We start from the raw sequence: 124171 nt of genomic DNA, 5'->3' as shown, positions 1-124171 counted from the left end.
GTAGCATTACGTGCCGCGAGTAACCTTCGATAAATCGACGGTAGAAGTTAGCAAAACCTAGGAATAATTAAAGCTCTTTAATACTAGTAGGCGTCGGCCACTTAGTAATAGTCTTAATCCGATCGGGATTAGCCTTAATACCCTCGGTTAACACGAGGAAGCTAAGGAAGGACACCTCTTTAGTAGCAAAGGTGCATTTAGAAGGCTTGTAATATAGGCTATAGGCCCGCAGGCGGTCGAGGACCTTTCGTACTATAGCCTAGTGTTCTATAATGTTAGGTGAGTGCGTATAAACTAGGATGTTATCTAGGTAAACTACACAGAGGTGATCTAATAGGCCTAATAGGGCCCGATTGATATAGGACTAGAATGTTGCAAGGGCGTTTGCTAGCCCAAATAGTATAACTAGATACTCGAAATAGCTATAGCGGGTGCGGAAGGCTGTTTTCTATTCATTACCCTTACGGATACGGATGCGATAGTATGCATCCTTAATGTCTAATGTAGTGTAGTAGTAAGTACTAGAAAGGCGATCGAGGGTCTTATTAATAAGAGGAAGTAGACAGCGATCTTTAATAGTAACAGTATTAAGCCTACGATAATCGATATAGAGGCGTAGGCTACTATCCTTCTTTGGTACGAACAGGATAGGGGCACTAGTAGGGCTGTTACTATACCGTATCCGGCTATTAGCTAGGTTTTCCTCTAGGTACTTACGTAATATAGTAAGCTCTCGTTTACTAAGGTTGTAGAGGGGGCTAAAAGGAACCTCCTTGCCCTCTATAATATCAATCTTATAATCCGTCTCCTTAAATATAGGCAACGTCGATACTAAGTAGTGTTTAAACACATTAATGTAGGTCTCTCGAATAGGCTCCGGTATACGCTTAAGCTGTTTAGGGTCTATGCTATTAGGGGGCATAGGTTCATCGTTATTACTACCGAGTAGGTCGGCAGTTGGATTAGCTAAGGCGGAGGCTAGTATTAGGTTACTAATAAACAGGACCCTAATATTATTAGGATACTCGCTAATGTCGATGTGTTTAATATCCTCTTTCCGAGCGATTCTAAATCGCTATTACTAGCTGCCTAAGTCTATAACTATAGTATAGTACTTAAGAATAGGGTTGCTAATAACAATGTTAGATAGGAGGCTGTCTATGTCTACCGTATAGGTAGTAAAGTTTAGTAGGCGCTCATTGCCGAGGTCGTCCTTTAGGGCTATATAGATATAGTAGGCCCTATAGGTTAAGTGCCGAGCGTTATTAAACCAAGCAAGGGTTAGCAGGTCAGTCCTAGGCAGTTGTCGAAGGTCTAATTGCTTAGCTAGGCGATAGCTAATAAGGGCACTGACTGAATTTCCTAGATCTAGTGTAACTTTAGTCTTATAGTTGGTCCTATACGTATCCGATACGAGATAGGTACGTATAATAGCTAGTACAATGTCGATGGTCTTACGCCGTACAAGGCTAACAGTTAGTGCGGCGCTTACTCTTTTTTCGACTAATAAGAAGGTTGGCCTATAAAGGTAGCGTTAGCTACTAAAAGGTACTTTCGGTGTTCGGCGGTAGCATAGTCGATTCGGGCCTAGTCCTTAGGTTTGTCGCATTAGCCTAGTAGATAACTAGTGCTATTACAATTGAAGCACTTTAGTCCGGTTAGGGGATTGCTGTAGCTGTTGCCGCTATTGTTAGCCGAGCGATTAGTACTATAGGGATACGAGCCCCTTCTACGGCCCCTATCGCGGCCTCCTCTATATAGCCGCCGGCTACGGCTTCTTCTACGATCGTTACTGTTCCTATTGTTAGCATTGTTGTCTTAGTAGGAACCTTAGTTTCCTCCGCGGCTACGGTTACTACGGTTGCTAGTAGGTCGGATCCTTGATTCTAGTCGTTACTAGAGCTAGACAGCTCGTTCGGCAGTTTCGACTTTAACTATAAACTAAATGCGTGTAAGATTGGCCTGTTTAAACACACGGCGGCGGTCTAACTCAAGGACCAATTCCTATCTCAATTTAGGGCGTATTTCGGAGATCTAGATAGAATTAGTTTTAGTCGGGAGGTCGTCTTCGAGGGTCTTTAAATAGGCCTTAAATAAGCGAGCCGATTAATTAGTCTTTTGCTTAGCTCGAAGGTACTAGTCCTAAGCGTGTTATTGCCTTAGTATAGGGTTTCTAAGGGTGTCTAGCATAATGGTTTTGTAGGTCTGCTACTAAATAGCAGTCTAGTTATTAAAGGAGTCAAAATGGTTATCCTAGGTACGTTTTAGGTCGCCGTTAATGTACTATATAGCATAGACGACTAGTAAATAGTTATTTAGTAGAGCCCTTAGTGCGTTTCGTTAGTTAAGCTTACAGTTACGGATATAGTCGTTGTATTGCTTTCGACTAGAGCCGTTAAACACGGTATAGTCCTTGAGTTTAGCATCCTTCTTCTAGATTAGGACTGATAGTAAGGAAGGGCCTGCTGTCGGCTTAGTGTTAGTTGTTAGGGCCTCCTAAAGGCGGCGAATTTCGAGGAGGTTATCCTTTAGCTATTGTTCTTAACGTAGGGCAGTAAGCCTGTTTTAGGTAGCTTCTTAGAGTCTCCCTACTAGTTAGGGGCTAAAGGCTAGCTAGCTATATCGTCGGTTGACAATGTTATTAAGAATGTCGTTAATAGGCAATTCTAGATTATTACCTAGAATTACAGGTTCTTCTTTAATAGGCTCTCCGGCAGGTTCTTTAGCAGGAGGCACTTTAGTAGGCACTTTAGCGGGAACTGTGCTACTAGCGTTGTTATTGCTAGCGCTGCTAGCGGCAGCACGGTTGTTGTTGCTTCGTAATAAGCCGGCTATTATAAGGGGTAACACTAATAATGTATTATAGGCCCCTAAGATGCGGATATAGCGGAATTAGTAGATATCGGCTTAGTACGATTAACTCGGTGTAATAGGCCGTATAGAAGGCCTTGCTTAATGATTAGTACGGTTGTTTCGATAGAATAGTACGTGTAGGTCCCGTTCTTCGGGCGCAATATAGTTAGATTAGTCTTATTTGTAGCTATACCGCTAAAAGCTTGAAATAGAGACTATCTAGCTGCTGCCCTTAAAGGGTAGATCGAATACTATATAAGAAGGGTATATTAGTAGGTAGATAGGGTAGTAGTAGGTACAAGTAGTATTCGATAAGGAGCTAGGAGGAGAGGGAGGAAGGTAGGAGAGTTAGCCTAACGCCAAGCGCTAAGCCCTACCTAAGGCATTAAGACCCTAGCTTTACTCGGCCTAGTTATATGCTATCACGTGTAACCTCTTTGGCCCTAACAATTTGTAAGAGCTAAATCGGGAAAATTAGCTCGGAGAATCTAGAATAGTTTCTAGCTAGGCAAGCTCTAGAAGTCCGCTACGCTATAGAGTATTCCTATAGAGCTTTCTACGAGGGTCGTATATACCGATCTACGGGAGATTATTCGATTTATAGTTAATCGAATCTATAACTATACTCTTAAATCTATTCGCGCGATAGTTTATACCGTTAACTATACCGATTTAGTCGACCTCTAATTCGATATTATCGAAGCTAAAATAAGGTAGATATTAAATCGATTATATAAACTATCTAAATAGCGGCCTAAGAAAAAGCCGCATCGGATCTAGGTTACTATACTACGGGCCTTGATTTACTAGCGACAGGATGTCCTATTTATCGCAAAGACTAGTTTAGGTAAGAGCCTAATCTTCTAGGCTTTTACTATACTTACTAGATAGACTGCTATCTAGTTAGTGCCTCTTACTCGGCTCGGGGCGGAGCAAGAAGCGGACTTAAAGAAGATCGTAGAGGAATACGTCAATCCCGTACTAGTTACGAGTAAGGCTAAGCGGCGGGATCTAGATTTATTTACTAAAATTAGGGCGGGCTAGTACGATTATATTATTCTAGGCCCGGAGTAGGCCGTATCCGACGACTTTAAGGATACCCTAAAGGATCCGAATCTTTCCTTACGTATCGGGCTAGTCGTATTCGATGAAATTTATCTCCTCTCGAAATAGGCTAGCTTCCGCGAGGAATTCCTTACAGTCGCGTAGCTTAGGCAGCTTCTCCGCTAGGACTGTATATAGTTTAGCTATACTAGAACCCTAGATGCTATAACCTAAGCCTATATATTGAATTATAGCGGGTTTAGACCGGTCGGGTACGAGCTATATTATTCTATAGTGCTACGGACTAGTATCGATCGCGTTAACTATACGTATATCTTTAAAGAGTTAGATAAAAATACGAAGTCGGTCTATAGCTAGTTGTATTTTATAATCGAAAAGGCCGTAAGCCCCGCGGGCTCGCCTCTACCCGCTACGGGCTCGAATTTGTCTACTGCTACGCTAGCTAATGCGGGCGAAGCCTAGTCCGTAGCGGAGTAACGGGCTACGCTAGCGGAGATACTAAAGACTATTATCTTTATCGATAGTCGCCTAGACGTAATCGCGCTTATAAATCGCGTTCGAGCCTAGCTAGTACTTCGGACTAAGGACCTATATCGAGAAAACTAGTATTATTAGGGAAATAGGTCTAATCCTATACTAAACGTTCTTAGAATTGTCTAATTCTATATATCCGCTATGCCTATATACGATTAGGACCTGCGGTTTCGTAAGTTTAGCGCAGCGGATAGTACTATCTGTATTATAATTGCTACTACCGCCCTTAGCGTAGGCATTAACATCCGCATAGTGCAAATCGTTATCTAGTAGGGTCTTATATTAGAGTATAACTACCTAAATCTTCGCTAGCGTCTCGGGCGTACTAGTCGGAATATAGTTCCGAGTAATCTTCGTAGCGAGGTATTCGTATTCTAGCTAGCGTAGATAAGGAATACAAAAAAACGGCTTAGGGATTAGCCGGTAGAGGGTAGCAAGGTCCGTAGCGGACCTCGCGTCGCCCGTAAGGGTAAGTTCTAGACGTAGCGGGAAGGATTATACTTAATACTTAACGTCGATGTCTTGCTTAATAGTAATCGAGAAGATAAGAATACCGATACTAAGGACAGCAATTCCGCTACGCCTGTAGCTTTACGCGCGCCTCGTATACGCGGTGCCTACTAGTTAAATGCTAAAGCGAGCCGCCGCGTAGTAGTCCCGGGGGATCTGCTTAATATATAGAATACGCCGTATATTCGCAAAGTATAGGACGATAAGCTTAGCGAGGATAAGTGCTTAGACCCGAAGGTATCCGTATTAAGCGAAGTCTGCTACAATCGGTATAACTATAATATACGGAGTAAACTACCTATACCGCTAGATAGGTAGAACAGCCTTCCCCGACTAGTACCTAATTCGAGGCCCGGTTTCGTATTTACGCGGTTAACGGAGTAGTATATTACGGTTCTCGAGGATCGCGTAGCGGGGGAATACAGATTTAGAATGCTATAGAATATACTAATAGATAAGCAGCTTATATATAGCCTTTATCGGATCTACTAGGATTATTCGAGTATAGACTAGGATACCTTCGATAGCGATATACTTAGAAGTAAGTTAGATTAGCTAGCAGTTAGGAGAAGGATAAAACATCGGATTAGGCATATACTCGACGTATAGGAGTACCGCGACAAGACGATTACTTTCGAGAGTAGCGGAGTAGCCGATTCTAGCGGCGGAGATAGTAACGAATCTAGCGGTATCGAAACCGTTACTCTTCTCGATCTCCTCGTCTAGTTTATATAGTATATTAAAGAAGATATAGTCTTAAAATAGATAGAGTATAAGGCGGCGTAGGTAGCGAAGGCCGCTACGGCTAAGGCAGCGAGCGCCGCGAAGGAAGCCGAAGATACGTTACTTATAGAGATACTAGACGACTAGCGCCGAGCGTATCTATAGTCTACGTAGGAGAATAATATAAATGCAGCGGCGTTAGCTATCGCTAGTTAAGGACGCCGAATTTAGTAGAGGAGAGCACTAGAAACCGGTAGTATAACTAATTTACGGAAAATAGCGCTAATAAAGAGTATACTCGAGGTTAGAGAATAGGCTAGTAGCGGCTCTAATTAATCCTACGGCGGAGATAGTAGCGTACCTACTAGATCTATAGTAATTAATAGGTATCGATCTTTATAAGGGAGTCCTTCGAGTATATAGGATGCTGCTATATATCTAGTATCGGGCCTAACGGGGCAGTAGCGACTAGAAGTAGTAAGCTTCGACTCCGGGTACGTATTAGAGTTCCTACTAGATACGGACCTAGCCCTCTCCGCTACGGAAAAGCTATTACCTACGAGGGCCGCTAGATCGAAGCGTAGGCGACCTAATATACCTAAATCTGCTTCCGATATAGGAACACTATCGAAAAAACGTCGTCGTAAGGAGCCTCCTAAGCTAAAGATACTAATCTATAAACAGTCCTATTTTAGTAGGGTATACTAATATACTACGTCGCCGTCTAGTCGCCTGCTATAGAATGCGAAGGTCCCGTAACGGGTAAGATAGTATTTTAGGGTATTAGATCTAGCTCTAGCTCTAGTTTTAGAGTAGACCTTTATTTGCTCCGGTATAGAAGACTTAGATCGCGCCTTCTTTAGTCGTCTTATTTCTAGTTATATATAGCTTTATTTCCGCTACGTATAGCCTAACTTCCGCCGTATATGCCTTGTTCTACTATTATACGTATAACGTATATAATGCGTTTATTCCGAACTTTACTTTATACGCTATCCGTACGCGTAGTAGCTATATTTAAAAGGACGCTTCTTCGACTTCTTCTCCTTCTCCTTCTTCTATATATATATAGCGATTACTACCTTCTACTACTTTCGACTACTTCTAATTAAGACTTTCTAAATAAGACTATTAAGTCTTGCCCGTAGCGGTGCCCTCTTTGTCTACGTCGATAGATCCGCCTCCCTCTACTACCTCTAAATAAGACCTCTAAGCTTCCTATTAACGAATCTCTAATTATATTTAAGACCTCTAAGTCGTACGATATATTAGGTAGTAATAGCGGCAGCGGTGCTTCTCGCGGCGGCGGTACTCCTCGCAGCGGCGGTGCTCCTCGTAGCGGCGGTGCTTCTCGCGGCGGCGGTACTCCTCGCAGCGGCGGTGCTCCTCGTAGCGGCGGTGCTCCTCGTAGCGGTAGTACTTCTCGCGGCGGTAGTACTCCTCGCGGCGGTAGTACTCCTCGCGGCGGTAATACTCCTCGCGGTAGTAGTACTCTAAGCCGCGGCGGCAATACTCCCTATAGCGATACCTTATCTAAGTTCTCGAATCTAGGAGGCTACGCGGAGTATACGCGTCGCCTTACGGCGTTATCTACTCTACTAATCTAGGAGGCTACGCGGAGTATACGCGTCGCCTTACGGCGTTATCTACTCTACTAGAGCCGAGTTAGATCTTTCTACTATAGTATAAGATTAACGATATAGAGGCAAGTATACGCTAGCTAGACGAGACAGACTAGGACCTACGCGCGCGCGTAAACGAGAATTTCGAGGCGGGCTATATCGATCTCCGCGGCGCTCCGTACGAAGAAGACAACTAGCGCGTCCCTTTCGAAACGTAGAATAACTAGTATAATAGAGGCCGCCTCGTCGATCGTACTACGCGCGATTGAATACTAATCTTTAGCCTACGCTTAGGCCTAGTACTAATACTAGGCTTAGTACTAATATTAGGCCCGGTACTACCGCCTCGATTCGGCGTAGGTCTAACCCGCGGCAGAACCTATTAACTCCGCTACGAGGCTATTATAAGAGGGGCTCGCTATGCTTCTAGCGAATCTAGTTCTAGCGCTAATGTCTTCGATAATATATAAGAATCTATAACGTAAGTAATAAGAAGCGCCTCGATCTCGCCTTCGGACAATAGTACGACTATCTAGCAAATAAGCCCTAGTAGTAGTATTATTATAGGCGGCACTATACCGGACCGGTCTACTACTCCTAGTAATGCTACTACTCTAGGCGGGAATACGAGTATATCTAATAATACTCCGTAGCGGGTAGGTAGCACTCCGTAGCGGCTAGTCTTTCTAGGCGCCGATCCTCGTAAGCGGATTCTATTAGAGTAGTAGGCGCAAAACCTACGCGAAGTAGCGTATTATAGTCGAGACCCTACGCGGTAGCTATAAAATAATATCTTCTAATAAGAAGCTATAGAAAAGGCCGCATCTAAGGATAGGGCAAATGCTACCCTAGCTAGGGCGCGTATATAGAAGGAAAAGAATCGGATCGCACTACTAGGTAGTAGCGGTAGTAGTAGCGGGTAGTACGGCGGTAGTAGCGGTAGTATACGAACTCCGTAGGATTAGACTAGGACTCCGTAGCAATCTATACCGTTCTCCGGTAGGTCTAATACGTCTATTATATCGCTACCGATATCGAATATAGCACTCTCCTAATATACGCTATCGATGCCCCTTCGATTCGAAGGCCGCCTACTACTTATAGGTCTATATAACTATAGTCGCTACTTAAAGGAGATCTGCGACGGCGCTATACAACCGAGACAAGCTAAGACTATATATAGTAAGGACGGTATAGGTGCGCGATAGTAGATATATAATCGGTGCTATAGCGGGTAAGCGAAGCGGACCTACGACTAGCTACTACGGTAGTCGACTAGACAGGCTATCTAGGAGCGAATAGGTAGGAGCTTCTAATTTAATAAAGTTATCTTTAATCGTGCCTTTAATGTCTTAGAAACGCTACGTAGATTAGCCGAGAAGGACCCGAAGGTATAGGAAAAGAAGTAGCGCGAGTACGTATACAAACTCCGTAGTATTATCGAGAAGTTCCGCCTCGGATCCGGCGACGTCCTTAAGGAGCTCCTTAAGGGCCTAAATAAGGAGCGCGATACGAATAGCGGACAGGTATAGGGCACGATATACGCTAACAGCCGCTCGGTCTACTACGCTAGTTATAACGGCCTATCTAAGAGCCGCACTCTCTACCTATCGCTCCTACTAGCTAATATCGTTATCGACGAAGAGGTTAAGGCAGAAGTGCGCCGTTACTTACGTACTATTAGTCCTAAGGTAGCTCGCGAGTAGTATTATAGTAAGAATATAGAGTAGATACGGGCGAGGGTATAAGAAGGGTATATTAGTAGGTAGATAGGGTAGTAGTAGGTATAGGTAGTATTCGATAAGGAGCTAGGAGAAGAGGGAGGAAGGTAGGTAAGTTAGCCTATTGCTAAGCGCTAAGCCCTGCCTAAGGCATTAAGACCCTAGCTTTACTCGAGCCCGGTTATATGCTAATTACGTATAACCTCTTTAGTCCTAATATATGCTTCCCTTCTAAAGGCCGCGCCCTTATAGCCGGTCTTGTTCTAGTATTAACCTCTATTGCTACTAACTCAACAGGCCTAATAAGCCGCTTAGTCCGCGCTAAATTGAACGTATAACTACCGATTATATAACTATATTAAACCTTACCTCTAATACAACACAATATCTAACTCTAACTACGCTATTCTTATATATAATAAAGTAAAGGGATATAAGGCTATAAGAATTGAGGACTATCGACCAATTATAATACGAGCGTATCTTCCCTGCTATAATAGGTAGGTATACGGGATATTGTAGCACTGCCTCCGCTCTAAGTAATATCGTTCCGAGTTCTTTGCGTCTACTCTAAAAGACCTAGCTATATCCGCTTCCGAGGGTTTGTTCTTATTATTACGAGGGCTATTATTGTTCGTAGTTTCGCTAGCCCTAATTAGCTAGGTTTAGTAGCCTTTAATTGTTAATCTTATCTTATCTTTTCCGAAAAAACATAGCTCGTCTAGTTTCTATAGGTAAAGGCTATTATAAGTATAGTAGTAGAGGTTCGCCTCGCTTAAAGGGTTAGATAGATCGAGGAGTAACCTATTGTCCGCAAGATCGACCCCGGCTAGCTTAGCTCTATAGTTTTGCCCTTAGTTAGCTAGTCTATTAGTCGCTTAATCTTTTAAGCGGCTTAAGGTTTTGATTAAAGTTTTAATTAAAGTTTTAATTAGAGGTGCCTTAGGCTCGTAGTGCAGATAAGGTTGTATCTATAGGCGTAGTAACAATAGCAAGTAATGTTAATAATAGCGGCGCTAGCCGTCTTAGCGCTAACTTTACCTTGCTTCTAATTTCCTTCTTTAACTAACAATAACTCGGCAACACCGTTACTAATATAGCTATATCCTTCCTTTCTTAAATAGCAATACACTCCGCAACACTATTACTAATATAGCCGCGCTAGCCGCGCCGTCGTTATTATTACTATCGCTATTTACGCGCGCGCCGTCCTCGTAGATCGCCTAGGCCTTAAGGCCTCGATAGAATAAAAGAATAAAAGGGGGACCTATAGGGCGCGTTAGTAAAGAGGTAGAGTCCTTAAAAGAGCAGGCAATTAGTTAACGCGTCGTAGCGCGCCTAGTGTAGTCTTGTTATCCTTTATTGCTAACAATTGCTTGCCTCTAATTAGTTAGCTAATAGCACCCTAGGGGTAGCATTGTTCCTAGGCGATATTATAGGCCCTTAGCCTTCTTCTTGTTCTTTATACTAGTCTAATACTTATCTAACAGCTTAGTTATATCTTTAAAAGAGTCTTCCGCTTCCTACGAGTCCTATTTAGGTAAATAGCCTTGCTATCTTAGCAGGTACTCCTTCTTGCCTTGCCTAGTACGATGCTATAGGATACGTTCTATAGACTACAGCTCCTTACTATCCGCTAGTATGTCTTCGTGTTCTATAGGGGCTTTATCCCCTTCGCGTAGGTAGTACGGCTTAAGGAGGGATATATAGAAGGTGTTATAGATAGTGTAATAAGGTAGGAGCTACAACTAATAGGCCTATATGCCCTTAGTCTCTCGAATACGGAATAGGCTAATGTATCTTAGTGCGAGCTTAGGCCTTGTTTTGCTATTAGGTAATAGGTGTTTACGGATGCGGAGGTTCTTTATACTAAGTATAACTATGTCGCCTTGCTTAAAGGTTATTAGTATATAGCGCTTATCGTAGTAGGTCTTTTAGTACTCTTAAGCCTTTGTTAACTTCTCGGCTATCTTAGTATAGATTTCTCGTATCTTCTAAACCCTCTTAATAGCCGCTAGTATTTCGGGTACTTAACGCGCTTCCCTTTCCTTGCGCTCGGCCTCGAGCGATAGTAGGTCTTATAGTATAGCAGCATTCTGGCCTATTATAGCTATATAGGGCGAGATCTTAGTTAATAAATGTATACTATTATTATGTACGAATTCTGTAGGCTATAGGAGGTTAACCTAATCCTCGGGGTTCTTATTAATATAGCTGCGTAGGTACTGCTATAGGGTGGTATTCTGCCTCTCTGTTTAACCGTTAGTCTATAGATAGAAGGCTATTAATAGCCGATGCTTTAGTCTTAGCTATAGGCATATTTCGCTCTAATAGTGCGACGTAAATGTCGAGCCCCTATCGGAGACTATCCCCTTAGGGGTTCCCTAATAGGTATAGAAGATATTAGTCTACAGCGCCTCTACTATATTAATAGCAGTCTAATCCTTGCGCGCCGGGATGTATCGAGCGCCTTTAGTAAATCGATCTACTACAATAAGGATAGCATTATATACGTCCTTACTACCTCTACGTTTAGTAGGCGGAAGGCCTATAATAAAGTCTATTATAAGCTCTATAAATGGCTTGTAAGGGATTGGTAAGGAGGACAACTCGCTAAAAGGCTAATGCTTTAGTGCCTTAATACGTTAGTATACGGCATACGTGTTAACGTATTCCTTTATGTTCCGCTTACTATTTAGCTAGTAGTATGTGCGCGATAGTAGCTCGTACGACCTCTCTATGCTATAGTAACTAGCAAGCTTACTATTATAGTATCGCTTAAGAAGTTCTTATCGGATCGAATGTTTAGCGGGGATATAGTATCTGCCCTTAAACTTTAAATAACCTTTGTTATCGATCGACTAGTTACTCTTACTAGATCGAGTCGTTCGCCTACTTACAAGCTTGTCGATACGTTTAGTAGCAAAGGCGTCCCTCTACTAAGTACGTAATAGCTTATCTATAAACGATTAACTATCCCTATTTGCAAGGTTATTTAGTAGCACCCTCGCTACTAAACGAGGTACGCATTATATATATCTAATAGCACTAGCAGCCGGATTAACTATATTAGTACTTTAATCGCTATTACTATATATAGCGATATCGACTAGGGAGTTATTATAACTTCTCCTATCTGTGTCCTTAGCCCTTGCCTTAATACGCACTATTAATATAGCAAGAGTATTAATATGCTTTAAGCCGTCGCGGAGTCCGGTAAGCCGCTTATCCTACGCTTGCTTATTAACAATACAGGCTATAGCAATCTTATACTATAGGGTTAGAAACAAAGAATTGATGTGTTAGGTTTCGCCGTCGTAATTAGGTCGCCTCGATAGGCTATTAGCAGGGTTGCTTACGCCTAGCCGATATAATATATCAAAATTAAACCTAGCGAGGTAGACGGCCTATCTAGCCTGTCGACCTATAACCCTAGTAACCTTCGTAATTCTACGGAGGTTGTTATAGTCTATATAGACCTGTATTGTATATTAAGCCCTATCGAGGTAGTGCCTCTAGTACTTAAAGGCCTCGATAATAGCTAGGAGCTCTTACTCGTAGATCTCGTAGCGACGTTCTATATCGATTATCTTCCGTAAAAAGAAGGCGATTAGGTGCTAGTAATTGTTATTAGCCTATTATAACATAATAGCGGATATAGCGAACTAGGAAGCGTTAGTCTTAATACGGATCTGTTTACTTAGTACGAAATAGTGCAATAAGGGGACTTTAGTAAAGCGCTTCTTCAAACCGTTAAAAGCGGCTTGTACTCTATTAGTCTATTTGAACTCTCTAGTTAGGTTGGCCTTAGTTTTAGTAAGCTTAGTTAGGGGCATTATATGTCGTAAATAGCCCTTAATAAAGCGACGATAGAAATTAGCGAAGCCGAGGAATAACTAAAGTTCCTTAATACTAGTAGGTATTAGCTACTTAGTAATGGTCTTAATCCGGTTAGGATTAGCCTTAACACCCTTAGTCGACACGAGGAAGCCAAGGAAGGACACCTCTTTAGTAGCAAAGGTGCATTTAGAAGGCTTATAATATAGGCTATAGGCCCGCAGGCGGTCGAGCACCTTACGTACTATAGCCTAGTGCTCTGTAATGTTAGGTCAATAGGTATAGACTAGGATGTTATCTAGGTAAACTATATAGAGATAGTCTAATAGACCCGAAAGGGCCCGAGTAATATAGGACTAGAATGTTATAGGGGCGTTTTGCTAGCCTAAATAGTATAACCAAATACTCGAAATAGCTATAGCGAGTGCGAAAGGCTGTCTTCTATTTATCGCCCTTACGAATACGGATACGGTAATAGGCGTCCTTAATGTCTAATATAGTGTAGTAGTAGGTACTAGAAAGGCGATCGAGGGTCTTATTAATAAGCAGAAGTAGACAGCGGTCTTTAATAGTAATAGTATTAAGTCTACGGTAATTAACGTATAACCGTAGGCTACTATCCTTCTTTGGAACAAACAGGATTAGTGCACTAGTAGGGCTATTACTATACCGAATTCGACTATTAGCTAGGTTTTCCTCTAGGTACTTACGTAATATAGTAAGCTCTCGTTTACTAAGGTTATAGAGGGGGCTAAAAGGAACCTCCTTGCCCTCTATAATATTAATCTTATAATCCGTCTCTTTAAATATAGGCAATGTCGATGCTAAGTAGTGTTTAAATACATTAATGTAGGTCTCTCGAATAGGTTCTAGTATGCGCTTAAGTTGTTTAGGATCTATGCTATTAGGGGGCATAGGTTTATCGTTATCTCTACCGAGAAGATTAGCTATCGGATTAGCTAAGGCAGGTGTTAGGTTGCTAATAAACAGGACCCTAATATTATTAGGACACTCGCTAATATCGATGTATTTAATGTCCTCTCTCCTAGCGATTCTAAATCGCTATTATTAACTGCCTAAGTCTATAACTATAGCATAGTGCTTAAGAACAGGGTTGCTAATAACAATAGTAGCTCCCCTATATAGGTAGTCTATATCTACTGCGTAGGCAGTAAAGTCTAGTAGGCGTTTATTTCCGAGGTCGTCCTTTAGGGCTATAGGAACATAGTAGGCCCTATAGGTTAAGTGCCGAGCGTTATTAAACTAAGCAAGGGTTGGCAGGTTAGTCCTCGGCAGTTGTCGAAGGTCTAACTGCTTAGCTAGGCGATAGCTAATAAGGGCACTAACTGAATTTCCTAGATCTAGTATAACCTTAGTTTAATAGCTAGTGCCCTTCGTGTCCTATACAAGGCAGGGGCGTGTTATAGCTAGTACAATGTCGATAGTCTTACGCCGCACGAGGCTAATAGTTAGTGCGGCGCTTACTCTTTTTTCGAAGGACCGATAGGGGTAGCATTAGCGGCTAAAAGGTGCTTACGGTGCTTAGCGGCAGCACGGTCGATTCGGGCCTAGTCCTTAGGTTTATCGCATTAGCCTAGTAGATAGCTAGTGCTGTTATAATTAAAGCACTTTAATCCGGTCGGGAGATTGTTACTATAGCTATTGTTACTACTATTATTAGTTAAGCGATTAGTACTATAGGGATACGAGCCCCTTCTACGGCCCCTATTACGGCCTCCTCTATATAGCCGCCGGCTACGGCTTCTTCTACGGTCGTTGTTACTATTCCTATTGTTAGCGTTGTTGTCTTAGTAGGAACCTTGATTTCCTCCGCGGCTACGGTTGCTACGGTTGCTAGTAGGTCGGATCCTTAATTCTAGTCGTTACTAGAGCTAGATAGCTCGTTTAGCAGTTTCGACTTCGACTATGAATTAAATGCGTATAAGATTGGCCTGTTTAAACATACGGCGGCGGTCCAATTTAAGGACTAATTCCTATCTTAATTTAGGGCGTATTTCGGAGATCTAGATAGAATTAGTTTTAGTCGGGAGGTCGTCTTCGAGGGTCTTTAAATAGGCCTTAAATAAGCGAGCCGATTGATTAGTCTTTTATTTAGCTCGAAGGTACTAGTCCTAAGCGTGTTGTTGCCTTAGTATAGGGTTTCTAAGGGTATCTAGTATAATAGTTTTGTAGGTCTGCTACTAAACAGTAGTCTAGTTATTAAGGGAGTCAAAATAGTTATCCTAGGTGCGTTTTGGGTCGCCGTTAATATACTACATAGCATAGACGACTAGTGAATAGTTATTTGGTAGAGCCCTTAGTGCGTTTCGTTAGTTAAGCTTACAGTTACGAATGTAGTCGTTGTACTGCTTTCGACTAGAGCTATCAAACACGGTATAGTCCTTAAGTTTAGTATCCTTCTTCTAGACTAGGACTAATAGTAAGGAAGGTCCCGCTATAAACTTAGTGTTAGTTGTTAGGGCCTCCTAAAGGCGGCGAATTTCGAGGAGGTTATCCTTTAGCTGTTGTTCTTAACGTAGGGCAGTAAGCCTGTTTTAGGTAGCTTCTTAAAGTCTCCCTACTAGTTGAGGACTAAAGGCTAGTTAGCTATATCGTCGATTAACAATGTTGTTAAGAATATCGTTAATAGGCAATTCTAAATTATTACCTAGAATTATAGGTTCTTCTTTAATAGGCTCTCCGGCAGGCTCTTTAGCAGGAGGCACTTTAGCAGGTGCTCTAGTAGGCACTTTAGTAGGCACTTTAGTAGGCACTATACTACTAGCATTGTCGTTGCTAGCGCTACTAGCGGTAGTACGGTTGTTGTTTCGTAATAAACCGGCTATTATAAGGGGCGATACTAATAATGTATTATTAGCCCCTAAGATACGGATATAGCGGAATTAGTAGATATCGGCCTAGTATGCTTAACTTAGTGTAATAGGCCGTATAGAAGGCCTTGCTTAATAATTAGTACGGTTGTTTTAATAGAATAGTACGTATAGGTCCTATTGTTCGGGCGTAATATAGTTAAATCGATAGTTTTCGTAGCTATACCGCTAAAAGCTTGAAATAAGGACTATCTAGCTGCTGCCCTTAAAGGGTAGATCGAATACTATATAAGAAGGGTATGTTAGCAGGTAGATAGGGTAGTAGTAGGTATAGGTAGTATTCGATAAGGAGCTAGGAGGAGAGGGAGGAAGGCAGGTAAGTTAGCCTATTGCTAAGCGCCAAGCCCTGCCTAAGGCATTAAGACCCTAGCTTTACTCGAGCCCGGTCACATACCAATTACGTGTAACCTCTTTAGTCCTAACAGAGGGCTAGCCCGCTACGGACTTTCTTTGCTTCTATAGGTTGCTTTTTCTCTAATATTTTACCGGCTCTAGGTCTTTTAGTATCGGTACGATAGAATAGATAGTGTTTCTCGAGTAGTATTAGTATTGCTTTTATTATATAATGCGATACGAGGGCCGAGTAGAGCTATTAGATACTATAAATCCAATTATAGAAGGCATTCTACTACTACTCTCTTGTCCGCGGCGGCCTAAAGTACTTCCGTAGCTCTTATTCGAATGTCCGTCCTTCTAGTTCGTTCGAGTTTTCGGATATAGGGTACGGATTCGGGAGTATAATAGTAGTATAGTAAAAAAAAAACAACCGCTAAAGTCGAAGTAAACATTAGAACTTCGCGTAAAACTTCCTAAAATAGACGTTATATAATTAAACTATTAGTAGGTCTAATATATCTAGTATTATATCTTCGACATTTTCAAACATTGTATTTTAATCCGTATCTAGTCCCGTATTGTAAGTATCTAAATCCGTATCGGGTACTATAGCTATAGATACGCCTTTACGTAGATATTTTGCATTAAAATCCTACACTTCCTTATAGATTTTATTAATACTAGCTTAGTACGGGTTAGGTATAATAGGAGGATTATCTACGCTACGGCACCGATCGCCTACGCTACGGTATATAGTAAAGAGTCGAGCGGAGAGCCCCTAAATTTCGTAAGTTGTATCCTTATAGGAATAATTAGTAGTATTCCGGATCCCGAATTCGTCCTCGAAAGCATTATTTACTTGCATTGTAGCGAAAGTAGTATATAAAATACGATTAAATGTTTCTACTATATTATACGTCGAATTCTTGAAATTTCGCATATTATTTTTATACTGTAAATTAATTAGTTCGAGCAATTCGTCTACCGCGATCCCTTTCCCGGGCCTGCCTATTATATTTACGACGCCGCCGGCTAGAATCGCGCTGCGGAAATATAGAGATGCGCCCTTAAGTAGCTAAATTAGATATAGCATCTCGCGCCCGTAGTTATATTATCTAGCTCCGAAAAATACTACTGCGAGCTGCGGTAAGAGACGTTTAATATAACTAATATCTATATTCCGAGTCGTATATCGGAGAGTTAACTAGAGCTCGGTTATATAGAGTCGCCGATAAAGTGTAGTCTAGGTAGGATCGCGGATTCTAGGCTATACCTACGGGATAGGCTCTAACCGTAGCGGAGTCCGGCGTATCTACTACGGTAAGAGTAGCTTTGTCCTAGGTATACTATATACCCGTTCCTATTCTCTTTCTAGCTATGCTAAAGGCCGTAAGTAGCTATTATATATAGCTACTAAGAACTAAAGATATTCATCCGTAGTAAGACCTACTATAGTAGGTATAACCGCCCTTAGCTTACTAAAATTAGGAGGTAAATCCGTAGGGAAATATTCGCTATAGTATAGCTGCTTAACGAATAAGGCGATAATCCTTACGGAGTACCTATAAAGCGCAACGGGACGTAGTATCTAGTATTTTGGTTTTTTCTCGGTTAATCCTTTCGCACTAAATGCCTACTTGTCCTAGAAAAGGCTATATTCCGACCTAGCATCCTAACTAACACTCTAGAAAAGGCGAACTAGTATATAATAGAGGTTTATAGCGGTATAGAAGAGTCCCGCAACGGGCATTATCTAATCCCGCCGCTCGAATAGCCTTACACTTTTAGTATTTTTACCTTTATTGCTCCGTATACGCTATACCGACTATTAATCTCCGTAGAAAAGCTATAACCGTATAAGGAAGTCTACGACTAGGTTAAGGCGCAGCTTATATAGTATAATATCCTCTTATACCGCGGCGTTCCTATCGATAGTACTCTCGCTATAGTAATGTAAAAAGGGTATATTAGCAGGTAGATAGGGTAGTAGTAGGTACGAGCAGTATTCGATAAGGAGCTAGGAGGAGAGAGAGGAAGGCAGGCAAGTTAGCCTATTGCTAAGCGCTAAGCCCTACCTAAGGCATTAAGACCCTAGCTTTACTCGAGCCCGGTTATATACTAATTACGTGTAACCTCTTTAGTCCTAATATACGCTTCCCTTCTAAAGGCCGCGCCCTCGTAGCCGGTCTTTGTTCTAGTCTCAACCTCTATTGCCGCTAACTTAGTAGGTCTAATAAGCCGCTTAGTCCGCGCTAAATTGAACGTACAACTACCGATTATGTAACTATATCAAACCTTACTTCTAATATAGCACAATGTCTAACTCTAACTGCGCTATCCCTATATACAATAAAACAGGAAGTAATATATATCTATAAGAATTAAGGGCCTTCGACCAATTATAATACGAGCGCGTCTTCCCTACTATAATAGGTAGACGTACGAGGTATTGCAGCCCTACCTCCGCTCTAAGTAATATCGTACCGAGTTCTTTGCGTCTACTCTTAAAAGACCTAGCTATGTCCGCTTCCGAGGGTTTACTCTTATTATTACGAGGGCTATTATTGTTCGTAGTTTCGCTAGCCCTAATTAGTTAGGTTTGGTAGCCTTTAAGTGTTAATCTTATCTTATCTTTTCCGAAAAAACACAGCTCGTCTAGTTTCTATAAGTAAAGGCTATTATAAGTGTAGTAGTAGAGGTTCGCCTCGCTTAAAGGGTTAGATAGATCGAGGAGTAACCTATTATCCGCAAGATCGACCCCGGCTAGCTTAGCTCTATAGTTTTGCCTTTAGTTAGCTAGTCTATTAGTCGCTTAATCTTTTAAGCGGCTTAAAGTTTTAATCAAAGTTTTGATTAAAGGTGCCTTAAGCTCGTAGTATAGGTAAGGTTGTGTCTATAGGCGTAGTAACAATAGCAAGTAATGTTAGCAATAGCGGCGCTAGTCGTCTTAGCGCTAACTTTACCTTGCTTCTAATTTCCTTCTTTAACTAACAACAACTCGGCAATACCGTTACTAATATAGCTATGTCCTTCCTTTCTTAAATAGTAATATACTCCGCAATACTGTCACTAATATAGCCGCGCCGGCCGCGCCGTCGTTATTATTACTATCGCCATTTACGCGCGCGCCGTCCTCGTAGATCGCCTAGGCCTTAAGGCCTCGATAGAATAAAGGAATAAGAGGGAGACCTATAGGGCGCGTTAGTAAAGAGGTAGAGTCTTCAAAAGAGCAGGCAATTAGTTAACGCGTCGTAGCGCGCCTAGTATAGTCTTATTATTCCTTGTTACTAACAATCGCTTGCCTCTAATTAGTTAGCTAACAGCACCCCGGGGGTAGCATTATTCCTAGGCGACATTATAGGCCCTTAGCCTTCTTCTTATTCTTTATACTAGTCCAATACTTATCTAATAACTTAGTTATATCTTTAAAAGAGGCTTCAGCTTCCTACGAGTCCTATTTAGGTAAATAGCCTTACTATCTTAATAGGTACTCCTTCTTGCCTTTCCTAGTCCGATGCTATAGGATACGTTCTATAGACTACAGCTCTTCGCTATTAGCTAGTATGTCCTCGGATTTAGCAGGTGCTTTATCGCCTTCGCGCTAGTAGTATAGTTTAAGGAGGGAGATATAGAAGGTGTTATAGATAGTGTAATAAGGTAGAAGCTATAACTAGTAGGCCTAGCTATTGCCCTTCGGTTCTTAGATGCGAAATAGGCTAATGTATCTTAGTACGAGCTTAGGCCTCGTTTTACTATTAGGCGATAGGTGTTTGCGGATACGGAGGTTCTTAGTGCTAAGTATAACTATGTCGCCTTATTTAAAGGTTATTAGTATATAACGCTTATCGTAGTAGGTCTTTTAGTATTCTTAAGCCTTTATTAACTTCTCAGCTATCTTAGTATAGATTTCTCGCATCTTCTAGATACGTTCTATTGCCGCTAGTGTCTCTAGTACTTAACGCGCTTCCCTTTCCTTGCGCTCGGCCTCGAGCGAAGTAAATAGATCTTATAGCAACGCGGCGTTTTAACCTATTATAGCTATATATAGTAAAACCTTAGTTAATGAGTGTACACTATTATTGTATACGAATTCTATAGGCTATAGGAGGTTAACCTAATCCTTAGGATTCTCATTAATATAACTGCGTAGGTACTACTATAGGGTAGCATTCTGCCTCTCTGTTTAACCGTTAGTCTATAGATAGAAGGCTGTTAATAGCCGATGCTTTAGTCTTAGCTATAGGCATATTTCGCTCTAGTAGTGCGATATAAATGTTAAGCCCCTATCGGAGACTATCCCCTTAGGGGTTCCCTAATAGGTATAGAAGATGTCAGTCTATAGCGCCTCTGCTATATTAATAGCAGTCTAATCCTTGCGAGCAGGAATATAGCGAGCACCCTTAGTGAATCGGTCTACAATAACTAGTATAGCGTTAAAGACGTCTTTGCTTCCTCTTCGCTTAGTAGGGGGAAGACCTATAATAAAGTCTATTATAAGCTCTACAAAAGGCTTCTTTAGAATAGGGAGTAAAGACAACTCGCTAAATAGTAAGTGCTTTAGTGCTTTAACTCGCTAGTATACTATATAGGTCTATATATACTCCTTTATATACCGCTTACTATTTGGCTAGTAGTATATACGCGATAGTAACTCGTACGACCTCTCTATACTATAGTAACTAGCGAGCTTACTATTATAGTGCCTCTTTAAAAGCTCTTGTCTAATCGATTGTTTAGCGGGGATATAGTATCTACCCTTAAACTTTAAGTAACCTTTGTCGTCGATCGACTAGTTATTACTCTTACTAGATCGAGTCGCCCGTCTACTTACAAGCTTATTAATGCGCTCGATAGCAAAGGCGTCCCTCTACTAAGTACGTAACAGCTTATCTATAAACGATTAACTATCCCTATTTATAAGGTCGTTTAATAGCACCCGTACTATCGAACGAGGTACGTATTATATGTATCTAATAGCACTAGCAGCCGGAACTACTATAACCTCTTCTACAGTGCTGTCGCTATATAGGCTATTACTATAGATAGCAATGTCTTTAATCGAGTTATTATAGCTCGAGCGATCTACGTCCTTTCTTTTAACGTATACTAGAAGAACGATAACTCCGCTATAGTATTTGTTATCGCCGCGGGGTCCGGAAGTCCGCTTATCCTACGCTTGCTTATTAACAATACGGGCTATAGCAATCTTATACTATAGGGTTAGAAATAAAGAATTAATGTGTTAGGTCTCGCTGTCGTAATCAGGTCGCCTCGATAGGCTATCGGTAGGGTTACTTACGCCTAGCCGGTATAATATATTAAAATCAAACCCGGCGAGGTAGACGGCCTATCTAGCCTATCGACCTATAACCCTAGTAACCTTAGTAATGCTACGGAGGTTGTTATAGTCTATGTAGACCTAAATTGTATACTAAGCACTATTAAGATAGTAGCGCTAATACTTAAAGGCTTCTACGATTGCTAAGAGCTCTTGCTCGTAGGTCTTATATCGACGTTCTATATCGATTATCTTTCGTAAAAAGAAGGCAATCGGATGCTAGTAATAGTTATTATCTAATTACTGTAATATAATAGCCGATATAGCGAACTGTAAAGCGTTAGTCTCAATTCGGATCTGCTTGCTTAGTACGAAATAGTACAATAAGGGGACATTAGTAAAGCGTTGCTTTAGGCCGTTAAAAGCGGCTTGTGCTCTATTAGTCTATTTGAACTCTCTAGTTAGGTTAGCCTTAGTTTTAGTAAGCTTAGTTAGGGGCATTACATACCGTAAATAGCCCTTAATAAAGCGACGATAGAAATTAGCGAAGCCGAGGAACGACTATAGTTCCTTAATTAACGTAGGAACAGGCTATTTAGTAATGGTTTTGATCCGATTAGGATTAGCCTTAATACCCTTAGTTAACACGAGGAAGCTAAGGAATAACACCTCCTTAGTAGCAAAGGTGCATTTAGAAGGTTTGTAATATAGTCTATAGGCTCGTAGGCGGTCGAGGACCTTACGCACTACGGCCTAGTGTTCTGTAATATTAGGTAAATATATATAAACTAGGATGTTATCTAGGTAAACTATACAGAGATAGTCTAATAGGCCTAAAAGGGCCCGATTAATATAGGACTAGAATGTTATAGGGGCATTAGCTAGGCTAAATAGTATAACTAAGTATTCGAAATAGCTATAACGAGTACGGAAGGCTGTTTTCTATTTATCGCCCTTACGAATGCAGATACGATAGTACGTATCCTTAATGTCTAATATAGTATAGTAGTAGGTACTAGAAAGGCGGTCGAGGGTCTTATTAATAAGCGGGAGTAGACAGCGGTCTTTAATAGTAACAGCATTAAGCCTACGATAATCGATATAGAGGCGTAGGCTACTATCCTTCTTTAGTACGAACAGGATAGGTGCACTAGTAGGGCTGTTACTATACCGAATTCGACTATTAGCTAGGTTTTCCTCTAGGTACTTACGCAATATAGCGAGCTCTCGTTTACTAAGGTTATAGAGGGGACTAAAAGGAACCTCTTTACCCTCTATAATATCAATCTTATAGTCTGTCTCTTTAAATATAGGCAATGTCGATGCTAAGTAGTGTTTAAACACATTAATATAGGTCTCTCGGATAGGCTCTAGTATACGAGCAAGCTAATTAGGATTATTAGGGGGCACAGGTTCGTCGTTATTACTACCGAGTAGGTCGGCAGTCGGATCGGCTAAGGCGGAGGCTAGTATTAGGTTGCTAATAAATAGGACCCTAATATCGTTAGGGCACTCGCTAATATTAATATGTTTAATGTCCTCTTTCCTAGCGATTCTAAATCGCTACTTCTAGAGGCCTAGGTCTATAGCTATAGCGTAGTACTTAAGAACAGGGTTGCTAATAACAATATCGGATAAGAGGCTGTCTATATCTACTGCGTAGGCAGTAAAGCCTAGTAGGCGCTCATTTCCGAGGTCGTCCTTTAGAGCTATAGGAACATAGTAGGCCCTATAGGTTAAGTGCCGAGCGTTATTAAACTAAGCAAGGGTTAGTAGGTTAGTCTTCGGCAGTTGTCGAAGGTCTAATTGCTTAGCTAGGCGATAGCTAATAAGGGCACTAACTGAATTTCCTAGATCTAGTATAACCTTAGTTTGATAGGTAGTGCCCTTCGTATCCTATACAAGGTAGGAGCGTATTATAGCTAGCACAATATCGATAGTCTTACGCCGTATAAGGCTAATAGTTAGTGCGGCGCTTACTCTTTTTTCGACTAATTAAAGGAGCCGACTAGGGTAGTATTAGCGGCTAAAAGGTATTTCTTATACTTAGCGGAAGCACGGTTAATTCGGGCCTAGTCCTTAGGTTTATCGCATTAGCCTAGTAGATAGCTAGTGCTATTACAATTGAAGCACTTCAATCCGGTTAGTAGACTACCGTAGCTGCTATTATTGTTAGTAGAGCGGTTAGCATTGTAGGGATACGAGCCCCTTCTACGGCCCCTATCGCGGCCTCCTCTATATAGCCGGCGGCTACGGCCTCTTCTACGGTCGTTGTTACTATTCCTATTGTTAGCACTGTTGTCTTAGTAGGAACCTTAATTTCCTCCGCGGCTACTACGGTTGCTACGGTTAGTACTAGTTAGTCGGATCCTCGATTCTAGTCTTTATTAGAGTTAAACAGCTCGTTTAGCTGTTTCTACCTCGACTATAAATTAAATACATGTTAGGTTAGCCTATTCAAACATACGGCGGCGGTCTAATTCGAGAATAAGCTCCTACCTAAGCTTAGGGCGTATTTTAGAGATCTATATAGAATTAGTCTTAGCCGGGAGGTTATCCTCGAGGGTCTTTAAATAGGCCTCGAATAAGCGAGCCGATTAATTAGTCTTCTATTTAGCTCGAAGATATAGGTCCTAAGCATATTGTTGCCTTAGTATAGGGTTTCTAAGGGTGTCTAGCATAATAGTCTTGTAGTCTTGCTACTAAATAGCGGTCTAATTAGTAAGGGAGTCGAAATGGTTATCCTAGGTGCGCTTTAGGTCGCTATTAATGTACTACATCGCGTAGACAACTAGTGAATAGTTATCTAGAAGAGCCCTCGGCGCATTTCGTTAGTTAAGCTTACAATCGCGTATATAATTATTGTATTATTTGCGACTAGAGCCTTTAAATACGGTATAGTCCTTAAGCTTAGCATCCTTCTTTTAGATAGGGACGGGTAGTAAGGAAGGCCCTACTATCGGCTTAGTATTAGTTATTAGGGCTTCCTATAGACGGCGAATCTCGAGGAGATTATCCTTTAGCTATTGTTCTTAACGTAGGGTAGTAAGCCTGTTTTAAGTGGCTTCTTAAAGTCTCTCTACTAGTTAAGGGCTAAAGGCCGGCTAGCTATATCGTCGATTAATAATGTTGTTAAGAATGTCGTTAATAGGTAATTCTAGATTATTACCTAGAATTATAGGTTCTTCTTTAATAGGTCCTATAGTAGGCTCTTCGGTAGGAGGCACTTTAGTAGGCACTTTAGCGGGAACTATACTACTAGCGTTGTTATTGCTAGCGCTGCTAGCGGCAGCACGGTTGTTGTTTCGTAATAAGCCGGCTATTATAATAGGGGGTAACACTAATAATGTATTGTTAGCCCCTAAGATGCGGATATAGCGGAATTAGTAGATATTAGTCTAGTGCGATTGACTTAGTGTAATAGGCCGTATAGAAGGCCTTGCTTAATAATTGGTACGGTTGTTTCGATAGAATAGTACGTATAGGTCCCGTTCTTCGGGCGTAATATAGTTAGATTAGTCTTGTTCGTAGCTATACCGCTAAAAGCTTGAAATAAGAACTATCTAGCTGCTGCCCTTAAAGGATAGATCGAATACTATATAAGAAGGGTATATTAGCAGGTAGATAGGGTAGTAGTAGGTACGAGTAGTATTCGATAAGGAGCTAGGAGGAGAGAGAGGAAGGTAGGCAAGTTAGCCTATTACTAAGCGCTAAGCCCTGCCTAAGGCATTAAGACCCTAGCTTTACTCGAGCCCGGTTATATACTAATTACGTATAACCTCTTTAGTCCTAATAAGTGAATCGTACTAAGCGGGTAGAATTCGGTTTTAGAGGCCTATAGCGGATATAGTCCTAGCTACTACGCAATCGACTTAACCCGAGGGTCCTTAACTACGGTTGCGAGCTTATTTTCGAAGATGCTTATAATCGCCGCGTATATATAATACATCGACAATTTCCGAGACTATTCGTCTTCTCTAAGCGTAGGGGTATTATAGATATCCGTAGCGTCTAGTCGCGTATCCGCCTTAAAATCGTTAATACGTAGGCTAGTATCGGGATAGCGAATATACGGAGTAAAGCGCACTAGTAGCGCCGTAGTAAGATTGCGCATAACCGACTAATTAGATATAGTCTAATCCCGAACCGTATCCTAGAAATTAATATTATCGTATACTACGTACTATATAATATTATACGCTAACCGGACGAGCCTTTCCTATATAGAATAAGCACGAGTTAACTATAATGCGATTAAATAACTACCTTCTGCTCGCTCCTAGAAAGCTTCTCCTTACGGTATAGTGCTATATACGTAGCGATTAAACCAATCCCCGATAGGACATTTAATACCCTCCGCTTTACGCTATTTAATAGGAGGTACCGACCGAATGCCTTTGTAAACTAATTAGATTTGTTCCGAGAGCGAGTATAGAGGATAAAGGTAGTAAGGGTAAATATTCGTATATCGAGATTATCCGGCTCTTTATTACGCTACCTAACTAATACGCTGCGGGCAAATTAATGCTACGCTAGAGCAATATCCTAGATAACCTTATATGTATCCTTAAACTACTAGACGGAGAATTAATTATCGAATCTATTAATAGGTTCGAGTAGCGTAGCGGCCTAGTCGCCCGCTACGGCCTCGGATACCTCCGTAGCGGATCGAAGAGTCCTCTACTATTTCCTATATAAGCTCTTTCTAATTAGGTAATCGAGTTTACGAATAATATTACTATTCTTACTACTAGACAACTCAACCTACTTCGATTTGCGTAGCTCCGCATTTAATATAATAGAGAGCTAGCCGACGCGATACGTATAGGACTTACTCTATAGTTTACTAGCCTAGTACTATACGACCTTCCCTATAGTAAGGTTGTTTTCCTATATCTTGCGTATTACTTCTTTATAGCGCTGTCTTTTATCGCGACGAGCGCGGGGCTAGCGAGTTACGTAGCGAGTCGACTCGTTATCGCTACTACTAACGCTACTACTATCTATAATACTATCTACTTCTAGTTATAGGCGATCCGCTAGGTCCTCCTCTTCGGTAGACCCGTTACCCGGATACTTATAAGATAGAACACTAGAAAGATCGGAGGAGGTAGATAGACTAGAAGGAGAGCGACTAGATATATATCTATCTATAGCGGAGGATAGAGATAGTCCTACGGAAGTAGACTAGAAAGCCGCGGAGGGTATAGTCGTAATAGAAATACGCGACAATATAGTCGTATCTACCTAGCGTATATCGCGACGCGGGCGCTACGACGACGACGATATATTTATATCCGATTTCGTACCTAGGAAACTTCGGAAAAAAGATAGTAATACGGAGAGAGGTATTCCCGCTACGAGAGAAATTTGTACTATAGGAAATAGTCGTTCTAGTATTAAAACTAGGGTTTTGCGATTCTCCTATATAAATGTTTAATATAGGAAGTCGAAATCCCGATAGAAACGGCCTAGACGAGAATAGCGATTCCTATATTCCCTACCCTAATTAGTAGAAAAATTTGCTTAGCTCCGTATAGTTTTTATCTAAGCCCGCTACGGAGTAGTCTACATACGGGACGCGGACCGCTATATCCCGTAAAGGCAAATTGTCTAATAATAAAACGCAGGTAAGAATATAAAGGTAGGAATCGCTAACATTCTCGTCTGGTCTCGAGATAGTCAACATCGTAGCATTCATTGCTAGCATTTCCTACTACAATACAACAACCTCCATGATTCCGAGTGATGAAGTTGGACCGGTCCTATTAGCACATAGGGGCATATTGTTGATCGAGCGACTATAGCAGACCCTTACGATGCGCCGACTAAATAACATTCCAGCCCAGACAGCGACGCGCTGAATGCGTGTACTCAAGAAATGCACCAGAAGACCGCCGCTGTCTTGTGCCCTCCATCATTGCGTCCGGAACATAGCATGAACAAGATTGAGACCACTGCCAATGTTTAGGAGAGATAGACACATATGCCTCAGGATATGCTGCATTTACCTCCGATGCAAGACAGTTCGGCGCTCAGTGCGTACGAGTATATTTCCATGCGGTTGGCCAAGCACACACAGCTGCAGGAGTGGGGACGGATACCCGCGAGCGGCTCCTACAGGACTGCACTACCGTCGAACCACATCAACATCCTGTGAGGAGTTGGGCATGCACGAACGCAGAAATTTCTAGCAGCCTTTCGCTATGAAAAAGCGCATCAGCTCGCCCACACTGATTCTTTGACTCTCAGCTGCAATGGGCTTTCCTTGTGGAGAGATCCTATCGAGACGTGAGTTACGCCCTTCGACGAAGCACTCCAAGTGTTCTCGCTACAGCCATTCTCTCTGCGACTTCCTGGAAAGACATGCCTCCATAACGCTTGGACACTCCTGGCCACATCCTCGATCGGGTAATGCGTGCGAGAAGTGTGGTTCAGATACCTCTTGTTCTTGCCTTACCAGTCGCGATTATACACTACACTCCTTTCAGCTTTGAGAACTGGCGCAAAATTCGGTCGCTTCCGGCATATTTCTGGGGAACCCTCAAAGACGGACGCCACTTTGTATCTTGTGATAGCTCGCCTATGCCTACCACTACGTCGGTAATTGTCGGCCTGATCCCAGTTCATGGGCCCAGACACTCATTCTCAGTGCCCGAAACGGAAGCATGGTCTGATACATCTGCCCAAAAGTCATGGAGTCGCGTGGTTGAAGGAGCTCGTGACGGCTCTCAATGAAGCCGAGAGTGTAAATGTGAATCAAGAGACTGATGAAAGGCACGCGGTGCCTTGAGCAATACGCGCTCAGTGTTCGCTAAACCTCCCAGTACGACAGCGGACCCATCGTTTCTCTGTGGCCTTCAGCACATTACACGGTCGTGGGGTCTACGAGATTCTTGTGCTACGCGTGCCGACGACTTCAGCAGTGACCTGCCGACCTCTCGATGTCTATCAAGGAGTTCTGTATGTCAATTCCGAGTACTGCGCGCATGCAAAGCTCTGCAACAATCAAATTATCTGGAGCGTGGACTCTGGGAGCAAGGGTTCGTCAGCCTTGAACAATTCAGGACTGGCAATGCCGCACTCACTTTTGGAGAAGGAAATACTTGTGCAGACGTCGGAAATGTCCACAATGTGTGCCCTTTCTTGGCCCGACAGTCAAGACGCAGAGTTCCCAGCGCGCTTCGAGGTGGGTCAAGGAGCAACACCAGCAGCCTTACGGGATCCCTGGCGACTGCTGTCAACAAGCACGTTTCCTCAATTGCTGGAACGGCAACGGTACACGAACCTAACGTTCGAGAAATTGGGATCAGAACTGGTTCTTCCATTCATCTTCTCTTCAATGCGCCTAAGCATAATCGGTGGCGACGGCTCGAGAATGACTGGCATGGTCAGACTCTTCGACCCGACGATGGTCAACGACGACGGAAGAAGGCACTTCATCCAGGGCACTGTTGCTGATGAGCTCGCTTCGCCTGAGGCAGTTCGTGAACACGTAGGAACACACACAGTTGGAAGCCAATCCAAAGCATCTGTGGACGATCTAACCTCTCCTCATATGGCACCAAAGCGACTTGCTTTCCAGCTAGTCACCGGTGCAGCCAATCCACTCCCCAGCAAACTTTCAGATGGCGCCGAAGAGCTTCCGACTCTACTCCTCGACAATGCTCAGCTGAACTTGGAATTGCAGCTGCTCTTATATATGGCAACGAAATACCCCATGAGCGACGACGACCTGAAAAACTTCAGCGATGGCATTAGACCAGTGGAAGGTAGTGAGAAGGGCAAGCTGCCCCCTGAGCTCGGCTCGATGCTTGATGGTGACCTGGCATCGTGGCTCAAAAATACTTACGTCCCAGGATTCATCGCTACTCGAATCATTGCCATGGATCCCAGCTCAAAAACAGCCTGGCGGGTCAATTTCAGCGACTCGGAAGTAGCAAATGTCAATCATTGGTTTAGTGGTAAAGGCAAAGGATGTCTCAGTCAGGCGCCGGAGTACACGCAACTGAACGAGCTGGCGGCAAGGTACGCGCTGCTTCAAGCGTTCCCCCGCGTCCAAGACTATCTCAACGACACCGAGCCAGATGAGAACGGTAGGCAAGGCGGAGAGAAGTGGGCATCGGCTCTATACCATTCACAAGGCCGAGGTTACGCTCTGGCAGCACTCGCGAATACGACTAACGTCAAGGTACGGTTCTCTACACTGACTTTGATTATAATCTCTAACAAATTTAGGCCAGGACCAAGGTTCAAGTGGTGTGTAATGGTAAATCATTCCCAGACCTGATGTTTTGAAATTCGTATTTCTCAACGCTCTATCGCTAGCGTATTCAGCATCAATCAAAAAGAGCTCAAGTCTCACGGGTCCATGCAACCCATCGGTGAGACGAAGTCTAGATTTTTGCGAGGTTTATAAAGCTAATCGATCCAGAACCTCTTGCCAAACGACGAAAAGCCCTATGCCATTAGAATTGTTGAAGCACTCAAAGCATACAAAGCTTCTGGTTTTAAGCAAGATACATCGGGCTTCAAGCTGACCCTGACTCCGAGCTTGAATATCAGTTTCTGCACGATGCTGTCCTTGGCTTGTGGGAACAGCTACTCGATAAGAAACCAGGATCGCTTGGGGTTAGCTTGGCTGGCCAATTGATGCAAGATGCCAATCAGTTAGTGGAGGACATGAATATCGATGCTACTAAAACGGCCGCGGAGAAAGCGTACGTTATGGAGAGACGGAGCGAAGAGACTGGCCGCTAATGGATCTGCAGAGCTGTGATGACCGCGCAAGCTTCCAACCTCATAGAACTAATTGCACAAGCACCGAAGAAAATCGGTGAAGCTACCAAAGGCATTGAAAAAGCTTTTGAGTCAGTACAGAACGCTCTGAACATGGTAAAGAACTCCAAGTTGATGAAGCTCATGGGTCCCGTCATGGCTGTTGCTACGGTAAGTCAGCTCGGGTAGAAACCCACGTACATTGCATTTATTGAGTCATTATAGGCAGCAATTTTCGCGTGGTCCGCATATGGCGCATACCGAGATTGGAGCAACCTTTCTATAGACGATCGAGCTATCCTCATCCTCTCGACCGTACAAACAACTTTGCAGAGGCTTGAGGATGGCGCCAAGGCATTCTCACCACTCTTCAAATCTCTTAGAAGAACTGGTCCAGAGGTCAGCATTGCTCCACGAGATACTATTGCTGGTTCAATTGAAGAGAACACTGAGCTTCGACTACCTGAGAACTCGGAAAAGGGACAAGTGGAGATCGAGCTTATCGATCATGCCGATGAGCTCCCCGGAGGTGTGGCAGACCAAGAAGCCGAAGCACAGCAAGTCGCCGATGATGTGTCGAACGTGGCAGAACTAGGCGCGGAAGACGCAGCAGAGGTGGCGATAGGAGCAGACGTTGAAGCTGCAGCGACCAAATTGGGCGCTTTATTCGCCATCGGTGGAAAGATCATCAAGGGCCTACTCGGGTGTGTAGGAGTTGCACTCACTATATTTAGTGCTCTCAGCCTGGCATAGAACTTTCACAGCATGGATTAGATGGAGCGACGTCTCAACATTACCAATTTTGTCATTATGGGACTCTCTGTCATCGCTCCTATCGCTGAGGCCGGCATTGCAATCCTTGCTGCCGGCGCAGAGGGCATTGCACTATCGGTTGCAGCAGGTGCCATGGCCATCTGCTCCTGGGCAGGTCCGGCACTCCTGGTTGCGGGCATCGTTATCGGCATTCTAATGCTTTTCCACCAGCACACTCCGGACCCTCCTTTATCCGCGCTAGAGCAATGGATTCAGGATCATGGAAAACCTTTCGTCGATCCTCTGAAAGATCCGCCGACTTCCGAGCTGACTTGGACGGTATCATCCCTTCAAAAAGACGCAAAGGATCAGACGCTGAGGATCAAGGGCGTCAACAATATCAAGACGACAGTAACGCTTGCGAATGTGCAGATCGAGTTCCCATCTGGTGGCTCTCCGGGCATGCTGTTCTCCGAGCAAGACTTTACTGCCGCCAAAAGTGATGCTAAGACACTGTCTCCGGGCCAGATTCAAGTCAGTAGTGCTCTTTCACCCGCCCCGGAACTCCAGATCATCCACACGGAGGCTATTCCTGGCAAAACAGCAGTACAAGAGTCGTTGACTTGGCTGTGCAAAATCGTTGGCGTGAGGCCGTCGAATAGTGACGTCGAAGAGGCCCGACCATTCCTGAGGCTCGGTGTTGGACAGCATATTGAGATTGCTATCGATGGCACGGTGATGGTGCCAGGGAAGGATGAGAAGGGCAGTGAGGTGAATGATCCTTCTGTTACGATCCATGCGGACTGGGTTGATGATAAGAACAATCCTTGGGATCAGTGGGAGTCTGTATTGCCGATTGTGTGGACAACGTGATTGCGTACGACGGTATGGACTGAATATATACAAGTAATGACGCTCAGATGGAAGGTCAGCCGCGATTTCGATTGTATGTGGATTGGGCATAGAGATGGTGGTGGTTCGAAAGCGTAGAGTTTATTTTATGCACAAGCTTATCGATAGGCTTATGCAAGCTTATGTAAGCTTCACAAAACTTTCCTACATCTCCCAAGCCAACCTCAACCTTGTCGTCATACGCCGAAATGTCTGTCCGAAAACGCAACGAGTTCCTAGAGGGCGACGAGAGTGACGGAGAATCGGATAATGGCTACGACTCCGAGGCGGACGAAGGAAGAGGCGCGATCGCGAACAAGCGCCGCAAAATCGACGCCGAATCTGGATCAGAAGCATCATTCGACGGCGTAGAAGATGAAGGGGAGGATCTCGAGCCAGTCAAAGCAGTAGCGGAGGACTCGCGATTCGACTTTTCGAAACTCGGAGCAGAAGAAGAGGCAGAACTTGAGCAGGAAGATGAGGCGGAAATCTCGCAATCGAAGCGCAAAAAATCCAAGGCGCAAAAGGAACTCGAAGCCGCGGCAAAAAAGACGCGAAAGTCGGGCGTCATCTACATCTCTCGCGTACCGCCCTTCATGAAACCGCAGACACTCAAACACTTCCTCGCACCTCACGCCTCGAAAGGCTTGAATCGCATCTTCCTCACGCCTGAAGACCACTCGCAACACCAGAACCGCGTCAAGCGAGGCGGCAACAAGAAGAAATCTTACACAGATGGCTGGGTGGAATTCAATAGCAAGACCGAAGCCAAACTCGCCGCGGAAGCTCTGAATGGGAATATCATCGGGGGCAAGAAGGGTGGTTATTACCATGATGATATTTGGAATATCAAGTACCTGAAGGGTTTCAAGTGGGATAACTTGACTGAGCAGATTAGGAATGAGAATGCCGAAAGGGCGGCGAGGCTGAAGCAGGAGATTTGGAAGACGAGGAAGGAGAATAAGAGGTTTGTGGAGGATGTGGAGAAGGGGAAGATGGCGGAGACGAGGGAGAGTAAGAAGAGAGCGAGGAGGGAGAAGGAGGGTGGTGGGATACAGGGGGAGAATGAGGATGCTGGTACAAATGCGAGAGCTATTGAGTTCAAGCAGAAGAAGGCGAAGAGTAAGGACGCGGCAGGCCAAGAGGAGAAGCCGTTTGGTGGCTCTCTACGCATCGGCAGTAAGATTTTCTGAGCTTAGCAAGGAAAAGTGCCTTCTGAACGATTGTCGGCGAGAAATGATCTTGTCACTTCTTCGGAAGGCATTGCTAACGCTGCTTGTGTCCTCTCTGGATCCACCTTTACTTTCACAGTTCGTCCGCCCTCGGGCTCATGCATGTGACATGCATGCAGGGATCTTGGCACCGAGTCTGCGAGCTCATGCATGTAACATCCGTCAGGGATCTTGGCACCAATTCTGCGAGCTCAAATCGGCGCGAGCTCTGCAACGCTCATCATATGACGAACATCCGCAGCAACCCATTTGCGAGCCGCAATCGCAATCTTGCACGGTACGCCATTTCAAAATCTCGGCTGTGATACGATCTGCTCATGACTACTTGCTAGCTGCGACCATTACCAGCTTCGTCGGCGCCCGTATTATAGGAATTTCCGAGTCACTCGAAGCTATATTGCTCAACATTACGACGACTGATCGGGCTTTACTACCCTGCTTCTGCTTCTGAGCCAGCGCAACAGTAGAGCGTTCTGCTACGCTATCCAAAGCTCCATTCGCCTCCACAAGCCGACAAGATCTTTTCATTTGATGAGCGACTCGAAGTTAGTCCAACTCTCGACCGGTCGTTACTAGCGACTTTCAACAGCATGCCGACCATCACTGCTGGCGCGCGAGTCGCAGGCACTACGGCACTACTTGAAGCTATTCTTCTCAATCTCAACCGCGATGAAGTCGACTTTAAGACATTGCTTCTTAGCTAGCAGGCTCCGACTGCCTTTCGCGATACCATTCAAGGATCTCTCAAGCTTCGTCAGGCGCTTTTCTTCGAACCACCAAACACTCCACGCAAGAGCAGCGATGTACCGGTCCGGCATGAATCCGTTGCTCCGACTTTCAAGCAGCCGTGAGAATTTTCCAACACGCTACGCCTGGTGGAGATTAGACCTACCTGTCGCCTTCAGTGACATGATCACCATTCAGCTTAGCGAGCTTGTCGATGGTCCTGCGGCAACCTTCTTCTCGATACATCGACTCGCGTCGAGATCTGCCATCGTTCCGTCAACTCAACTACCTCTGCCCTCGTGGACACGTATGTATGTCTTCCGGTGGAATTGTGTCGTCGAACGTGCAAGATGTCCGAATGTGCAGCGCACGAACCCGAAGCTGGGAGACATCCCTGGTGTAACAGGACCTCTCCTTGAGGAACGTCGTGTAGCTCCAGATGTGAAGTGGACCTTTCCAGATTCATGCTAAAGTGACACTTTTGGGACTGCGAACTACACTGGCCAAGACTTGATGCGACTTTATACTGCACTCATGGTGCCACGGCTCGGAGGACGTGCCATGACATGCACTGGACAGAGCTATGAGGAAAGCCGCGAGATGCATGCGGTACCACATCTCCAAGCACGGCTCGAGAGGATGGATTGAGCCAATACGACTTGGGATCCGAGAAGATGGGCATCGATGAGATGCGCCTTTTGGTACGAGGTCATTACCGAAGCCGCGAGACTGATTGTTTATTGAGCGACTATGAGTCAGCCGCCGATGGTCGATAGCCCAAGCACTGGTTTCTGTCTTCTGTGCCATTCTTTCATAACCTTTACTCATTGGCGCGGAGCGCAGTCCGATCCATTCCCTCACTTCGGCCGACAAGTTCTCAAACGGCCCGACGCCAAGCATTCATTGCACCCGAAGCTTCCTTTGCTCTGTGTAAAGCAGCGGCCGTCCATCATAGATCGAGGCTCGAGCTGAATGCCATCGCGAATGCGCCTTCGAGTTATCGATCTATTATAAAAATAAAAGCACATGCCAATGCCGACTATAAGTACATCTCGTAGCCAAGGCCCCAGGTAAGTATCACAACCAACATCTCCTTCTTCATCGCCTCCGAAAATGTCGTCTCTCCGCGTTCTAGTCGCCGGCGCCTCCATCGCAGGGCCGATGACAGCATACTGGCTCGCTCGCGCCGGCTGCACCGTCACCGTAATCGAGCGCTTCCCTGAACTCCGCAAAGGCGGGCAAAACGTCGACATCCGAACCGGCGGCGTCACAGTCATGCGTCGAACACCAGGAATGGAAGCAGCCGTACTCTCCAAAGTGCCCAAATGGGACGGAATGCAAATGGTCGGACCCAAAGGCGAGCCTCTCTTCACCATGACCGCGACCGGAGACCCAGACAATCAAAGCCTGGTGTCAGAATACGAAATCTATAGAGGAGACTTATCCACAATCCTCTACGATCTCACAATGCAAACGGGTCGAGTGAAATACATCTTCAACGAACAAATCACCGCGATTCAGCACAGCGAGAAACATCCAGATGCTCCAGTCACAGTCTCATTCGCCAACGGCACGCCCTCGACAGAATACGACCTCGTAGTAGCAGCCGACGGAGCCACCTCCCGAACTCGAGCAATAGGCCTCAACTGTGGTGTTCGAGACCATATCCACCCCATCAACGCCTGGGCGGCATATTTCTCCACTCCCAAAGACCTCCTCGAAGGCTCGATGCTCTGCAAAGCCAAATCCTCCGTCGGCGGACGCTGGTTGGCAATCGGAAAATCCCCCGAAGGCGGGAACCAAATCGTCATGCTAGGAATCCAGCCGAAGAACCAACCCGACGGAACCGGAAAATTTCGAGAAGCGCAAAGGAAAGGTGACGTTGCGTTGAAATCGTTCGTGAGCGAGTTCTTCCAATCGATCACATCGGAATGGAAAGGTCCAGAAGTCCTTCAAGCCCTTGCAGACTCTACAGACTTTTACGCTTCGGAGTCCTGTCAAGTTAAAGTCCCCTCTCTCCACCACAAACGTTTCGTTCTGGTCGGAGACGCGGGATACGCCACGGGTCCTACAGGTCAAGGCACATCTCTCGCCCTGACCGGAGCATACATCCTCGCGGGAGAGATTTCCTCACATAAAGACCATGTCGCGGCGGGTTTGAGGGCTTATGAGGAGAGGATGAAACCTATCATCAAAGAGTGTCAGACGATTCCACCGGGGATTCCGCAGATTTTGGCGCCGCAGACGGAATGGGGGATTTGGGGGAGGAATTTGCTTTTTGGGTTGTTTGTGAGTTATGGGAAGTATTTTGCTTGGTTGGGTGGGGTGTTTGGGACGGTGGGGAAGTTGTTTGGTGCTGGTGGGGGAGGCAAGTTTGAGATTCCTGAGTATGGGTTTGAGGATCGATGAGTTTTGTAGGATGCATTGTTGCGGCGATGGCGTTTTGGTACTTCTCCGTCTCGATTTCTAGTGTGAGGAGGTCAAACTCACCTCAGTGCGACCCGATAACGACAATGACTTTGAGCTCTTGAAGCTCTTGTCTTAATTCTAGACAGCTGTAACCAAGTAATACCATGCTTATTACCATCTTCTCATCCCCATCCCTAACACCCATAAATGTCCCATCATCATCAGGTCACCCACCAGTCGTCTCGAAATAATCCGGACAACCAGGACCGTTGAAAAGACATTTGCTCGTGTCCATGGTGGTATATAAAGTCGGCACTCTCCGAGCACATCTTCGATCGAGGTGGCTTGACTCTGTTGGACGTGCTCGACTGGCATAACTTGGCGTATGCACCTGTAAATCGCAGAAGCTGTCCGGGACCATTCTCATCGTGACGCCAATGAAGGTAGGCTCTGGATAGTAGTCATCAAGTTGGACTCTTCACTGATTCAAGCCTTGAGGTGCACTAGCTGAAGAGGGCCGAGCACGCTCAAGCTTTAACCAACCTCAAATTCCCACTCTCATCATCCTGAAGCTGCACATGCATCTCTCGAGCAGCAGCCGTCATACTCTGGCAACGTTTACCCGGCAACTCCTCCTCAGCAAAACCCACAGGCCCATGAAACAGCACAGCCAAACTCGACGACTTCCAAGCGACTTGACTTTTCTCCGCCGAGAAAATCGTCGTCAAGATCAAAAATATGACTGTCAAGAACACCAGCACAGCAGGATAACTGAGCCAAGGCCAATTGACCTTGATACGTGTCGAGAGATAATGCACTTCCCCGGCCACGGCCGTGGAATTAGGTCCCTGTCGAAGGGCATTGGTCATTCGAGTGGCGATGTTCTCAAGAGTTGCTGAGACATTTCGAGAATTCGCTGACCAGAAGAGTTGATCGAGAGCTGTGGCGCCTATATAATCGTTGCTGAGATCGTGCTCGAGGATGTGTAGCATGCTGTCAGATACGAGGGATTCGTCCTGGATGTTGATGCCCCATGCGGTTGTGGAATTGCGAATTTGTTCGGGACTTGGACAGACCTTGGTCTTTGGCAAATCTTTCTTTGTATAGGCCGCTTGTACGGATTGGTCCTCGTCTACGTCGATAGTGCCCAGTGGCATGCGCAATTGCCATTTCATTGCTTCGTCCACAGACATGCATTTGTGGAATGAGGAGTTGCCTCCGGTCGCTTGACCTGCAAACATGGCATACGGACGATAGAGTTGCTCGATCGTGGGCTCCGGTTCAAGGAGCTTGCCGTTTTCTGCGGAACTAGCTGCATATGTCTTCAGGCACCACGATAGCTTGCACTCGTATACCGTGGGACTCGGCCAGCCGGCCATGCTGTGATTGTTCCAGAGCTTCCATTGCAGATTGTCGTCCTCGGAGTGCGACAAGGCGGCATACGATAGGAATTCCGCCTGTTTTGCTTCAGTCATGAGTATACTGACCACGCTAGAGTTGAACAGCGTATAGCGTTGGCCGCTTCCGTCTGGCCTGTTCGGTGTGATATCAAAATAATCGACATCTCCACTACTGTTAGGTGTGACGAATGCATTGTACTCGGCTTGTAATTTGATTTTGCTTTCTGGGGTTGTATACTTGCACGACAGGCTATACCCCTTTTGAGCAGATCCCTCTGTGGTCGATGTGTCGTATGTGCAAGTCATTGTAGTGTTCGCGGTGACGTCGAGGCAGGATGAGCAGACCCCGAGCGTCTGAAAACTGGGCCAAGTACAGTTTCCTGAAGGGCAGCCGAAGCGAACGTCGTTTGGTAGAGCTATGTTATTTGGCAATAAGGCCATCAAAGACGCCGCACTGAGTCCATCTGCAAAGAGTCAGTGACTGCGTCCACGTCTGAGGCGCATGCATACACATACTGTTCTTGGTGCGATCCGAAGGATTGAGACTGTCGTGTGTATTGTAGTCGTAAGATCGTGCAGTGAATAGAGAAGCCTGTTCAGAGGGCGAGACGGAATTGTGCTGGACGTATGAAAGCACCTGCTGCGCAAATGGGTCTACTGCGAGCGCAAGAATTGTGAGAATGGCTCCCAGGGAGGCAGCAATCGCTCTCCACCTGATCCGAACCAGCAAGAGGGCAGCACCCCATGGTCCACGGCTTGCGCTGTCAAAGGTCTCGAAATCGATCAAGCGATGTGGTTTCTGCTCAAAGTAGACCCATTTGAGCTGGCCAATACACTCAGCTACCACAAGCAGCATCCAAAGTCGGACGAGTGTGATTAATGTAGAGATGACAGTGTTAGGCTTCATTTGCCACGGCAAATCCCATTTCTCCAAAGGTTCCCCATCGATCGAGTGTAGAACTGCTGCAACTGCAATGAGAGTGCCGACACTCAGAAATGCAGAGAGCAGTTCAGGCCACCAGGCTAGGAGTCTTTGAGAAGGCTTCTCGGCCTGATGAGGATACCTTCTATCTGATGATCTATCAGAGTCAGAACGTTCTCTAACAGTAGGACCTTTGAGAGGATCGGTCGATTGCGGTCCATGTTGTGTGCGTGAGGCTCGCTGCTGGCGAAAGTTTCTCAGAAAAGACGACATCGATTGTTCTACTAAACCTCGAGTAGGCTCTTAGATCCAGCGATGCATCCCGTATTGCACAGTAGTGGCAATACCAGAGATATAGCCGCTATGTTTTCAGCTCGGAATGTAGGCGAAGGATTGTGGCTGTTTCATGAGAACGGGTTTGTACTTGAGCAACAGCTCGCGTAACGCTACGCTACATCCCGTCAGGCGTACAACAATGTCTGTGTGCAGATGTGCCCTACATGCATGAGCTGCAGTGGTCTCTAAGTTAGCGCAAGCGCGTCGCGTATATAGCACATTGAAAGCGATGATCTTTTAGCCATCGTCCTGGGATTTGGCCCCAACAACGAACATAGGATCCCACAACGACACCTTCATGCATGCTATACACGATCCTCGCGGGGCACAGATGCATCTAATACATTATCGTCGGAGACGAAGCAGTAGGCAACGTATTGGGTGAATGACATTGTCGGTGTCTTCGCGGTCCGGAGCCGTTCCAGCGTATACATGTAGCCTCCAACTTTGCTTGTTAGAATATGCGAGCCGTAGTAGTAATGCTGTCGATTCATGCGGGCGACTGAGTAGTCTAGACTTGGTTGCAGAGCCAGGTCTCTCGCATCGAACGAACTCATCAAGACCCAGAAAGAGAAGAGAAATCGGAAAAAGAATGAACAATGACAAAAACCTCAACAACTCCATTACATTACTATATACAACACAATCACTCCCTCCCCCTCCAACTCGTCCTTACTTTCGAAAAGAAATCCTTCATACTCCCCCGCCTACTCAACCTCGAACTCGGCCTGCTATCAGGAGAAGCAAAGGACGTACCATCTACAAAAAAGACAGAACAATCAGCGTCCCTCTCACTCGCCATCAACGGTAGTACTCTCATGCTTCTGTGCATGACCATGACCATGACCATGCGACGAACGGAACGAACTCGACGTACCATTCCGCGTCACGGTGCGCGTAGAGCTCTTCCCTCCCGCGAACCCCGAAGAATGGGCGTGAAGATAACTGCTGCGACTCTCCTCCCAACGTTCCATTTCACGACACTTCTCCTCGTACTTGGCCAGAGCCTCGTCGCGTTCGCGGTCGGCAGTGGCACGCGCTGAGATGGCGCGTTCCTTTTGCTCGCGAGATTCGCGGAGCATGGTGCGGAGGGATTCGATTTCGAATTCCAGCTCGCCGCCTCCGTTTTCGTATTCGGTGATGGTCTCGCTGACTTCTTCGTAGCGGCGACGGTAGTCGTCGAGCTCCTTGTGCGCGCGGTCGCGGTGGCCGATGAGGGTTTTGGTTTCGGCTTGGAGGAGGGTGAGCTTCTCGTGAAGAGAGGTGATTTCGTGGTGGAGGTGGCCGTTCTTGTCGCGGTGCTCGTCACGTTCACGCTCAATAAGCTTGATGCGCTCGTTCGCGGATGAGACCTCAGCTCGGACCTGCGGTAATGTGTTAGCGGTGAGCGGTGATGAAGGCGGGTGGCGATGTGCTTACTTCAATCAAGGTAGACTCAGCCTTGGTTAGGCTGTCCTGCAGACCACGGTGGCGGTGATCGCCATCATGAGCCTTGTGGCGCTCGTTGTCCAGGTCATCACGGAACTGGTCACGCTCGATGATGATCGTGCGATGCTCCTCCTGAGAGCGCTCAAGCCGGTGCTGGAGATCGTGGATATCAGATTCGAGTTCCCTGATGCGGTCGTCCTTGCCGGAGACCTCCCTCTTCGAGTGTTCATGTTTGAGGACAATGTCGGCAAGACGATTCTCGACCTCCTCGATGCTGGTGCTCTTGCCTCTGATCTCAGTTCGAAGGCGCTCGATGGTGCTGTGGTGATCGTCGCGCTCGCCCTCGATCATGCGGATGCTCTCTCTGGTCTGCCGGTTCTCACGCTGAAGTCTCTCGTAGCGTTCGACAAGGTCTGAAAGCTCTCTGCTGATTTCCTCAGACTTGTTGCTGTGCTTCCTGACCTCTTCCAGAAGACGGTCCTTCTCGATGAGCGATGAATCCCGCTCGCGCTCCAAGGACTTGATGCGGTCGGTGAGAGTGTGGATCTCCTTCCGGGCCAACTCAAGCTTGGAGGTGAGCTCGGTGTTCTTGCTCTTGATATCGGTCTGGTCACGTGTAATGATCCGGAGCTCGCTGCGGTGCTTCTCGGACTCCTCTCTATGGTGATCACGCTCGCTCTCGACATTGCGAAGCTTGTCAAGAATGCCCTGGTGGTCAGACTTGCCCTTGTCGAAGTCAATCTGCAGACGAGAGCTTTGAATTCTGACTTCGCTGAGTTCTTTGCGCACATTCTCGAGCGCGTGGTCACGGTCAGCAACCTTTCTCTTCTGCTCATTGACACTGTTCAGGGCAGCAGAGAGCTCGATAAGAAGCTTCTCGATCTCCTTCCTGCGCTCACCAAGCTCACGTCCGTGGTGGTGGTGCTGAGTCTCCTTCTGCTCGAGAGTTTCGTTGATCTCCTCAATCTGAAGCATAAGCTCCTCTCGCTCGCGATCAAAGGACTCGCGGTCCGACATGAGTCGAGACCAGTACTCTTTCAGCGAAGATGCCTCACGCGAAGCATTCGACATGAGCTCAATCAAGCTGAAGAACTTGGACTCCGCCTGGCCAGTCAACTCCATTGACATCTTGCTGCGGTGCGAGTGCATGAAATTGCTCTGGCGCCGAGCTGAGGAGCTGACCTGGCGGCTGGTGCGAGCCAAGGAAGATCGGCCTCCAGCGACACTACGGCTGCTATGAAGCTTGCCGAGCCCAGCAGATGGAGTGCCCGGGTCAGAGAAGATATCATCATCGTACTCAGAAGATCTCAGCTTCATGATTGCCAGCTTTTCGGGAGTAATTTCGCCGAAGTCCTTATGGCCATGGAGAGTGTGAGAATCGGTGGTGGCTGATGAGAAGCCATTATGGGCAGTAGTGGAATCCATATTGAGGGAAGAGATGTTGGGTAAGGATGAAGTGGATTTCTGAAAGAACAATAAAAATCGCGCGACAAGGGTGCCGCGTGAAGCTCACCTATATAGCTATTTTCCTGATCCAGATCATGCTAAAGCACGTCGAGGTCAGTGCGGAGAACAAGTGCGAGGGTGGCAGGAAGCATTGGCGCCTTTGACCCAAATGGCATAGGTGGTCAGCTCGGTCACAGCGAATGAACCACGAGGTGTCCAACCAGAGACGAAGGCAAGCGCCTGTGCAGATGATGGGTCTGAAAGTTTTCAACTATCATGGATGTCACAGATGCCAACTGCATGCAAAATCTGCTGCTTTGGCATCTTTGGCTAGCTTCGATCAAGAACGTACAGCTGTGGGTAGCTCACGACCAGCCACAGACATTCGAACTGTCGGAACCAAAGTACACATGCCGTCCGACAGTTCGCGAAGCAAAGGCAGACTTCGCGATTGGCTGTCAAGGTCGTGGCTGCAGATGTCCTCACAGAACAATGATAGATCTGGACTTTGATTACTCGCAACGCGTCCTTTGCATCTCGAATGTAAGTTCGACAGAAGTTGCCGAAGTATTCTGGCCAGACCGATGCAGTGTAGTGAACATAAGGCCTACAGGACAGACCGGGATGATAGTCCCACTGTAATGGATCGTGTGTTTTTCCGCTTTGCGTTTCTGGCAAGCACGCTAGTGTAAACCTCGTCTCGACATGCTGTATAATTGCTGAGCAGGCCATACGACGCTGCAATTGCAGGCTGAAGGCTCGTTTGTGGTGATGGTGACTCCAGGAAGAACCACATGCTGAATGCAATAATACAGGTATGCAGTGTTCCAGTTTGAGCAAGCCACAGCTCTCTGCTTGCCGAGGTACCAATATATGTGTATGATCGATCGACTGGAGCTGCATGTAGCAATGCTTCGTCGACAAAGCTACCAGAATGCGAGTTCATAGCCAAGCTATTGGTGAATGTGGATCCTCCCATGTCTCCATCGAGGAGAGAACAACGCAGTGATGGAGTCTTGAACTTCGCATGTTCGGATGGCTCGCATGAGAATGATGTAGTCGGCGCTGTCCGAAGCTTATATCACTAGTCGATGTTGTGTGCTATACAAATTTGGCGTAGCGTACCTCATTTGCGCAGGACGTGCAGACGGCCCGTTGGCGATTCAACCCCCGACCAGATCTGCTGCCCGCCATCGGACTTCACAACTCTCAAGCATTGGCACAGCAGAGAGGTACCTCGGGGATTAATCCGCTACCGTGGCATCGTGTTTGCATCACTGGTCTTGCTCGTTAGGTGCTTCTCGTAGAGATAACATTGAGCATGGCCATTCTCCGGAGAAATGCTGATCAAGCCATGGCGATGTTTAAGCAATCGGCAACTCTTCCCACCATCGAGCTCTAATATACTCTGCTTCCGGCGATGCCGAGGAGAGGTACCCTGAGAGGGGGCGATACTCGCCAAATACTACTGCTTTTGAGCTGCAGAGACAACTGCGAACAGACCGAAGTTTCACTCTCGGACTATGGGACATTGTTGAGCAATTTTCGATGTTATAATGGCAGTCGACAGCATCTGGCATCGTGATTAGATGTGGCCTCAAGCAAGTGCCGATGGACTCATCATGTTGATGTCTTCCATTTGGTCCTCATAAACTTCCAATCGTAGGTGCAGTCGCATGCGTGCGGCTTGCAGGAAGACCGTTCATGCTCGGCTTTCCCACGGGTTGGACTGCTTTGATCGGCATTCACAGCCTCTCAAGGTCTGATCGAGGTCTATGCAAGCTGTAGGTCGTGGTGGGTAAGATCACTCATCACAAAGAGTGCTAGCTAAGGCTCGAGAGACTGTCCTTGTGCTCTCTGCTGTAACAGGGGCTTCTCCAGAGACTGGGTCCTGTTTCATCGAAGCAGTTCCTGGACATGTAGACACCATGCAGAGCCGCCAAAGCCTAGGATGGGGCACCGAATGCTAGCTTGGACCAAGACCGATGTTCGGACGCCACGAGAGCATCGAATACTGTCGCCAGTCGGATGCGCTCCACTGCCTGGCCTCGTAATCTAGAGCGTTGAGGGAGAAGCTGTTCGGTTCATGCGAACTGCTCGATGTGCTCCACTACTGCAGTAGGAACGCCAGAAGAAGCGTATCCGTGAGCTTGGTGGTTCGGAGCATTCCCTGGCCTTGGTCAAACTGACGGTCGGTACTGTGTACCGAAAGATCGAGCAGGCAGCTCCGATCCAACCCAAATGCTTCTCCGATCAATCTGGCTTCTAGTCTCTTGACCGCGTTGCCGTGCTCCAAAAAACGTGTTTCCATGTTCTCCGACTCGTCTCTGCACAAGAGCTGTACATTTCCATATCCTCATGCGTCGAGCGTGACCGTCCTTCTCTTATCACGTCCCTTCGCGCTCCCTCTCTCTTCTTTGGAATAAGGCCTTGACGCGTCTGCCGCTCAGTATCGCCGAAGCCCCTGCATCGTCGTTTACTTTAGTATGTCAGGTTTCCATCGACGCTTCCGAAACTCGCAGCATTGTGGAAGCGACATGTCGAAGTCTAGGAAAATCAAAGGCGATTGCGATGCGCGTTCTATCTGTGAGTAAGCAATGGCGTCGGGCAATGTGGACCACATCCCCGATCTTTCTTACTCAACCGTTCTCTGTCCTGGGGTAATCTTGGCAAACACCATAGTACCGATTGCTTCGCATTGCTTCGCTCGGTTGATCTTTCGGTTCAGAGAGATGGAAAATGATTGTTTGTGTATTTCGACGCGATTTGGTGATGTGGTGGTCGAGCGAGGACGGGTTCTGTGTTTGGATGAATTCGGGAAAAGATGGAATGTGACAATTGAGAAAGATGCGCACCATGTTGCGCATTTGCCAGAGGCCTTCAGGAATGATTAAGACGCAGAATTCCAACTTCCTTATGGTTGGGAACCCGCCGCCTTCCCAAAACTTCGAGTCATCAGTGATGCTGGCCAATTATTACTCGACTGGATCAAAACAGCCCTCTGGCTCGACCAAGTCAATGCATGCTGTCCTCAAACTTCCTCCTTTTGCCTCGCTCAACTGTTCTAACACCGCTTTCCCGACGATACTTCAAAACTTTCTGAAGGGCTTGAGGGGACCGGAGATATTATCACCAAACCCCTACTCCAAGTTAGCGACCACAATCAGCCTGCTATCGCAAAGCACTTACGTAGATGGGCTTGCCAATTCTGTTCAGCGCGTAGACCACGTCCAAGGTTGTCACTGTCTTGCGCTGCTGGTACTCTAGCGAATGTCAGTCTCGCCGCCTGATGATCTCCGGAAAGCAGCTCAACATACCAACGATGCAGCAGGCAATCGCCAAAATCTGTCGAGTTGGTTCAGCAAGGATCCGCAAAGAACTGAGTGCTGCTTTGACGTACCTTCTTGAGAAACTCCATGAGAGTCAGGCGAACTTCTCCGTAGATGTCTGCCGAAATACGCTTGACACCGCCACGGCGAGCAAGACGACGTATGGCGGGCTTGGTGATGCCCTGGATGCTGTCGCGAAGAATCTTGCTGTGAGGATGTCAGTCGTGGATATCGTACGTATGACAGCTGGTCATGAGGGTGTTCATACTGATGGCGCTTGGCTCCTCCTATCACGCCATTGCGCTTTGCGAAAGGACCGCCTCTGGTGACACCCTTTCGCACTGCTTTGCCGGCTAGCTTCGGGCCCGTGTAGCGACTCGCGGATGGTGAAGCACCAAGGATCTGGCTTCCCTCACGAGCCATTTCGTCGCAATTTTATATGACCTGCGGACGAGTTTGTTGGGGGATGGGCGCAATGGATGTCGATGTCTAATCAAGAGTAAGATGAGGGTCGAGACTCGATCGCCCACGTGCTCGCATTGAAGCTCACCTGAAACTGCCATCGTGCAGCATGCATAAACCGTTGACGCTAGTGCCGAAACCCCATCAAGAAGAGCATTGATATTGTCGGAACAACGAAAGGAGGCCCCAGGCCCTCTTGGAGTTCCATCCCGTCCTGGTGATTTTGTGGAGCGTGATAGTCAGCAACCGTGCGAAATGAGTACCGGGAGAGCGGTCCAGGTTCCTCGACATCGGCCGTGCTGCTGCGGTAGATCACGAATCATCCCACAGGGTTGCTTACTACGAGTTCATCAGAAAAATTGTAACATACTATTGACAGTACTCACCGGTCAATAGTGAGGGGCATTTGAAGTTGAAGTATAGCGTCACTTCGAAGCGATGCAAATAGCGGTGTAGAAGATCTGCCCCAGAAGTTTCCCGGGCGTTGTGTGCGGTTGCCAGCTAGATTGCGAGGCGAGAATGGGGTGATGCTGGATTTCACCGTGAGAAAGTGAAGCTGCTGCCAGATTAGGTTTGCCGTTATTAGGCAGCCACGAAGGTGAGAAAGCGTAGCCTTCAAGTTGTGAAGTGCTGTTCCAGTGGCGGTACTTAGTATATAGTTCGGGCGCCATAGGCGTCGTCGTCGAGCGTGTGGAAGGATGTTGCAGTGGTGGGTGCGTGATCTGGCGGGCACAGCAGTAGAGACGAGCTGCTCAGCCAGAGCACTACTCGACTAGGCGCATCGCGGCGCGAAACGTCGAGCCAGAGTGAAGTAGCAGTGTGACCGCGCGAGGACTGCAGTGATGAGCGATGAGAGGCCTGCGGACCGCTTTGTGAACAGCCCAGGTGATCGGTGGTCAGGGTGACATATCAGGATCTGAAGATAGTAAGGAAAGCGCAACTGAGTCGCATGGTACTTCAAGTCTATTCTCGTGTCATTACGTATGCTCATCATATCAAGCTGGAAGTATGTTATGGGGATCATATCCATTACTGCTCACCAGAGCTTCCACCAGCGCCAACTCCACTATGCCAACTGTGATGACAACATCTACAAGCTCTGGTACCTTACGAGATGAAGGTGGCCTCCATGAACAGCCGCCCTTCTTCGATCTTCTCCTCGCCGCCAATATTCAGCTTCAGCTTCAGCGTGGGCTCGTATTGGTAGATGTATGGCTTCGTGCCCGCTGCGCCTGCTACGATCTGCTTGACGAATTTCGGAACTTCTCCCATGACATCGACGCGATCTGATCTTGTGATAGGGCTGACAATCTCGGCATGGAGGTCTTTGCCGTCCTTGGTCTTGCCGTCCCACGAGCAAGAAACGCCACTTGGCTCGGGCCAGTCGTTCTCCTTGTCGCCCTTGATCTCGGTGTGCTGCACTTTGGTGTCCGGTGATGCTCCTGCCCAGATGATCTCGCCATCTTTCGCAATCACGCCCACGTTTACCACTGTCGATCCGTACGAGGGTGGCGTGGTGAACTCCATCATGATGGCGGAGGTAGCAGGTGACTGATAGTTGATGAAGTTCCATTTGGAGGCTGGATCAAGTTAGCAGGTGCGCGCCAAAATATGGAATTTGGCATACCAGCAAAATGAGGCTTCATGCCTTGAAGTGCATGGATGAAAATACCCACTCCCTTCATGTCGACCGGTCCATCCTTGGTCAAGATGGTTCCCTCCACCCGACATCTTGGCCAAAACGCGTGCTTCATCTTACCCCACGGCTGCTGGATATCGGTTCCAAATCGTGTCACACCATCCTTGCCCACGACCACGCCGGGTGCAGACTGTGTGAACTTCAAGTCAACGATCGAATTCTTGTTCACACTCGATTTGATGATATAGCTCTTGCCATCCTCGGTCAGATCCATTGAGACATTCTTCGCCTTGAAGTTCTGCTTATCCTTGGAGATCTCGAATTTGTCGAGGTTGTCTGACGCCCAAATGTGCGGTTTCCCGGCCTCTTTTGCAAAGACCTTGCTGCTGAATTGTGCCGTCGTTCGTACACCCCTGTCATCGACATGTCAGCTTGTACTCATCGAATCTCCGCATTCTCCTGACTCACATGACATCGCTGTAGATGACCTGAGCCATACCGATGTGTCCATTGTCTCCAACGACGTAGAAGGTCTTGGTCTCGACATTTGTGCCGCTCAGAATCTCCCATGCCAAGTCATCTCTTGTAAGCTCTGTGTATGGAGTTTCTTTCGTCTGCTCGGCGACGGAATGGCAGGCTTCAGGTCCGTAGTTGTGGTCTGTGAGACCCACACTGTATGCCAGTATTAGTGTTGCTGCCTACGAGAAGGGATCGGGCTCGCACATGCGTCTGCTTCATCCAGTTCAACATGGTGTCTAGGAAATGCTTCTCGATCAACGAGAAGTTAAGGCGCTATTCGAGAATTTGTATGTCCAGCTTCAAGGTAATTCCAGTTCTCGCCAGCCCGAGTCGCGCGAAACCGCGAAGCTGAGATGATGACGAAACGGCGCCAAGAGGCATGGAGTGGCCGGCAATAATAGTTGGCTCTATCGAACTAATTTCTTCATCCAACTTCGACCTCATGTTTCACCATCACGACACTCTGAACTATCACGGCTGCGATCGAGTCTTGTCAAAGGCAACATCTGCCATGGCTGTTGGCCGTAGCGACCGCCTTTCGCCGTCCAAGAGAAGTGCCATCCCTCTCGCGAGCGGCTTGTCTCGAAGAGGCACCATTCCCGCCTCCGCCTCGAAAACAACCCCCGCTCGCTCTTGATTCAACAACTGATGTATGTCCTCCTGATGGCACTGCTCGCATATCGGTAAAACTTCTCTCGGTAAGTTGCTGATTGATCCTCTCACTGGTCTCTATCTGTTGCCTTCAAGAATTTTCCCAGAGCTCAAGTTCGACCTTCAATCACTACTACTACCAGAGGGTGCTGCGTGGTGGGCTCGCTAGATCCAAGACCCACCATCATCCGTCAAAGCGCATTCCAGAGCTCCTTCGATAGAGGAGCTGGATGCCATCGAGCTTTGAGATATAGGACGACTTACAACATCCAAGCAGCAATAAGGCCTTCTCTGCAGGTCCAAAATCTCTTGCTCAAATACATAAACCATGCTGGTCAAGCTCAGAAGCACCTTAGACACCCGACGACCTCGAAGCCAGCCAGCGATCAACGCCGATGCGAGACAGCGACCGGAATCCTGCCCACCTTCAGCAATCCGCCTATGAACAGATGGAGGGTGCTCTATTGCTGCGTTGTATACTTTGCGAATGGAATGAGCGATAGTGCAATAATTCCTTACATCGAAGACTGGTACTAAATCGGCTACGCAATCGTCTCACTTATTTGGATTGCGAATGCTATAGGCTTTATACTATCAGCATAGTTCAATGAACCTATCGTGGACAAACTGGGACGTGCAAACTCTTCGATGCTCTCCGCGAGTCTTATGTGCGACAGCAGACAGCCAATGTGAAAAGAAGCATCTCACCACATTCTCGCGTAGGACCTCCAATGACACAATGCAGACCTGGTTCGTGAGCACACCAGCGGTGAGCGTGCCTTGCAGTGGAGTTGCATGTTTCAAACTTGTGATGTCAGTGCCGTATAGGTCCAAGTCAGGAAAGAGTGTTCACAGTGGAATGGTTGAGGAAAGAGTACGGAGTCACTTCGCTTGACACCTCTACCTCTTTTCTGTCAAGAGCGTATGGGATTCTTCAGTCCCTACACAAACCATTCCAACACTTCTCTGTGCTCGATCCCCAGACCCACGCGAAAATTGATCGAGGATCGCGCCAAGACTCAAGATTCAAAGTTTGGGCTAAACTCTAAATCTACGCGACCACCTGCGTAAATTTAATTATTTTCTTCTTCTTTTGCACCTTTCTCCCAGAACCTCAACCCCACTACTGGGAGAACAGAGCCGAAGATGTCGCTCACCATGACTGACGGCGGCGACGAGAAGGGCATGTGCCTTGAAGTCAAGGACGGCGACTCCTCCATTCGCTTTTGCGAAGGAAAGGCATTTGGAGCACATCGGTCATGCGCCGGTGAGCTTGTCTTTCAAACAGGAATGGTGGGCTATCCAGAGTCGATTACAGATCCTTCATACCGCGGACAGATTCTGGTCATCACCTTTCCCCTGGTCGGCAACTACGGTGTACCTTCGCGAGAGACCAGAGATCCAATTCTTCCCGATCTGCCCGCTCACTTCGAGTCCTCCGAGATCCACATTGCAGGTCTAGTAGTAGCCTCATATTGTGGCGAAGACTACTCGCATCACTTAGCTGCGAGCTCGCTGGGGAAATGGTTGAAGGAGCAGAACGTGCCTGCCATTTGCGGCGTGGACACTCGAGCCTTGACCAAGAAGATTAGAGAGAAAGGAAGCATGCTCGGCAGATTGCTCGTCCAGACAGGCTCTAGGAGAGTCCTGAATGGTACGGCATCGCCAAGCGGACTCGCTACACCAAATGGCACAACTCCAGCCACTGCGCCTGGTGGCCCAAACCTGCACGAGGTTAACAATGCCCTCGCACCAAATGGCCTTGCCAATGGTGCCAATGGTGCGAACGGACACGCGGGAAGTTCGAAAGAGGTGGCAGTATACGAGGATATCGATTTCTACGATCCCAATACCAGAAATCTGGTCGCCGACGGTAAGCTTGACTTACCACTAGCCCTCAGTAGTAGTAGAACGAAATCTAATCATTCTCAGTGTCAATGAAGCAACCCAAGATTTATTCCCCACCTACGTCGAGTGCGTTGCGTCATCCTTCAGGTCGTGCCGTGCGTGTTCTCTGTGTCGATGTTGGTCTTAAATACAATCAACTGCGCTGCCTGGTGTCGCGCGGTGTTGAGGTTGAAGTCGTGCCGTGGGACTATGATTTCCCAGGTCTTGCGGGCAAGGAATACGATGGTCTCTTCATCTCCAACGGTCCTGGCGATCCAGCGATGATGCAGCAGACTGTCAAGAACATTCAAAAGACAATGGCAGAGGCACGAGTACCAGTCTTTGGTATCTGTTTAGGACACCAGCTTCTGGCTCGCGCTGCTGGTGCGGAAACAATGAAGATGAAGTTCGGTAACCGCGGACACAACATTCCTTGCACAAACCTGCTTTCAGGAAAGTGCTACATCACATCGCAGAACCACGGTTATGCTGTGAACGCTGAAACTTTGCCGGAGGGCTGGAGCGAGCTCTTCATCAACGCAAACGACAACAGCAACGAAGGTATCCGACATGTCAGCCGACCATATTTTTCGGTGCAGTTCCACCCAGAGTCCACTCCAGGACCGAGAGACACCGAGTTCCTGTTCGATGTCTTTATCAGCACCATCCAAAATGTCATCAGCGACCCATCTCTCATGCAGAAGCCAGTTGTCTTCCCAGGCGGCGACATCGAGGAGAACAGAGCGAACAAGCCACGAGTCAATGTCAAGAAGGTTCTTGTCCTGGGATCCGGAGGTCTCAGCATTGGTCAAGCCGGAGAATTCGACTACTCTGGTAGTCAGGCTATCAAGGCGCTCAAGGAAGAAGGTATCTACACAATTCTTATCAACCCGAACATCGCCACGATCCAAACTTCGAAAGGTCTTGCCGACAAGGTCTACTTCCTGCCAGTCAATGCAGACTTTGTGCGCAAAGTCATCAAGCAGGAGCGACCAGATGCCATCTACTGCACATTCGGTGGCCAAACCGCTCTGCAGGTTGGTATTCAACTCAAGGATGAGTTCGAACCACTCGGCGTTAAGGTGCTCGGTACGCCGATTGATACCATCATTACTACCGAGGACCGTGAGTTGTTTGCTCGTAGCATGGACTCTATTGGCGCACCTTGCGCAAAGTCAAAGTCAGCTACCAACATGAAGGAGGCTCTCGAGGCTGTTGAAGGCATCGGCTTCCCAGTCATCGTGCGTGCCGCATACGCTCTTGGAGGTCTTGGTTCCGGCTTTGCATCGAACGAGAAGGAATTTGTTGAGCTCTGCCACAAGGCCTTTGCCGCCAGCCCACAGATCCTTGTCGAGCGCAGTATGAAGGGCTGGAAAGAAATCGAGTATGAGGTCGTCCGTGATGCGCAGGACAACTGTATTACCGTGTGTAACATGGAGAACTTCGATCCCCTCGGCATCCACACTGGCGACTCTATCGTTGTTGCTCCTTCGCAGACCCTCTCAGACGAAGACTATAACATGCTCCGGACCACAGCGGTCAGAGTCATCCGTCATCTCGGAGTCGTGGGTGAGTGCAACATTCAATACGCCCTCAACCCGGACAGCAGAGAGTATTGCATCATCGAGGTCAACGCCCGTCTATCGAGATCCTCAGCTCTGGCATCAAAGGCAACCGGATACCCACTCGCTTTCGTAGCCGCCAAGCTTGGTCTCAACATCCCACTCAACGAGATCAAGAACAGCGTTACGAAGGAGACGTGCGCCTGCTTCGAGCCATCTCTCGATTATGTTGTTGTCAAGATCCCACGATGGGATCTGAAGAAGTTCACACGAGTGTCGACGCTCCTCGGCTCATCAATGAAGAGTGTTGGTGAGGTCATGGCTATTGGTCGCACCTTTGAGGAAGCCATTCAGAAAGCCATTCGATCCGTCGACCCAAGCAATTTGGGCTACCACCAGACTCCGGCACTCATGTCTATCGATATTGACACCGAGCTTCAGACACCATCTGACCAGCGCATGTTCGCCCTGGCAAATGCCATGCACAACGGCTACTCAGTCGACAAGATCTGGGAGCTTACCAAGATTGACAAATGGTTCCTGCGGAAACTAAAGGGCATCAACGACTTCGGCAAGCTTCTCGCCGAATATGGTGTCGACAGCATCCCGCCTCAGCTTTTCCGCGCAGCTAAGGAAATGGGCTTCAGCGATAAGCAGCTCTCGCTGTTCTTCGACAGCAACGAGAACCACGTCCGACGTGCTCGTCTGGCGCACAACATCACACCTGTTGTAAAACAGATCGACACCGTTGCCGCCGAGTTTCCAGCATTCACAAACTATCTCTACCTGACTTACAACGGATCTGAGCACGACATCACCTTCAATGACCGTGGCGTCATGGTCCTCGGATCAGGCGTATACAGAATCGGTTCATCCGTAGAGTTCGATTGGTGCTCTGTGCGAACTGTGAGGACTTTGAGAGCTGCTGGCTACAAGACTGTGATGGTGAACTACAACCCCGAGACCGTGTCGACCGATTACGACGAAGCCGACAGACTTTACTTTGAGAACATCACGCTGGAGCAGATCCTCGATATCTACCAGCTCGAGAGTGCCAGCGGAGTCATCCTTTCTATGGGTGGTCAAACGCCAAACAACATCTCGCTACCACTTTACCGCTCCAACGTTAAGATCCTTGGAACGTCGCCTGAGATGATCGATACCGCCGAGAACCGATACAAGTTCTCTCGTATGCTCGACAGATTGGGCGTTGATCAGCCAGAATGGAAAGAGCTCACCAGTACCGAGGAGGCAAAGGCCTTCTGCAACAAGGTCAAGTACCCAGTGCTTGTGCGACCGTCATACGTGCTATCTGGAGCCGCCATGAATACTGTCTACTCCGAGCACGACCTGAAGAACTACCTCGACCAGGCCGCGGAGGTGTCTAAGGAGCACCCTGTCGTGATCACGAAATACATCGAGAACGCCAAAGAGATCGAGATGGATGCTGTTGCCCGCAATGGAACCATGATCGGCCACTTCGTTTCCGAGCATGTCGAGAACGCTGGTGTGCACTCCGGAGATGCCACACTCATCCTGCCTCCTCAGGATTTGGATCCAGAGACGGTTCGCAAGATCGAAGATGCCACCCGCAAGATCGGCGAGGCTCTCAATGTCACTGGTCCATACAACATTCAATTCATCGCCAAGGACAACGATATTAAGGTCATCGAATGCAATGTGCGAGCCTCGAGATCATTCCCATTCGTCTCCAAGGTGACTGGCCTGGATCTGATCGAGATGGCCACCAAAGCAATGAGCGGACTGCCAGTTCGCGAATACCCGCCGCTCAACATTCCTCCGGACTACGTTGCTGTCAAGGTGCCACAGTTCTCCTTCTCACGTCTCGCTGGTGCCGATCCAGTCATGGGTGTCGAGATGGCGTCTACTGGTGAGGTTGCTTGCTTCGGTCGCACGAAGTTCGAAGCCTACATCAAGGGACTCATCTCCACTGGCTTTAAGCTGCCAAAGAAGAACATCCTCATCTCGATCGGTTCTTTCAAGGACAAGATGGAACTGCTCCCCTCCATTCAGACATTGTACAAGATGGGCTTCAAGCTTTTCGCAACTGCTGGTACTGCTGACTTCCTGGAGGAGCACGGCATCCAGGTCCAGTTCTTGGAAGCTCTCGGAGACGACTCCCAGCGCGAGGAGTACTCGTTGACCCACGCCCTGGCCAATAACCTCATCGATCTGTACATCAACTTGCCATCCGCGAACAAATTCCGGCGTCCAGCGAACTACATGTCCAAGGGATACCGCACTCGCCGCATGGCTGTTGACTTCCAAACGCCACTTGTCACGAACGTCAAGATCGCTAAGATCTTGATTGAGGCCATCTCGCGCAACTACGACTTCAGCGTGACCAAGGTCGACTACCAGAGCTGGGAAGAGATCCCGAGCGCTCCTGCTGTGCTACCTGCACCTCAGGTTTCTGAGCCACTTGAGGACATGCTCAAGCGATCATCATTCAAAGGCAAGGACGTCATCTCTGTCAAGAATATCACCAAGGAGCAGCTGCACTTGCTCTTCACTGTTGCAGCTGAGATGCGTCTTGGTGTTGAGCGACAAGGCTCTCTTGACGTGCTCAAGGGCCGTGTTCTCGCCCTGATGTTCTACGAGCCATCTACACGCACATCCTGCTCTTTCGATGCGGCGATGAAGCGTCTTGGCGGCCAGACCGTGGTTGTCAACGAGGCCCACGCCAGTACCAAGAAGGGTGAGACTCTTTCCGATACTATCCGCACCCTTGACCAATACTCCGACGCCATCGTCCTCCGGCACCCAGAAGGCGACTCTGCCGAAATCGCTGCCAAAGCTGCTGATTCACCAATCATCAACGCTGGCAATGGCTCCAAAGAGCACCCAACTCAAGCCTTCCTTGACCTCTTCACCATGCGAGAAGAACTTGGTACTGTCAACGGTCTGACCATCACCTTCACCGGCGACCTCAAATACGGCCGCACGGTCCACTCCCTCTGCGAAGTCCTCCGCCACTACAACGTCAGAATTCAGCTCGTCTCTCCATCCGCGCTTGCCCTCCCATCCAAGATCCGGGGCACCCTCGAAGAACGCGGCCAGCTCCTCTCCGTTTCAGACAAGCTCACTCCAGAGATCATCGCTAACACCGATGTCCTCTACTGCACGAGAGTTCAGAAAGAGCGCTTCGACGATCTGGGCGTCTACGAAGCCGTCAAAGACTCTCTCGTGGTCAGCGCCAAGACGCTCCGAGATGCGAAGAAGAACATGATCGTCATGCACCCACTTCCCAGAAACCAGGAATTGGACGAGGAAGTCGATGATGACCCGCGAGCTGCGTACTTCCGACAAATGAGATACGGTATGTTTGTGCGCATGGCATTGCTGGCACTTGTTATGTCGAATTAGGGACAAGAAAATGGAGGCATGATGATGGCGTTTTTGGTGGATGGAACGAACGGAGAAGAGGAAAAAGCACAAAAAAAGTTTGGGTTCTCACGACCGATCGCTTTTGATGGACTTAGGTAGACCATGATGGCGCTTTTTCATGATGTATTATACCTGCGCTCCTGGTGTCTGCTACCTACTGCAATGACTTGATGAGTTACGTCGATGGAGTCTTTTGGTTTGGATAGATTTGTGTACTATCGTATGCGTCTGGAATGTGGGTTCGGGAATGTGGACGTCGTTTCCGACTTTGGGTTGGGTTGGGTTTCCTTCACCTGTCCTCGACTGCAATATTTCCTTTCTTCTTCTCACACAACATATCCAGTTTCTGGTCCTGAAGACATTGAATGTGTTTGGAACCCTTCTTCTGGAGCTCAGACGAAGGTATGCTATGGGAAAGCGCATATATCTTGGGGCTGGATACACGATCTTTCGCTCTTGACTCGCGAGACTGCGAAGTGGGACTTCACAGGATTGAATAAACTCATCATATTCGAGGAAAACAAAAGTCTCAGGCTTGGAGAATAGCAAGAGCTTACCAGTGGAGATATTTCGCACAAATTGGTGTATGGGAGCTCTTCAGCAATCTCGTCAAATCCTCCGACTACTGGCAGCATTCTGGCAAGGTCACCACGATCATCATCCTCGCTCATCATGGCGGCCCCAGCTGGGGTTTCGACACTCTGGTAAAAACCCTCGAAGATCAGGAAAATCAGCGGGAAATTTTTATCAAGTGGGTAAAGGACACTGCTGCAAGAGCAGGCCAGTGCTGTACCCATGCGACGTTGATGATGTCGACAGTGAAAGACTGGACCTGTCTTTTAGACTACTCCCGAACATCTTCAAACGCTCCAAAGGTCGAATTCTGAAGGCCGTGGAGGCCTTCTTCATATCTCGATGCCGCTTGAAGTCATGTGCAAACGCCGTAAGAAAGGCAAGAGTAAGATGCCCAAGGATCTCAATCGCCCTACCTTGCGAGCTGGCTTTCCCTATGTCAATGAGCAGTTGTCACATCTGGTGAACTAAATTAATAAGACTGTGAGGTCCGCTGAAGTTAAATGTAGGTGAAGTTGTGAGAAGTGAGCCTCAGAGCCTCAGACGCAGCGCATGTTATCGGTAGGTACTGTAGAGTAAGATTCCCTTTCCAACTGACCTCCTGACTCATGCATCAAAATTGTATAGAACTCACCAATGATGTTAATCAACAGCGCACTTGCCTTTGCGAGCTTCAAATCTGCATGTGACACGTTGGAAGTCTTGGCATCCGTCTGGCAACAGTTCAAGGCAGCTCACTTCGAACATTACGACTCATCACGTCTTGAGCCATCAACATCGGGCCACCAAGGCGCCCGCCGCCAAGATGGACAAACCAGAGCACGACCACTACGGCATACTGAAGATCACCATCAATTGCCTCCCGGCCCATATCAAGAAGGCTTATCGCAAACAATCGCCCATCCATCACCCGACAACCTTGGAGGCACGTAGGCAAACCTACGACAAGGCACACATCATGGCCGTTGCAGCAAGTATCAAACTATAACAATTGGTCATCTCAAAAACACTGAACCAGTTCCAGATTCAATTTCGCGTACGAAGAAGTCTCGTCAGAACATTTTGACACAGCAAAATCCAAGATGCAGGCAGGGTATGAGTGAGTGCTAGGGACCTGGGGACGTGTTGGAAACTTGAAGGTGGTTGGATGTGAGGCGTGAAGAGAAGAGAGTGGATAAGGTATCGAGATTTGTTTGTAGCATTGAAAGGATATACAAGCATAGGAAACTTGAACCATTCATCAGTACCCGATGAATTCCCCGTCCCAATTCTATCTAGTTCCACCCAATCCCACACTCAAAACCTTCCCTTCCCACCTACCCACCCAAGTCCCCCCACTCATCCTTTTCTTTCCTACCTCCCCCTACACCCCATCCCCATCCCCAAACCCCCCCAAAATCCTAGGACTACTCCCCTTCTCCATCAAATCCTCCATCTCCTCCTGCGTCGCCACAAACGTCTTACGTCTCGGACTTCCCCCCTTCTCCGCCTCATCATGCGGATCAACCAAAACCTCACTTCTCGCCCTCCCGAAACCCAGACGATTGACCAGAGAAGTTTTCCTTCGGGGGGAGGAAGAAGAGGAAGAATCTTCAAAGATGTTGTGATCGTCGTCTTGATGTAGCTTTCGGGGGTGTTTGGATGGGGAGGGGAGGGTGAGGGCTAGGGAGCGGGAACGGGTGTGTTTTTGGCGGGTGGTGTTGGGGGCGGGGAGGATAGGTGCTTCGCCTTCTTCGGCGGAATTTTCCCGGGTCGAGAAAGGGAGGGTGCGGTTTGAAGTTGGAGAGCCGGAGGAGGCGTCGATGCCGCTGGAACGGTGGCGGAGGGGGTATGGTCTTCTTGGTGATGGATCCAGGGTTTTGGAAGGAGTGTTTGGGGAAGCGGAGAGGTTGGAGTTCATGCTGAATCTGCTGTTGGGGCGGGATTGCCAGTCTGACATGCTGATGTTGTCTAGATTTTCACCTTCTTCTCCGCTTCGGGGGCTTAGTTCGTAGAGGTCGCTGAGAGGGCGACTGAATTGGCTGGTGCCGGATGGAGGGTCGCTTGTTCTGGTCATTTGCTTTGTGGGTGTTGTGGGACTCATGGCTGGACGTGCGGAGTCTGGTGCTTGAGTGCTTGGGCTTTGGCGGGAGATCACTGGTATTGAGGAAGTTGTTGGAGTTCCAACCATCTGTTTCAGCGCCTCTGGCACGAGAGGTTGTGGTGGGTCTGATTTTGTTTTCTTCGGTGGGGACTTATAAGGGCTGAAATTGGGGAAAAGGCTGCTACCCCAGCTGGCAACTCTTTGAACGAGCCCAGATCTGCTCTCCGACTTCTGAGGTGTTGATATATCGTGGCCTTCGAGCCTTGACAGCCATTCTTTAGCACATTCTCGCTCGCTGCAGCCTACGACGTTGATGACCTGGTCCAGAAGGAAGGCAGGTCTCTCTCCTTCAGAGTCTCCTGTGTGCATGCCTATTGCCATATTCACTAATGCTTGGTAGAACTGACATCTTGCAACCGTAATGTCTGGCGCATTGCAGTGTAGTGCCAACGAAACTGCAAGTCTGGAGCTCTCGCGCATAATTTTCATTCGCTCAGCTTCCAGGTTCATCGTCATCGCATCTCTGAGACCCAGGACACATGGGAGCAGCGCAATCTTGATCAGAATATCTTGCTTCAACGCGAAATGCTTGCCTAAGGAGGGTTTGTCGAGCGCGACACTTCTCAGTCTGCTTGCTGGACCCATCGGCCTATATCCATTGTTGTATTCATCGTGATCTTCGCTATCCAGCCCAGAGTCACCATTTTTGAATGCATCCTGCGCATCATCGTCATCTCCCAGGCCTTTATCGCGGGTCGAATGGTCATCTGCACCCAATGTCTCCTTCTCATGCTGCTCCTCTTCCGACTTGGTCGTCCTCGGCAGTCCAGAGACGTCATTTTCGACGCGTAAATCGTCCGCGTCCACGTTGTTCAGATCCGCGACCTCGGAAGACATGCTTCTTGGCAGCGCATCGGAATGTGTTCTGGGAAGGCATGCACGAGGAATGCATCCTGCAGGTGTCTCGAATTCCTTTCCATTCTTTATTCAAGATAGCGCTGATGCCGGATTAAGCAGTAGTTTGCGTTGAAGACAAAGACTCTGGTTCACAGATGCCGCAAGAAGGAGACATGAGAGTCAATACCTACTGCTTGCTAGATGTTATGTGACTACTCAGCGCGATTTGACGCGCACCTCTATGACTGACGCGGCATGAGCTGGGAACCTGACGAGGGCATGAAGGAGATAGCGTCGGCAGCGGTAGGGGGAGATTGGCGCGAATGGTAATATTGGCGCAGCCGTAAAGCAGAGGATGCAAGTCCGTCCGAAGTGAGATCTCATGGATCTTGGTGCAACGCCTAAGCGGAGTTTGCCGCAATGGGCCACACAAAGCTGACGTCTGGTACCTATTTCTTGACAGATGACCTCGCTCTCCAACGGCTTACCTCAGGTGCCACAGCAGAGGAACGGCCCTGGAGATCCCACTATTGTCGTTTCACGTGAGTGTTGATCAAGAGACTACCAGTGAAACAGAGCGTAGCTTTTTCACATGAAGAAAAAGACAGAAATGAGGCATGTCTGCATCTGGCCCTTGCATCAGATGGCGTGGGAGAGTCGATCGGACCATAATAAAGAATCACAAAGCTCCATCCGCGCCAATCGCGGATTTTTGGCAGCGCTGGTCACGGTGGCGTCTCGTGTGCTCCAGGTACTAGCTTAAAAGCCAGGCCATCGGTTCTCCTGCTCATTTGTTCCATGTGCGAAGGTACACATGGTGTCCGGGCATTGGAGGGTGTTCCTGTCATGCTGTACGGCTGTGTAAGTTCTCAATGTCAGTATCCGACACCAATACAACGCGTTCGTCCCAGCGATTGGAGGCAGGATGCTGTGACATGTTGGACGGTTCCGGGAAAGGAGCTGGAAACAGATAGAGGCCGCTCCGCTCCGCCACCTCGTCGCACACCGACCTCGAGCGAACGTTATTGGAGAAAAGCATGCGCGCGACGCGTGTGATATTTTCGCGACCCGAAATGGGCACTAGGAGGACCCAGCGGCGAGGACTGGTGTATTTCTAGAGGTTGTTGTTGTTGCCATTCTGTACTTCTGTACGATCAAGCATCCGCATTTGGATTTCTACTTTGGATGCTAGCCTCAGCAGCAGGTTCGTGGCTTTCAACGAACCAAAGCGCTATAACCCCGGACGCCGACGTGACACGATTGCGGAGAGGTTCTTTGTCTTCACTCCTTGCGTGCGGCGGCTATGCGTTGACGATAGTCTTTGGCTGCGTTGAGCGAGAACGCCTGCGTCGAGCCAGCCGGGTATTCGATGCACTACCATATTGGAAACTGACATTCTGCAAGATCCCGTGGCCGGTCGCACCAAGCAATGTCGCAATGCTGCATTTGCACGACAGGATTTCTCTACTTTCACTCGTTTGACGCCATCCTGCCTCACAAAGCTCTGCAGAGCGCCAGTTTCGGGTGCGGGTGGAGTCATCTGAACATGACAGTCAGGCAAAGGCTCGCTGTGGGACGGCAGTGCAAAGTGGTCCACTTTCGTCAGCCAGTACGAAGCTGAGCTGCTCAGTCCAGCGTTTGCTTGCTTGCTTGCCTGCTTGCGAGGGAATCATAATCGATGATTGAGGTGAGCTCGGTGAGAGAATTTTGGCGAGCTGTCCAAGCACATTGCAGGCAGGCGTCAGTCACCGCCTTTGTTGGTTGTGAGTTGTAAGGTGAGAGAATGGTATGCTTAGCATAAGGGTTGGGTAGAAGTGCAGTCGGTGTGCGAATGAGAAGGCGTTAAAATGTTTTGCAGACGGAGATTGGCCTATCAACGTCTGGTCGCAAGGCCGGCTCATCAAAGTAGAATACGGGAGGAATCTTGCATGCATGCATACACCCTAGGCGACTCGTGTGCGCTGTCGGTGACGTTTAAGCTCCAGCTTGCTAGCGGATGCAGCGCAGTGATGCGTGTCAAGTCTACTGAGCACTTTCAACCAGTCATAATCACAATAATAGCAGACACGAATCTACGTAGTTCTATCTGGCTGGTGAGAGCTCAGCTGCTGAGATGACGAGCTGTCGTCGTCTTCTCATGTTCCTTGTCGCAGACGAGACGTGGTCAAAATTTAAGTGCGATCCGTATGTGCACTGGTGCAGACGAACAACGTTTCGGGTTCTCTGCACGGCCGGCTCTCATTTTGGCACGGCCGGCCCGTGGGGGATATAGTAGGGATGGTAGGGTAGAGTAGTGCTATAGTAGAGCAGAGGCACCACGAGGCAGCGGCAGCGGCAGCGGCAGCGGCAGCGGCAGCGGGACAGCTCCCAGGTGTCGGGCTGCATGGATGATGGGCTTCCGCATCGTTCGGAGTCGACGGACACAAGCCTGTGGCCTACGTGAGGTGGCATGAACTCCTTCAGACTACTGCAGTCCTGCGTGTGGCCGCACAGCGACTAGGACAGCTGCAGAGACTCCAGAGAGCGAGAGCGAGAGCGGCAGATGCTGAGCGCGGTGCTGCTGCTTGCGAGAGGACGAGAGTCGAAGAAGCAACGTCAGGACTCTTGACTCAAGGTTCACACAGCGTCCGTGCAGCCGAAATAGCTAAGTTACGCGGGACAGAGTGGCGAGAAGAAGGATAATAATGATTGAGGCTTTGCGCGGTGGCAGGGCTCTCGTCTTCGTAAGCACGTCCAGCATGTTCCCGCGCATGCTGGCACACAGAGACGGCATGTCCGGAGTGCTGCAATCGGTAGCCGTCGATGCGCGGCGGAGCTGCTTCGCACTCCGAGCCATACGAACAACTTAGTAGTATAGCCGTCGCCGTGGTTTGGGGTTTGGGAGGGGGCTGGATACATGTATGCTGCACGCTAACGTTGGTCGTTAACAAAGCAAGGCTTTCCTGGGCCGCCTGCACTTCTCCTTTCACGCGCTCGCTCTCGCTCCTGAGCGCCCGCCGTCGACTCCCTCTTCTCAGTCTTCTGCCACCCAAATTAAATCTCCAGGGGCCAGGCATCTAAACAACTCTGCAACGCCCGCTCCGACTGGCCACGGCCCACGGCCCACGGGAAACGCACATTTCGAAAATCAGACGTTTTCTCAGCCACCGTCACCGCGCGCTGTTTCGAGTGCGCTGCGCCAAAGTGCCTGGTCACAGCGTGCGCCCTGGATTGACAGGGGCAGGCCAAGATCTGACTTTCGCGGTCGCCCATATACCTCGCTTCGCCGCCGCGCGCCCTGCCTGCTTCTTTCTCTTCCGCACTCTTCCAGAGGACACCCACCCAGGCTGCAGCAGCATCATCATACCTATTATTCCTAAGGAACCATTCACTCCCCCATCATATCACGAGGTCTCTCCGATCTCGTCTCTGGATTTGCACTTCGCAAATCAACATCACAACAACAGCTCAATGTACGGACGAAGGCAGGCACTCACTCCAACAACCTCCTCCTCTCGTCCTCCGTTGCCACACTGTCGACCTCACCGCCCTCGATAAATCCTCCATCTTGCTCGCGAACACTCTGGCGCCCCTTGTGATTCTTCGATAAGGACTCGAGGCGCGTCTGGACGCCTCGCCATCGCCTCGATGGCAACATTCCAGACATACCCGACACCTCCTGCATACGCATACTACACTCATCGCACGCCTCCACACACACCACCACCCGCCGCAGGAGCTTATGCATCATACTACTCACCGCGCCAATTCAGCTACAGTTCGACGCCGCAAAAAGGCCACCAACGGAGGGCGACGGGCGATGGAGCCACCTTCACCTACACCTACACCACCAAGACACCGCCTCCTCCCAGGAATGCGACCTACTACTCGACACCAGAGCCTACTTATCACACTTCTGCGCAATCGACGCCGCAGCGGAAGTCCGACTATGTAAGTGGCTCTGATCGCAAACGCGAAAGCGCTCGATATTCGTATCGAGTGCCCGCCGACGGCACCAAGCAGTACAAGTTCTCGAGCACCAAGCACTACTCGTCGCGGCCGCAGTACAATGTTCATGAAGAATACTGCTACGACCGCTCGTACGACGAACTGCCGCGCTACGAACAGTACGAGTCGCGGCCACCGCCGTACAAGCGACAACAGACTCATGAGGCACGTACTGATCGTCGATACCGTGATCAGGTGCCCATCTACACAGCAGCAGCCGATGCCACTCCAAAAGCATCCACACGAACTCGACGCGCATCCTACGCTACGAAGCCGACGAACCCACCACCGAGGCCTCGCACCAGCACCGCCTCCAAGCCGACCGCCAAGGCAACAGAGGACGATGCGCGTCGCGCTGGCATCCCCGCCGGTTACTCCTTCAAGAATTGGGACCCAACCGAAGAGCCAATCCTGCTGCTGGGATCGGTCTTCGACGCCAACTCCCTCGGCAAATGGATCTACGATTGGACCGTCTTCTTCTACGGCCCGGCAACACCCATGTCCGAAGTTGCCGGCGAGTTGTGGCTCTTACTCATCCAATTAGCCCACAAAATCAAGCGCGCCGAAGAGAGCATGTCACGCATCCGATCGCAAGCATCCCGTGACATGGTCGACGACTTCCTCGAATCCGGCGAAAGGCTGTGGCAGCGTTTCAACAAACTCCTCAAAATCTGCGAAAACTACATGTGGAAGGCGGCGAAGAAGGAGAGTGGGAATTCGAAGAATGTGTCCATGGGCAAGAATAGTGGGTGCGAATTTGTTGATACCATCTTCGGGCGCGATCGGGAGTTGGATCGTACGGAGAAGCTTATGACCGGCATGCGGTTGTGGAGTATGCGCTTCGACGCCAATTGCGAAGACATCCTGCGCAACCCTGGAGCTTAGAGACGCGAACCGACGCGCGCTGTTGCCTGGAGTCACAGTGGCGAAAACTCAGAACTCGACTCTTACTCGCGCCGGCGTTTTGGCTTGCTTTGACAGACATCGCCACTTTCAACCTGTTGACTGCGATTCGTGCGAAGCTTCTGATACCCCAACCACAACTTTACCTATACATTACTGGTGTTAAGAGAGAGAGAGAAAGAGAACACATCACGGAGTTTATGCTTCGTCCTGAATCGAACCGGACTGGACATGTACGAATATATCATCCGATCACAGGGGCGCGCGCGATGGCTTATCACGGAAGGCTGGCTTTTGCATTTCCATTTCCGCTCCGATGAGTGACTCATCGTGTTTCAGCATCATGCATCATCACTGGCGGTCTTTGGGGGATTTTATTTTAGACCGACACAACCAAAAAAAGTTGGATCTTGATTAAAGCCATATACCCTTTTGCGAATGAGGCATCTTTGGTAGTTTGATTGTGGGTTTAATTGTCTAGGAGTTCGATATATCGAACTTGATTTGTTAGTTTTTTGGGGGATTTATTTTTTTAGATATATGGAATACTGTTATTGTTCATGTCTTTCCCTTCTCCTCCTTCTCTCTCTATCCTATGACCTAAAACATGTTATGGCTGAGGGTGTATGTGATAGTGACAACGCGCACTCAAGCGCCGTGATATGAAGAAGTCTCCAAGCGCCGAGACGCCCACCAAACCAGTCAATCTCAACATCTCTACACCACACGTGCAGCGCATCGAAGGTCGGCACATTCTACTTCACCCCATTTGTGCCCGCTCTTCTACATGACTACACCAACTATAGAAGATCCTACTTACGGAATCCGAGTTCTTTGACGTCAGATTTGAGTCCAGTAGTTTCGTTATTAGTGCTTGCTGTACCGCGGATAGCCACGCTGCACACCTTCCTTTCCATCCTTCCCGCCTTTTTTGTTGTGCGAACTGCTGATCGATCGGTGTGCTGGGATCAAGGGTGGTTGGGGTATGTGTACGGAGGTACTTAGGAACTTTGATGCCATTGCCACTGCCACTGCCATATATCGACGATCGTTGCGTCGCTTGTAAATAATAATGCGATGATGTTTGTTGCCGTTGTGCTTTCCCGACGGTAGTTCTATCTACATAACCATGACGACTGGAGTCACATGTCCAACTGCGCGCGCCGAAGTTGCGGCTGACAAGCATGAGTATATGTATGTACCTCGAAGGGAACTGGTCGATATGTACTTGGAGATCTTCTTCAGCCCTACCCTCGTCCTCGCCCTCGTCCTCGTCCTCGTCGCACCACACGTGCCTGCACCGCCCACTTTGTACCTGCCGGCTAAACTCTTCTCTGCAAAGCTGACCTGCATATATACGACTCGTATGTACGATGCGAATCGCGAAAGTTTGAGCGTGCTATTTTGAGATTCCCGCTCGTTTTCTTTTCTTTGAATTGTTATTACGAAGCATGAAGAGGGTTTGTCGGGTTGACATGAGTAATCCATCATCGTAACACTAGGGCTTATGTGGCTCGAAGAGCCACACGAGAAGCCTAAGGCAACGAGTAGCTAAAGTCTTATCTAGACGCCTATAGTAGGCCTAATCTAAAACGCGTATAGTAAGTTATATCTAAAACGCTAATCCTAAAAAGTAATATTAATCCGGAACGCGTTATAGATATTAGAAAGCACTATTTAGAAACGCTTATAGCGAGCACTATTAGGAACGCTTATAGCAAGATAGTCTTAAATATCTATAGTAACTACTTCCGGAATATGCCTATAGTAATTACTATCCGGAATACCTATAGCGAGTACTATTCGAAATATCTATAGTAAGTAGTTCTTTCCGAGTTAGAACGCTTATAGTAAGTACTACCTATAAGGCGTATAGTAAGTACTACCTATAAGGCGGATACTAAGTCTAATCTAAAACGCCTATAGTAATTTTAATCTAAAACACTTATAGGGATTCTTATTTAGAACGCTTATAATACTAAGTACTATTCGGAACGCGTATAGTAAGTCTAATCCGGAGCGCTAATAGTTAGTACTACTATCTATAACGCCTATACTAAGTTTTATTTAGAACGCGCTATATAGTAATTCTAATCCGAAACGCTTATACTAAGTCTTATCCGGAACGCGTATAGTAAGTACTATCCGGAACGCGTATAGTAGGTCTAATTCGGAACGGTAATAGTAAGTACTATTACGAACGCTTATAGTAAGTAGTACTTTCTAAAATACCTATAGTAAGTACTATTTAGAATACTTATAGCAAGTTATATCCTTATAGCGAGCGCTAAGTACCCTATATAACGCCTACTACGAGTACCTTATAAAACGCCTATAGCGAGTACTCTATAGAATACCTATAGCGAGTAGTACTATCCGGAACGCGTAGAACAAGCCTTATTTTAAACGCTTAGTATAGTTAGTTCTATATAAACCGGAACGCGTATAGCAAGTCTAATTTAAAACGCTTATAGAAAGTCTTATCCGGAATATATATAGTAAGTCTAAGTCTAATCCGAAACTAAATACTTATATTAGGTACTACCCGGAAGGCCTAAAGCGAGTAGTACTATCTGGAACGCTTATAGCAAATACTATCTAAAACGCCTATAGCTAAATAGTATTCGAACTATTTATAGCAAGTACCCTATATAACGCCTACTACGAGTGCCCTAAAAAACGCCTATAGCGAGCCGGATTCCGGAATGCGCCTATAGTAATTGCTATCCGGAATACCTATAGCGAGTACTATTCGAAATATCTATAGTAAGTAGTTCTTTCCGAGTCGGAACACTTATAGCAAGTACTGCCTACAAGGCGTATAGTAAGTCTAATTCAAAACGCTTATAGCAACTTTAATCGAAAACAACTATAGGAATTCTAATTTAGAACGCTTATAATACTAAGTACTATTCGGAACGCGTATAGTAAGTCTAATCCGGAGCGCTAACAGTTAGTACTACTATCTATAACGCCTATACTAAGTTTTATTTAGAACGCGCTATATAGTAACTCTAATACGGATCGCCTATACTAAGTCTTATCCGGAACGCGTATAGTAAGTACTATCCGAAACGCGTATAGTAAGTCTAAAATAGAACGCTAATAGTAAGTACTACTAAGAACGCCTATAGCAAGTAGTACTTTCTAAAATACCTATAGTAAGTACTATTTAGAATACTTATAGCAAGTTATATCTAAAACGCCTATAGTAAATGCTACTAAAAACGCTTATAGCGAGTAGTATTATTCGAAACGCTTATAGCGGTAACTATCCGAGATATCTATAGCGAGTAGCACTATCCGGAACGCCTATAGCAAATACTATCTAAAACGCCTATAGGCTATAGTAAATAGCATTAGAACTACTTTTAGCGGACACCCTATATAACGCCTACTACGAGTACCTTATAAAACGCCTATAGCGAGCACTCTATAGAACACCTATAGCGAGTAGTACTATACGGAACGCGTAGGAGTCGATAGGACAAGCCTTATTTTAAACGCTTAGTATAGTTAGTCCTATATAAACCGGAACGCGTATACTAAGTCTAATCTAAAACGCTTATAGAAAGTCTTATCCGGAATGTATAAATTAAGTCTAAGTCTAATCCGAAACTAAATACTTATATTAAGCACTATCCGGAAGGCCTATAGGCTAAGACTATAGCGAGCAGCACTATCCGGAACGCTTATAGTAAGTACTATCTAAAACGCCTATAGTTAAACAGCATTCGAACTATCTATAGCGAGTACCCTATATAACGCCTACTCTGAGTACCCTATAGAACGCCTATAGCGAGTACTCTATAGAACATCTATAGCGAGCAGTACTATCCGGAACGCGTAGAATAAGCTAACTGTTACTAACAACGCCTATAGTAAGGCTAACTTAGAGCACTTATAATAGTAAGTACTATTCGGAACGCGTATAGTAAGTCTAATCCAGAGCGCTAACAGTTAGCACTACTATCTAAAACGCCTATACTAAGTTCTATTTAGAACGCGCTATATAGCAATTCTAATCCGAAACGCTTATACTAAGTCTTATCCGGAACGCGTAGAGTAAGTACTATCCGGAACGTATATAGCAAGTCTAATTCGGAACGCTAATAGTAAGTACTACTAAGAACGCTTAAAGCAAGTAGTACTATCTAAAATACCTATAGCAAGTGCTATTTAGAATACCTATAGTAAGTCTAATCCAAAACGCCCGAAACGCCTATAGCAAATACTGCTAAAAACGCTTATAGCGAGTAGTAATATTCGAAACGCTTATAGCGATAATTATCCGAGATATCTTTAGCGAGTAGTACTTTCCGGAACGCTTATAGTAGATACTATGTAAAACGCCTATAGTTACTAAATAGTATTCGAACTACTTATAGCGAGTACCTTATATAACGCCTACTGCGAGTACCTTATAAAGCGCCTATAGCGAGTACTCTATAGAATATCTATAGCGAGTAGTACTATCCGAAACGCGTAGGCTAAGCCTTTCGAGTATACCGCCTCGAGCAAATACCGCCGGATTAGGTATAAACGACCGATATAGCATCGGAAATAATACTATCGTAGCCTTACGATATATACTACGACTCCTACAATCTCCGAACCGCTTACGAACTATATACTACGACTCCTATAATCTCCGAACCGCTCGTAAACTAAGAAATTTTAAAGTTCCTCGGCTATAGCTAAGTAGAGTCGGCTTTTAGCTTATTTTAAGCCGTAGTAAGCCTAAAGGGGCCGTAAGTACCCTATAAAACGCCTATAGCGAGTACTCTATAGAATACCTATAGCGAGTAGTACTATCCGGAACGCGTAGGACAAGCTAACTACTATCTATAACGCCTATAGAAAGTCTGATTTAGAACGTTTATAATAGTAACTTAGTAAGTACTATCCGGAACGCGTATAGCAAGTCTAATCCGGAGCGCTAATAGCAGGTACTACTAAGAACGCCTATAGCAAGTAGGACTATCTAAAATACCTATAGTAAGTGCTATTTAGAATACCTATAGCAAGTTATATCCGAAACACCTATAGAAAATACTACTAAAGACGCCTATAGCGAGTACTCTATAGAATACCTATAGCGAGTAGTACTATATAGAACGCGTAGGACAAGCCTTATTTTAAACGCTTAGTATAGTTGGTCCGATATAAACCGGAAGGCGTATACTATACGCAAGTCTAATCCGAAACGCTTATAGAAAGTCTTATCCGGAATGTATAAAGTAAGACTAAGTCTAATCCGAAACTAAATACTTATACTAAGCACTATCCGGAAGGCCTATAGCGAGTAGTACTATCCGGAACGCTTATAGCAAATACTATCTAAAACGCCTATAGTTAAATAGCATTCGAACTATTTATAGCGAATACCCTATAGGGCCTATATAACGCCTACTACGAGTACTCTATAGAATATCTATAGCGAGTAGTACTATCCGGAACGCGTAGGATAAGCTAACTATCATCTATAACGCCTATAATAGGTCTAATTTAGAACGCTTACAATACTAAGTACTATTAAGAAGGCGTATAGCAAGTCTAATCCGGAGCGCTACCTGTTAGTACTACTATCTATAACGCCTATACTAAGTTTTATTTAGAACGCGCTATATAGTAATTCTAATCCGAAACGCTTATACTAAGTCTTATCCAGAACGCGTAGAGTAAGTACTATCCGGAACGCGTATAGTAGGTCTAATTCAGAACGGTAATAGTAAGCACTATTACGAACGCTTATAGTAAGTAGCACTTTCTAAAATACCTATAGTAAGTACTATTTATAATACTTAGAGCAAGTTATATCCGAAACGCTTATAGTGAATACTACTAAAAACGCCTATAGCGAGCAGTAATACTCGAAACGCCTATAGCGGTAACTATCTAAGATATCTATAGCGAGTAGTACTGTCCGGAACGCGTAGGACAAGCCTTATTTTAAACGCTTAGTATAGTTCGTCCTATATAAACCGGAACGCGTATAGCAAGTCTAATAATCTAATCCAAAACGCCTACAGAAAGTCTTGTCCGGAATATATAAAGTAAGTCTAAGTCCAATCTAAGACTGGGTGCTTGTGCTAAGTACTACCCGGAAGGCCTATAGCGAGTAGTACTATCCGGAACGCTTATAGCAAATACTATCTAAAACGCCTATAGCAAACAGCATTCGAACTACTTAGAGCGAGTAGCCTATATAGCACCTACTACAAGTACCTTATAAAACGCCTATAGCGAGCACTCTATATAATACGGTATATCTATAGCAGTAGTAGTATCCGGAACGCGCAGGACAGGCCTCATTTTAAACGCTTAGTATAGTTAGTTCTATATAAACCGGTACGCGTATAGCAAGTCTAATCCGAAACGCTTATAGAAAGTCTTATCTGAAATGTATAGAGCAAGTCTAACTATCTAAGTCTAATCCGAAACTAAATACTTATATTAAGTACTATCCGGAAGGCTTATAGCGAGTAGTACTATCCGGATTGCATATAGTAAGTCCAATCCGGAGCGCTAATAGCAAGTACTATTAAGAACGCTTATAGCAAGTAGTACTATTAAATTACCTATAGTAAGTACTATTTAGAATACTTATAGCAAGTTATATCCGAAACGCTTATAGTAAATACTACTAAACCCGATTATAGCGAGTAGTAATATTCGAAACGCTTATAGCGGCAACCGTCTAAGATATCTATAGCGAGTAGTACTATCCGGAATGCCTATAGCAAATACTATCTAAAACGCCTATAGTTTAATAGTATTCGAACTATTTATAGCGAGTACCCTATATAACGCCTACTACGAGTACCTTATAAAACGCCTATAGCGAGTACTCTATAGGATACCTATAGCGAGTAGTACTATCCGGAACGCGTAGGATAAGCCTTATTTTAAACGCTTAGTATATTTAGGCCTATATAAACCGGAACGCGTATAGCGGGTCTAATCTAAAATACCTACAGAAAGTCCTATCCGGAATATATAGAGTAAGTCTAAGTCTAATCCGAAACCAAATGCCTATATTAAGTACTACCCGGAAGGCCTATAGCGAGTAGTACTGTAATACTGTCCGGAACGCTTATAGCAAACACTATCTGGAACGCCTATAGGCTGGCTATAGCTAAATAGTATTCGAACTATTTATAGCGAGTACCTTATATAACGCCTACTACGAGTACCCTACAAAACGCCTATAGCGAGTACTCTATAGAATATCTGTAGCGAGTAGCACTATCCGGAACGCGTAGGATAAGCTAACTATTATCTATAACGCCTATAAAAAGTCTAATTTAGAACGCCTATAATACTAAGTACTATTTAGAACACGAAGGTCTATTTAAAACGCGCTATATAGCAATTCTAATCCGAAATGCCTATACTAAGTCTTATCCGAAACGCGTAGAGTAAGACTATCCGGAACGCTAATAGCGAGTACTACTAAGAACGCTTATAGCAAGTAGGACTATCTAAAGTACCTATAGCAAGTGCTATTTAGAATACGTATAGCAAGTCTAATCCGAAACGCCTATAGCAAATACTACTAAAAGCGCTTATAGCGAGTAGTAATATTCGAAACGCTTGTAGCGGTAACTATATTATCCGAGATATCTATAGCAAGTAGTACTATCCGGAACGCTTATAGCAAACACTATCTAAAACGCCTATAGCAAACAGTATTTTAACTACCTATAGCGAGTACCCTATATAACGCCTGCTACGAGTACCTTAGAGAACGCCTATAGCGAGCACTCTATAGAATACCTATAGCAAGTAGTACTGTCCGGAACGCGTAGGACAAGCCTTATTTTAAACGCTTAGTATAGTTAGTCCGATATAAACCGGAACGCGTATAGCAAGTCTAATCCGAAGTACTGCTAAGAACGCTTATAGTAAGTAGTACTATCTAAAATACCTATAGTAAGTACTGTTTAGAATACTAATAGCAAGTTATATCGGAAGCGCTTATAGTAAATACTACTAAAAACGCTTATAGCGAGTAGTAACATTCGAAACGCTTATAGCGGTAACTATTTAAGATATCTATAGCGAGCAGTACTATCCGGATCGCCTATAGTAAAGACTATCTAAAACGCCTAAAGCTAAACAGTATTCGAACTACCTATAGCGAGTACCCTATATAACGCCTACTACGAGTACTCTATAAATATAGGAATTTCAATTTAGAACACTTATAATCCTAAGTACTATTTGGAACGTATATAGTAAGTCTAATCCGGAGCGCTAACAGTTAGTACTACTATCTATAGCGCCTATACTAAGTTTTATTTAAAACGCGCTATATAGTAATTCTAATCCGGAACGCTTCTACTAAGTCTAATCCGGAACGCGTAGCGTAAGCACTATCCGGAACGTATATAGCAAGTCTAATTCGCAACGCTAATAGCAAGTACTATTAAAATTTAAGCACGCTTATAGCAAGCGGTACTACCTAAAGTGCCTATAGTAAGTACTATTTAGAATACTTATAGCAAGAAGTACTGTATTATATCCGAAACGCTTATAGTAAATACTATTTCAAACGCCTATAGGAAATAGTATTCGAACTACCTATAGTAAGTACCCTATATAACGCCTACTACGAGTATCCTATAGGGCGCCTATAGCGAGTGCTCTATAGAATATCTATAGCGAGTAGTACTATCCGGAACGCGTAGAACAAGCCTTATTTTACACGCTTAGTACAGTATAAACCGGAAGGCGTATAGCAAGTCTAATCCGAAACGCTTATAGAACGTCTTATCCGGAATGTATAAAGTAAGTCTAAGTCTAATCCGAAACTAAATACTTATACGAAGCACTATCCGGAAGGCCTATAGCGAGTAGTACTATCCGGAACGCTTATAGCAAATACTATCTAAAACGCCTATAGTTAAATAGCATTCGAACTATCTATAGCGAGTACCCTATATAACGCCTATAGCGAGTACTCTATAGAATATCTATAGCGAGTAGTACTATCCGGAACGCGTAGGATAAGCTAACTATTATCTATAACGCCTATAATAGGTCTAATTCAGAACGCTTATAATACTAAGTACTATTTAGAACGCGTATAGTAAGTCTAATAACTCTAATCCGGAGCGCTAACAGTTAGTACTACTGTCTATAACGCCTATACTAAGTTTTATTTAGAACGCACTATATAGCAATTCTAATCCGAAACGCTTATACTAAGTCTTATCCGGAACGCGTATAGTAAGTCTAATTCGGAACGCAAATAGCAAGTACTATTAAGAACGCTTATAGCAAGTAGGACTATCTAAAATACCTATAGTAAGTCCTATTTAGAATACTTATAGCAAGTCTAATCCGAAACGCTTATAGTAAATACTACTAAAAACGCTTATAGCGAGTAGTAATATTTGAAACGCTTATAGCGGTAACTGTCCGAGATAGCTATAGCGAGTAGTCCTATCCGAAACGCTTATAGTAAATACTATCTAAAACGCCTATAGTTAAATAGGATTCGAACTATTTATAGCGAGTACCTTATCTAACGCCTACTATAAGTACCCTATAAAACGCCTATAGCGAGTAGTACTATCCGGAACGCGTAGGATAAGCCTTTCGAGCCTACCGCTCCGAGTAAATACCGCCGGATTAGGCGCGAACGATACCGCTTCGAGCAAAAAACGCCGCCGGATTAGGGGTAAACGATAGAGACGGCCTCGGAAACACTACTATCGCGGCGCCGGAGCGTTATAGTCGATACCGCGACTCCTACGCCCTCCGGACCGCTCGAGAATTGAGAAATTTTAAAGTTCCTCGCCGCCGACTAATTAGAGTCGGCTTTTCGGTCGTTTTAAGCCGTACTAAGCCTAAAGGGGCCCTAACTTTTGTTAAGTTGTTATATTATACTAGTGTTTATATAGCTCGAAGAGCTATAAGTAAAGGACGAAGTACTATAAGTAAAGGCCGAAGAGCTATAAGTAAAGGCTAAGGCGACGAGCAGGATAGGGTAAGCTAGATTCTAGAAGATTCTACGGCAGCTGTAGCCGTACCGCGCTAGGCAACAAGGCGGAAATCGTTACAAATCGCGCTTTATAAATCGCGCGCCTTTCTAATAATAACTTCTTCTACTTACTACTACTTACTACTACTACTACTACTACTACGACTCGTTGCTACTCCCTTTCTATCTTTACTAAGCTAGATACTATACCTACCCCCTATACTAGCCTCTATAGAAACCCCGAGCAAGATCTCGAGCGCTACCGGTAAGTTTGATATTGTCGCTAAATCTTTATAACCGCGTCGCTAATAGTATTAGTCGCTTAAGTGTTTAAGAGTAAGGAAGTAATCGATCTCGCCGGTACGTCGTCTAACGAGTCTCTACCTCGCTCTACAAAGCGAGTTCTATCTAAGAAGACCGGCTCTAAGAGGGTCGCGACTCTAGTAAGTCTCGTTTATAAATATATATTGCTAGATGTACTAACCCTTAAAGCTCGTCGTAGGCGAAGTCTTCGCACGTTTCGTTAGCGGCATAGTGCGCCGCCTTATATTTAACTATACCGTCGTCCTCTAAGAAGGCGCTAAGACTATCGAGTACTAGTAGCTACTAGGCACCTCTACTATAAACGCTTAATCGTACGCTACCCTCCTAGGATCGGACTTTACCCGGGACTTTAGCGCTAGCTCTCCTTTCGTCTAGATAGGACCTAGGAATCGATTTGCTATAGGAATCTGTATCGCCGCTACTCGGAAGAACGCGATAATCTAAGAATAATATACTAATTAAGAAGTTAAAAGTTAGAAAAAGCGAGAGGAAATAAGATAAGATATACTGTCTACGCTATAGGGCGCGGACCGATATATATACTCTACGGAGGTTAGTTAGCCCTCCGCAAAAAATAAAATCTATAAAGTAACTTACAATCTTCTCCTTCCTGTTTTTATCTCGTCTACCCGTATAATAGATATATACTAGGCCTATAATATCGGTTAGCGAAGCTAGCAATGTTTAATCTCGCGTTTCTTAGTACGTTACCGCCGTTATTGCTATTCGTATTATAGTCGTCTTAAAATGTATACCTAATCTAGTTAAGTCCGTTCTACTGCTACGACGACTTCTATACGAGCTCGCTTACTATCTGTTTTCCGTATATAACCGCTTGCAATCTCGCTAATACTCTCGTAATATATATCTCGAATATACTACGTCGTAAACGTAGGAGAATTAGAATATAACAATTCCGCTAGAAACTCGAAGAGTTACTAGAGCTATGCTTCGCTTATGCTTCTCCTAAGTTCTTCCGCTTTCTAAGACACTTCCGGGGTAAAGTCGTATTCCTACTAGTAGCTAGCATCCTTAGTAGAGATAGTCTCTTAATGTTCTAGGGTGCCCTCTTCCTATTCGTACTCTATAGATAGAGGTCGAGTATTCGATTTCGAAGCCCGCCCGCTATCTTCGAATTCTAGTAATACTACTCTCTTCCGGTTACAGTTTATATAGCTAGTACAGCTCCTAGGATCTCCTCTATAAGCGCAATTACTATATAGTAGCTTTAGCGCTAGGTTATAGGAATAACGGCACCCTTCGAAATAACTACGGTTAGATTCGTAAGTTCTATATTTCGAAGGAAAGAGACAGTTTAGTATAGCGCAACTTCTAGCGTCTATACCGAGGATATAGACTAGCGCCGCTCGCCTCGCTCTCTTATCGGTACCCTTCTATGTTACGCCTTCTCCTAGCATATATATATAGCCCTCTCGAAATACTAGATCTCGCCTTTTACCGCTTACGATTTTCTTTGCTAGCGCGTAGTCCGTAGTTCTAGTCTCCTAAATTTTACCTTTTTAATATGCTTCTACTACTACTTATACGAACTATTACGCGTAATCCTTTCCTACTTTAGGTACAATATTAAGGCTCGACATTGTATTAGCGCTAGGAATATAGTAGAGAACCCGAAGAGAAAGGAGGATAACTAAGAGAACTACCGGGAACTTAGCTTATATAGATAGGGGATAGGCGGCTAAATAACAAGGTTCTCGGTGCCTCGGAGAAGTAGTATTACGCTAACCGTATTTAGGTAGCTAAACTCTATACCTAAAGAGAAAAAAATGCTAGTACAAATAGAGAAGTTTTGTATATATATATTATAGAGAATAACTACTAATCGTAGCCTAAAAGTCTTCTATATCGAAGTCGAGATCTACGTCTTAAAGTATACTAAGGATCTTAGCTTCTTGTTTATATACGACAACCGGAGCCTTTACCTTAGTAATATCGCCTAGCCTTAGAGTGCGAGGTAGCGTTAGAGCGTATAGTGTCGAGGTCGGAGTAGAGACTTAAGTACGGGATATAGGCTTCGAGAGCAATACGGGTTGTCTAAGTAGTCGCTTCCTAGAGAACGAAGGACCTAGAATAGGCGTAGTGTCCTTAGAAATATATTAGATTATACGCGCCGCAGATGCGGAACGAGGTATCGGTATAGGTACTAGCGTAGGTAGCGTCGACGAGGCCTTAGTTAGATCTGCCTACGTAATCTCCTTCGAAGGTATTATTTTAGCCGTAACTTATATTACCTATTAGGCGTTACTAGGACCTAGGGCTAAGTTCTAGAGGTAGACTAAGGAGTCGTCTAGTTAGTATCTAGGAAGTTCTACGAATAACGGTCGGCGCGAAGTTTTCGCTAGTACTATAGTTAGCGTAGTTTCTCGCCGGCTTAGCTATCGTCCGACTCTAGTATCGACTAACGTCCTATCTTCGTCGTTACCTAGTATAAATGCCCTAGGACCCCTTTCTACCCTACGCGGAAGGCTACTATCGCTACCTACTTCGCGGTCTAGACCCGTAAAGTTTCGAGTATACTAGTTAGGCTCGTCTTCGGGTTCTATAGTGTCTCGAGTAGAACCGGTAGGCGGTTTAGCGATTTCGGGAACGTACGCTCGAGGTATATAGTTAAGTATACCCTACGGGCGTCGCGGTTGCTACGCTAGTCCGGTAGAGCTAGTAGGTATAGCGTATATCGCTCCGCGTAATAGGACGTTAGAGGTTATATCTACGAATAGATTTCTACCCTTAAAAATAAAGTCGTAGAGACGCTTAGGTAGATATAATAAAGCCGAGCGAAACACCTTATTTAGGGAGTCGCCGCCCTATATAAAAGTATACTTTCCGTTAATAAGTACGCGGAGGTTGTATACGTCCGTAATGCGTAAGAATGCTACGAAGAGTTAGCTATAGCTAAATACGGGCCGTCGAAGGTCGATACCGATATATACTAGGGATTAACCCTAAGATTTGTTTATCGTTATTGCGAAACAAGGTCGAAGCGGAAGTTGATATCGCTTAAGGGTAAACGGTAGGCCTTTGTTCGAATGTATCTAGATTCGCGGTATCTAGTACACTTCCTAATTATCGTCGTCTAGCAGTTTCCGAACTTTAACCCCGAACTAGAGTGTTTTTACGACGATAACCCGCGTTCCGTTTACGAGTTCTGCGGTCTTATAGATATTCCGTATAATTATTATTAGTATACCTACCCGGATCCGTAGGCAAGGAATCTAGAGCTCGGTATTCTAGATAGATTTTAAAAGGCTTAAGATTTCCGGAGGCTAGTCTTTATCGCTAGGCAACTTCTCTATCTTATCCTTATAGCGATATTCGCGAATTGTACCGTACGGCAGGTCGTCTACGATACGTTCGTTAATCTCGTAGGCGGTATCGTTCGTTATATAAAGGATAGCTCGAGAACGATAGAATACTAGGTCGTACTTAGCGTTAATAACACCCTATCTTAGAAAGACGAAATCGATAAGCTCGCTAAGGTCCTAGACTCTTCCGACGTATATTAGTAGCTTAATAAATCGATCGAATACGTCGTCGTATACAATACGGAGGGTCTAGCGGTAGAAGTTAACGTTCCGCGGATTGCTATCTACGAGCCGTATATTTTGCTAGAGATAGAGCACCTTAATCTTGTTCTAGATTAGGAAGGCTTTAAATGTAATCGCTATTACGTCTACTTCCTTCGAAGACTTCTTATACTCGGGAAGTACTAGAAGAGTCTATGCCTAGTCGCCGCCGAATACGACGGGGACTCCCGCGAAGAATAGTTCGTTACCCTAGCCGTTACTACCTAATCGTAACTTATAAAAGAGTCGATATATAGCTATAATATCGCGTCTATTCTATATCGCGGCTTCGTCCTAAATAACTAGATAAGTCTTTCGGATTAGCTTAGCGTCTATTATGTCTTACGTAATAGGACAGTCCTACCGCCCGGTATTACTTAAAGGAAGTTTAAATCGGGAGTGCGCTATACGACTACTAGGAAGTAGCTATACGGCGACACCTAAAGACGCGATACACAGCACGATAAGGCTACGTACTCTATAGGTCGCTACGAGTATACGGTATAGGAACGTCTTCCCGTAGCCTCCCGGACCTTAGATAAAAAAGTGCGCTATTAACGGATTCTAGTCGATGTCGTTCGTAATATCGGTAAAGGCTCGCCTTTAACCGTTATTAAGAAGGTAGGCGTTTTATTGTACGTAGAGTTTGTTCCTGTCTTCGTTTCCTATATCGACTAGCGCTTCTTCTTAAGCGATAGCGTTATTGCTGCTACGTATTTTCGCCTACGAAGGATCGGGACTCGGTAGTCTATAGCCCGATACCTTGTATCCGTTAGTAACTAATTCGGTGTATAGCTACTACTTACTATAACTTTTAGTAGTAGCATTTATCTCCTTATACCTTCCTACGTACCCTCCGCGCCGTAGTTCGATATATAGATCTCTATATATATCCTTCTATAGAAGACTCTACTATCGCGTAGCGTCGGCTCCGGATATCGTATCTGTTAGGATAAGTAGTACGAATATAAGACGCAATTGTCGGGAGGTATATATCTTCTCGGCCTTCCGGAATATATCTAGCTATTTATCTTCCGATCTTGCAAGACCGGATACAATCGCCGCCGCTCGAAAGCTCTTATATACGGTGCCGCTATATATCCTTAAGTCGCGGAAACATTTAGTATCCCGAACGATATAGAGCAATTTAATTAAGTATAGTATCTCGCCTTTAGGACGTAGAGGCGGGTTAAGACGCGCGATCGAGTATACTACGCGCTTAGAACGTTTCTTCTACGCTTTGTTATATAGCGTATAGTGTTTTAGAAACTTAAGATACGTTAAGCGCCGGCAAGATACGTCGTTGTCTAGTAGCAACGCGTTATACCGAAACTACGCGACGAGCGTAGTACGTTATCGTCTATCGCCGCGTAGGTCCGCTATCGTCGCGTTATAGTTAAATACGATATTACCCCTAGGGCCCGGTAGGTAGACGTCTAGTCGAATAACCGCGGGCTATTCTTTATAGCGCTTGCCTCCTAAGATATTATATATTGCTATCGTAAGACTAATGTATTATATATTAACGTAGTTAGCGATCTCGTTACCGGGAATCTCGAGGCGGGCAGTCGTACGGTCGGCGCCCTTATAGACGTACTTGTTAATATATTTAATCGCCCGTAATAAGCGGACCTACTCGACGTTAATATAGGCGTTAAACCGCTTTAGTAGGTATAGATTGTATAGTACGATATAACGATTATCGAAGAGGAACGCGCGATTCCTCCTCTTATCCTATATCCTCCTATTACGGCGTCTGCGATATTTCGGAAACGCGATATTAGTTACTACCGTCTCGTCCGAGAACTCTATAGGGAATCCCTTAGAATACGTCCCTTCGGAGTATCGAGGTAACTATATATACGGGACGTATAGAAAGCCCGCGCTATAAGGTCTATAATATATGTATTCCTTAACTAAGTTCGCTACGCTACTATCCGGGTCCTCGGCTAGGCTCGGAAGCTTAGCGCGGATAAAGTTGTCGATCTTAGATATAGTATCTAGCGCTTAATCGGGCGCGATCTATAGTAAGAGATAAAGGTAGGGGAGGCTACGCTTCTAGTATTCTACCGTCTAGCATCTCGCGATATAGCGACTAAATACGTTCCTATAGCAGACCTCGTATAGAAACTCCCTAGCTTTCTAAATAAAGACCCTTATTGTAATATCTAGGCGGTCTATCGCGTCCTAATAGTCGAACAAATAACGCCTAATCTCCGGCTAGTTAGGGTTAGCTATAAACGTAATAAAGTATATAGGGACGCCGAAGTAGCCGACGATAGCTATAGAATCTCGGTAGTACTATAAAATCTACCGATCGCTGCCGACGTACGAGGACGGGAGAACTATTTGTAGAGCTTATAGGATGCTATCGGATAATAGAGCCCCGTTCGTAGGGACGACTAAACGGTTCCGCTATAGCAAACCGTAACGTAAGCTTCCCTAGCATTCCCCGTACTATGCCTTAGTTCGAAGAATATCGTAATATAGGTCTTCGCCTATCTATCGAGATAACTCTCGTTAGATGTCCTATCTGTCCTTATTACCTAATAGTACGCGGGTGCTACGCTATTTCGGTCATTTTAAGTCGTACGTATCCGCCTATACTTCTTTCTAATAGTTGCCTAGGAAAAGCAGGTCGTTTAAGTCTACTACGATATATACGTCGACGTATAATTGTTATAGGAGCCGGCGACCGTAGAAGATAGTAGGAAATTAGTTTAGTCGATAGTATAAAATGTACCTAAAATAATCCCTAAGCGTAACGTGCCTCCTACTACGCGTACGAAACTAGTTCTCCTACGAAAACCTAGGAGTTCTAGCTACCTAGAGGAGGACGTAATATATAGGGAAGTAGTATAGATAGTAGCGATTTATACGATATAGAGTAGTAGACACCTCTCCCGTACTTAACCGCTCTACTACTACAAAATCCCTTATTCCGCTAATAGCTTCCGGATCGTAATCCGGATAGAGGGCGGCTACTTCGTTTACGACCGGCTTATTATATCGACGCGCGTCCTATATACCTTCGTAGACTAAACTAAGGTCTATAGCCTTAAGAACGAGGCGCCTAGGTCCTTAGGAGGACATAAACATTTCCCGAGCCGCGGCGAACTTGTAATATAGCGCGTTGTATTGCGTAATTATCTTATATAACGCGATTATAGTGCTATAGTCTAGCTACGGCGATAGTATAGATTTCTAGTTCCGGCTAGTATATCTACGATCGCCGGATTTCTATATACGCCTCTTAGTAGTATATACGGGGTCGTAAAAGTATAGCTACGCGTATTAGGGATCTTCCGTCGGAGCGAAGAGACCGCCGCCTAAATAATACGCTTCCCCGTAGATCTAGAACGAACTATATCCTAATACCCGTATATTACGCTTAGCTATAAATAAAGTTATTACGAGGCGGTAATTATAGGCTCGAATGTTCTCCTAGAACGTTCTTGCTTCTATATCCTTAGATAGGTCTATAGTAAGTAGTCGCCGCAGTAACGGAGGTAGTTTAGGGATCGGAAATATACCTTTTACCGCGCTACTACCGCAACATATTATAAACACTATACCGTTCTTGTCCGTAGAAGAAGATAGTTTACTATCTACTCGGACGTTCGATACTTTACGGATCTAATACTTAGCTTAATAGTATTAGTAGGTATATACTATATCGCTAATATTAAGTGTTACTACCTCGTATAGTATCGAGATATACGCCTTAGGAAGAGTAGACCTCTCCGGGCGTAAAAGGTCGGCGTTAGTAGCCTACGATCGACCTAGGCTATAGTACGCTTCGGCGACCGCCGTAGGGAGGGTATTATAATCGTTTAGACGTTTAAAAGATATCCGCCCTAGAGAAGGCTAACTAGCTCGTATCTAAGGACTAGAACCGCTAGCTCTAGCCCTACTAGTAGGGGTAGTAGTAGTGTCCGTCGGTATTACTCTAGGGGTAAAAGGAAGGCTCGGTAGAAGTAGCGGTTAGATAGGCCCTAGCGACGGAGCTCTAGGCGCGATAGAGCTACTATTCTTAATTAAACTCGTAGAGTTAGCGTTATAGGAAGGCTCCGTAAATTCAACGTCTATCGGTCTAGAAGGATTAAGGTCGCCGAAGTCGTAGTAATTATCGAAAGCGTCTAGACCGTATTTATTAGGGGCCTCTATATCCGGTAGCGTCGGACCTTACCTCTCGGCGTCCTATATAACGCTATCTCTAGGCAAGACAGACTAATCGTCCTAGTTATAGTCGCGACCTATCGGACTTAGTAGAGTATAAATACTAGAAGCGCCGCTTGCTAATATAGATATAGAATCGGACCTACGACTAACGCTCGGAATTGTAATAGTAGGTAAACTCTACGCCGAATGCGATAAAAGAGATAGTATTAGACGTAACGGGTCGATAGTATATAACTCGTACGTAGGCGGAGTATAGGGACACTTAGTAGAAGAAGACATATAAAAGGGGGAACGATCGGACAGCGTTTTAGATAAAACACCTTACGTATATAGCGATAATTTGCTAGGGAGGTCGCGCGTCGTCCCTAACGCCTTTAACGTATCGTTAAAGATAGGACTTACTCGACGTAACCTAGGTAATAGTCCGGTAGATACGTCGTCGTACGCTAACTATAGATATATAGCATTAGAATCGTAGTTGCTACGGATAGAAAGTTAGGCTTTCTATTAAAGTTAGGGAATGTTATCGCTCGAATACTAACCTACGCGCTAATATACTACTAGAGTACAGACCCTATAGAATCGTCCGTTCTTCCTCTAGAAGTTAGATACAGGTTTAACGATCTAATAGAATTTGTATTAACGTAGTTCGACTACTAGTCTAGGAGCGGGACCGGTAACGGGAATACGGTTATACGGAAACGATAGCCTAGCAGAAGATTAGGAGATACCCGCTCTATACCTCGTCTCTTTATCTCTATATAATATCGTTTAGAACGGATTATCGTCTTATACAACGTTTATCCCCGTCGACATTTTAACTAGTAATAGGGAACTAGATCTCCGCTTTAGCTTCGGCTATCGTCGCGAACGCTGTAACTTAGATAGACTATCGTCCGATATTAGGTTAATCGTAAAGTCGGGCGGTACGAAAGAGCTAGGTATCGCTCGCTTCTTACCTTTCCTCGCGCTCTCTATATCTAATAGCGTAAGTATCGGGCGCTTAGATCTAGAAGAAGATAGAGTAGATAGAGAAGACATTTTAGGTAAGAAAGAGCTAAGCGAGTATGCCGTACTATAGAGTTCGAAGAATCGCGGCCTTTTATACGAAAAGCGAGGTAATTACGACGTACTATTAGTAGACCGACGATATCGAGGCGTCCTTATATACTACCTCTTAGAGATAGAGACAATTCTAAGAGCGAGCCGTTATTTTCTCGTAGAGATCGTCTATAAGAAAATAGGTATATAGCAACGTATAGAACACCCTCTACTAATCGCCGTAGTAGAAAGTAGAACTAAACCGTGCCTTTCTTAGAATAGGGCAGAGCGACTACTATTAACTAGGCCTAGCACGGATAGTATATCTGCCGTACCGGCTACCGAGCATATCCGTACGAGTAATCGAGTATTACGCGTATACGCTAAGCAAGCTTATCGCTAGCGCGGCTGTATCGTACTATACGTAATAACATCACATAATTGTTATATAGGCTTGCTAAGGCAGGATAGGAGACTTCACTTGCTTAGGTTCTTATAATTATCTCCTTCCCCCGGTATAGCTGTCCTAGCTATAGGGCAATATAGTAAATTATACCATTTCTTATACTCTGCGCTATATATGCGTACCTTATACGCATCTGTTGCTAGGCTGTAGTTGCTAGGCGCGTTACGATTTGCCTCGTAGTTGCTTATTTGTTTATAGATTCAAAGCGCGGCTGCTTCTAGTACTAACTAGAGGTTGCCTAAATTTCTAAGAACGCGGTAGCTACGCGAGAACGTAAGCTGTCCGAAAGCGAGGCGAGTATTTAAAGCATTCGAAGCCCGCTTAAAAACTTCTTCTTTTTCTAAGCGCTCCGAATACCCCCCGCCTACCCTCTATCTGCTTGTATCTTACGCCCCCCTAGTATTACTTAAAGATTTTTCTTTTTGAACATCTATCTAAAAAAAACATTACTAGTATGTCTACTCCTTCGCGTGCCTCGGGTAAGCGCGCCGTAGGCGCTCCGCCCTCGATACCTACTACGCCTACCTAGCGCCTACTAAAAGTCCTAAAGGGCTATACTCGTTGCTTTAGGCATATAACGGCTAACGGTACGTTTTCTCGCTACTTGCTACGCGTATACGCTTCGCAACTAACTCGCTTTAGATAACCTATCTAAGCTCTATATAGGCGGCAATATAGACCCTGCTACTAAGCGTAACTGCGATCGCTACCGTAGTAGCTATTATACCTACACTCCTATTACGGTACGCGCGCTAGTGTCGCTGCTAGCCCGCATCCGCGCCGCGCGCTCTATGCGCGACCTTTACGATCTAGACGGCTACGACTCCCCCGAGGAGTCTAACGAGGCCTTAGAGGCACTCTAGGCTAATTTAGACGCTGTCGTCGCTCGTAGGTTTCTTATACGCTCCGCTTACGCTTCGTATACTAACCTCGATATTAGTTATCCTATCTACGCTCGACGCCTTCTATATTAATAAGAATAAGGTAACCCTAGGCGGCAAAGCCCTAGCCCGTAAGGGGGCCGCTAGCGGGTCCCTTGCGGATATTAACCTACTTAGTGCCCTCGAGAACATCGGCACTAACTTAGCCGGCTTAGTAGAGATCGGTCGTTAGGTATAGTTTCTTTCTATAGCCTCGTCTTACCTACGCTTCGTATGCTAACCGCACTAGAATCTCGCTTAGCGCGTCGGCGCTAACGCCGTCGCTACTATCGATGCCGCTATAGGCATCGAGTAGGAGGAGTCTAAGAAGGAGTCTAAGGATAAGTAGGGTAGGCGGCCCGCCGTTAGCGCGCCTACGCGGCGCCTTCTTTATATATGCTAGGCTAATAGGCCTTTTTTAGTAGCGAAACGAGCACGTGTCTACTATTTTTCTTAAGTTTTATTTTCTTTTGTTTTAATTACTGCCTACGCTTACGCTTCGCTTGCGCTTCGAACTCGTCTAACGCTATAGAATCTTTAATATAAATAGCTAGTTCCTAAGTATTGTATTCTTTAGGCTAACCTCGCTACTTAATAAGGTAGTACGCCTTCCGCTTTTTTATCTTCTTAGCTACGATTGTTTCTACCTACTATTCGTTACCTTTAGCGATAGGTATGCTTATCTTATGCTCCTCGCTATCGCGCCTATACTAAGGCTCGAGGAGGGAAATATAGAAAACATTATAGATCTTCGTGCTTAACGGCAGTGCTAGGCGGTACGCCTGCGCTCTAACTGCGTTAATAATATAGAAAGGCCCTATATACTTCGGGCTAAGTTTCTTCTTTAGGATATCTAAGCTAATGTTCTTTGTCGATAGCAAGACTAGGTCGCCTATACTATATGTCTTAGTAGTGTAGTATGCATTGTATTGCTTAGCCTAGTATTCTGCTGCTTTCTGCTAGCGTTCCGTAAGCGTTTTATACGCTTTCCGCAGTCGCTCCGTAGCGTCGATAGCTACTAGTGCCCTTCCCTTAGTTAGCTCGTCCCGAGCTAGCAGCTTATTTGCGCTCGGTATTAAATTAGGGTTAAAGCCGTAGAGCATCTTAAAGGGGCTTATACGCAACGTAGGATAAACGCTATTGTTATAGGCAAACTCCGCCTAAGGCAATAATTCAGCCTAATTATCCTAGTTCTCGGAGTAATAACATCGCAGGTATTGCTCGAGAGTCTAGTTCGTGCGTTCGGTCTGCCTATTAGTCTAAGAATAGAAGGCTATACTAAGCCTGCGCTTTATATACGCTTCGAAGCAGAAGTCGCTCTAAAACTAGCTAGTAAATAGCGATCTACGATCGCTAACAATACCTAATAGCACTCTAAAACGCCTAATTACCTCCCTTTAAAGGATATCCGCGAGTTCTACTACTATATACTTCTTCGTCGTTAGGATAAAGAGGCTTATCTTCGTATAGCGGTCGACTATTACGAGGATCGTAGTATATACGTAGGCGCCGAGCTTGCTCGGCGGGAGATCGGTAATAAAGTCTATCGTTAACTCTTACTAAGGTCGGGTCGGTATAGGCAGAGTAGCGAGCTCGCTATATAGGCGATAGCGCTTCGCCTTCGACTATTAACAAATTCTATAGGTACGGACATAGGCCGTAATGTCCTCGGCTATCTTCGGCTAGAAGTACTTTTAGCGTATTAGGTCTATAGTCTTAGCTATACTAAAGTGTCTAGCTAAAGGGTCGTCGTAGTATATACGTATTAGCTACGTACGCAATACGTAGTCCTTAGGGACATATAGCGCATCGCCGTAGTAAATAAGGTTACTACGACGAGAATAGCTAGGCGGGAGGTTAGAACTACTTAACGAGGCTAAGCTACCCAACGGTAAGCTTGTCTCGTACAAGCCTCCTCCTCTCGCTTACTCTAGCTATTATAGAGTGCGTACGAAACTAAGGATTATATTAGGTGTCTCGTAGTAGGGCCCGTTATTCCTAACGATAGTAGCCGCTACTCTTACGGGACTGCTAATAAAACTCTTGCGTTCCGCTAGCGCTGTACTAGCGTCTCGCATCCTAATGTATATAATAGAGATGCGTTTTATAATCGGCTCGATATCCTCGGGCAGATTTAACTATAGAGCTAGTTTCGACTATAATATAGGGAGAAGGTTGTTTACCGCCTACGACTCGCTCTCGTAGTCGCTACGTCGTAAAGGCGTATTAGCTAGGTTTCGCTTACTAGCCCGATGTTTAATAGTAAAGTTAAAAGGTGTAAGGAAGGTTGCCTATCTTACCTACCTTCCGACGAGCTGCTTTATCTTTATAAAGCCCTTAAGATTAGCGTAGTCGACAACTACGCGGGTCGTATACTAGGCGCCGTCGAGGTACGGGCGCTAATGCTTAAAGGACTCGACAACCGCTAGGAGCTCCTAGTTATAGATCTTATAATTTATCTCGGCTAGGACTATTTTTCGTAACTAGAAGGCAATAGAGTACCAATTCCTATCTTCGCTCTATTGTAATATAATTCCTACTAAGGCGAACGTAGAGGTATCGGTTTCGATATATAGGGGCTTCGTAGGATTATAGTATCGCAATATCGAGGCCGAGCTAAAGGCAGCCTTTAGCTAGCGGAACGCTTGCTCCTCGCTTTCGCCCTACGGGACCTACCCTAGCTTTCGGCTATTTACGGCTCCTTTCGATAGGGCGGTTAGTAATATAACGATCCGGGAGTAATTAGGGATAAACCTCCGGTAGAAGTTATAGAATCCGAGGAAGGATTAAACCTCCTTTAGCGTTAATAGGCGAGGCTATTCGGTAATAGCGTTTACTCTACGCTAATCTATCGATACGCCTTCGATACTAACGATAAACCCGAGGAATTCGACTTCTTTCTTCTAGAAGGAACATTTCTTTCTATTCGTATATAAGGCGAACTTCCGGAGCCGCGTAAGGATAGCGCGTACGTCTCGTACGTAGTCCTCTCGCGTTTTGCTATAGATAAGAATGTCGTTAAGGTAGACGATATAGCAAATATTAACTAGGCTAGCTAACGCCCTATTAATATATCCTTGAAACGTAGCAGGAGCATTAGTAAGCCTAAAAGGCATTACCTTGTACTCGAAGTGCCCGTACCGCGTACGGAACGCAGTCTTCTACTCGTCGCCTTGCTTAATACGGATGCGGTAATATACATCCTAAAGGTCTAAGGACGTATACTATTCGGCGTCCTTAAGCCTATTAAGCGTTTCGCTAATAAGGGGCAGGGGGTAACGATTTTTAATAGTAATCTCGTTTAGCCCCCTATAATCGACGTAGAGTCTTAGACTGCTATCCTTCTTTAGTACGAATAGGATCGGCGTACCTGCCTCGCTTATGCTAAGCTAGATCTAATCGTTGTCTAAGGCTAAGCTTAGGTAATTACGAAGGTCGCTAAGCTCTCTTCCTAAAGAATAGTAGAGAGGTTTATATAGCGGCTTCGTTCCGGGGATTAGGTTAATCGCATACTCTACGTCTTCGGGGAGCTTGCGTCTCGCTTCGGGTATTATTATAAAGACGTCTTCGAAGTCTTTGAATTCTTCTAGTAAGGAGGAACCTTTAGCGATGTCGCGGAGCTAGCGAACGCTAATCGCATATACGTATAGGGCGTTACGTATATCCTTCTAGAATTCCTATAGTTCCCGTACGCGTATCGAACGCGCTACGGCTTCGTTCCTATAGGTCTAGGTATCTATCGAACTGTCGACGATTACCTTTTAATCGCGCCTCTAAGGCCTACTAAGAATAATATTAGGGAGGGGCATTTCGAAAGTATAGAACACTCCGGTAGTAATGCGTTCTTAGCCTATAGAGTCGGCGATCCGTAAGCGTAGATAATGCGCTCCGTAGTAGTATCCTCGGTCGCCCTAGAAACTGTCGGCACTAGGTAGTACGGCGTTAATAATCCGCTAAGGCTAGTATCGTAGAACGAATTCTTAAGATACTATATTAATGTTAGTAGCATTATCTAATAAGTATTCGACGGACACTTCCCCTTCTTACGTAACGATTGCTCCGCGTACGCGTCCCGTAGGTACTACTACTACTAAGCTACTTAGTTAAGATTCCGTACCTATCCCTAGCTCTTAGGAGGTACCTTGTCTTTTCCCTTAGCCTTCGAGTCGTTCTTCTTCTCTTTAGCGTTAGCGGCTACCTTACGTACCGTAGGGTTGTCGTCTTTCTAGAGATAGCGGTTCGGGTACGCGTTCTTATAATAGCCTTTCTAGCGATAGCTATAACATTCGACCTTACTAATATCGTACCCGCCTTACGAGTTATCGTTCTTCGAATGCTTCCCGCCTACGCCGTAGTCGCGATTTAACTGCTGCTTACGGGCCTAACTATTAGATCGACGCTTCTTGCCTTTACTGCCTCCGGTTTTATCGTAGTTACGATCCTTGCGTTTACTAGACGGCTTATTAGGGGTCTCGATACGCGTCGCAAGCTCTACGAGTTCGTAACGCGTCGTTAGTACCGTATAGTATTTAATAATCGCGCTGCGAATCGCCGGCTAGAGTTTAACAAGGAGATAGCGGATCCTATACTCCTCGCTATAGTCGCTAAGTTAATCTTCGAGCACTGCGAGCTTAAGGGCAAAGCTTTAGACTAACTGTCCCTTACGCTAACGGGCCGCCTTATACTCGAGGGTTACGTCTAGTATACGGTTTATAGGGTCCCCGACGTAGTCCCGATAGAAGGTTTTAAAGTCCTAGTAGGTGTAATTTTATAGGTCCTTAAGGCTGTTTTTATTATGCTATCGCTCCTACGCATCGCCTACGAGGTATATAACACTATAAAGCACCTTGCTTTCGTCCGTATAATAGGTAGCTCCGGACAGTATAACGGTAATAGAAAGTTCTCGAAGGAATCGCCTCGACTCCTTAATCGTATTACCTTTAAAGGGCTTAGGTTCCTTTAGGCGAGGCTTAATAGCCGCAAGACTAGCGACTGCGTAGCTTATACTAGGTATAGGGGCTACGCTTAGCGTACTTTTAGAAAGAGGTAGTCGATACGAGACAGATTTAGCTCTCTAAGATTCAGGCCTCTAAATCGACTCGTTAGCTAATTCTTCCTCGTCCTTATTGTCGTCGTCGCCTAGGGGTAGGGTTATCGTAGGACCCTCGCCGGCGGTACCGCTACTCGGAGCTAGCGTATCGCCTACGTCCCTAAGGGCACGAAGACGCGTATTCTCTCGCTTAGCTTCTTAAGCCTAGACTTCTAGCCTAAGCACTTCTTGCTTAGCTAGAAATCGTTCGAGCCGTAGGCGGGTCGCTTCTCGGCGCGCCTAATATTCGGCCTCGTATTATTGTATCGCCGCGTCGTTTTCTAATGCTATAGGCGCTCCTAATGTATTATTCTACGCGTTTCCCGCGCCCGGCGCGTTCGGATCGCTTGCGTTTATCTTTCGGGGTTCTATAGGCCGCTACGAAGGGTAGACGGTTTAGAACTATAAGAAAATAGATATATAGTAACGTATAGAATACCCTCTACTAATCGCCGTAGTAGAAAGTAGAACTAAACCGTGCCTTTCTTAGAATAGGGCAGAGCGACTACTATTAACTAGGCCTAGTACGGATAGTATATCTGCCGTACCGGCTACCGAGTATATCCGTACGAGTAATCGAGCATTACGCGCATACGCTAAGCAAGCTTATCGCTAGCGCGGCTGCATCGTACTGTACGTAATAACATTATATAATTGTCACATAGGCTTGCTAAGGCAGGACAGGAGACTTCACTTGCTTAGGTTCTTACATCGTCGATAATATAATCGTTAAGGTACGCCTCGGAAATTAGGATCCTAGAGCGGTATAAGGTATACGAATCGTAAAGAGTCGATATTAGGGATCTCGGTTAGAAGGGACCGCGGCTATTAGCCTACCTACCTCTAATGCTTACTAGTCCTAAGTTGTTTATAGATAGAATAGCTAGATATTCGATATTACGAAAGAAGTCTAAGATCTAGGGCGGACGAATCGTAAAGAATCGATAGCGGAGAACCTAGTTAGGAGGGCCTATACGATTAGTACTTGCTTACGAATCGTAATAATTCGGAAATTAATACTAGGAAGTTCCTTTAACGGAGCTAGTTAGATTATTAGAATCCGTAGATTACAAGATTCCTAGATCCTAAGATAGTATTAGCGGAGTATATAGATTAAATAAAGGTTACCCGGAATACTACTCCTATACAAGCCCTCGAGATCTAGTTTAGATAAATTATCCCTAACTAGTTAATCAAATCTAGGGTATATAGTTTGCGAGAGTAGTAGGATACTCGCCGGCCGAGATTACGGAGGAGGACTAAGTACGAATAGTAGGTTCGTATAAGGTAGTTCGTATAGAGGGGAGAGAGAGAGCGAGAGTACTCGGTAGATAGGCGTCTCTTTAACCGATCCTAAGAAAGCTCTACGTTTACCGGCGTAATCTAGTCTTATATAGTGTCGATCTCGCAATTTCTCGACGCGGAAAGGCTATAGGCACCCTATAGAGCGCCTAAAGTTAGGAGACTAGCAGGATAGCTACTAGATTCCTCGGGCGTTAAGTAGATTGCTCTATATAGGTCCTACCGGGAGTACTATCCTCTAGTCGCCGATTATTAAAGAGAGATGCGTATATAGCTAGGGGCTATTTAGAAAACTAGATCCTACTAGAGCTAGTAGTGTTAGTAATAGCCGATTAGAGGTATTAGGCGAGGACGCCTATAACTCGCCTTTAAGCGTCTAAGACATTAGCTCGCTAAACGATAGTCCGGCATGTCTAGAGATAGTATCGTAGGCAGCGGATATAGAGGATTTTAATATAGAAGAAGGTAAAGAAGCTGTAGCGGTACCTACTACGCCTAAAGGAAGGCAGATCGCGGTTAAATATACAGACTAAGCGCCGGTTAAGACTATATATTCTAGGAGGGCAATTTCGGTATTAAAGGCCTAGATTAGCGATATAGTACGTGTACGCTAGCTCGGATAGTGTATTCTTCGGCTTAATTTCCCGTACTCGGCGCTCTTAAAGAGCGATATTCGTTCGGGTAGTATCGCGCAATTCTAAAGACCTTTATTTCGATACCCCCTAGTCCTAAGTGCATCTCGAAGTAATATACGCGCCGCGTATGCGTAGCTGCCTGTTTGTTTGTACACGTAACGCGATCTAGAAGTAATATATTAACGCGATTATTAATACGAACTTAGAGCGCGATACGGACATTAACTATTATTCTATCGACCGCCGCCCTTCTATATACTTCGCGTAGTCTAGTACGACTATTTCCCCCTCGATTTCCTTCGCCGACACTATTATATTAGCGATTAGAACGCGCGCGATAGTAGACTAGGAGGACGTCGATTTTATAGCTATTTAGTAGTAGGAGCTAAACTTCGCCGCTAAGTCGCTTTATAACGAGAATAACGGCGTTAAGCCGGAGACTAGCCCTATCTTCGATCGCCTAAGGGAGAACCGTAGAACAGGCCGGTAACTAGATATAGCGTACCGTAATAACCGCCGCTACGATATATACGCTAACGAGATCGTAATAGCGGTTAATAGAAGGATAAACGCGAAACTAGATACTAAGTTTATAAGTATTAGCGCCGCGTATAGATATCGAAACTAGAGCTAATAGTAACTAGACGTACTAGTACGAAATAGTAGACGGCGGCGTAGTTAAGCTTACCTTTTAGCCGAAGGACGATAGCTCTCCTTACCCCTTTAATCGTTATAACTTCTTAGAGGCGGATAGTAAGATTCCGGCCCTAAAGAGATTCGTAAGTTAGCCCGTCGGGAAGGATTGCCTATTTTTAATCTCGTACTAACCTCTATAGGCTCGGATAGGTATATTAGGGTAAGCTCCGTTTCCGGACTATTGCCGTAGAAGACTACCCTCTCGCCGAATACCCTCTCCCGCTTCTTATATACCCTATCCTCGACCCGCGGTCGCCTTCCTTCGAATTAGTAGGTAAGGTATAGCTATTCTATACCTTCGACCCGAGGTAGCTAAGCTATATCTCGACTAGCGGACCCGGTACTAATCTAACCCTACCTAGCAAATAGGCCCGCTCGTTCTATTTTCTAGTAGAAGGCACTCGAGGCCTTTAATATAATATTGCGTTCCGCTCCGTATAAGATAGGGAGAATAAGTATCGGCCCTAGATATTAGAGAAGGCGTAGAATAAGGCTAGCTTTAGATATATAGACTAGTAACCTAAGATATTATAGAAGTAGGGAGTTAGCGACGTATACCTAAAGGCTATTAACGAGCTAGAGTTTAGAGGTAATTAACGGCCGTATCTAAAGATATCGCGATTCCGGTAGTACCTAAATCGGTAGAAATGAAATAAAAATAGTCCTACCCTTACCGTCGCCCGTATCTAACTATATATTTTACTTTCCTCTCTTATACTCGCTACCGCCGTAAAAATTGCACCGACTGCGTACGCCGCTAATCTTCTATTTACTCCCTACTCTTTTAGTATCGCGAAATGCTAGTAAGACATATCGATCCGCGCTATCCTAATAGCGAAAAGGGAGTCCCTTTTCTAAACCTCGCCCGCTTCTTACGTCGTCTCCGCCGGTCCTCTATTTACTACCTACGCTTTCGTTGTCGCGAAATGCTAGTAAGACGTATCGATCCGCGCTATTCTAACGGCGAAAAGGGAGTCCCTCTCCTAAACCTCGCCCGCTCCTCGCGTCGTCTCCGCTAATCCTCTATTTACTCTCTATCGATACTATATATACTCCTATAGTAAAGAAAGGCGAGGTCGGATAGGAGCGGCTTTCTAATACGTAACCGGAGCTAAGCGAGCGGGGACGCTTATAGCCGCTACGTAAATAGAGACCTCTAGCTAATTAGGTAGTCCTAAAGGTTATACCCTCGCTAGTTATTTAAAGCTAGCCCTAGTTAGCGAGATACCGAACTATATTCGCTCGAATATATTAGCCGACCGTACCTTTAAGGGTACGGTAAAATTAGTATAAGGCGATCTACGATCTACTAGATCGTCCGGATAGGGGGTTTAATTCCTTTATTAGCTACAACTTTTTTTTTAATCTATACAATTATCTATATTCTATAACCCTCTAGCTAATTAGATCGGTTCTAGATAGTAAGAGTCATTCGCTCGTAGTCCTTATAGAGATATAGGGTAGCGACTAGCGAGGGTATAACTTTTAGTATTAGAGGTTCGAATCCTCTATTAGCTATCCTTTTGCGCTCGCGTAAGGCGGCCGGCTATAGCCGCGAATTCTAGAGTTCCTATACGTAATTTTCCCCGCATCCGGGAGCTACCGCGCTAAGCGGGAGCGCCCGCGTATTTTAGGGATACTAGAACTTTATATATATAAAAAAAAACCCCTAGCCTTCTAAGGTACGTGCTTTCTTATCTATACTAAGACGAGATAGAGACTAAAACCAAACGTATCGGTCTATCTAGGGCCTCTAACTTGTCCGGTACCGCCGTCTATTTAGAGAGCGTATTGTCTTTACGCGTAGTAAGAACGAGATACAGCTTTAAATGTACCCTACGCGCCGCTGCGCTATCGAAGACGTCGCGTAAGGGCAAATTACGGCCTAGAGACGATAATAAGTACGGAAAGTTTATAGACGAAAGGAGATAGATTACTCTACCTACGATACCGTACTTAGGCTCCTCCGCCTTCTTTCTAAGTTACGATAGCGTCTATCTCTAGGGCGCGAGTACCGTACTTATAGTAGTCCTAAGGAAACGTACTACTCTCCTGTTCCTATATATATCTCTAGACGATAAAACTCTCTATTCCTACGCCCTATATTAAGGATTACTATCGCGTCGTCCGTATCGATTTAAGTATAACTGAAATTAGTAGCATTCTATACTAACTATAGCCTCCTTTTTATATCGAAGTCCCGTCCTACCTCTATATCGAAGAAGTCGTAGTATTTAATATAGCTATTGTTTCGCGGGAAGTCGAAGGGTTAGTTATATTATAGTAAAGCATCGATAGCGCTAGGAAGACAGATTTCCTCTAATAACCGTAGGTCGCACCTAACTAGGACCCTCTATACGAAGGTACTATCCGTTCGGCTCGTTATAGTAGGATACGCGTATAGAGGAACGACGACGAAGCGATCTATACCGAACGGCTATATAGTAGCAAGCTTTATCTACGCGAATTCGATCTAGAACCGGTTAGTAAAAGCGCTATATTCTTAGGGTACGCGACGGACATACCTAGCGATAATACCGAGGAAATAGCGAGTTAGACTTTTAGAGGTATAGTCTCGGCTCGAACTCGTCGAGTTCGTCGAGCCTATTAGTATTTGTATATAGATTAACGTAGACGATAGACTCTTCTATTTACTCTTCCTGTTACGCCTAAGTAGTAATAACGTTAAGGTTACTATCTAGGTACTTATCCTACGACTACTACTTAAAGTGTGTAGTATATATAGTATTACGTATATAATGCCTAAGGCTGAAACTGCGCACTTTATTTTTAGGCTTCCTATAGATAAGCCCTCTTCTAAATATATTACAGTTTACATTAAGTAGTTATAAGCCCCCTACGTTTCTAACGCGTATAACACGTTTAATACGTATTCTAATAGTTACTCCGACTGCTGCGTAGCTAGCGCTTGTTACTAAAAATTGCGCCGATACTATCGTCGCCGCCGCCGCTCTCGAGTGTTCTAGTAGGTACTAGTCCCGACTCGAGTCGGTTATATAACAATAGTGTCGGCTGTCCGCTATACTAGTACGATATAGGCGCGCCTATCGGCGGCCTCGTTACATTCTTAAGACAAGTCTATAGTCTCTTTTTATATTATCGCTATCGCTATTAGCAATAGCTCCCCCTACTACCGCTAACGCTTATATAAGCAATATTCCTAAGCTAAAGAATAAGGAGAATTATCTAGCATAGGCCTACGCCGCTAAGGGTGCCCTTAAAGGCATATAGATATAGCGCTATATCTAGGGGACCCGCCTAAAGCCTAAAGTCAAGCTATTATCTACTAAAACATAGGAGCAATTTAAAGACCGCTAAGATAAATAGGAGGCAAAGGACTAGTTAGCGCGTACGTAGATATTCGCTAACTATGTGTCGGAGATTTAGTAGTCGTTACTTAGACTCGACACCTCCTAGGCAGTATAGAGTAGACCCCGTAGTAGTTCGGTTTCCGAACCACCAAACGTATATAGTTTGGTTTCTTAGCGGCGAACCAGCTCCCTAGTTCCGGTTTAGTTTTTTCGAACTATATAGATTCCTAGTTTAAACTAGAGACTATATTAGTTTTACTATAAGGACACTCTTATTCGACTGCCGGCTACGATTGCCGGCTATAATAGTAACTCTGTTATATTTACTACGCTCTTTTGCCGTTGCTAGGGCGTAGTTGCCGTTGCTAGGGCGTAGTTGCCGTTACTAGGGCGTAGTTTTGCTATAAGGACACTCTTATTCGACTGCCGGCTACGATTGCCGGCTATAATAGTTACTAGGTTGTATTTACTACGCTTTATTACCGTTACTAGGGCGTGGTTGCCGTTGCTAGGGCGTAGTTGCCGTTGCTAGGGCGTAGTTGCTGTTGCCGGGGCGTAGTTGCCGTAGTTGCGAAAGCTTACCTATATAACGTTACGTAGGCGGCAACAATTAGGGCTTCGCGATATTCTTATACTTTCAACTTCTTCCTCTATACCTATACCGACAACAACTACTATACGCTGCGCCCCCGCCCCTTTCCCTTATAATAGCAAGAGAGAAGCGCGCCGCGCGCTAAACAGAAGATAGAACTAAAGACCGCGAGTTTATTTTGCCTAAGCGTCTAACTAAAAAGCGCAAAACTAAAGAGGAGTACTCTACGAAGAAGAATTCCGTACGAGACCGCGAGAGAAAGGACAAGATAGATAAGGATAAAAGAGCTAAGGATAAGAGAAGAAAGGCGCGGAATAAGGCATTCTATCGATAGCTAGCGCCTATAGAAAAAAGTGAAGGTTAGAATAAGAAGACAACCTAAGAGAAGGCTAAGAGGAGGAAAGAATTGCGGCTAGTTTTCGAGCGTAAAGTTCTAGTAGCGTAAGTCAATCTAGCTAGCGGCCGTAGCTAGCAGCTATAGCCGGCAGCCGTAGCCGGCAGCTGTGGCCGGCATATTTTTCTTTAATACGTTAACTAATAGCATTCAGACCTATAGCCGCTACCTCTATCGATACGACCGATAGTAACGGAGATGTTTAGATAGCCGAGAACAATAATGCTAGAGTTTAGGATGCCGCGATAGAGCTTGATACTGCGAATAAAGGAACTAAAAAAAGCGAGGAGATACTATACGTCGATCTAGTAACAGGTGTAGTCTTAGGGCCTAACGCTATAGACGATAAGCGCTAGGAGTAGATCGAGCACAGTTAAAGAGACGAGATACTAGTAAAGGGCTAAGGTATAAGTCCTATCAATCTAGAAAATTATAGTTAAAGCTACTACGAAAAGCTAGTAAGGATTGGAATCGAGACTAGTCGTCTTTATATCCTCGATATAGAGTAGAAGTTTCTTTATTAGTATTAGAGCGAAGCCTTTGCGTCTATAAAGGCAAAGTGGCTTGCGATTAATACGATCGGGGCTAGGTATCTAGGGACGGTAGAAGTATTACTATAGGAGGAAGGGGTATAGGTAATTATTCTATACTCGGCATATATAGCCGGCGTTCGTAGCCGGCAGATACTAATAGTTAAATAGAAAGCGTTTCTCGAAGGCAGAGTGCTACTGCTATATAAAATCTTTACTAAGGTAGAGAGGGCTTGTATCCGGAATCTAAGCTGCTAGTAGGATAGGTTGGCGTTAGAATTCTCTAAATCTCTATATAAGCCTCCGAAGGATTACCTATTTCAGCGATACGGCTTTATCTCGACTACTCCGCAGGCACCCGAAGAAGCTCGAGCGCTCTTTAAGGTCTTTACTAAGAAGCGGAAGGAGTTCGAGGATTAGGATTAGTTAATAGAGCTGTTAGTTAGTCTTAGGTTTCGTAGTTAGACTCGGCCTAAGCATTTGCTTATCGAGTATCTTATACCGAAAGAGGATAGATTAAGACTGAAAACGAGCTTAGATTCGTTAGGTATAGTAGCTCGGTTCCGTTAGTAGGAGAGAGCCGCCGTATAGAAGGCAAAATTCAGGTAGTTAGGGTAGCTAGGAAAGAAATTCTAGTAGTTAGGCTAGCTAGGGTAGCTAGGAAAAAAAATCTAGTAGTTAGGTAGCTAGGAAACAAAAAAAAAGGTAGCTAGCTATTTACTACCTAGCTGTTCCTAACGATACGATGCTATAAAAGAAAGGGTGTTTCTCTATAGCTACTAGTATATATCTACTACTCCTAAGTCCTTACCTTACCGTACGAAACCTCAAAACATACCGACCGATATTGTATATATACTAGGCGCTATACTAGGAAGGGTAACAACGAGACGACAGTCGAAATAGTCTAGTATACGAGCGAGATTGCGACAACGTCGAGAGGAGGTCGTATACTTACCTTCGAGCCTATCGAGTCCTAGACTACGATTAGGGCTAGATTTATCCTCTCCGAATCCTAGTAGTAGGAATTCATTATAGGGTACTACTACCTAGTCCTTACCTTTACGGAGTCTAAGTAGAAGGTTGTTCGGAGATATAAGAACATCGAGTATTAACCCGGAAATCTTCGAAAAGGCTAGCTAGGCGTATCTTTAGAAACCCGAGTATATAGAGCAGTTCAATTAATAGGTCTATAAGATATAGTTCCCTTTATACTTACGTTCGAAGGAGTATAAACTCCGGAAGTACTCGATGCGATAGGGGAGTAAGGAGCGAACGGACACATTCTAGAAGTTCTTTATAGAGGGGGCATTGTACCGTTATACGACTTCTCGACTTAAAGGTTAACTAGTAATTGTCTACAACTTCTACGGTTTAATCTTAAAACACCCGAAACTAGAGGATAGGAACTCATCGCCTACGAACTATCTCTATTCTAAACGGTATCGGGAATCTTAAGGAGAGAGGAGAGTTGATATAGATACAGCGTTCTAGAAAGAGGTATGTCTTCTAAAATGCCGGCTACAGCTGCCGGCTACAGCTGCCGGCTATAGATTCCGGCTACCTAAATCAACCGTAGAGATCTAGCTAATTATTATAGGCTACGCTTAAGGAAGCTCTAGGATTAAAGGCTACCGATTTCTCCCCCGAAGACTTTAAGCAACTAGCAAACGAAATGCTAGCTATAAACGGTCTTCCGGAAGACTTCTACGAAAGGGAGTCTATATAGAAGACATACCTATATCTTATAAACTACCCTCCCCCATTTCTCGGTACGACAACCTAGCGTATTATATTCGAAAAGAATAAAGAGGCTACGTTAGACGATATTCGGGAGATCCTCCGTAATACTCGCCGAGTAGCTATTGCTGTCGATAGCTAGTTAAGCCGGACTATAAGAGCCTCCTTCCTCTTAATTATGCTATACTTTATCAATTCGGATTAGAAACTCTAGGAACTTATAATCGGATTCCCTAAAATTCTAGGTTCCTATACTAGTAAGGATATAGCGAAGCTTGTCTATACGGCAATAGATAGGGTTAGCGTAACAACGAAACTAATCTCGATTACTACGGACAACGCTAGTAATAATCGAACATTGTATAAGGCGTTGTATATACAATTTACTCGTATATGTCTTTAAAATCACTAATTATATCGATAGGGTCGAGTGCGTAGAGGAGATTACAAGGTCTATAATCTAGCTTAATCTTCCGAATGTTAAGCTCGCTACGATTCCGGATACGTACGACAATACGTACGATAATAACGATAAAGAGGAGCCTATTAATAGCCCTAGCCCTATTAAATCGGAGCCGACGTCGTTGCTAGTTACATCCCTATAGAAGTTTCCCTACCTCGCTTATATAGTTCAAATCGCGATCCGAGCCCTCTTTAAGACGCTTAAAATTGCACTATTAAACGACGACTAACAGAAGATCCTAGATAAGGATAAAGCAAAGTCGAAAGTCGAGAAACTTATTATAGCAATAAGACGGGATAAGGTAGAGAGCCTCGCTCTCGTTTTATATAAGGTATAACTTTTGTCCGTAGCCGGCACCTATAGCCGGTAACCTAGTATAGTTCTAACTCTTTTTCTCTAGCTTCGTCGTCTAGTAATATATACGAACTCGAGCTTATAGAGATATAACCGATTCGAGGCTATTTAAAAGAACCTAATCGAGCGCCCTAAAACCGATACCTAGAATATCGCATAGAATAAGCGATAGCAAAAGCGGCCTCCTTAGCGCCTACTCTGTTTTACCTAAGACGTTAAGACCCGGTTCGATTCGACTTTCTATATAGTTACGAGGGGATATACTTTACGTACCGCTCTCGAGATCTATTAGAGTTCCGAGGGTATTAAGTAGCTCGGCCTTACCGCCGCCGAATAGCGCTAAGTAGAGTATCTCGTCGATATTAGTAAGTATTACGCGAAGGTTACTACTACGATTAGAAGAACCCGAGGACCGACGATCCACCTTGTCTTTACGTACTATAACTAGCTCTTTAACGAGCTTAAGGAAACCGCAGCTAAGCTAGCTAAAAAGAGCGTTCCCTAGAAAGTAGCTATAACGAAAGCTATAGACACCTCCTATACTAAGTTATATAAATATTACAGTGCTACCTTTAACTCGTTCGGGGATATCTATAGCGTTGCGTGCTTACTTAACCCGGTAGAAAAGGATACATACTAGTAGAGGCCGGAATAGAAGGCGGACGAGGTATAGCCGAAGCGTTACTAGACTATTCTAGAAAAGATGTTCTACGAGCGTCGGAAAGAAACTAGTCTAAATGCAGCTCCTACAAAGAAAAAGAAGGTTTAGAAGGCTCCGATATTATACCTATTTCGTAGGCAGGAAGTAGAGGCAGAAGAGGAAGCAACTACTAAAGTAAATAAAGAAGAGTTCGATCTCTATTAGCGCGCGAGTAAGTACAAACCCGTAGGCTCGGAAAGAGGGCTAATAATCTCTAGATCTTACCGGTCTTCTAGACGAATTCGGAGACGATATTCTCGCTATATAGTAGCGGTTAGAGCCTAAGTTTCTAACGATAGCGTCGGTCGCTCGGGACGTCCTCGCTATCCCGAGCGTAGGTATAGGCTATAAGAGGTCTTTTAGTATCGCTCGTTACTAGGGCCGCTTTAATCGAACATACTCGCCTACTACCTTCGAATCTATTATAGTATTCCGATACTATCTCCTCTACTAGAATCGCTAAGGCAGGTTACTAAAGATTATACTAAAGGAGTTGATCGAGGAATTAGAAAACCTTAAGATCGAAGAAACCTAGGAGCGCGAAGAGAATGCGAAATTTAGTCTAAGCGAAACCCTAATTAGCGATAACGAAGAGGAGGAGGGCGGAGGTAGAAGGCGATACCGGGTCGAGAAGCGGAAACGTATACAGGCTTAGAGCAGCTTTAAGGAGACGAAGCGTTTACGTATAAGGTAATATAGCCGGCGTATATAGCCGGCATATGTCCGAAATGTGTTTCGAATTCCTAGGACCTAAACAGACTAGTTGCTATAGCAACCGACCCCGCTTACCTACGGACTATTTCTAATTCTCTATTCGCTCTTCCTCTCCTTCTTCCCTTTCCCTATATTCTTAAAGACAAACATACCTTAAGGATTCGGCTCTTCGGGCCTTCCTAAGCCGGCTGCCTCCCCTTCCTTAAGCTACTATCCTTTATTCGAATCTAACGATAACCCAATAAGGCGGTTTAATAAAAGACTATTTATTCTAGAAGGCAAGAAGTATTAATGTCTCCTTACGATTATATGTTTATTAATTTCTAGGTCCTACCGATATACCCTCGTCGCCTAAACGCGCAGATAAATATCTTTAGAGGCTAAAGGGCAAGGGTAAAGCAAGCTAAGTATAGGGAAACCGTAGCGAGAACGAGATATCGGAAGAGTAAGGCTCTCCGTAGTATATACGAAGGAAGGGGGTTCCTCGGAAAACAGTACCGAAAAATAAGAAGGCTATAGGTAGATAGGAGAAGGCTAAAAAGAGTAGGCGGACAAAGACTATCGCGAAGAAAAGTTATCTTTCTATTAAAAGAAAGGGAACAAGGCAGGACTCGACGATAAAGAAGCGGCGCTTCAAACTAGGTACTATTGCCCTTCGCTAGATCCGGCTTTTCTAAAACAAAAGAGGGACCGAGCTTTTAATCCCTAAGACTCCCTTCTAGCGACTTATCCGAGAAATTATATTAGATTTTCGGTCTAGTATATGATTTACGGCTGAGGCGATTAGTGCTCTTTAGGAAGCTACGGAGGCATTTCTCGTAACCGAGCTTGAGCTTTTAAACCTCCTTACTATCTATACGAAGCGGGTTACTCTTTAAAATAAAGATATACAGCTTCTAGCTAAAATTCGGCGTCGGTTTACAGCGGATTAGTTGGAAATTGTATTTAGTCGTTAGATTAACCTAGGAGGAGGCCTATTTTCGCATCGTTTTGCCGGCTATAGGTACCGGCTATATTTCTAATTTTATCTCCGCGCCGTCCCTAAATCTAAGGTACGAAGTAGAAACCTAGCGCTCTATATTTACCCGGCTATTATAGAGACGAGCTATATTTAGATTAGTTTCTTCGCATATCGCGACCTAGCGGGTAGTAAGCGAAAGGGCGATAGAACGTTTATAATACGTCTCTATTTAGACCTAAAATACAAAGGTCCTAAGGAGCCCTAGTATCCTAACTATAAGGAGATTCTTTAGCATTAGTACTTTGATCCTCTATACTACGAGGCAGATAGTAAGCCTACGAGAGAGAAACTTTAACGAGAAATTCTCTATAATACGTAGCGCTATTGTATAGCTATAGATGCGTACTAAGTCCGGCAACTCGAAGAAGAATTAAGATAGCGTATTAGCGACCGAGGAGGAGATCGATAGTATACTAGTAGAGTCGAGGTCTTATAAGCGAAGCATAAGATAATATAGGCTCTTAGTCGTATAGAGTAACGTACTATATAAATAACTAGGCGTACTACTCTTATTCACTTACGACCTATATCCTAGGATGCTCTTCTCGTACTTTTTATACTCTTTTCTAATACCTTACCTATAAGCGCTCCGCGACAACCGAGTAAATATAAGCTGTCGGGTTTCCGCTCGGTACCTTAGCCTTCGAGATACGGCGGAGTTGATTCTCTATAATACGTAGCGCTATTGCATAGCTATAGATACGCACTAAGTCCGGCAACTCGAAGAAGAATTGAGATAGCGTATTAGCGACCGAGGAGGAGATCGATAGTATACTAGTAGAGTCGAGGTCTTATAAGCGAAGTACAAGATAATATAGGCTCTTAGTCGTATAGAGTAACGTACTATATAAATAACTAGGCGTGCTACTCTTATTCACTTACGACCTATATCCTAGGATACTCTTCTCGTACTTTTTATACTCTTTTCTAATACCTTACCTATAAGCGCTCCGCGACAACCGAGTGAATATAAGCTGTAGGGTTTCCGCTCGGTACCTTAGCCTCCGAGATAGGGCGGAGTTGAATTTAGAGCGATAGTCGGCACCCGTAGCCGGCATATAGAGACGGTAGTAGGCCTTTTTCTGCTAAATAACTAGCTTGTTTAGTATAGCCTACCTGATATTTCTTATATTTACTAGCAATAGGCCTAGGTTACTTATAAGATTACTATAGCTAGTAAAGGCATTACTAAAGAATATCTATACTATAGTAGGATACTATTATTACGCCGGCTATTTATTAAAAGGAGGCTTTCGCCTATTACTATACCGGCTACATATGCCGGCTATATTTCAAAGTCTGCCGTACCTGCCTTTTTTAGCCGTACCTGCCTTCTTTCCTTGCTCTAACGTTACTATAATATAGGCTTACGCGAAGCTTACTCTATTGCCTAGCGATACCGCGACACTACCTCTCTCGCTATATTCAACCTTCGTATCGATACCTATACCTCTACGCTCTATATCTACTACCTCCGCAATACCCTCGCTCCGCGCGTACCTTCGTATACCTTCGTAACGTACTTTTTTCCTTAATTCGACGACTTTTATAATAGCGAATCCACTTAACCAAGTTACGACGCCTCGCAAGAAGGGACCTACTACTTCTACGGGTCGTAACAAGATCGGAAATAAAGGAACGAGTATAGTATATCAACGTAAGATAGCTGCTACTACTACCGCTAGCTCCGGTACTAAAAAGGGCGTCGCGAGTAAGGCTCCGCGCAAGATAACGGCGGGTAAGGCTCTACGCAAGACGACAACTAGCGCTTCTACTACTAGTAGCAATCGTGCGAAGCGTCGATAGCGCCTAGGAAGTAAGTCCTATTTATAGCCGGCAGCGTAGCCGGTAGCGTAGCCGGTAGCGTAGCCGGTATTCTTACTGTCTTTTTACTAATCCTTCTTTAGCCGTAGCCCTCCGTAAGATTCGGTAGTATTAGAAGAGTTCTAAGCTCCTAATCCGTAAAACTCCTTTCTAACGACTTATTCGCGAAATTGCCTAGGATTATAGAATAGACCTTCGCTTCTAAGCCTCCGCGATAGGCGCCCTTTAAGAGGCTATAGAAGCCTACCTAGTTCGTATCTTCGAATATATATTTCTCTTCTACCTCTTTTCGGACTATGCTAATACTATTTTAGCGGTCAACCTTATAGCTATCTACGCGAAGCGTATAACGATTATAGACAAGGATTTCAAAGCACTCGATTAGATCCTAAAAGGCTAGAATGTCTATATTCGAGATAGTGCTAGATAGGATAGATATACTAGTAGGAAGGATGTTCGTAGTGTCGTCTACAAGCTTTTCTATATACGAAATGAGCCGCTATTATACGGCGCTGTATACCGCGCTCTAAATACTCTCTAAGTATATATATATAGTATAGTATGCTTTATTAGCCGTACGGAATAGAAGTCTCCCAAAATCCCGTTAGTACTAAGGAGTAAAAAGGCCGGCTACGCTGCCGGCTACGCTGCCGGCTACGCTGCTAGCTACGCTGCTAGGTTTTTTAAAGAACTAAAAGAAGATAGACATTCCGGTTGATTTGTATTAGTTTAGATTTTTATAAAAAGAAAACAGGGAAAAATAAGGAAGGTTGAAGAGCCTAATAGTTATAGTTATAGGCACTATCCCTGTTTTCTAGAGCATATTATATACCTGCCTTCGCAACTCTACCTAATACTCCCTCTAAATATCCTTATACTCTACCTACTAGAAATTCAACTAGGTACCTAGACCTACAGCTGCCTCTATATCTTTTACTATCTTCTATAGGTTAAAGGCCTCTTCTATAGCAGCCTCTACCTCCTTATATAACACGAAGTTACTACCTGCCCTACCCTTTATATCTCCTAAATAACTAAGAGTTCTAAGGAACGAACTAGCATTCGGCCTTAGTATAGCGAGTAACTAGTAGAACGTTCTGTAGAGCTGCCTTATAGCTCTTTCATATACTGTGCCGATACCGAGGGAGGAGCTATCCTAGTACTTAATGTTGTCGAATGGTTCGGTAGGAAAGTGTATAAACTTCTTAAGGAGGAGGACTTCTAGGGAAATCGATGAGTTCTACCTAGATCTAGATAAAGACATTCTACTAAGCAGTTAGGGAATTGAACCGTAAACGAAAGGATGAAATTTATACCTAAGGAGTGTAGTTTCCGAACTAAACTATAATGCCTTATATATATATATATGCTTTTGATTGGTTAGTGCCCTTAGCTAATTGTCTATAGATTTGAGGTCATATAAGTACCTTTATATAACTACGTAGCCTAAGTAGGATTCGAAAATTCTATAAGTACTAAGGACTAAAAATGCCGGCTACGCTACCGGCTATACTACTGAGTCTTACAAAGGGCTTGCTTGAAGCTACGTATACATTCGTACACTTCTTAAAAACCGATAAATTATATAGTTCGAACCAGCTACTTATATAGTTGCTTGGCAAACCAACCCAAACTAAACTAGAGTTTCGGCTTAGCAAACCAAACCAAACCAACCCGAACCACTACGGGGTCTAGTATAGAGTTATCTATATAAGAAGTATACTAGTAAAGGTAGGTCTACTAAATTTATGCTCTTCTAGGACTATATTACCCTTCGCTACGATAGCAAGGATATTAAGAAGTTCTATAACGAATACAAGAAGAAGCTCGGTGCCTTAAAGGATACTAAATTAGCTATTAGTTAATACTAGGCTGTCTATATGTTTATTATACAAATCGCACCGTTCTACGAGGCTTTCGTACAGATGCGACGTAAGTAGATACGCGCCTTAGAGTACACTATTAATAATAGCACCCTTAACAATATTATTAGCGCGTTACTTAATAAGAATGTAGCTTAATTGAACTAGGCCTAATATAATAGCTTCTTTAGTCTTTAGCGCTAACTATAATAGTAAGGTAGCAATAGCAATAACAATAGCGGTCGAGGTAACTCGAACCGTAGCGGTCGTAGTAGCCGCGGAAATAACAACAATAATAGTCGAGGCCGCGGTAGAAGCAACTAGAATAGTTATTAGTCTAACCGTAAGAAGTGCGCCTATTATTAGGGGTCGCACCCTTCTAACCGCTGCTATAACAAATATCTATATTTAAAGGAAGAAGATCGATAGCGACGTAAATAGCAGAAGGCTAAGAAGAAGTAGTAGCATACACTAACTGCTTAGTAATAGCAACCGCCGCTAGCTCCGCCTACTACGGCTCTATAGGGTTTGTATACTAATAGGACACTACCCTTATTCTATAACGATCCTCGGACGGATATAGCGCCGCCTACGACTAGTTACTAATAGTCTTTTAATACTACTGTTACTGTTAGCGACTAGGCTTCTACGGTACTAACTGCTACTATACGTACTGCTAACTAGGTCGTAGACTCGGGTACTAGTATGTACATAGTTAATAATGCCTCGCTTCTTATAGAATACGAGGGTTGTAGCATTCCTGTACGCTTTAGTAGCAATACTAAGTACGCTACGCTTATTAGCGTTGCTAGCACTAAGGTAGTTAATAAGTATAGTACTATTAGCATACTACGGCTGTCTGAAACGCTATATGTTCTAGGTCTAGTAGCTAACCTTCTGTCTACTAAGAAGTTAGCCGATAAGGGCTGTTTCTACCGCAATAACAAGCGAGTCTTGTTTGCATATAATGCTAAGGGCAATAAGGTCACTGTCGCTTAAACCTACCGTAAGGATAGCCTTCCCTTTCTGCTTACACCTACCTCTAGACAATAGGCTATTACGCTTCTATCGAAGAAGGGGGTGCCGGTAGGCACTATAGATAAGTAGTAAAGGACGGAAACCAAAACCACTACCACTACTAGCAGTAATAGTATAGGCCACCGAGGGTAACATAACCTATAGCAATATAGGCAGCTATGTTTAGCATGATAGGATAATAAGACGGTTGCTTAGGCTGATAACTAGAGCCCTGCAATATAGGCATTGTAGAAGTGTGATATAAACAATGTACTATACGAGGTTAGTGCTCTATCTACAATGCAGAAGGAGGCCTCTTATATAGGCTTAAAACTCAGCCTAGGTGTGTAGGGCCGGTTACTAGCCAATATCCCTCCCTTTCTTCGTGTCTAACTAGACACGCTTTATATTGCGCGCTCAAAACAAACAGTCATGCAGTAACCTTAGGCATCTTAGCTAAGGCTATCTTTTAGAGACTCCGCAATAACACCCCCGGGGTAGCATTGTTCCTAAATTCTATTAATATGCAAAAACAACTTCCTAAGTATCTAATCTACTACGCTAACTTACTACTGCTTTAATGTACCGTAATCCTTACTAGCAATAACCTTATCTGCTAGTCGGCTCTCGAAATCTCCTCCGTATACGTTGAAGCTATTAGCACCGAAGTACTATCCCTTATAGAAAGCTTAATTAACGAGGAGGTTAATAGCCTTTTCCGTCGCAGTATTCTCCTAATTGTATAGATATTCCTTGAGTCCCTCGTTATTAAGCTAGAGGATCTGTTTAACTTCGTTCTAAACAACGTAACTTAACTAAGGAATCCTACTAACTAGAGCGTCGGAGATGCAGCCGAGGCCTTCGACTAAGATCGCCGTAGGGAAAGCGAATAGTACGAAGGAGTTAGAGGCCGGGAGGGCGGTCAGATTACGGTGCGCTTTAGCAACCTAGGAGACTGTCAAGTTCTCGTAACCCTTAACCTTAGTGCCGTTAATAACGCGAGAGTAGCCTAGGTTAATTGATATACGGTTGCTCTTAGTCTTTAGATTACTATATAGTAGGTGTAGCATCTAAACAGAGACTTCGTATTCCTTTAGAGGGTTGAGGATCTACTCCGCTTTGCGCCCCTTACTATTAGGCTAACTATCGAACATATAGTCGAGGTCGTCGTCGGTAAGGTGCTTGTTAGTAAGCTTGCCGATCTTGCTTAGTAGGACTAGGCTACGAGCCTTAAGCTTCTCAACCTAGTTCGCAAAGACCTCGGGCTAATGTATACCTTCGACAATAGTAGAGTAGCTAGTCTTATCCTTAGATATAAGGCAGACCTTAATGCGTAGGTAACTAGCTCCCTCGCTAGCTGCGAGCTTAACTACATCTTGTCCGAGACGAGCAGACTCCTTAGAAGGACAGTTTTTATAAGTGCCGCTAACCTTAAAGAACTTAGCAGGCTTAGGGATAGAGATAAGCTCGTATGCGTAATCAGGTCGAAGGGCGACAGCTAAGAGCTATAAGGCAGGGTGCTAGCGGATGATTTAGTTGCTTATACTATAAGTTTGAAGGGCATTACGGCCTTCTTGCTTAGACTTAGGCATCGCACGCATATACTAAAGGTACATTTCAAACTCCTCCTATATTAGGTCGATAAGGAAAGGAAGATATACTCTACGAGGCTCTTACAACTAACCAAAGACCTAAGGGAAGATAGCATTGCTAGTCTAGCGAAAGCGGTCGAAGGAGGTGCCTTAGCTAAGGATACCGGTAACGAACTTACTCTAGCGATCCGTTAGCGTAAGGGCGCGAGTAATAGTACTAGTAGGGTTGAACGCGTAGAGTCCTAGAGATGTCGGGGCGGCAACAGGGCGTCTAGGAAACCAGTTAGTATAGGCCTAATTAGCCTTAAGGGCAGCGAAGGCGTCTTAATTAGGAACCTCGCGACTAATCTTTAATAGGCGACCGACGAGGATACTCGCCTTAGTACTAGTATAGAGACTATAGACCTTAGCGGCCTTCTTAACATAGTTGGTACATATAGAGAACGGCTCTTCTCCTAGCTTACTAAGGTCGTCGAGCTGTTAATAGATAGAGAGGGCAGTAGGAGCTTCGCCTATTGCGGCTTTAGGAACTATATCGATATCGGTAATAAGGTACGCGATAGAGTCGCCCTTATAAGAACTATAAATGTTCTTAGTTAACAGGATCGGCGAGAGGCCTCTATTTCTACGCTCGCTAAAGGAGCCTTCGGAGGAGACATCCTCTAGTAGTACATCTAGTATATTAATATCCGAGTTACTATAGTTAGTACTATAGTTAGTACTATAGTCGGTACTAGAAGGAGTGCTATACTTCTTAGTAGCCTTACGGAGGGCCTAGCGAGTATGCAATGCCTTCTTGCGCGCTGCTTCGGCCTTAGCGCGCTCGTCTTAAACTTCTTAAGGGACCTTGCGGTTACGGGTCGAGCGACGATCTTTAGCCTGCATTTCTATAGCGAGCGTAAGACTAGCAGCCGTATCGGCCTCCGTTTCTAGGCGAAGAGCCTTACGTTTAAGAACATTAACGATAGGCGCCTCTTAACCTTTAATAATAAAGCCTACACTATTAATACGACAGCCCTTCTCTTTTAGTAGATCCTTAGTTGTCTATACGTTGAGATCGACCTAGACGATCGCATCGTAGTGCTTCTTCTAGTAGGCTGTCGTAAAGTCGTTAAGCGCAAAGGACAAGTTAAGTAACTGCTTGCCTACCTTCTTGCTAGCGGTAGATATACGATAGATTATAGTGCAGGAAAGATGCTCGGCGCCTTAACGACGGACCTTATACTTGTTAACGAACGAAGAAACCTGCTTAGTACGCTCTTGTCTACTATAGGCGAAGTTAATAAGGCTCTTAGGAAGACTGCTTAGTCCTCCCTAATGTTCGAAGGCCTAGTCGAGGGTCTTAAAGCGCAAGCGAATCTAGGTGCCGGCTATCTCGAGGCTATAGACGATAGGAAAGGCTTATTCGATATCTATATCGTTAAGAACCTCGCGCTTAAAGATACGCTTACTAATAGACTAACGCAAGTTGTTTATACCGTACGCAACTAAGATAGCAGCCTTCTTAATGTTCCTATTAATAACGCGCAGCAGGGTGCGAGCGTTCTAGATCTTCTCTTAAGGGTCTTCGAAGGCGGTAACGATCTAGAAGCAGTGCTCGAGGCTAGTTGTAGCAGCTAAGGCGCTGTCGGATAGGGCTTCGATCGGAACTAGGGCGGCTAGGCTTAGGTTAATAGGGGCAGGTAGGTCGTTGCTGCTGCTAGCGCCTAGCGGATTCGGGGCGCCGGAAGACATAGTCGACCGAGGCGGTTTAGAAACGAGTTTGCAAAGTGTGTTCGTTGCTTGATAATAATGATTAAAGGGTTTAGATAGAAGGGGGGTTTTAGGCGGTAGCGAGTTAGTTAGTAACCGAGTAGAAGAAGGAGCTTAGGAAGCTCGCTTTAAATATAGTGCGAAGGTAACGTAGTCCGTATATTCCGCGCTAGTAAAGCAAACGGATAACGGCTATATGTAAAAGTAAAGCTACATACGAGACTTCTTTATTATTAGGGTAGGCTAAAGTTTAACAATCGATCTAGCTAATTGCTAGTAGCGACTACGCGCCTTTATTAACCTTTAGCTATCGTAGATTCTCGCGCGCTCGAAATGTGACTAGTTAGTTCGAGTCCTTAGCAGAAATCTATAGTAGTAAAGCTAGCGGGACTAATAACACCCCCGGGGTAGTATTGGCTTTTCTCTAGAGATGCTCGGTAGCGAGAAGCAAGTCGCCTAGGCCTAGCGCAGCTAATTCGTCGATATATTAGCCTATAGTACTGCCGTTGTAGATATAGCATCACCTTTTATATTAGCAAGCACGTAAGGGTAGTCTATGCGTTTACCTTCTTCCTTCTTCTAAATACTAAGCTTAACAGCCTAAGGTCCCTATTCTTAGAGGCTATAGGCCTAGGTTGCTATATCTATCTAAGAGCTAGGAAGGGAGAGGGATAGGGAACCTCCCTTTCTTAGTGTCCTACGTAACTAGTACTAATTAGGGCAGGAACAGTCTCTAGCAGAGTATCTTGTTATCGTTGTTACTTAAGGAAGGTTGCTAGAGTCTAGGAATCTAGAGGGAAGTAGTCCTAGAAGGGTAGAGGGGTCAGGTTCGGCCATCTTCCTAATGCTACCCCCGGGATATTATTAGGAAAACACGCCTCGTATAGTTCTATCTAAGGAAAAACAAGAGCAAAGGAATAAAGTTATAGCAACATCTCGAAGGCAAAAGAGCAATATAATAGATAAAGTAAAAGCAAAAGAGGGCAGCAACTATAAGCATTAACATCCGTAGGAATAAGTAGTAAGGACTGAAGCTATAGGGCGGCACTGCATTAACAGCGCGGAGAAGGCAAGGAAAACAACGTAGTAGAGGTAGGGAAAGACAAGCAATCATTTAGTCTCGGGATCTAGCTATAATTCTAGGCGGTCTTCGTCGCTAGACTAGTCGAGCTCCTCCTCGGAGTTAGAGTTAGATAGCTAGAAGTCTAGTTTACTATCGGAATCAACATCGGAAATGCTCTACGCGCAATTAATACGTATATAACCCTCCCTTTATTTATAAGTTATTCCTAATGGCTTACTAAGATGTATCTAGGGATGCGTATAGTTGTCGGGCAGAATAGGATCTATAATCGCGGTAGGATCCTCCTCTCGATAGGCATCTAAGGTCGGCAGAGGGTCTATAGAGGCAATAACTTCCTCCTCGGTCGGGGGAGGACGGGCAGGCTCTCTTAACTCGACGACCTTCTTTAGGTTAGCCCGGGGGTACGAGTGCTTTAAGGTAGCACTATTAAGTTCCTAAAGCCGGTACGTAGAACTATCGTAAAGGACCTCCTACACTCTATAAGGCCCTTTCCATTTGAAGGCTAGCTTGTAGGAGTAACTATACTCTAACTCGGACCGGTATAGGAGAACTATATCGCTAACCTTTAGAGGCTCCCAATCAACAGTATTATAGTTATTAAAATACTGCTTAGCCTCTTTACGGAGGCGCCGTTGTCGAGCAAGACCCTCTTAAGAAGTAGTAGTTATATCCTTAAGAGCCTTAGCGCGTAGGGCAAGGAGATCTGCTCTAGTACGAACAGACCCCTAGTCGTAAACGCTATGCGTGCGATAGGACAACTCAATAGGAAGAACGGCGTCCCTCCCAATTATAAGCTCTGCTAGCGTAAGTCTAGTCGTATCGATAACCGTAGTTCGATCCGCCTAGAGAAGGGCCGGAACGCGGGTAGAGATAGGAACGGACCTGTCCCCTCTATTAGTTATCTTAGATAGGGCATCGATTAAAGACCGATAGCTACGCTTAATAATAGCATTCGACTAGGGATAGTACGGGGAGATGCGAACGTTCTTCGCCCTATACGAAACAAGCAGTGCTTGAACTTCTTTAGCTATATTGTTCGTAGCGTTGTCTAAGATGATCTCGTAGGGCGTTCCCTAGCGGCAAAAGAGATCTTTAAACAGGAAGGTAGCTATATTACGAGCATTGATAGCGCCGCAGCCCTTATAGAAATAATAGGCTTTAGGCTATCGAGAAAGACCTTCCCGAATGATATAGAGGCTATTGTTCCGGCTTAGATAAACCCTATTACCGTACTATCGCTTACTAACTAATTAGGTAGCGGGGATACGCAGCTCGCCTAGCCGACGGTAGCTATTCCTGAAATTGCACTTAGGACAGCTCTTGTAGTAGCGAGAGACATCGGCCTATACGCTATCCTACTAGTAGCGCCGACGAAGGACATCGAAGGTGCCCTCCGCCGCCCGGTAGCCGAGCTTATCGTAAACGGAACGAAGGATCTCTTATCGGGCTGCTAGGTCGTTAATAATACGCTAGAGAGGCGCATTAACTATCGCTTATCGCTAAAGGATTCGATCTTTAACTAGGAATCGTCGAGAATAGCGAATAACCCGACGGTATTAACTCTTTAATAGGCTAGGCGCTTTCTTCGCATAGGTTAGGAAGTAGGCGATATAATAGGAGTCGTCGGAGTAGACCCTATTAAGGATATTATCCCTCTCTAGTTCATCCGCCTTAGCTTTAGCCTAGTCGTTATCGTTAGCAGTAGGGTTCTCGTCGGGCTAGTTACTAGGTTAGTTGCTAGGTTGGTCGTCGGTAGCAGGCCTAGCGATCGCTAGTATAGCATTAATATAGAAGGTAGCGAAGAAGGTACGGTTAATAACCGCGTCGATATCTTCTTCTTCTATTATTCCGGCAATGTCCTCTTCTATAGCAGGCCTCCTAGAAAGGCTATCCGGTCTAGTATGCTTCTTCCTAGGAACGTAGAAGACGTCGAAGTCAAACAAATAGATCTAGGCAACCTACCGAGCTATCGTAGAGTTAGGTAGGTCGGAGGCTGTACGGTTAAGCTAATAGACTAGCGTCTAAGCATCGATTTCTAGACGGAAGAACACACTAAAGAGCTATAGCCGGAACTTCTTTAGAGCCTTATAGACTCTAAGGCATTCTCGCTTACTAGTATCGTATCGGGCCTCGATCGGTTTCTATAACCCGGAGTCGTACCTAATAGGATAACGTAAGGATAGCTCCTTACGGTTATACTACATTAGTATCTCGCTATAGCCTTCCCCGCTCGAGTCGATAGCAATAATAATTAAACCCGCTCCCTCTAAGTAGTTAATAGACGTAAGTGCAGGTACGCTAACGAGTGCCTCGGTTACCTTGTCCTTAGCCGCTTAGTAAATAGGAGTCTATTCGAACTTAGCATCCTTCTTAAGCAAGGCGTATAAGGGTTTGCATACTAATGCAAAGTTCTCGACCTAGATACGGAAGTAGGAGACTACTCTAAGCTAGGTTCGGACATCCTTCTAACAGGTAGGATCCGGCTAGGACACTATCTTTAGGACCCGCGCATTATTAGGATAGCGGCCGTTCTTATTAGTCACAAACCCGATAATGTTTATTCGTTTGTATAGGAGCTAAAGCTTCTCCCTATACACCGTTAGGTTGGCTCGCTCTAGGTCGTAGAGGATACTATCGAGGTTCTAAATGTATTCGAGAAAGAACCTGCGGATGCTAGGCTCTACTTCTTTATTGTCGTACCTGGTTTTAGGGCCCTTAATACCGATATCGTCGAGGAAAGGCATCGCTATATAGGAGATATAGGCCGCGAGGACTTAGTTTATAATGCGAACGAACTAGGCTACGGAGTTGGTTGCCCCTTAGGGAAGGGTAGTTTGTCTATATAGCCTAAGAGGTGTCTCGAAACTAGTAAGGTCGCGGCTATTAGGATAGAGAGGAATCTAGTCGTAGCCCGAGAAAACATTAACTAGTAAGGCTATAACACAGTTAGCAAAAGCTTCCGAGAACCTATTAGTCTCCGGAGGAAGGTTAGTATCTCTAATCGTAACTACGTTGAACTTTTGTATAGCGTTAATTAGACGGTACTTCTTTAGTCCCCTAGGAGCTGTCTTCTTTTAGACTAGGAAGTATAGGTTGCGATACGAGGCATAGGAAGGTTCTAAGGTGCTAGCCTTTATACGCTGTCGTATTATGTCCTTAACCACACCTCGTAGGCTTAGGTTCAGCTTAAAACCTAGGTAGGCCTAAGGCTTATACTCGATCGTTCGGATCTTCTACGGAGGGGCAACCTCCGGATTTATTCTACCTAGGTAAGTAAAGTTATATACTAATACGGCCTCGCGATTATATAGAAGCTCGTATAGCAAATCCAGTTTACGATCCGAAAGCTCGATGCTAGGTTTGATTTTCGCAAGCCTCTCCTCTATTAGCCTTAACCCCCTAGGGATAGTAGAAAACTTTTTTGTAATATACTTCTAATCGTACGGACTATCCCTAGGTAGTAGTGTCGCCTCCTAATTAAGGCACTTTTATCGCTAGTCAGGATTCCCGCTAGGATTGGACCTATCGGTAATGTATACGCTGCCCTTTATAGGCTTAATCTTGTTAGCTACCCTCTTGTGTAGGGTATATATACTAATCGATTGTCGAACCCGAGCTCGCTCTCTTTGTCGCTAGGCTTAGAGATTAGCGTAACAAAACAGCGCGTAAACTTCTTTAGAAGTTTCCTTAAGTCGATAGGTATGTAGCTAGTAGTCCTAATTTATAACGCCGGCGAAAACGTTGGATTCGTAATAATACCCCCGGGGTAGTATTAGACTCGCGCTCTAATTAGTTAGTTCGGGTAGACCCGCGTCCGGTAGTAATACTTGCGACAGCATTATTACCTTCACTCGTATATTAGGTAGTCGTTATGTTATACTCGCTATCGCTTCGAGCATTCGTCTTCTTAGTGCAGAACCTAGAAACTTGCCTTAACGTACGGAGCGGCGCACTTCTAGAAATGACCTATTTAAGCTATACTAACTTATAGCGCAGATTGCCGGTCTTACAACCGCGCTGTAGCGTTTCCCGAAGACCGTCTAGAAGCAGCAAGGATATCCTCGTAGGACTTGTAGCTAGTATTTCCGACATAACTAGTAAACACGACTCGGTTGCCCTTCTAGTTAGCAATAGTTCCCTCCTAGGAGCTATCGTCGCAGTTACGCTAGATACCTCGGGTTATACGAGACTATAGTCGACCTAGAATAATTAGCGTGTTTAGGTCGGCGGCAATCTAGAAGGTGAAGGAAAAGCATATACCGAAGGCGTCTACTATAACATTATAGCAAGCACCTACTAGCGCAACCTCCCTATTTACTCCCTATATACCGAGGGAAATGTCTCTATTTATCGGCAGCCTGAGTTGTTTAGCCTAACGCTTACTTATAATAAGTGACTCCGAACTATTATTAAGCATTGCTAGCATCTGTTAACTATAGCTCCCGATAGTAACCTAAATATAGATAGCGGGGACGACGGCGAAGGAACGAGTAACTACGGAAAGGTCTACATTATTAGGGATAGAGTAAAGTTCCTTAGGTCGAGGAGGTCTTGCTCGACCGATTTGTTAGCTAGTAAATCGGACAGCTTTAATAGAAACTAAAACTAGAGTAGGGTCGGGATTATTACTATCCCCTCGGCCTATCTCTTTAACTCCCTCTTCGTTAGCATTATCGATAGTCTCTTAGTTCTCGTAGGTTACCGATTCGCCTTCTACTGACTCTTAGGTACCTAAAAATTTAGGAAGGAACTATAGGGAAGAGACGTCGATATAGTCTTCTCGTCCCTGTTTTCGTCGGAGGGTAGCGAGGTCTTTTATAAAGATAGTATCGTTAGGGATTCGGCTCTAGAATAGGTTAGTAGGTAAACCGTATACTAGCAGCTCACCTATAGACACGTTAGACTTGAGGTCTAGAAACTATAAAGCCTAGAAGAGAGCGTTTGCCTTTGTGTCTAAGGAGTTAGCTAGGCTAGTACTATACTTTTTTATATACCTATTAAAGCGAAAGCTCTTTAGGTCGGATAACTTCCGTTTATAGGCAGGTAGGTTAGCTAGGCCTAGGGTACTACTAATATCGGTAGTAACATCCTCTATATCGACCTCTAGAGTCTCTAGGACGACTAGGCTTTCTGTAGGTAGGGTGCTAGGGGCGGTACTAGGTGCGGTGCTAGATCGGGCAGCGCGGTCTGCAGCTGTCTAGAGAGTCTTAGTTTTAGCGGTTGACTCTCGCTATTGCTTAGCCTTGTCGGCCGCCTTATTCTTTAGTACCCTAGTAGGGGCTACCGCACTAGGGCGAGTAGGGTTCTAAGGGCTCTTGCCCTTGCTTTAGGACTAGGTCTAAGACCGTATAGCAGCGTAGACATCTACACTGTTCTTAGTAACCGCGTAAACATTAGTGACTGCGTCCGGATCCTAAGAAACAAAGTTAACTTTAATAGGCTTAGTAGTTCCGTTACTGCTTCGCTCCTTAACCTGTTTTGCCCTAACCTTCTAAGTTTCTCGTTTAGCAATAGCGGCGAGGGTACTGTTCCTAGTGTCCTTAAACTCGATCTTGCCGCTATACTTCTTTTCTAGAAGGGTCTTTAGCTAAGGTAGCTTCGGGGCTCTCCGATCCTATTCGAAATCAATCTTGTCGCCGGTATCTATATAGTGGAATCGGCTATTCACTTGTATAATAAGCTTCCTTTTAAGAAGCTCTTTCTAGATAGGGCAGGAGGATTAGATATATTTGAACCCGCTATATATCTAGCACTTGCTATCTAAGTTAGAATAGATCTTCCGTATAGCGTAGATATCTACTAAAGGGGCTTTAGGGTAGTTAGGATCTAAAACCTAGTAGACTAGTAGTATATCGCCTAGTATAGTAGTATTGATAACCTCCCTAACTCGCTGTAATGCTTTCGCATTTAGGTTTAGCTAGGCTAGGGATTTAGCTAAGTCCGCGACATCCTAAGAGTGCTTAGTAATAGTAGGAGTTACGGTCTTAGGACTACTTTGCGATTTAGGAAGGAACTTAGGTCCCTTGTTTCCTAAGGCTTCTTTCCTAACCTGCGCTAGGTTATTCCGGTCTTCGCCGTAGATGAACTTCCTCGCATCGGCTATACTATTAATGTCGGCCTTAATATACACTAGGACCTCTTTGTATTTCCTGAAACTCTTAGGATCGGACTCGCTAAGCTTGTAGCGACGGAAGATACGCTAAGCTATAGGCTACGGCAATCCCTAGAGGAGCAGCCTCGTTCTCTAAGAGTTTTCGAGGTTACTCTGTTCGATGCCGTCCGCTAACTCGATAAACTCGCGGATATACCCTTTTAGGTCGTTATCCTCGGTGCGCCTTACTAAGCAGAGGGTCTCGAGCTACGTACGACTGCCTTTAATACGACGGCTATCGCGCTCCCGATACTCCCTTATAAAGGCTACCTTAAAGGTCTCCTAGTTAGCATTAGACTTGTCGTCCTTTTCTAGGTAGCTAACTAGGGTTTTAAGGGTTCGGTAAAGCTTAGAGGAGGTAGTCCTCGTAAAGGACCGAATCTTATACTAGTCGGATTCTCTGTCGAGCTCGTAATTAACTAAGCCTTCCTTAAAGCGCTCAATATATGCTATAGCGTTCTACCCTTCGAATAAGGGGTTTGCAGTGCTCCCTAGTTCTAGCGGGCGACGCTTGCTTTGACGGAGAAGTTTAGTTTGCTTCTCTATTATCTTTATAATAATATTGTAGAGCGCCTCTAGCGTAGAGGGCGTAGGAGGCTTACTTATGTTGACTAGTCGCCGCCTGATTTCTTCGTTAATAGGATTAGGGGCGTTTTCGGATTCCGAAGATTCTACTAATTCGTAATGCTCGTTTTCGCTAGCGCTAGAGCTTATTCGATTGTTATAAAATGGTTGAAATGGCTAAAATAGAATACTATATAAAGTTAAAATGGAATGCTATATAAATGTGTTTTTAGTGTCTTTAGTTTATTTGGTTTGTTGTAATATTGCTATGCGAGAGAGTAGTGTATTAGGCGGTTTCTCCTAGTATTACCTCCGGGGTAGCATTAGGATTTGGCCTCCTAGGGGTCGCCTAACTACCTCTAGGAGCTTAGTTTAGTAGATTTTAGACAAAAGCCGCTCGGAGGGAGAGACTGCAATCTCTATTCACACCTAGATCCTAGAAACTAGCTCGTATCTCCTTTAGCTAGGCGGGGGGGCGATAGCCTTCTTTTTCTAGTAGAAGGCTAAGCACTGTCTAAGCGAGGCTACGAATCTAGGAACGCCCTACCCGATTAATAGGGGACTCCCCGGCTATCCGACCTGCAATCCGTATTTGCTATTAATTTGATAGTCTTAGCAAACCAAGCAAGGCCGATAGGTAATTAGTCTATCTCCTCCTTAGGCGGGGCTTATCTCGAGCAAGCGGTGCTAAATAGGTCTTCGACCCGGAGCCGAGTCCTTAGAAGCTAGCTATAGCTATAGACTAGGCCCTAAGCTGTAACAGTCCTAAGGGTTTGTAGCTTTTCGGGGTCAAAGCGATGCCCTCGTTAAGAGGTTTCTCTGCTTGTCGTAATGGCCCCTTAAGATACTTCGGTATCGTCCGTATCGTAGGCTCTTATCGTGCCCTCGCTTTAGTTATAGCTATTCGTACCTAGAGACCACCTTCAATATACCCGAACCTGTTAGATATAAAGAGATAGCCCTACCTTCGGCTCTAATAAAGGACGGAAACCAAAACCACTACTACTACTAGTAGTAATAGTATAGGCTACCGAGGGTAACATGACCTATAGCAATATAGGCAGCTATGTTTAGCATAATAGGATGACAAGACGGTTGCTTAGGCTAATAACTAGAGCCCTGCAACATAGGCATTGTAGAAGTGTAACATAAACAATGTGCTGTACGAGGTTGGTGCTCTATCTACAATGCAGAAGGAGGCCTCTTATATAGGCTCAAAACTCAGCCTAGGTGTGTGGGGCCGGTTACTAGCCAATAGTAGCACCTGCGCTATAGTTATATTTACTATAGCAAGCTCCTTTAGATAGAGGCTAATAGTTAGATTGTTATTGTTAGAGGCAAGAAGAACTTCCGTAACTGCATTGCTTATCGAATAGCGATAGTATATAAGGAATACAACCGCCTACTACGTCTTCGACTATCTACGATCTACTATATTGTCTATATAGATGTAGTTACTATTACTAACCCTAGCCTATTGTAGGAGCGATATTTCACGCTATTTATATGCGCTAAGTTAGGCTATCGTTACGAGTATACTAGCTTACTTAAGTTAGGGGCTATAGTAGCTATTAAGGAATATCGTATACACGTCCGTATATAAACTAGCTATTCGATCCTAATCTACCGCCTCGATAGAGGGGGTAAATACGGCGGAAATTAGCTATTAAGCTAGGCTCGTAATTAGGGCATTGTACTACAGGTTACAGCTCCTTATTCTTCTATATAGAACGGTCTTACTAAGGTTAGCAATTACATTGTGTGTTCGACTACTTAGAAGATAATACTATATACTAACCTGCTAAAAGCTCTATAGCTATACGCTATTAGCGCTGCTACGTATATCCTTAATATTACACTAAGCTAGTTATTCGGTGGAGATAGTCTATACACTATTGTTGCTAAGGAGCTAAATTAGTTACGTACGCAGCTACGCGCTTAGCACCTGCGTGCCTATAGCTATACAGCTATTGTCTATAATTATAACGTTGCTCGTAGCAAGAAGCTCGATAGTCGTAGTCTTATTAGCAAGCTTGTTAGCTATGCTAAGCACTCGGTAGACTCCGGCAAATATATAATCTACCTACTAATTAAGCATAAGGTAGTTACTTTAAAGGATATCTAGTTTATTAAATCTAGTGAGCTCTTACTACCTAATAGCATAGCGCTATATACCAACCCTAATGACTCGTCTAAGAGCCAGTTTATTACTATTAAGTCTATTATGCCGGCTTTGTTTAACAGCACGACGAATAAGATTATACCTATAGAAGTAGCTAGTGTAGTCTAGCAGCTTCCGGCTTAACAAGACGCACCTACGGAAGAGCTAAATACCGAAGTAGCGGACTAGGTTGCTAATCTACTACTAAACGAGGACGACCTACCGGCTGTTTAACCTCTATTAAGTAATAAGGATGGTTTCTAATCTGCTAAGGAACAGCCCGCATATAATCTATAGGCTAAGAAGGGCGAACCTAGTTAGTTGCCTAAGTTTGAGCGGCCGACTAAGACTAGTAGTCGCTCTATACGCAAGACACGAAGCAATAAGAGCGCTCGTAAACTGCTACGTAGTTATCTAGCCGATATAGGCGCTCTCTATCGCAAAGAACGCCGCACCCTTGCTAATATGCCGATAGCCTATATAAAGGGCTTTATAGCCGCCTACTATATTGCTAAATAGAAGCCTAACGATACTATTCCAATTCCGAAGAGCTTTAAGGCCGCTAAGGAGTCGCAGCATTAGCTATAATAGAAGGAGGCCTATAAGGCTAAATACAAGTTATTAATAGACAACTATATATAGGTATATGTTTCTCGACTAGAAGTACCTAAAGGTCGCAAGGTTGTCCGTAGTCGATAGGTGTTCACTATTAAGCGTAACGCTAATAGCAAGGTAAGCCGGTTTAAGGCTCGATAGGTTATCCGTAGCTTTACTTAGGTCAAGGGACAGGACTATAATAAGACCTATATAGCTGTCGCTAAGCCGTCTACGCTACGAGCACTATTTAGCTTAATCGCCTATTACGACCTAGAGGCTAAGCAATACGATATTCTAACGGCTTTCCTTAATACGCTTATCGGTAACAAGCATAAGATCTACGTCGAACAACTATACGGCTTTAAGGACCGTAGAAAGGGTATAGTTTGCCTATTATTAAAGGCACTATATAGTTTAAAGTAGTTACTAATGCTGTAGTACGAAGAGCTTCGGAAGTACCTAAAGAGCCTAGACTTTGTACTAATAATAGCTAATGTGTATGTGTTTAAACACGTTGTTAGCGGCTCTATTATTGTTATCTATGTCGACGACATAATTATTATCGCCTACACTCTATTAGCACTAGAGGCAGTAGCTTAGTTGCTAAAGGACCGTTTTAGTATACGAGAGCTAGGCGACCTGCACTACTATCTTAGTATGCGGATTATTCGTAACCGCGACTAGCGTACTATTTACGTCGTTTAGGATGCCTATTTAAATAGGCTTAGCGAGAAGTATGCTATATAGGGCCGAGTAGCTCCTACTGTACTAATAGCACCTCGATACGTTAAGACATCGATTTAGCGTGTACCTAAGGGCTACACTGCTAGCGCTGCCTTTAAGACTTAGTATTAGGAAGGTATTAGTAAAGCGCTATAGCTAGCTATAATTACACGACCTAATGCTTGCTATACTATAGGCCTACTATTACGATACATTTCTAACCCGACTAAGGAGCACTATACCGCGCTTCTTTAGCTTATTAAGTACCTAGTTAGCACTCTAAGCCGTAGCTTGTGCTTCCGAGGTACATAGAATAAGAACGAGCTTAACTTTGTTAGATACTATAACGCTTCCTAGGCTAATAATCCGATTACTCGTCGCTCTATAGGAGGCTTCTACTTTACTATTGCCGGCGGACCTCTATTATATAAGTCCGGCCGCTAGACCTTAGTTACTCTATCGTCTATAGAGGCTAAGTATATTTAGTTAACAACTAGCGCTAAAGAAGCTGTTGCTCTAGCTCGGTTATTAGAGGAAATTAGTTACAAGGGCACTATTAAGCCCGTTACGCTATACAAGGATAATTAGTTAGCAATCGCTATTACTTAGTCGACGAGTATCGATAGCTATACTAAGCATATAGACGCTAGAGTCTACTACATCCGCGAGAAGATCGCTAATAGCACTATCGCTGTTACCTAGATTAGTACGCACGACTAGATCGCTAATAGCTTTACTAAGCCGCTTAACAAGCTTAAGTATAGTCGCTTTGTTTAGCAGTTGAACTTAGTAGATTGTAAGGCTACAATTAAGAGCGCCGCTTAGCCTACTACTAAGTACTAAATAGATGGTTTGCTAATAACACCCCGGGGGTAGTATTAGTCCTAGGTCGGCGACATGTTTGTTTGTTTGTTTGTTAGATTGCTTTGTTACAATAGCCTGAAAGTAGTCTAGTTGTTTCTATACCTAATACCCCTTTGTTTGCTTTGTTTAGCTATATATACGCGATAAGGGGGTAACTTAAAGTGTATAGTATATATAGTATTACGTATATAATACCTAAGGCTAAAACTGCGCACTTTATCTTTAGGCTTCCTATAGATAAGCCCTCTTCTAAATACATTACAGTTTACATTAAGTCTACTTAGATATAGAGATCTATAGGAGTTAGCTTTCTACTACTATATACTAGACGATATACGAGAATATATACTACGTATTCTTCGTCCTAAGACTCCGTCCGCTAGTAGATCTTATTTATAACTAGAGACACTAATCTCGATATATGCCTAGACGGCCGGTAATCTATAACGCTATAGTGCGGAGGTTTAGGAAAGAAGCCGTTATTCTTATCTATATTGCGGTTCTCGCGTACGTAGCGTAATACCTCCTTAGTAACTAGCTTATATATATCTTATAGCGCTTCTTAATATACCGGGGCCCGGCCTATAGTAAGCAGTTAGCGAAGTCGTATAGAAGCGCGGGGGTACTTAATCTCGGCTATAGCGCGATTTAATTCCTAATATTAAAAGGCTCGCTACGGTATACTACGTAGAACGTCTATCTCTATAGCTCGATATTAGCGAAGATAGCGTATAGCGACCGATACGCTAGAGACTTACTATTAGGGAGGGCTATAGCAGCTAAGACTATATAGGAGGGGCGCCTTTATCGAGGTCGCTACTAGTAATATCGATAACTAGAAGGAGGTAGATATAGCTATATAGAAGTAGTCGCTATATTAGTTATTATAGTAGTAATATTTAGACGACGCGTAACGCCGCAACATTACTATTTGTATACGTAACCGTCGCCGCGCGCTAAGCCTATACTAGCTAATAGATATAAAGCGACGATATAAAGCGACGATATAAAGCGACCTACGATAATAATAATAGCCTCTCGCGACGCGACGACGAACACTCGACCTTACGCTTACTACTCTAGCTTAGATCCTACTACTATAACGTCGGCATCGTCGCTAGGGAGGTATTAATACGAACGAAGTCGTTAAAGACTCGAGTTAAGGCGAAGGAGCGCGTCGTCTGCCTCTAGCGGTATAATCCGGTAAGATATATCTTCTAGAGCTATAAATTTATATCGTATCGAGGGATATAAAAAGATATCTGTTAAGCAGATAGTACGCTAAAAATCATAATAAATATACTAAGATTATCGTAGATTTCCTTCCGCAACCTCCCTAAATACTATATTCTCTTTTACGCTCTATACTACGATTGCCCGCGCCTTAGTTTATTATAACGCTCGACTCGCTACGACACTCCTCTAGCGGGGCGAGACCGAATAATAATAAGGAAGGCTTTCGCCGGACGGGAGCGCTATATATAGTTAAGAGACAACTCCGTATCGCTACTTAGTCGAAGCCCGTACTATTATAGAGAAGCCAGAAATAGTCTAAGAAGTAGGTTATCTTAGCGTACTTATCGCTAAATAGGGCTAGGAGCTATACCGTCTATTCCTAATCGCGAGTAGCACTCTCTAAGAGTAAGGCGACGCTAATACTATAGCTAGATATCGTATCGAATTAATACTAGATCTTAAGGACCTTTATAGCTACCTTATCGGCGACATTGTTATAGAAAAGGCTAGTAGCGATATAAAATACCTTAAGAGGCTTCGCGATAGTCGATCCTTCTACTAGCTACGATTCGAATATCTACCTAAGGTCTAGCTTCTAAGGGACGATACTAAACGAAGGAAATAAGCCGAACCGCCGTAGATCGAGAATCCTTTATAGCGGGCTAAGTAGTAGTAAGTCTTACTATATCTTCGTAAAGAAAACTACCGACTCTTATAGTAATTCCTACCGAGTACCGTAAACCTCCTCGTACTAGAATTGTTAGCCGCTATATTAGAGTACGACCGCTACTATACTACTTACTATATCTTTCTATACCTCGGACCCTTTAAGACTATAATCTTAAGCGTACGTCTTCGCGAGTATTGCGGTAGGCCTTAAGAGACTACGATAGGTAGTTAGTAGCGGGCTCTCGTTAGATCTATACCGGTACGACGCGAATAAGTATCTAGCGGCTAAGGGAGTTAGATCGAGGTCGGTTCTAGTAGAGTCTATAATAGTCGATCGCGATATTAGGTTATTATAGTAGCAATTAATAACCGCGCGCCTACTAAAGTCGTTATATCTCCGGACGTAGGCGCGTT

The 124171-nt window shown here is 45.1% G+C and overlaps 13 protein-coding genes across 13 annotated transcripts; 7 read left to right on the top strand and 6 right to left on the bottom strand.

Moving 5' to 3' along the window:
* Window positions 1-27627: 27627 nt before the first annotated feature.
* Window positions 27628-31774, top strand: MYCFIDRAFT_86971 (uncharacterized protein; the record flags this gene model as incomplete). Its single annotated transcript, XM_007932833.1, has 9 exons — window positions 27628-27661; window positions 27862-27973; window positions 28064-28118; window positions 28179-29561; window positions 29609-29754; window positions 29805-30090; window positions 30142-30319; window positions 30374-30856; window positions 30923-31774. 5 exons carry the CDS (start codon window positions 27628-27630, stop codon window positions 29666-29668), a joined length of 1644 nt encoding a protein of 547 aa, XP_007931024.1. The 3' UTR covers window positions 29669-29754; window positions 29805-30090; window positions 30142-30319; window positions 30374-30856; window positions 30923-31774.
* Window positions 29408-30928, top strand: MYCFIDRAFT_212464 (uncharacterized protein). Its single transcript, XM_007932834.1, has 5 exons — window positions 29408-29561; window positions 29609-29754; window positions 29805-30090; window positions 30142-30319; window positions 30374-30928. The coding sequence occupies exons 3-5, from the start codon at window positions 30023-30025 to the stop codon at window positions 30899-30901; spliced, it is 774 nt and encodes a 257-aa protein (XP_007931025.1). The 5' UTR covers window positions 29408-29561; window positions 29609-29754; window positions 29805-30022; the 3' UTR covers window positions 30902-30928.
* Window positions 31775-32001: 227 nt separating the features above from the next.
* MYCFIDRAFT_111068 (uncharacterized protein) lies at window positions 32002-32832 on the top strand (the record flags this gene model as incomplete). Its single annotated transcript, XM_007932832.1, has 1 exon — window positions 32002-32832. A coding segment is annotated over one exon (831 nt), but the record flags the coding sequence as incomplete, so codon positions are not given.
* A 2031-nt stretch (window positions 32833-34863) lies between these two features.
* Window positions 34864-36319, top strand: MYCFIDRAFT_190912 (uncharacterized protein; the record flags this gene model as incomplete). The annotated part of the gene is made up of 2 exons (XM_007932831.1): window positions 34864-36039; window positions 36302-36319. The coding sequence occupies 2 exons, from the start codon at window positions 34864-34866 to the stop codon at window positions 36317-36319; spliced, it is 1194 nt and encodes a 397-aa protein (XP_007931022.1).
* Window positions 36320-38115: 1796 nt separating this feature from the next.
* Window positions 38116-38580, bottom strand: MYCFIDRAFT_22229 (uncharacterized protein; the record flags this gene model as incomplete). The annotated part of the gene is made up of 1 exon (XM_007932285.1): window positions 38116-38580. A coding segment is annotated over one exon (465 nt), but the record flags the coding sequence as incomplete, so codon positions are not given.
* Window positions 38581-39418: 838 nt separating this feature from the next.
* Window positions 39419-41696, bottom strand: MYCFIDRAFT_50135 (uncharacterized protein). The gene is made up of 2 exons (XM_007932381.1): window positions 40237-41696; window positions 39419-40181 (listed from the first exon to the last, which is right to left on the bottom strand). The coding sequence occupies exons 1-2, from the start codon at window positions 41668-41670 to the stop codon at window positions 39609-39611; spliced, it is 2007 nt and encodes a 668-aa protein (XP_007930572.1). The 5' UTR covers window positions 41671-41696; the 3' UTR covers window positions 39419-39608.
* A 3166-nt stretch (window positions 41697-44862) lies between these two features.
* Window positions 44863-45232, bottom strand: MYCFIDRAFT_30728 (uncharacterized protein; the record flags this gene model as incomplete). Its single annotated transcript, XM_007932287.1, has 2 exons — window positions 44863-44954; window positions 45088-45232. Coding segments are annotated over 2 exons (237 nt in total), but the record flags the coding sequence as incomplete, so codon positions are not given.
* Window positions 45233-46428: 1196 nt separating this feature from the next.
* Window positions 46429-47908, bottom strand: MYCFIDRAFT_56951 (uncharacterized protein). The gene is made up of 4 exons (XM_007932406.1): window positions 47849-47908; window positions 47592-47793; window positions 47110-47536; window positions 46429-47062 (listed from the first exon to the last, which is right to left on the bottom strand). The coding sequence occupies exons 1-4, from the start codon at window positions 47869-47871 to the stop codon at window positions 46590-46592; spliced, it is 1125 nt and encodes a 374-aa protein (XP_007930597.1). The 5' UTR covers window positions 47872-47908; the 3' UTR covers window positions 46429-46589.
* A 1541-nt stretch (window positions 47909-49449) lies between these two features.
* MYCFIDRAFT_86968 (uncharacterized protein) lies at window positions 49450-55380 on the top strand (the record flags this gene model as incomplete). Its single annotated transcript, XM_007932830.1, has 3 exons — window positions 49450-49945; window positions 50102-50164; window positions 50224-55380. 3 exons carry the CDS (start codon window positions 49450-49452, stop codon window positions 55125-55127), a joined length of 5463 nt encoding a protein of 1820 aa, XP_007931021.1. The 3' UTR covers window positions 55128-55380.
* Window positions 55381-55491: 111 nt separating this feature from the next.
* MYCFIDRAFT_78420 (uncharacterized protein) lies at window positions 55492-56192 on the top strand (the record flags this gene model as incomplete). The annotated part of the gene is made up of 3 exons (XM_007932615.1): window positions 55492-55550; window positions 55682-55852; window positions 55992-56192. Coding segments are annotated over 3 exons (431 nt in total), but the record flags the coding sequence as incomplete, so codon positions are not given.
* An 892-nt stretch (window positions 56193-57084) lies between these two features.
* MYCFIDRAFT_78419 (uncharacterized protein) lies at window positions 57085-58701 on the bottom strand (the record flags this gene model as incomplete). Its single annotated transcript, XM_007932613.1, has 1 exon — window positions 57085-58701. The coding sequence occupies one exon, from the start codon at window positions 58699-58701 to the stop codon at window positions 57085-57087; it is 1617 nt and encodes a 538-aa protein (XP_007930804.1).
* Window positions 58702-61715: 3014 nt separating this feature from the next.
* Window positions 61716-64151, top strand: MYCFIDRAFT_56947 (uncharacterized protein). Its single transcript, XM_007932405.1, has one exon. The coding sequence runs from the start codon at window positions 62329-62331 to the stop codon at window positions 63571-63573; it is 1245 nt and encodes a 414-aa protein (XP_007930596.1). The 5' UTR covers window positions 61716-62328; the 3' UTR covers window positions 63574-64151.
* MYCFIDRAFT_178832 (uncharacterized protein) lies at window positions 64124-74115 on the bottom strand (the record flags this gene model as incomplete). The annotated part of the gene is made up of 6 exons (XM_007932829.1): window positions 64124-64139; window positions 64192-64308; window positions 64356-64382; window positions 64431-64867; window positions 64900-65126; window positions 74100-74115. 6 exons carry the CDS (start codon window positions 74113-74115, stop codon window positions 64124-64126), a joined length of 840 nt encoding a protein of 279 aa, XP_007931020.1.
* Window positions 74116-124171: the final 50056 nt, after the last annotated feature.

Source organism: Pseudocercospora fijiensis (assembly GCF_000340215.1).
Source record: "Pseudocercospora fijiensis CIRAD86 unplaced genomic scaffold MYCFIscaffold_9, whole genome shotgun sequence".
NCBI classification, from domain to species: domain Eukaryota; kingdom Fungi; phylum Ascomycota; class Dothideomycetes; order Mycosphaerellales; family Mycosphaerellaceae; genus Pseudocercospora; species Pseudocercospora fijiensis.
This window is presented reverse-complemented; position numbering and strand designations above follow the sequence as displayed.

Bases quoted from the DNA above. Each gene is read 5' to 3' on its own strand.
- MYCFIDRAFT_212464 (XM_007932834.1), top strand. From the start codon at position 30,023: ATGCAAGATGCCAATCAGTTAGTGGAGGACATGAATATCGATGCTACT. The intron at 30,091-30,141 runs GTACGTTATGGA...ATGGATCTGCAG, and splicing joins AAAACGGCCGCGGAGAAAGC to AGCTGTGATGACCGCGCAAG. The intron at 30,320-30,373 runs GTAAGTCAGCTC...GAGTCATTATAG, and splicing joins CCGTCATGGCTGTTGCTACG to GCAGCAATTTTCGCGTGGTC.
- MYCFIDRAFT_50135 (XM_007932381.1), bottom strand. From the start codon at position 41,670: ATGGATTCCACTACTGCCCATAATGGCTTCTCATCAGCCACCACCGAT. The intron at 40,182-40,236 runs GTAAGCACATCG...ACATTACCGCAG, and splicing joins CTGAGTCTACCTTGATTGAA to GTCCGAGCTGAGGTCTCATC.
- MYCFIDRAFT_56951 (XM_007932406.1), bottom strand. From the start codon at position 47,871: ATGTTGAACTGGATGAAGCAGAC. The intron at 47,537-47,591 runs ATGTGAGTCAGG...CATGTCGATGAC, and splicing joins AGGTCATCTACAGCGATGTC to AGGGGTGTACGAACGACGGC. The intron at 47,063-47,109 runs GTATGCCAAATT...AACTTGATCCAG, and splicing joins CATGAAGCCTCATTTTGCTG to CCTCCAAATGGAACTTCATC.
- MYCFIDRAFT_56947 (XM_007932405.1), top strand. From the start codon at position 62,329: ATGGCAACATTCCAGACATACCCGACACCTCCTGCATACGCATACTAC.